Source organism: Mustela putorius, unplaced genomic scaffold (assembly GCF_011764305.1).
Source record: "Mustela putorius furo isolate JIRA1106 unplaced genomic scaffold, ASM1176430v1.1 tig00537227_pilon_pilon_pilon, whole genome shotgun sequence".
Lineage (NCBI taxonomy): Eukaryota > Metazoa > Chordata > Mammalia > Carnivora > Mustelidae > Mustela > Mustela putorius.
This window is the reverse complement of record NW_025422368.1, coordinates 17,190,244-17,311,262: the sequence shown is the minus strand read 5'-3', so window position 1 is coordinate 17,311,262 and position 121,019 is coordinate 17,190,244. Positions and strand designations below refer to the sequence as shown.

Genomic DNA, 121,019 nt, shown 5'->3' with positions numbered 1-121,019 from the left:
TTTGATAACTTAAGAAATTAATTTGCTGAGAAAGTGTACCCCTTGAAGGAAGAAGTCCTCTGTGGGCTTTTTTTTTTTCCTTAAATGACTAAATGATTAACATTCTGTTTGAATACATTTTATCACTATTCATTACATCTCATTACACTTCCTGTGAACTATTGGGTAAAACAGCCCATAGAAAGGACTTTAAACATTTTAAAGGACTTTCACAATGGCAAAAGGGCACAGGGGTTTTGACTTTGAAACTCCTCTTCAACACAGCTACCCAGTTTAAATATACTTATCTGGGGGCACCTGGCTGGCTCTGCTCAAAGAGCATGAAACTTGATCTCAAGGTTGTGAGTTCAAGCTCCATGTTGGGTGTGGAGTCTACTTAAAAATAAATTAGGGGAGCCTGGGTGGCTCAGTGGGTTAAAGCCTCTGCCTTCGGCTCAGGTCATGGTCCCAGGGTCCTGGGATCGAGACGCTGCATCGGGCTGTCTGGTTGGCAGGGAGCCTGCTTCCTCCTCTCTCTCTGCCTGCCTCTCTGCCTACTTGTGGTCTCTCTCAAATGAATGAAATCTTAAAAATAAAATAAAATAAAAATAAATTAAATAAATACACCTCATCTGTGCATGATGAGCTGGGAAGGACCTGATGAGTGCTCACATTCAAAGACCTGAACACAGGGGTGCCTGGGTGGCTCAGTGGTTTGAGGCCTCTGCCTTTGGCTCAGGTCATGGTCCCGGGGTCCTGGGATCGAGCCCCACATCAGGCTCTCTGCTCAGCGGGGAGTCTGCTTCCTCCTGTCTCTCTGCCTGCCTCTCTGCCTACTTGTGATCTCTCTCTGTCAAATAAATAAATAATATCTTTTAAAAAAAAAACCTGAACACAGTGCGAAGTGCCTGTATGTACCATGTTTTGGGAATGATGCTAAGCATCTCGTTTCATTCTCACAATCCTATAAGGTAGGTTGAGAAAAGTAAATTCAGAAACTTTAAGAGAACTCCTCAGGAACATGTATCTAAGGACTGCCAGAGGCGGATTTAAACTCAGGTTTATCTAGCTTCAGCAGTCACATTTGACAGTAATTGCTACTATGATTGAGCACATTTAATGACAAACACACTCTGGTAAGCCCTTTATATGCATTATTTTGTTTTGAATCAAACAGCTATTTTTTCATGTACTTCTTTAAAAAAAGATTTGGTGGGGTTCTAGGTGGCTTAGTCACTAAGCGTCTGATTTAAGCTCAAGTCATAATCCCATGGTCCTGGGATCGAGTCCACATTGGGGTCCTAGCTCAGTGGTGGGCCTGCTTCGCTCCCCCTACCCCCCACTCATGCTCTCCCTAGCTCGCTCTCTTTAAGTAAATAAAATATTTTCTTTTTAAAAAGATTTTATTTATTTAACAGAGAGCGAGAGAAAGCCAGAGAGCACAAGCCGGTGGAGGGGGCTGCAGCAGGGAATAGCAGAGGGCAGAGGAGCAGGCTTCTCGCTGAGCAGGGAGCCCATGTGAGCTCAATCCCAGGACTCTGAGATCATGACCAAACCCAAAGGCAGACACTTAACCCTCCAAGCCACCTAGGTGTCGCTATTTTCTCATGTATTTTGTAGATGAGCAAATAGGCTCAAAGAGTATACATCAGTCATTCCAGGTTAGAACTGGTAAACAGAACTTGAATTCAAGCATGTTGTGTCTGCCTATAAAACCCATGCTTTAAAGAATACAGTATACTGTCCCCCAAAATGCCATTTCCTCCTCACCAGGTAGCCCTATGTGCATTATCTCATCAATGCTAAAAAATGTTGGTCCCTTTTTGCAGATGGGAAAATTGAAGCTCAGAGGCATAGGTAACCTTCTAAGGCAACACGTCTTTCCCCATATATGGGTTATACTAGGCAAGGAACATTTGTTAGTGCCCATTCCACCAGTAACTTTCAAGTTCTCTCTGTGTGGGTGTCTTTGAGGCACCAGCGCAATTTAAAAGACAAATGAAATCATAAACAAATTGTGTTCTACATATATACATATATTTAAAGGTGTTAAAAAGAATGAGGTGATGCTATATACATTGATTTGGAAAGATGCCAACAAGACACTAAGTGAAAACTTAAAAAATTATTTTTTTAAACTTAATTATAAAACAATATGACTCCCCCATGTGTGGGAAATTTCTGAAAGCACACACCAGAAACCTTTAATAGTATTTACCTTCAGAGCAAGGGATTTGATAAGATGCCAACAGAGTTCAGGTGACTTTTACCTTCCTCTTTATATATTTCATTATTTTTAAAATTATTACCACTCTTTTTTTGAGGTGAAGAAAGAAAATCTAAATCAGCCTTTAGAGAATCTCCTAGCTTGAGAACATAGCCTAGATGGGGTGTGATACAAGTAACATAAATGTTGTCAGCATGTTGTTGTTGTATAATGGGATCCAGAGAGTGAGACGCGTGATCTCCAACACACAGTTGGCCAGATGGGGCGGGGAGGGCAGGAAAGTGGCTTTTAGAGAACCTATAGATTAGGTTCCAGGCCACAACTGGCTCTGAGTTGCTAATCCTGGGATTTGATTGTTTATGTATATTTAATGCCTGTGGGCAAAACTCAGAAATGATACTTCTGGGGCTTTGAGTTGGCTTCAGGGCTTTACCATCTATTGAATAGCGCACCTCAGCTGGGTATTAGAGACGCGAAATAGTTGTGAAACCCTGATAAATAAACTATCAAATTTTAATTCTGCAAAAAGTCACGTTTTAAAATGTGTGAGGTTTGTTCTTGTTTGCTTTTAATTCCAGAGATACTGTGGGATGCCTGGGTGGCTCAGTCGGTTAAGCTGCTGCCTTCAGCTCAGGTCATGATCCCAGCATCCTGGGATCAAGTCCCACATTGGACTCCTTGCTCGGCAGGGAGCCTGCTTCTCTCTCTGCCTGTGCCTGCCACTCTGCCTGCTTGTGTTCTCTCTCTCTGACAAATAAATAAATAAAATCTTTAAAAAAAAAAAAATCCAGAGATATTGGAACTCCTAAATTAAGGAGGTTTTGTCAAATTGAGAACTGAATTCTAAACCTGTCTTTGCTAGTAACTGGAGCCGGTTCCTCTGTGAGTTTTCTTTAATCATCATAAATTTTCTGCAGCATTGTCTATAAAAAGAAATTTGAATTGATTTATCATGTGTCCAGAGAAAAACTTAATTATCATAATCTTTACAAGCAAATACTATTCACCTGTTTGAAAGAGTATTTTGGGATTTTTAGGCACTGATATGGATGATATCTGTAATATAGCAATAAGTGAAGAAAAATCATAATGAGCTTTTTCCACAATAAGTGAAAAAATAACTATAGGTGTAGTATAATCTAATTTATATTATATTTGTGTCTGAATGGTAAAACGTGGGAAGAACAGAAAGAAGCTACTCACTCTCCCTTCTAGAGAGTGAGATCAGAGGTGAGGAGGGGCACCTGGATGACTCAGTCAGTTAAGTGTCCGCCTTTTGCTCAGGTCATGATCTCGGGTCCTGGGATCAAGTTCTGCATTGGGCTGCTTGCTCAGTGGGGAGCCTGCTTATTATGCCTCTACCCCTCTCCCCTTACTTGTGTTCTGCCAAATAAAAACAAATCTTAAAAAATAAGAGGTGAGGAGCTCCTCATATTTTATATTCATTCAAAGATATTATAGACTGAATTGTGTCCCCACCTGTCCCAAATTTATATGTTAAAGCCCTATCCCCCAATATGACTGTATTTGGAGATAGGGCCTATAAAAAAAGTAACAAGGTTAAATGGTCATGAGGGTGGATCCTAATCCTATGGGCCTGGCATCCTTATGAGAAGGGGAAGGGACACCAGAGAGCTGTCTCCTTCAACTTGTGCACAGAGGAAAGGCTATGAATGAAAATAAGGCAACCATCTCTAAGCTAAGAACAGAGATCTACCATAAACCAATCTTGCTGGCACCTTGATCTTGGACTCCTAGCTACCAGATCTGTGAGAAAATAAATTTCTGTTGCTTAAGCCACCCAATCTGTGATATCTTGTTTAAGCAGCTTGAGCAGACTAATACAGCTATAGAGATTTTCATACTCTTATCCCTGAATAGTCTTTGTTGGGAGAAGCTCATGCCCCCACCCACCCCCCCTTTTTTTTGCAGATAATTAAAAAACCCACTTCAAGACATAAGCTGCACCCCAAGATAGAAACTTTTCCAATAATGTGCCCATCAAGGTTAGGCTGCTATAGTAAGGATAATTAACACCAAATGCTGCTACAGACCTCTAAATCTTAGTGTCTCTAAACTACAAAGATTTTTTTTTCTTGCTTATGCTACATGTCTATTATATTTTGGCAGAGGACTCGATTCTACATAGACAGTCAGGGACCCAGTTTGACTAAGGGTTGACCATTTTGGTAAAATCACTCTTTCAACCCTTGTCCTCAGAGATTGCCAAGTCAGGAAAATGGAGCTAAAAGGTTGCACCAGGCTTTGCACTGAAAGCTCAAAAGACACACAGGCCACCTCTGCTCACAGTGATTTGGAGAAGCACTCACAAGCCTCCAAGCATATTGCAAAGGAAGCTGGAAAATATAAGAACTATTAAATATTAATGAATACCATATGTTCCATCATTCCTGTTATGGACTGAACTGAATTTCCCCCATAAGATATATTCAAGTCCTAAGTTGAGTACCTCAGAATATGACCGACCTTATTAGAAACTGGGTCTTTATGGAGGTAATCAAAAATTAAAATTCCTTTGAATTAAAATCTTTCTGCTGTCTTCTCTTTTTATCTTTTTGAAGATTTTATTTATTTATTTATTTATTTTTAGATTTTATTTATTTGACAGAGCAAGAGACAGGAGATCACAAATAGGCAGAGAGGCAGGGAGAGGGGAAGCAGGCTTCCTGCTGAGCAGAGAACCCAATTCGGGGCTAGATCCCAGGATCCTGAGATCATGACCTAAGCTGAAAGCAGAGGCTTAACCCACTGAGCCACCCAGGTGCCCCTATTTTTAATTTTTTAAGTTAACATATAATGTATTATTTGTTTCAAGGGTACAGGTCTGTGACTCACCAGTCTTAGATAATTCACAGCACTCACACAGCACATAGCCTCCCCAATGTCCATCAGCCAGCCACCACGATCCTCCCACCTCCCTCCCCTAAAAATTATTTTTCTGAGTAATCTCTACACCCAACGTGGGGATTGAAACTACAACCCAAGATCAAGAGTCTTACACTGCACCAACTGAGCCAGCCAGCAGGCACCCCCTTCAGTCTTCTCTTAATATGAGGTTATTAGAGTGAGTTCTAATCCAGCAATGACTGGTGTCTTCATAAAAGGACATTTGAGGGCGCCTGGGTGGCTCAGTGGGTTAAGCCGCTGCCTTCGGCTCAGGTCATGATCTCAGGGTCCTGGGATCGAGTCCCGCGTCGGGCTCTCTGCTCAGCAGGGAGCCTGCTTCCTCCTCTCTCTCTCTCTCTCTGCCTGCCTCTCTGCCTACTCGTGATCTGTCTGTCAAATAAATAAATAAAATCTTTAAAAAAAAAATAAAAAAAAAAAGGACATTTGAACACAGAGACAGACACACACAGAAAGAGGATGGTATGAATAGGCAGAAAGCAGATTGGCATGTGAAGGTGGAGCCAGAGATTGGAGTCATGTTGCCACAAACACTTGGGTTCCCCAGAAGCTAGAAAAGAGCATGGATTTTCCCTCACCACCTTTAAAAGGAACCACTCCTGCTGGCAACTGGATTTTGAGTTTCTAGTTTCTAGAATTGTGAGACAATAGATTCATATATTTCTTTCTTTCTTTCTTTCTTTTTAAAGTAACCTCTACACACAACCTGGAGCTCAAACATAAGACTCTGAGATCAAGAGTCACATGATCGGGGCGCCTGGGTGGCTCAGTGGTTTGGGCTGCTGCCTTCGGCTTGGGTCATGATCTCAGGGTCCTGGGATCGAGCCCCGCATTGGGCTCTCTGCTCCTCAGGAAGCCTGCTTCCCTCTCTCTCTCTCTCTCTCTCTGCCTGCCTCTCTGCCTACTTGTGATCTCTGTCTGTCAAATAAATAAATAAAAAAATCTTTAAAAAAAAAAAAAAGAGTCACATGATCTACAATGAGCCAGCCAGATGCTCCAAATTTCTATTTTCCTAAACCAATGAGTTGGTGGTACTTTGCTACAGGAGCCCTAGAAAATGAACACACTCTATCAAGTTTATGCAGAGAGAGATTTACTGCATGGAATTAGATGTTTGTGAATCTGCTAGAATGACTTGAAAAATGAGCTCTAGGCTAGACATCTAGGAATTACTCCCAGAAAAACTGGTCACCAAGAATTACTGATACATTTATTACAATTAGGAGCTGGCTCTCAGGATCTCCTCACCTTAGCCACTCTCTGAGAATCAGAAAGCATCATCAGAACCGTTAACTCTAGAACCACATCATGCCCTCCATACCTGCACAAGTAAAATGGATGCCTTGTGTAACTTGTCCATCTTCTCATAATTTAGATCAGAGTTTAAGCCTTGAGTGAATGTACCTGTCTTATGGAACTAAAATTATATATGGAACACTGAGTTGTAAAGATATTGAGAAATGTAGTTTATAGTTTCTGGAGCAAAGAAAAGCCCACAAGAAAGAGGTTAAAATACATTTTGCACAAGCCATTAAAAATTTTTTTTTCCTTTTTATGTTTTTAGGTCACTATTTTATAGTTTTTCTAACATCCTTCTTCTGTCTCCTCTTAGATGTTCCTATTGCCCATTCTGCCCTTGGCCTTTTTTTCTTTTTTTTTCTTTATACTATCTCGACAAATTCATCTATTCCAAATTTCTCCAGTTCCACCAACCCACCGCCATTATTCCCACCCTAGTATACATTACCATCCTCTCGGACTTGGATTACTGTACTCCTCCCTATCTGGTTTCCCATTCTCCCCTACCTTGCCCCAATCCAGTGGGATGTGTCTGATCTTTATAAAACTCATAATGTCTCTTTGCACTCTTCTGATTTTCTCCCTTACCCTCGGGATCCATCTCTATGTCCTCACTCTCATGAATTCATCTCTGACTGGCGAGCTATTAGTCTGGGCACTTAGCACTCTGGTACAGACCCTCATGCCCTATATTTAGCCACATGGAACTATTTAAAGCATTGAGAATGCATCATGTGCTTTCCTTCCTCTTCATTTTTGCACAAGCTGCTCCTTTTGCTTGGTTTAAAAGTCCTTTCTCTTCCTCTTTGGTCAACTCCTATTATTCATTCGTTCATCCAGGAAGCCCAGGCGAAGTCTTTTTCCTATTTGCTGACTTATTAATTATGTTAATTAATTATAGTTATTAATTAATTTATCTAATTCTGGCCACTTGCCTGTTTTCTTCTTGAGGAGAGGAAAAGAGAAGAAGGGAGTTTTGAGGAATGCCAATGGATGTGTTTTGTTCACTTTTATATCTTAACACCTAATTTAGTATTTAATAGTCCTTTTTAGTTTTCATTTTTATTTCGTTTGCTTTTGTGTTTGCTACTCTTGTGAATCATTTGAAACTGCTCCCTGGGTTTTGGGCACATCATTTTCTGTTTTTCCATTAACTCACTAGTACTGCTAATTCTGTTTAAAGACTTACTTCTGTCTAGGTAGTAGGTCACATTCTTAGCCGTTATATTATTACTCCTAGGTCATAGATCAGGGGTTGGGAGTAAAGAGGTTGATTAATTCAGAATTCTTTTCCTCAGTCTGTACTAGTTCTAAAATGACTTGTTAGTCTTTGGCTAGCCCAGAAGAGGATTTTTAATATGCAAAACATCTAGTCAATCATTCATTTATTCATCCATCCATCTTTATTCATCCATTTCATCAAAATTCAGTAACTGAAGAAGAATTACAATAAAATTCATTAGAAACATAAGTCAACTGCTGGATAAGCCTTTTTATATATTATACATAATGTACTTAGTACTTTATGCTATACTATCTTATTCACTAATTTTACAATCATGTCACTGATGTATAAGTTTTATCATCCATCACAATTGTGCAGCATGTTTATAAAGAAGGTTCTTATAAATTCAAATCTACTCATGCTACCCATTATTGGTTAGATGGGCTGGTTGTGCAATTAGGAAGGAAAGATGTTCAAAGTCTATACCAGGCCTGGCTCCTAATGGAAGAAATTCCGAGTAGAAGTCCCTTTTGTTTACCACCGGGTACTGGTAAGCCTTTGGATATGCGAAGGTAGCTAACCAAGGACTGAAAAGCTTGATTTCTCTTTACCAAAAAGTGTGAGCTAATTGAGTTGGTATAGGGAAGACATAAAGGAAGCCTGAAAAACAGAGGATAGAGGAGATTTGCAGAGCTTCTAAGAATGTCAAACAACATTTTGGGACCCTGGAATGCAGTTGGAAAGAGGCCAGTGAGAAATTTCCATAGACAAAGTGAGAAAGGTAGTTTAAGGGCAGGGATGTCTAATGTGTAATTTTCAGTTGTTGGAAAGTCACTTTGTATCTCTAGTAGTTAGTGAAATATACATGTTTTGAGAGTGGGAGGATTTAAAAAATGGCGGAGTTCCCCTGGTGTATGCGAAAGGAGGAGAAGACCATCAGCTAGGGAGAGGAGTCAGCTCCATTACTCTTAATTGTGTTGTCACGCTGCCCTCTACTGTGCTGTCAGTATCTCCCCAGATTTCATTGCTGGCAGCTGAACCACATGACCTGCCCCACCATCTGTGGACAATTTCCGGCACCTACTGACAAAGTCTGTGTTAAGCTCGAGGCTCAGGGAGTAGTGCAAGCTGTTTTCTTTATCATCTTTCCAAAATACAGGCAGTTTCTAAAATATAACAAAGAGGCTTCCCCATCAGAGTTGTGTATTTTATGTTCACTTTAGATCTGCATGTTCCACTACGATTTGAAGGCATGGATAGTGGCAGCTTGGCTATGATTGATGATCAAAATGTTGGCATAAAATGATACCGGGCAATTATGCTATTAAAAAAAAGTCTGCCTGAGCAGACTGGATGGTCTGCAAGAGCTATTAATAATTTCTAGTTATTAATTTAACTCAAAATGAACTTCCTCTCATCTGAGATATTGAGTTAGAACAAAGCCAGCCTACTCCCCAGCAAAGTAATTTGTCAGCTATTCTGATGAGTCTTCTGCCAGGCCAGCCTGCTATGTTTCAACAGGGTTTAACTGCAAATCCTAGCTGCAATTCTGACATCCTTAAATCCTTGCTATTCCAGAATTTTCAAGTAAAGCAGAAGAAACCCACCCCCTTCACTAGAGTGATACAGTGTATGAAGCATCATACTTGGTAGTGGAGATAACTAGCTGTATAAGACACCCCCTCTGCCCTCCTTGAGCTCACTGCTGACCAGGGGGGAAGGGCATGCTATTGTCATGTCCACAGTAACTCCTTTTCTTTAGCAAATATAATGCCTGGCGCATATGTCTACAAGGTACATGATAAATATGTGTTGAGTAAGTGAGGGAATGAATGAAGAAACTAGGCAGTATGTGTAAAGGTAAGGAGTTGGCCAAATAGCCTGTTTTGATCACAGCTCTGCCATGTACTAGCTATGTAAATGTATCATTTTATAAATAAATCCCTGAAGCCTCTGTTCAGCATCTGTACAGCCGTCCCACAAAGCAACTGTAAAATGCTTAGCACTCTGCTTCACCCCCAGCAAGCACTCAGTGAATGTTTAATAATATAATGTGAAAAGGGCAAGGAGGAAAAGGAGTGATTAAATATGGGGATTAGAATTCCTAGATTATGTCTATATATGTACATTTAGAAGTATGGGACAATGTTGGATTTGGGTAGTTGTTTTTTTTTTTTTATGGTGAAATAAGGGATCTATTTTCCAAAACCAATTTATTCCATGTGGTAGGAAGCATGATTTATGAAGACATTGACTCACATCCTGTAAATGCCATTACCAGACAGAGAAAATTCTTGGGTTAATTCAATTTAAAAAATTCTGAAGGGAGGGGCGTGCCTTGGTGGCTCGGTCGGTTAAGCGTCTGCTTTTAACTAAGGTCATGATCTCAGGGTCAGAGGATAGAACCCCATATTGGGCTCCCTGCTCAGTGGGGAATCTGCTTCTCCCTGCCCCTCTGCCTCTGCCCCTCCCCCCCTCATGCTGTCTCCCTTGCTCTGCTCCCTCTCAAATAAGTAAAATATTTGAGAAAGAAGAGAAAAAAAAAAAATCAGAGGGAAGGCTTCTAAATGTCCCTGCTGGGGTCAGGTCCATCTCCAGAGCAATCCCATAACCTCATGTGGTAGGCAGAATAGCACACCCCCAAACATGTCCATGCCCTACTCCCTGAAACCTGTGAAATTTAAATGGCAAAAGGAACTTTCTGGGTATGATTAAAGGAATGGACTCTGTGCTGGGAGACTGTCTCAGTTTAGCCAGGTGGGCCAATCTAATTATGGGTTCTTAAAAGCAGAGAAACTTTCTTGGCTATAGTTAGAGATGTGATGGCAGAAGAAGGGTCAAAGACATATGACACTGCTAGTTCTGAAGAGTTGGAAGGGGAACAAGAGAGGGAATGTGAGCATTCTCCAATCTGTAAAAGGCAAGGAGATGGACATTTCTGTAGAAGCTGCAGAAAGGAATGCAGCCTTGATGATCATTTTAGCCAGGTAAGACTCACATTGGACCTCTGACCTACGCAGCTGGCAGATAATAAATTTTTGTTGTTTGAAGCCACAATTTGTTGAATTTGTCTAATTTGTTAAGGCAGCAATAGAAAGCTCATACACCAGGGAAACATGGTAGAAACCTAGTTTCAGTTCTTCTCCTGATTCATTCAAAGTCATCAGCCCTAAGGCAGCTTGCTCATGGAGATCCCTATAGCTTCCACCATTGCCTGCTGTCCTGCCTGCAAGGATAAATTGATTTGAGAGAATGAAGTAGATTATGCAGAGAGAAGCAGAGCTAAGAGGTAGAGAGAATTCTGATGCTATCTGAGCCCCCAGTTCCATTCATTTTTGAGGCCAAGGTCATGCTAGCTCTTTGGTTATATAAGCGAATCAATCCTTCTTTGTGAGCTAGTCGGTTTGAGTTAAATGTCTGTGAGTTGCAACCAAATGATCCTGCCTAATGCATAAACCTATGGTAAGGGAGGGATGGCTGAAGGAGAAGAGTTGTTCAGTTTGTTTTTTAAAGCTTTGGGGACAGTAGCTGATAATGGCTTAATGTGATTTCATAGCAACCCACAGAGAAATACATTATCCTACTTTAGATGAGGAAAGTCATATTTATTGGCTAAATGGCTTTCCTACAAGCAAGAATATTCTGAATTTAAAATGATAAAACCAATATTCGTTTGCTTTGTTTGTCTCCAGTGAGACACACTGCACATAGAGTATCCTGCCTTATATATTTTTTTAAGTTATCAAAACAGAGCTACACTTTTTAAAGGCCTCACCACTTCCTGTTTCTACAGTCTCAAAGACTTTCCTTTTCCTCTGCACCTGATAAACTCAATGGTTTAGAGTCTAGGCAAGGCCTGAACAAAGCTGCTGAAACCTAACTGGTGGTCATGGTAATAGGAGGACTTTTGAACACTGACCATGTGGTCATTTCTCCTAGAAAAAAAAAAAAACAATTAAAAAGCAGTCACTATTATTCTTGAAGTATGTTATAAGACTCTGGATGTTCCCTCCCAAGAGATATTTTATAATGTCAATGGAAATATATAATGCCACACGAAATTCGTGACATTTGTTTTCCTGGAATATATGTATGTTTATTCTTTTAATTTTGAAAAAGGAAAAGACTACGTCTATTGATGTCACAAATAAGGTAAAAGCAGCTGTAGTTTGATCATTTTTGCCCTAGGCCACCTTGCCCCTATGAAGCAGTTACTGATTTTGCCCACGGAGCTTCACAAGGAGCCTACCCTCTCTGTCTGCTTTTTCCTGTTGGAAGGAATACAGACCACTCAGAGAAAAAGAAGAGTTGAAAATCTCTATCAGTAGAGGACTGAAAAGCAAAGTGGGTAAAATCTGACTACTATATTGTATTTGATAGAAAATAAGGGGATTTGGAATAAATGCCTTATTTGCTTTTTGTTTTCTGGGGTTCCGAAATTTTAATCTCACTTTTTTTCTGAAATTTTTGTTTCTTAAGACAATGAGAAGGAAATGTTCATAAAACTTAGTAAGAGGCAAAACACTGCTAGTGGTCCCTCAGGTCTTAGCTTATGCGGTATTTTATTCATTGGTCCCAAAACATTCTGTACTTACTGTGTGTCCTGCTGAACATCCAGCATGTTCCTCAGGGCTACAATGTGGGGTGTGCAGGAGAACAGTACCTGGGGTATTTGTGCAATGCTCAACTTCTCCTATTGCAGGTGGTCCTTCCCCTCCTGGAGATGAAGTCTGATGATGTCTAGAAAGTCTTGCTTGCATTTTCACTCTTTCCCCTCAGTAGAAAAAGTGTTCCCATTACATGTTCTATGATACCCAGTCATAACATGCCACCCATTTATAATGGTGTCATCCTGTTACACTGTAAACTTAGATGGGACTGAGATTGTACCTGTCTTGTTTGCCACTTTCTAGATGCTAGGGGTGCATCAGTAAATTAAATGGTCAAAAATCCCTGGCTTCTAGGAGCTAATAATCTAGCAAGAGGAAAAAGTAAACAAGTTCAATATGTAGCATGTGGAGAAAAATAAAATAAGGGAAAGGGGCTTTCTCCTCACTCACTTTAATTAAAAAAATTTTTAAAAAATATTTTATTTATTGGGGTGCCTGGTTGGCTCAGTGGGTTAAAGCCTCTGCCTTCGGCTCAGGTCATGATCCCAGGGTCCTGGGATTGAGCAGGGAGCCTGCTTCCCCCTCTCTCTGTCCCTGCCTGCCTCTCTGCCTACTTGTGATCTTTGTCAAAGAAATAAAATCTTAAAAAAAAAAGATTTTATTTATTTGACAGAGAATGAGAAAGAGAGAAAGAGAGAGCATGAGAGGGGGGAGGGTCAGAGGGAGAAGCCGACTTCCTGCTGAGCAGGGAGCCGGATGCGGAGTTTGATCCTGGGACTCCAGGAAATTGACCTGAGCTGAAGGCAGTCGCTTACCCAACTGAGCCCTTTAAAAAATTGTTTTTAGAAAAATTTTAAACTTATTTATTTGAGAGATCGTGAAAAAGCAAGAGTGCGCAGGATCCGGGGAGGAGACAGAGGGAGAGGGAGAAGCAGACTTCCCACTTAACAGGGAACCCCACTCGGGGCTGCATCCCAGGATCCTGGGATCCTGACCTTAGCCCAAGACAGATGCTTTCCCATATGAGCCAGTCAGGAACGCCTCTCCTCACCTACTTTAGATCTTTGCTCAAGTGTCACCTTCTTTTACTTCGAAATAAGAAACATTTGGAGGTTTGGAGTAGAGGAGAGGTAGGATCTGTCTAAAAAAGAAAAACATGAATAGTTTCAGTGGGCCCACTTAGAAAAAAAGCAAGTAGGGCAGTTACCAGATCTCCGCTTTGCCAGGAATTAGGCCACAGCAAGTGAAGTTTTATACAGAATATAGAGAACAAGGGCTCAGCCTCCTCTCCCCTCCAAAACTCTTGACATAAGATTTTCTTAAATTTTTTTTGTTTTGTTTTTAAACACGTTTTTACAAGAATCTAGGCGAACCCGCGTGTTCTAACAGGGGTTGGTGTGTTTTTGCAAAATAGCACCCCACGCCTTCTGTAGTATCACTCTACAGATCCTGTGTATTTGATTGGGGAGCCTGAAGCATCAGCTATCCTTTTAAGATTCTTCAGCCCTCCCTCTTTAAGCAAGCGACCCCATAAGGAAATGACATCTTGGATAATTAAGATATTCCGCTCTAGTTAACACACATTTATATCCGGCATTTTCACACCCGTTAGGGCCCTGATACATAAGAGATACATAAATGTATCTCTTCCCTTCTGCTCTCGGGGCCTCGCTCCCTAGTCTTTTGACAGGTGCGGGTGAACCATGTCAGAGCTCTCAGCTCTCCGCCCGCCTGGCGCCGCTCAGCCTTCTGGAAGTCGTAGGCCTCCGTGTCCCTCCGACGCAGGACTACAACTCCCGGCAGACTTTGTTCCTCTCCACCTTCCTCTTAGCGCGTGGCCTGCTGGGAGGGGGCAGGTAGCGGGCGGGCGGGGTCCAATGGGTGCCGGCTCCCGAGGAGAGGGCGGAGGAGAGGAGGAAGGAGGCGGACTCTGGGCCCCGGCCCCATTCATTGCCGCGGCCGGGCGGGCGAGGGTCCCGTGTTTTCGGAGTCATGGAGGCGCTAATTCCTGTTATCAACAAGCTCCAGGATGTCTTCAACACGGTGGGCGCCGACATCATCCAGTTGCCTCAGATCGTTGTGGTGGGAACGCAGGTAAGAGACGAGGGCGGCGTCCGCCCAGGCCAGAGTCCGGGGCGTGGGCCTGGTGGGGGTCTGCGGCAGCGCCGGCTCTCAGCTGGCCTTTGCGGCCTGTAGGGAGAGGGCGTTGCTGGGGATGCCGGGGCTCCCCGGGCTCTGCCGCGCCTTCCCGCCTCGGGCTGCGTTGCTTCGGGCCTGGGAATCCGGGCCCGGTCCGGAGACGAGGGGCGGAGCCGGCGCAGCGGGCCCGGCGGGTCCCGGGGGCGGGCTAGGGGAGGGACCGGCCGGCGGGCTGAACTGGAGTCCGCGGGGACCGGGCGCGGCTTGCCCAGCGGGCCGCTGCTTGCAAGGGCACCTGGGGGACGCGCGGGGCACGCGGGGCCACAGTGGGCTTGTGGTGGGCCAGCCAGCCCTTCCTCGGTTGGTTTTAGGGCGACAAGGTTTTTTTTATTCCCCTCCTTGCTCAGGGGCTGCGGAGTCAGTTTTGGAACCGCGGGGTCGGGACTGAGAAGGCCGCAGCTGTGTGGCACCAGAGTGTTTTCCTGCAGTGCAATCCGTTCTGGTTTCGGGAACGCCGAAGCAGTTACAAAAAAACAAAAAGCAACAAAACAAACACAAAACCCAAAAAATCCAACCCACCCCGAAACTACCTGTACCTGGGTTTGAGGAAGGAATAACCAGTTTTTCTGAGTAGGCTGTGTTTTTTTTTCTTTCATCGAAAGTGGGCATCAAGGTTCTCTGGTCTATCCATTTTGTGTCTCATAGATAACATAATTTTTAGTGATTTTTTAATTTTTATTTTTTATTATTGCTTACTTTTTATTTTTTTATGCAGAAATGTTGAAGAAATAAATTAATTCTAAAGTGACAGAAGTATAAGTTTCATTTTCTCTGCCTGCTGCTTTTCTTAGTTTAAAAAGACTCCTAGGACTTTTATTAGAGTTCAGAGGAACGCATTTTAGAGATTACTTGGTGTATTGATTTTAAGTGTTTTCATTTCTTAATGATCTTTTCTATTTTACTTTTTTTCTGTTGCTACATCTTGTTACAGTATTTTAGTGTAGAGTATAATTATGAGAGAGATTACTATAGTATATTCAAACACTGGAGAGCTTGGAAACTGTAGACATCTTGCACTCTTTCTTGCATTTAAATATAGTAATAGAAATTATTTCAGAAACATATTTGCTTGGTCTGCTGTAGGATTGGTACAGATTCTGGTCTTTCCTGCCTACATATATTGTAGTACTTGTAACTCCATATTTGTAGTGATCGGACACTAAATCATCAGTATAATATTGTGAGCAGTATTTTTGTTTAGCATGTTTTGTTTACTGCTGTATTCTTGTTCCTAGCTCTGGAACAGTCTGGGGTATGTATTGAGTGCTCTATAAATACTTTGAATGAATGACTGTTGCTCGCTGTAACAGATAATATTTTTAAAACACTGGGACTTCTATCATCAAAACGGATCTGCTTTTGAAAATAGAATTAAAGGAGGTGAAATAAATCTTCTTTGGTAGTAATTTGGAAATGTTTCCTGTCTGTGGACCAGAAACTTTCCATATACTTTTAAGAGATTCTCCATGCTTTTTAAGCTTGAAGCAGTAAAAGAATCAGGGCTATTGTGTATCAGCATAAATAGTTTAAAATCAAGAAGGATTTTTCTTACACAAAATTGAGTTTATTTCCGTGAGTAAACCTGTTGGCAGAATTAGGAAGGTCGGAGTGGAAAAGTTAAGATCTCACTGTTAGGAAAGTCGTTAATGTGTGCTAGCAAAAACCATCCTAGTAGTGATAGGTATATGCTGTGTTTGTATGTTGATGTTTGAAGTTACTCACAGGGGAAATTAGGTGTCATTGTTGTTTTAAGTATACTGTACATGAGTTTGAACTTAAAACCCTGAGATCAAGAGTCACATGCTCTACTGACAGAGCCAGCCAGGCACCCAGGGAAATTAGTGTTTCAAAACTTGATTTAATGAAGTTTATCGCTGTGTATGTCTTTATTAGCTGAAATTCAATCCTTTATTATTCATGTACAGAAGAAATAAGATTACAAACACTGTCTTTTTTCCCATATTTTCCTTAGTATGTTGAAAATCTCTTTTACTTGAATATGAGTATATCACTACTTTTTCATCCATGCCATTAATGTTTTGTACATTTATACAGCACATGCATTACATTCATATTATGTCTGGAATTCATTTATTGTACAATAATGAATTCCAGACATAATAGGTGTTCTGACAGGTAAACTTCTCAGTAGTAGTGAAGATGTCTTCATAACACAGGTACAGTCACTATCTTACACATTACCATTATCTTAAATGGCTGTTGGTCCCATTTTATTGAACTGTGATTTGCAAACTTAGTGTATGTAAGGATTAGTTTGAAAATAAGTTCCTGGATTCCATCCCCAGAGATTTTTGATTTTTTAAGTCTAAGTTGGGCTGGGCATCACAGGTGATTCTGATGCAGATGGTTCATAGATCTTAATTGAAAAGAATCTTAGTGTGTCTTTAACTTTAAAATGCACGAGACTAGAAAAGACAGGGAAGCTGAGCCTAAGGACCTGCTACCATCCAGTAGCATGTTCATCTTGGTGGCATTCTTGCTAATGTTTTAAATTTTGATTTTTAAAATGGCCCAAGTAATATTTCAAGCCTAGATTGTTGGAGGAGTTGAGAGGGAAACATGTTCATAGCTGTAGATTACTCACAGCTTTTACGGTTTAGCTAAGTAGTCTTCTTATTTCCCTAGTTGAGAGCATCTGTGTGGAAAGCACTGAAGAGGGGAGAGAAAAGGTTGACACTTTTAGACCATGGTGTATTTTGTAGGTGGAGGAGATAAGACTTAAACTTGGGAAATTTGATCACTATTTTTTAAGTTGAGAATTAGAAGGGTGAGCCCTCCCAAGTATGTAATCTAAACCACCACCCAGTATAAGAATCCCAGTACCCAAGACATTTACCTGAGATGCTGGCTCAGAGTTGCTAGTAGGGAAATTTTCACTTTACCTTTTATTTCAGTGATCTCAGCATTCCACCTTTAGTAATTCAAAAAGGAATCTTGGGTTTTAAATAACCAGTTTGCCAACCAGCCGTTTGTTTCTTTTTAATTTAACATTTAAAAAATGGAAAGATAATTCATATAACATAAAATTCACCCGTGTAAAATTCAGTTTTAGTATACTCCCAGGTTATGCCACCATCACCACTATCTAATTCCTGACTTTTTTTTTTTTAACAATTTTATTATGCAGGAGAGAATCTGTACCCATTAGCAGTCATTCCCCATTTCACCCTCCCGGCCTGTCCCCTGGTAACCACTAATCTATTTTCTGTCTCTATAGATTTGCCTGTTTTGGACTTTTTTTTTTAAATGATTTTATTTATTATTTGACAGAGAGAGACACAGTGAGAGGGGGAACACGAACAAGTGGGGGAGTAGGAGAGGGAGAAGCAGGCTTTCCACTGAGCAGGGAGCCGGATGCGGGTCTCTATCACAGGATCCTGGGATCATGACCTGAGCTGAAGGCAGACGCTTAATGACTAAGCCATCCAGGTGCCCCTGTTCTGGACATTTCAGTATAAACAATCATACAATATGCGGCCATTTTTGTCTGGCTTCTTTTGCTCAACAGGTTTTTTGGGTTCATCCATGTATTTAACTTCATTACTTTTTATGGCTAGAATTCCATTGTGTAGATATGCCACAGTGTGATTATTCATTCATTATTGATGCATATTGGTTTTTTCCCCACTTTTTGGCTATGATGAATAATGCTGTGAATATTGTTTACAAGTTGTCCTGAGGACACGTTTTCTTTTTTTTTTTTTTTAAAGATTTTATTTATTTACTTGAGAGAGAGACAGTGAGAGAGAGCATGAATGAGGAGAAGGTCAGAGAGAGAAGCAGACTCCCCATGGAGCTGGGAGCCCGATGCGGGACTCGATCCCGGGACTCCAGGATCATGACCTGAGCCGAAGGCAGTCGTCCAACCAACTGAGCCACCCAGGCGTCCCTGAGGACACGTTTTCAATTCTCTTGGGTATATACTTAGGAATAGAATTGCTGGGTTGTTTGTTAACTCTTGTTTAAATTTGAGGAACTGCCACATTGTTTTTTGTTGTGGCTATTCCATTTTACATTTCCTCCATCAGTGTACGAGGGTTTCAGTTTCTGCACATCCTCCCCAACTGTTACTGTCTTTTTAAATTGGGACACCTGGGTGGCTCTGTCAATTAAGTGTCTGCCTTTGGCCCAGGTCATGATCCCACGATCCTGGGTTGGAGCCCCTCAACTCAGTGGGGGCTGCTTCTCCCTCTGCCCCTTCCCCCACTCATGTTTCTGTCTCCCTCTCATAAATAAACAAGATCTTTTTAAAAAGTGCTAAACTATTCTAGAATTCTTTATTTTAAAAAAAGCACACACATCCCCCTCTCCCACACTGCTATCTACATTTTAGTTCCTGAAGTCTTGCCCTTTCCTCCTGGATATACCTTCATTTGTTTTGTGTTCATAGAGGTGATGATTTCATTACATTTAGTAATTTCATGCTAGATACTGATCATAGTTTTCATTCGTATATTGATTTCTTGTGAATATTCTTAGGTGAACTTATATTTTTATTTTTTTCCTAGTTTCTTTATAGAGCTCATGTGCTGCTTCTTTTTTTTTTTTTTTAACTTAAAAATGAAGTGAAATTTGTATAACCTAAAACTTGCCATTCAGAGACACAGTTCACTGGCATTCAGTACATCCATGGTCTTGTGCAATCACCACCTCCTTCTAGGTCCAAAACCTTTTTGTCACCCAAAAAGAAAACTTCATACCTGTTAAGCAGTGACTTCCTGTTTTTCATTGTCCTCTCCAGTCCTGGCAACCACCAGTCTTCTTTCCATCTTTGTGGACTTACCTATTCTGGATAGTTCATAGAAATGGAATTGTAAAATATGTGATTGGTTTATGTCTGGCTGCTTTCACTACAAATAAAAAGTTAAGAAAAATAAGAAAAATACATTTTAATCTATTATATTAATATCAAAGAATTAAGAGGCCTGTCTTATACAGTGAAAAATAAAAACTTAGTTAAAAACTGAATCAGTTTGGGGTAGTGTGTCATGAGTGAATATTTACTACATATTTCCAACTGATGTTGGATCTGATAGCTTTTTCAGATTTTTAAGTGTTTTTTTTTTTTTTAAAGATTTTATTTATTTGTCAGAGAGAGAGGGAGAGAGAGAGCGAGTGAGCACAGGCAGACAGAGTGACAGCCAGAGGCAGAGGGAGAAGCAGTCTCCCTGCCGAACAAGGAGCCGGATGTGGGACTCGATCCCAGGATGCTGGGATCATGACCTGAGCTGAAGGCAGCCACTTAACCAACTGAGCCACCCAGGCATCCTGGATCTGATAGCTTTTTATCGGAGAGAAAAAGCTAAAAATATAATAAAGCCTTTTCAATGAAAGGGTCAGTCTCAAAATATAAATCCAAAGCACTATAAATTTTAAAACAGTACAATTTGGAAGAAACTAAAAGATGGTACTAAGACCAGGGACACAAATCTCTAATCAGGAAATACAGAGATAGTGAATCAATTTGGGGAATATGTGGGGATGAAAAAGCAAAAGCATTGCAGTGCCAAGTGAGCCATATTTTCAGAGCAAGCTGCCTGTGACTTGCCATACTGGAATTTATGCAGCCACTCACCTTCCTGGAAAGAGTGTGAATATTGGATATTTAAATCACTGGGAAAAACAAACACTGTTCCAGCCAGTTATTGAGGAAAGCCAACATTATTCGTAATAGGTAAAAATGAAAACTTATGAAAACATGTTTTGTTTGGTCTGTATGTGACTCTGTTGACGTAATTTTTTATAATTGAGATATAATTGACATATAGCATTTTATTTCGTGAATGCAACATAATGATTTGATGTACATATATAGTGAAATGATCACCACAGTAAGTCTAGTTAATATTCATCACCACACATAGTTGCATTTTTTTCCTTATGAAAACTTAAAATTTACTGTCTTAGCAACTTTCATATAGAAATACAGTATTATTATCTAGAGTCATCATACTGTGCATTATATTCCCAGGACTTACTTTATTGGGAGTTTGTACCTTTGACCACCTTCACCCATTTCACCTACCCCCAGCTTCTGACAGCCAGTAATCTGTTCTCTGTATCTGTGACTTCTTTTTTGCTTTTGTGTAGATTCCACATGTAAGTGAGATCATGTGGTATTTGTCTTCCCCTGACTTATTTCAGCTAGTGTAATGCTGTCAAGGTCCATCTGTTTTGTTCCAAATAGAAGAATTTTTCTTTTTTATGGCTGAATAGTGTTCTGTTGCACATGCATATATGTATTAGTCTTTTAAGATCTTTTGTATTCTGTGGTAATAATTATAACATCTCCTCTTTTATTTCTGATTTTGAGTCCTCATTTTTGTTTTTGGTAAGCCTAGCTAAAGGTCTGTGTATTTTTTATCATTTCAAAACAACAGCTCTTGGTTTCATTGATTTTGTTTTGTTTTTAGTCTCTATTTAATTTATATCTGCTTTGATCTTTGATCTGTTTCATTCCTTTCCTACTGATTTTGGGCTTAATTTAGTCTTCCTTTTCTAGTTCCTTGAGTTGTAAAGTTAGGTTGTTTATTTGAGATCTTTCTTGTTTGTTAATACAGGCATTTATCACTATTAGATTCTCTTTTAGAACTGGTTGTGCTGCATCCTGTAAGTTTTGGTATGTTTTATCTTCATTTGTTTCAAGCTTTTTTTTTTCTTTTTTCATCCATTGGTTGTTCAATGGCATGTTGTCTAATCTCCACATATTTACAGATTTTTCAGTCTTGTGATTGATTCCTGGTTTCATACCATTGTGGTTGGAAAAGATTTTTGATATTTCAGTATTCTTTTTTTTTTTTTTTAAAGATTTTATTTATTTACTTGAAAGAGAGATAGAGAGCACAAGTAAGCAGAGCAGCAGGCAGAGGGAGAAAGAGAAGCTCTCTGCTTAGCAGGGAGCCCGATGCGGGGCTCCAGCCCAGAACCCTGGAAATGACCTGAGCCAAAGGCAGCTGCTTAACCAACTGAGTCACCCAGGCGCCCCGCATTTCAGTATTCTTAAACTTATTAAGATTTGCTTTGTGGCCTGATATATGATCTATGCTAGAGAGTATTGCATGTGTGCTTGAGAATAATGCGTATTCTGTTAAGTTTTGGATGGCATGTTCTCTGTATATCTCTTAAATCCATTTGGCCTAATGTGTTTTTTCTTTTTTCTTTTTTTTAAATTTTAAATCCAGTTCACTTAACATACAGTGTTAATATTAGTTTCAGGTGTACAATGTATTGATTCACAATTCTATACATTATTCAGCGCTCTTCATAAGTATACTCTTAAACCCCTTCACTTATTTCACACGCCCACCCCAATCAGGTAACCATCAGTTTTCTATAGTTAAGAGTTTACATATGAGTAACATCGTGTGGTAGTTGTCTTTCTGACTTATTTCACTTAGCATTATACTTTCTAGATCAATCCATGTTACTATAAATGGCATGATTTCATTTTTATGGCTGAGTAATATTCCATAGTGTGTGTGTATGTATGTATGTGTACCTATCTTTCAAACTTTCTGTCCATCTATCCTGTCTATACACACTACACCTTTATCCATTTATCAATCAGTGAAAATGGGCTGCTTCCATAATTTGGCTATTGTAAATAATGCTGCAAAAGCTGAAAGGGTGCATATGTCTTTTCAAATTAGAATTTTTGTATTTTTCAGGTAAATACCCAGTAGTGGAATTACTGGATCATATGGTAATTCCATTTTCAATTTTTTGAGGACCCTCCATACTATTTTCCAAAGTTGCTGCACCAATTTGCATTTCCATCAACAGTGCACGAGGGTTCCTTTTTCTCCACATTCTTGTCAACACTAGTTGTTCCTTGTGTTATTAATTTTAGCTATTCTGACAGGAGTGAGGTGATATGTCATTGTGTTTTTGATTGGTATTTCCCTAATGAGTAGTGATGTTGAGCATCTTTTCCTGTGTCTGTTGGTCCTTGCTATGTCTTTGGAGAAATGTCTGTTCATGTCTTTTGCCCATTTTTAATTGGATTATTTGGGGGTTTTTTTGGTGTTGAGTTGTGTAAGTTCTTTTATATTTTGGATACTAACCCTTTATTGGGTATGTCATTTGCAACGATCATCTCCTATTCAGTAGATCAGCTTTTAGTTTTGTCAGTTGTTTGATTTGCTGTGCAGACTTTTTAATTTTGATATACTCCCAGTAGTTTATTTTTGTTTCCCTTGCCTTTGGAGACATGTCTGGAAAAATGTTCTGACACATGTCAAAGAAATTACTGCTTGTGCTCTCTTCTAGGATTTTTGTGGTTTCAGGTCTCACATTTAGGTCTTTAATCCGTTTTGAGTTTACTTTTGTGTGTGGTGTAAGAAAGTGGTCCAGTTTCATTCTTTTGCATGTAGCGGTCCAGTTTTCCTGGCACTATTTGTTGAAGAGATTGTCTTTTTTCCCATTGCATATTCTTGCCTCCTTTGCCAAAGATTAATTGACCAAGGCTCTCTATTCTATTCCATTGATATATGTGTCTGTTTTTGTGCCAGTACTATACTGTTTGGGTTAATGTAGCTTTGCAGTGTATCTTCAGATCTGGGATTGTGATAATCTCCAGTTTTTTTCTTCTTCTTCCACATTACTTTGGCTATTTGGGGTCTTTTGTGGTTCCATACAACTTTTAGGATTATTTGTTTTAGTTCTGTGAAAAGTATTTTGATACGGATTTGCATTAAATCTGTAGATTGCTTTGGGTAGTATTTGTTTAGCAGTATTTGTTCTCCCAAGCCATGACCATGGAATATATTTGTCTTTTGTTTGTGTCATCTTTATTTTCTTTCATCAGTATTTTATAGTTTTCAGAATACAGATCTCTCACCTCCTTGGTTACATTTATTCTTTGGGGTCTTTTACTATTTTGGGTACAATTGTAAATGGGACTGCTTTCTTCATTTCTTTCTGCTGTTTCATTATTAGTGTATAGAAATGCAACAGATATCTGTATATATTTTTTTAAGATTTTATTTATTTATTTGACAGAGATCACAAGCAGGCAGAGAGGCAGGCAGAGAGAGAGAGGAGGAAGCAGGCTCCCTGCTGAGCAGAGAGCCCGATGCGGAACTCAATCCCAGGACCCTGAGATCATGACCTGAGCCGAAGGCAGTGGATTAACCCACTGAGCCACCCAGGCGCCCCCAGATATCTGTATATTGACTTTGTATTCTGCAGCTTTCCTGAATTCATTTATCAGGTCTAGTAGTTTTTGAGGGGGGAGTCTTTAGGGTTTTCTATATAGAGAGTATCATGTAATCTGCCAATAAAGTTTTACTTTTTCCTTACCAATTTGAATGCCTTTTATTTCTTTTCTTGTCTGATTACTGTGGCTAGGACTTTGAGTATTATGTTGAATAAAAGTGGGGAGAGTGGACATTCTTATCTTCTTCCTGATCTTAGGAGAAAAGTTCAGTTTTTCCCCACTGAGGATGATGTTAGCTTTGGGTTTTTCACATATGGCCTTTATTGTGTTGAGGTATGTGTCCTCTAAATCTGTTGAGTTGAATGGATTTTTTTTTTTTTTTGGTAAAGGTTTTATTTATTTTGGAGAGTATGAGACAGGGGAGCAGCAGAGCAAAAAGGAGAGGGAGAGAGAGAATCTCAGGCAGCCTCCCACTGAGCCTGGATCTCACAACCTTGAAATCATGACCTGAGCCAAAACCCAGAGTTGGTCGCTTAACCAACGGAGCCACCCAGGCGCCCTGGTGAATGGATTTTTTCTTTTTTTTTACTTTGTTTAAATGCTCTTTCTGCATCTGTTAAAATGATCATGTGGTTCTCACCCTTTGTTTTGTTGATATGATATAGCACATTAATTGTTATGTGGATATCGAACCATCCTTGCATCTCAGGAATAAAGCCCACTTGATTGTAGTGAATGATTTTTTTTCAGGATTTTACTTATTTGTCAGAGAGAGAGAGCACAAGCAGGGAGAGCGACAGAAGGAGAAGCAGGCTTCTCATTGAGCAAGGAGCCTGATGTGGGACTGGATCCCAGGACCCTGGAGTCATGACCTGAGCTGAAAGCAGTTGCTTAACCTACTGAACCAACCAGGTGTCCTGTGAATGACTTTTTTAATGTATTGTTGGATTCAATTGGGTAATATTGGGGATTTTTACATCTATGTTCATCAAAGATAATTGGCCTGTAGTTTTCTTTTATTGTAGTGTTTTATCTAGTTTTGATATCAGGGTAATGCTGGCTGGCCTCAGATAATGAAGTTAGAAGTTTTCCTTCCTTTTCTATTTTTGAATAGTTTGAGAAGAATAGGTATTAACTCTTCTTTACATGTTTAGTAGAATTCGCCTGTGAAGCCATCTAGTCCTGGGCTTTTATTTGTTGGGAATTTTTGGTTTTGTTTTTTTACCAGCTCAATTTTGTTATGAGTAATTGGTTCAGATTTTCTTTTCTTCTTGATTTTGTTTTAGAGGATTGTATGTCTCTAGGAATTTATCCATTTATTCTACGTTGTCAGTTTGCTGGCATATGAATTTTTTTCTTTTTTGGTATTTTTCTCACAATTCTTGTATTTCTGTGGTCCTTTCATTTCTGATTTTATTTATGTCCTCTTTTTTTCTTGATGATTCTGGCTAAAAGCTTATCAATTTTGTTTTATTTTCAGAGAACTAGCTCTGGGTTTCATTGATTTGGGGGGGTATTGTTTTTATCAATCTATTTCATTTATTTGTGTTCTGCTCTTTATTATTTCCTTCCTTCTATTCACTCTGGGCTTTGTTCTTGTTCTAGTTATTTTAGGTGTAAGATTATTTGAAATTTTTCTTATTTCTTGGTGAGGTATGTATCACTGTAAATTTTCCTTTAAGAATTGTATTTTGCTGCATTAAAGATTTGGATTATTATGTTTGGGTTCTCATTTGTCTCCATGTATGTTTGGATTTCCTATTTGATTTCTTCATTGACCAGTTGGGTGGTTATTACTATGTTGTTTAGCGTCCACTTGTTTTTGGTTTTTACCAGTTTTTTGTTTTTTGTTTTTTTTTTTTTTTTGTAATTCATTTTTAGTTTTATGCTTTTGTAGTCAGAAAAGATGCATATGATTTCAGTATTCTTAACTTTATTGAGACTTGTTTTTGTAGCCTAACATGTGGTATCAACAAAAAGTTTGTGTATTCTGTTTTTGGATGGAATGTTCTGTATATATTTAAGTCCATCTGGTCTAACATGTCATTCAAAGACACTGTTCTTTGGGGTGCCTGGGTGGCTCAGTTGGTTAAGTGTCCGAACCTTGATCTCAGCTCAGGTCTTGATGTCACCTGGCTCACGTTCTTGATCTCAGAGTTGTGAGTTCAAGCCCCTGAACAAAGACACTGTTCCCTTTATTGAATTTCTGCCTGGATGATCTGTCCATTGATATAAGTGGGGTCTTAAAGTCCTTTGTTGTTATTGTACTACTAATTTTGTAATGGTAATAATACAAAATAATAGTTTTGTATTATTGTATTACTATTAATGTTTTCTTTTGTGTCTTTGCTTTATGTATTTAGGTGCTCCAAGTTTGGGTTTTAGATACTTAAAATTGTTGTATATTCCTGTGGGATTGACCTGTTTATCATTATGTAATGCCCTTCTTTGTCTCTTGTTAGAGTCTTTGTTTTAAAGTCCATTTTTGTCTGATAAAAGTATTGCTACTCCAGCTTTTTTTTTTCATTTCTGTTTGCATGGTATGTTGTATTCCATACTTTTTTTTTCAAGGTTTTATTTATTCATCTGACCTCTGTCAGATGAATAAATAAAAAGTAGGAGAGAGGCAGAAAGGCAGGCAGAGAGAGAAGGGGAAGCAGGCTCCACGCTGAGCAGAGAGCCTGATGTGAGCCAGCATCCCGGGATCATGACCTGAGCCAAAGGCAGAGGCTTTAACCTACTGAGCCACCCAGGTGCCCCTGTTTTATTCCATACTTTAGCTCAGTTTTTAGTGTATCTTTAGGTGTGAAGTGAGTTTCTTGTAGGCGTTACATAAATGAGTCTTTTTCTTTTTTTAATCCATTTCACTGCCATCTGTCTTTTGGTTGGTGGAGCATTTAGTCGATTTACATTTAAGATTAATTATTGATAGGTGTGTACTTTTTGCCATTTTGTTCATAGTTTTTTGTTTTTGTAGTTCTTCTCTGTTCCTTTTCTTTTCTCTTTATCTCTTCCTATTTATTGATGACTTTCTGTAGTGTTATGCTTGATTATCTTTTTCTTTATTTTCAGGTTTGTAGTTACCATGAGATTCATATGTAGGGTCCTAAGTATATAGCAGTCTGTATTAAGTTGATGGTCATTTAAATTTGAACACATTCATAAAAAACTTTTTTAGTTCCTCCTCCATGTTTTATGTATATGTTGTTAAATTTTACATCTTTTTTTCTTCGTAATTTTCTTATTTCTAATTACGCCCCCCCCTTATAGAAGTCACTTTACAGTTTTTGTAAGGCCAGTTTAGTGGCAATGAACTTCTTTAATTTTTGTTTGAGAAACTGTTTTTTTATCTCTCCAGTTCTGAATGATAACCTTGCCGGATATAGTATTTTTGGTTGTAGATTTTTTTTTTCCTTTTAGCCCTTTGAATATATCATGCCACTCTCTTCTGGCTGCAAAGTTTTTCCTAAAAAATCAGCTGATAGCCTTGTGAGGTTTTCCTTCTATGAAACTTTTTTCCTCTCCTGCTTTTTAAATTCTCTCTTTATCTAACTTTTGCTATTTATATTATGTTGTCTTGGTGTGGGCCTCTTGGGTTCATCTTGTTTGCAGCTCTTTGTGCTTCCTGAACTTGAATGTCTGTTTCCTTCCCTTGGTCAGGAAAGTTTTTAGCTATTATTTCTTTATATTGTTCTGCCCCTTTCCCCCTTCTCTTCTGGGACCCCTGTAATGTGAATGTTAATTCACTTGATGTTGTCCAAGGATCCCTTAGCCTAATTCTCATCTTGAAAAATTCTTTTTTTCTTTTTGTTCTTCAGCTTAGAGGCTTTCCATTACCCTGTTTTCCAAACTGCTAATCCAGTCTTTCGTATCCTCTTATGTGCTGTTGATTCTCTCTAGTGTATTTTCCATTTTAGTTAATATGTTCTTCAAATTTGATTACATCTTTTTAGCATTTACTACCTCTTTTTTTTTTTTTAATTTTTTATAAACATATATTTTTATCCCCAGGGGTACAGGTCTGTGAATCACCAGGTTTACACACTTCACAGCACTCACCAAAACACATACCCTCCCCAATGTCCATAATCCCACCCCCTTCTCCCAACCCCCCTCCCCCCAGCAACCCTCAGTTTGTTTTGTGAGATTAAGAGTCACTTATGGTTTGTCTCCCTCCCAATTCCATCTTGTTTCATTGATTCTTCTTCTACCCACTTAAGCCCCCATGTTGCATCACCACTTCCTCATATCAGGGAGATCATATGATAGTTGTCTTTCTCTGCTTGACTTATTTTGCTAAGCATGATACGCTCTAGTTCCATCCATGTTGTTGCAAATGGCAAGATTTCATTTCTTTTGATGGCTGCATAGTATTCCATTGTGTATATATACCACATCTTCTTGATCCATTCATCTGTTGATGGATATCTAGGTTCTTTCCATAGTTTGGCTATTGTGGACATTGCTGCTATAAACATTCGGGTGCACGTGCCCCTTTGGATCACTATGTTTGTATCTTTAGGGTAAATACCCAGTAGTGCAATTGCTGGGTCATAGGGCAGTTCTATTTTCAACATTTTGAGGAACCTCCATGCTGTTTTCCAGAGTGGTTGCACCAGCTTGCATTCCCACCAACAGTGTAGGAGGGTTCCCCTTTCTCCGCATCCTCGCCAGCATCTGTCATTTCCTGACTTGTTGATTTTAGCCATTCTGACTGGTGTGAGGTGATATCTCATTGTGGTTTTGATTTGTATTTCCCTGATGCCGAGTGATATGGAGCACTTTTTCATGTGTCTGTTGGCCATCTGGATGTCTTCTTTGCAGAAATGTCTGTTCATGTCCTCTGCCCATTTCTTGATTGGATTATTTGTTCTTTGGGTGTTGAGTTTGCTAAGTTCTTTATAGATTCTGGACACTAGTCCTTTATCTGATATGTCATTTGCAAATATCTTCTCCCATTCTGTCAGTTGTCTTTTCATTTACTACCTCTTTATTGAAGGTTTCATTGAGTTCTCCCACTCTTCTCTGCAGTCTGGTGAACATCTTTATGATCATTATTTTATTTTACTTTTAAAGATTTTATTTTTTTATTAATTATTAATATTTATTATTTGACAGAGAGAGTTAGGGAGCACAAGTATGGGGAGTGGGAGAGAGAAAAGCAGGCTCCCCTCTGAGCAGGAAGCCTGATGTGGAGCTCAATCCCAAGACCCTTGGATGATGACCCAAGCTGAAGGCAGTTGCTTAACAACTGAGCAACCCAGGTGCCCCTGTGATTGTTATTTTAAACTCTTTATCAGGCATATTGCTTATCTCTGTTTCATTTAGTTTTTTTTTTTTTCTGAGGTTTTGTTCTGTTTTGTTTGGAGCATATTCTTTGGTCTCCCATTTTGCTTGACTTTAATTATTTGTTTCCATGAATTGGGTGGGACAGCTACTTCTTTTAAACTTGAAGTGTGGTCTTGGGTATAATCATTTCCTGTGTAGACTCTGTGTGCTTGGTGACTTTGGCTGACTGGAGCAGTTTCTGGAGTGGGGCCCTGGGGCACTCTGTGCTGGGGCCTCCCTGGTGAAATGGCCAGCAAGGAATTGGGCATCGGCCTGGTGATCCAGGGGCCTTCTACTCGGAGGGTACTCTGGCAGCACAGTTGAAGATGAAGGGCGTGCAATGTTGGGGGTCCCAGGTCTTTCCCTACAGAGGGCACCCTGGTAGGGCAGCTAAAGCTGAAGTGGATATGAGCTGGTCCTTGGGTTCTCCATACAGAGGGCGCCCTGGCAGGATTGCTGAAGCTAAAGTGGTTACAAGCTGGTATGTCTGGAGGTATTTAGTGCTGGGGTGCCCTGGCAGGGTGACTAAAGCCAAGGCTTGGTGGGCCAGGGTGTCCTGGAGCACCCTGTGCAGAGGGTGCCCTATTAGGGTGACTGCAGATAAGATGTGGTGCAAGCCAGGGGATCTGGAGTGCTATATTCAGGGGACTCCTTGGTGGGGTGGCTGGAACTGAGGCAGCATGGGCCAGGGGTTCTTGGGGTGCTCCATGCAGGGGGTCCCTTGGCAGAGTGGCTGGATCCAGGCAGGTGTGAGTCAGGTAGTCCTAGAGTACTCTGTGCCAGGGGTGTGCCCTTGCAAGTGATGTGGGCCTGTGGTGTTCTGGGGTCCTTGGTGCCTGTGTCACCTTGACATGACAGCTGGAGCTGTAGTGAGTGCTGACCAAGGGTGTTTTGGTTTGTGCCACACTGGTGCTGTCTCGATGGCATGGCTATAGCTGATGTGGACTAGAAACCCAGTACTCTCTGAGGTGGTAGATTGGCTCTGGCACCTGGAACTCTGTTCCCAAATGCACTATCAAGGTGAAAGGTTAATGTAAACTGTGGCATTTGCCAGCTCCTCCAATCTGGAGAGAGTCCCAGTAGTTCCTCCACTATTTGGTGGTTGTGTGGCTGGATCTTTTATATACTAATTGCTTTAATATTATTTCTTAAGTAATTAATTTTTAAATTTCTTACCACTAGATACAATGTTAGCTGTGACTTTATTGTAGATATTTTTTATTAAGCTAAGAAAATTTCTTTCTATTCCTAGTTTACTGAGAATTTTTTTTTTTTAACGATTTTACCCATTTTTATTTGAGAGAGAGAGATAGCAAGAGATAGAGAATGAGCAAGGAGGAAAGGGAGAATCCGGTACCCAACTGAGCAGGGAGCCCTCTGTGAGGCTCGACTCCAGGACCCCGGGATCATGACCCAAGCCAAAGGCAGTTGCCTAACTGACAAAGCCACCCAGGTGCCCCTACTAATTGCTTTATAGACCACAGTTTTTTGTTTGTTTGTTTGTTTTATGTTTTTCCTCTGTGCCCCTTCATACTATTCCTCCCTACTGCAGTTCACAATGTTGGGGGTAGAGGTTCCTTTCCTTATGGTGTCTGGTTTCTTCATCTCTCTTGCCATTTTCTGTGTGGCCTCTCTGTATTTTGTGGTGTAGAAGCCACTCAGACAGAAGTGCTGTATAATTAGGTTTAGATTTGGTGTGTGTGTGGAGGAGGTGAGTTCAGCATCTTAAATTGCTATCTTGGATGGGACTCTTGTTTATTGTCACTTTTTAAATTTATGGTACTTAATTGTGGTTTTATTATATCTCCTTGATGATTAACAAGTTGGAGCATCTTAACTTTTCTCTTGTCCTTTTGTGGTTCTGGTTTTGTGAATTTCTGTTCCTATCTCAGCTCATTCTTTTTTTTTTTTAAATTTTTTAATTTTTATCTATTGGACAGATGGAGATCACAAGTAGGTGAGAAGCAGGCAGAGAGAGAGGAGGAAGCAGGCTCCTTGCTGAGCAGAGAGCCTGATGCGGGACTCGATCCCAGGACCCTGGGATCATGATCTGAGCTGAAGGCAGAGGCTTTAACCCACTGAGCCACCCAGGCATTCCTCAGCTCATTATTTTCTGTTAGCTTATTCATCTTTTTTCTTACTGATTTGTAGAAGTTGTTTTTGCATTTTACTTACTAGTACTTTGTCAGTAATAAGAATCACAAATATTTTCCTCTTAATTTTTTTTGTATGAGTAAAAGAAATTACAATTTTACTCTAGATGAATTATCAGTTTTTTTCTCTAGTTTTTACATTTTATGTATTAGGGAGTCAGGAAGGTATACCTTAATATTCTCTAGTACTTTTTAAACTTTGTAATTCATTTGGAAATTTTTCTCCTTTTTTTTTTTCACAGCTTTATTGAGATGTTGTTTATATACCATAAAGTTCACCCACTTGAACTATATAATCAGTGTTTTTTAGCATGTCTATAGAGTTGTGCAACCATCACCGTAATCTAGTTTTCGGTATTTCATCATTCTAAAAAGAAACCTTGTATCCATTAGAGGTCCCTCCCCATTTCCCTCCATCCCCAGTGCTTGGTAGCCACTTAATCCACTTTCTTGCCTATTCTGGACATTTCATATAAACAGGATTAAATATTTTTCTGATGACTTCTTTCATTTAGCATAATGTTTTTGAGGTTCATCCATGTTGTAGCATGTGTCAGTACTTTATTTCTTTTCATGACTGAATAATGTAAAAAAATGTGTAATACTAAGCATTATACATGTGGGGCTTAATCGCAGGAGTCTGAGATCATGAACAGAGCTGAAAGTGAGAGTTGGACATTAAAAATAAGGGTAAGAAATAGTTGTTGGGGCGCCTGGGTGGCTCAGTGGTTAAGCTGCTGCCTTTGGCTCAGGTCATGATCTCAGGGTCCTGGGATCGAGTCCCGCATTGGGCTCTCTGCTCAGCAGGGAGCCTGCTTCCTTCTCTCTCTCTCTGCCTGCCTCTTAGTGTACTTGTAATTTCTCTCTGTCAAATAAATAAATAAAATCTAAAAAAAAAAATAAAAAAAAATAAGGGTAAGAAATAGTTGTAAAACAAATTTGACAGAAGCTAACATTGAAAAGAGGCAGAGAAGATCCAACATATGTATAATGGGAGTGCTGCGCACCCCCCCCCCACCCAATAAAGCTAGTAGGGGAACAGATACTAAAAATTTAGCTGAATTAAAAACAGATTTGAAATTCCGTTTTGAAAAAGCACAACACATACCTGAGAACACTGACACGGAAAGATCAACCTTGAGATATAATGTAGTCTAGTAAATTATTGGACTTTAAAGGAAAAATAAAAAGCCCTCAGACATGTAGGCAAGAATTCACGAAGTCTCTTAGAAGGAAAATCAGATTTTTGCCATATCTTTCAAAAGTAACTGTTCAGGAGAGAAAATAATATTTATGAGAAGACTTATGAGAGAAGACACAATTTATTGTGGAAATTTTATGTCTTAAGATATTCAAGAGTGTATGAACCCAAGATTTTATATATAATCAAGCTGATTTTCAGGTATAAAAGTCCCAAAGTGTTACATATATGTTAGAATTTGAAGAATATTGCTTCTATTAGCCCTCCTGAGGAACCTACTGAGAACATGCTTCAGAGAATCAAAATGACTATGTATTATTTGTTAATTTGCTGTCCTTTAATATTGTATCTATGTTAAGTTTCCTGACTGTCCTCATTGGATATGATTATATAGAAGAATGCCCTTGTGAATGTTCTTAGAGATAGATATGCTACAAATATTTAGGAATGAAGTGTCATGAGATATATATATCTAGATATATTTATGAGATCTATATCTATATCATAGATATAGATATATTGATATATCTATGTCTATATTTATATCATAGATATATCTATATCTATATATATATATAATTCTCAAAGAGAACAAGAAGTGGATGTGTGAAATAGACATAAACAGACATAAAGCAAATGTCAAAAATTAATTGGTGCATCTTTGTTAAGATATGAAACTCCACTGTTAATATTCTCAAAACTCTTGTGGCTTTGAAATTTTCAAAATAAAAAGGGGAAATATTCAAAACAGAAAATGAAACGCATGGATAAACAGTTTTATAAAACTAATAAGAAACATAAAATGCCAGCATTTGAACAATCACTGAAAAATACAGAAGGCCTTTAAACAAAATGATCCTTGACTTTAGTAATTAAGGAATGTAAATTTAAATGAGTTGTCACTGTTCATCTATCAAAGTAGCAAAGGTTAAGGAAAGTGATAATTCCAGTGCTGTTGGGGGTGCAGCAAATTGCATGGGAAGTATAGCTTGGTTCCTGCCATTCCGTGTGTAGTCTGACAGTATGTGAATACTTAAAATCTCTGTGCTCTTTAATCACAGCCATTTCATTTAATGTATAAAACTGATAATATGTGAGTAAGGTTATGTGTATAAAGCATGTGCACTGCAGTGTTCTTAATAGCAAAAACCACTTAAATGTCCAAGTCAATGTTTAGCTTTACAAACAGTAGAATACTACTTAACTTTTAAATGCAGAAATTAGTATATTGATAGGGAATATTATCCATGATTGCTACATTAAAAATAAAAGCAGGTTATAAAACTACCCCATTTAAATTAATATGGTCTCATAGGCATAATGTTACATACCAGTATTATACAGGTTTTGAAAACCTGGTTGGGAGAGTATCGAAAAAGGTGGGAAAATTTTAGGAGAGTGGGACTTTATTTTTTAAATTTTGCCCGGGGGGGGGATGTCGTGGGACTTTATTTATTTATTTTTAAAGATTTTATTTATTTGACAGAGAGAGAAATAGCAAGAGAGGGAATACAAGCAGGGGGAAGCGGGAGAGGGAGAAGCAGGCTTCCCGCTGAGCAGAGAGCCCGATGTGCAGCTTGATTCCAGAGCCCTGGGATCATGACCTGAGCGGAAGGCAATGCTTAATGACTGAGCCACCCAGGCGCCCTGAGAGTGGAATTTTAATATTCTCTTTTTTTAATTATAAAGAAATAAAGCTCATATAATAGAAAATGTAACTGAACTTTAATTTTATTTAAACATTTTTGCAATAATTTTTCCTTTAATTTCTTTGTATGGTGCTTTGTTAGTATAGTTTTATTGAGTTATAAAAAAAATCTGTAGGAGGACACCTGTTGGCTCAGTTGGTTAAGCATCTGCCTTGGCTTGGGTCATGATCCCAGCGTCCTGGAATTGAGCTTTGTGTGGGCTCTCTGCTTAGCGGGGAACCTGCTTTTCCTTCTCCCTTTGCCTGCCTGCTCCCCCACCCCCTAACACTCTCTGTGGAGAAACTAATTTTGCTCTTGTGTATTTTGTTTTCAGAGCAGTGGAAAGAGCTCAGTGCTAGAAAGCCTAGTGGGGAGGGACCTGCTTCCCAGAGGCACTGGTATTGTTACCCGGAGACCTCTCATTCTGCAACTAGTCCATGTTTCACCTGAAGATAAGCGAAAAACAACGGGAGAAGAAAATGGTAAATTTTAGAATTGAAATAAAAATTGTTTAAAAATTATTCATTTTTGCTTGAAAAATTTGCTTAAAAATACATGAATTGATTAGACAAATCAGTGGCTATAACAAAAGCAGGAGTCCTGTAAAGAGAAGTGGAATGCATCATTTCTCTTGTGAAAAAAGCGTTAAGTTTTGTTTTTTTGAGGACCGTGAGTAGATTTGTTTGGAATAGTACCTTTTTGGTAATTCCCCTTATTAGTAAGCTGTCATTAATGCTTAGGGAGGATTTAGTGAGGTACTGGGTAAATAGGAATCAATTATTTAAAAAAAAAAGTTTTTGTGTCTTTTGGAGTGTTTTAATAATAAGTAACTTTTTTTCCCTAGTGTTTAAAACAATGTTTTTATATTTTAACTTTGAATTAGAAACTTAATCTAGGTTTTAGCTCAGAGATTTTAAATACAATTAAAAGGACTTTGCTTTTTCAGTATAGCAGTGTTATCTCACCTTCCCTTTTCTGGTCTTACCATGTACTTGCTAATTTTGAATCTTTTCCCCCTTAAGCTAATAAAATATTATTTTTAGAAAGAGTTTGGTTATTTTATTTTATTTCTTTTTTGCAATCTTTCTCTTGCCAAGCCTTGCCTGCATAGCACATACTATTCTGATTTTTCAGATCCACCCATTCCTGCAATAGTAAATGTGGAATATTAAGATAAGAAAATATACACTGTCCTTTATTGCAGTCCTTCTTTGGTTAAACTGAAAGTATTTTGAGAAATGCTAGGTCTATAAATGGATATTAAATTGCTTATTAAGAATATGTCCTATTTATATCGGTGAGGTTGGAATGTTTGATGCAAATAATATATTTTATCTTCTTCAGTTTGTAGCTCAGACTTTCTGTCTTATTTATAAAACTGTAAAATGCTCTAATGAATACATTTGCAGTACTGTACCATGTTTGTTGCTTTTCTGCAGAGATCTGTTACAATGCACTTTCATTCTATTTCTTAGATTCTGATCTAAGAAGGGATGATAGTATTGATGAAATTGAAGTTACTTTAATTCGTATTTTATTTTTCCATTTTTATAGGAGTGTTGGTGATGATAGCCCGATTTTTTTTTTTAAGGAAGTAAAAAAAACCCTATTGTGATGTAGAAAGTTAATCACTGAAGCAGGTTAATGAAGTTGTAGGTGTTAACAAGTAATATTTTTGGATAAATTGCCAGAGGACATGTAAGAGCCTCTTAATTATATTAGTTAGTGTCTTGATATATTATTTATCACTTTGCATTTCTGTAATATTTCTGTATTATTGAAATTTAGAGCCTTGAACTTAGTCGTTTTGTAGTAACCTATGGTTCAGTTCAGCTTTATATATATAGAATAACACTTAAAATTTCATTCCCACTAAGTTATGTCTTCACATCAACCAAATACCTTAAGCTTTAAGGAACCATATGGCATTAATTAGGTCTCTTTCTTTTAACTTTTTATTTTTTTCAGTCACCATGAAAAGGGCAGATGATAGATATCATGCCTTTCAGAAACTGTTGGCAGAGCTGGGCAGTGTTTTGAGAAAAGGGTGTACATTTCAGCTACAGAAGTGTCAGTTCCTCAGTATCTCTGCTTGTATGTTCACTGTATTTTGTTGGATGTGTCTCTTCTTGGTGGTGGTCAGCAAATCTGCATATCTTAACTTCTCTCTATATATTTTCAAAGCTTAGTGCTTATATTTTACATAAAACGTAAAACCTCATTTAAAATGACAACTCAGCTACCCAGAACACAAAATAGATTAAATAAGTTTTGAGTATTAAATTTCAGATGTCCTATTAATAACTAGCATAGTTCCATAGTGTCTCACCAGAGTCTCTTTATCCTCAATATGAACAGTCTACCTTATCATAAATCATTGTAACCCAGAGAAAATCAGAAACAATGAAGCAGATAAACAGTTAGCCACAAGAGTATGAACTTCCTCCAGTCTGATAACCAGAGAGGAGAGAGGGAGGAAAACATAACCAGATGGAAAATTCAAAAAAGAAAAAATCAGTCTCTAACCATTTTGTATAGAGATTTATAGCCTCAGAGGGCTTTGCTATATGAGAGAGGCCTACATTATCAATAATAGGTTTGTTTAAGAGCAGTGTGTTTTAGGATGACATGGAGTAGTATAACCCATTTTAGATACAGCTCCATCAAAACTGACTAAAATAAAGTATTTTAATGTTTAATAAGCAGCATTTAGTTATCAGGAAATTTTATTCTATGTTGAGTCCTTCATTCTGCCAACCAGATAGGATAATTGAGGTGTCAGTGTATTGAATTTCTTAGCCTGCACCCCCTATTGCCAATGTAAAAGAATTTTCTGAAAAAAATCTTACAAAAACATATTCATGCTGTTTTAGAGTAAGATGGTGGTTTCGTTTGAACTTTGAACTTCATGATTATCTTTCATATATTTTAAGAAATAAATCAAGCTCTCCTCAGATTTCTTTTTAGGCAAAATCCAGAAGTAGCATGCTGATTAAAGACCAAAATTGTTTGTGTTCTTTTAAATCCAGTTTATATTTCAAAGAACATAATAATCCCTTACATAGCTCAATCTTTGTGAATAGGGTAAATACTTGTATATATTTACTTTTGAGGTGTTGAAAGATGCATTGGGTATGCTTTGTAGCTTTTTTTGTACCAGGCCATTTATCTTCTCTCATAGTCATAGATAGCAAGTATATCAAATATTTAAGGCAAAATTTTGAAGAGTGAATTAATCTTAATCCAGATGTGTTAGAACTAGAAACCAGAGGTAACACAATTAGTTTTAATGGAAAATAACAGTAAGTTATGACACATAGTATGCTTCATTTATATCACTTAAAATCTCTACATCCCTTTAATTATAATTAATTGTAGTGGGATTACAGTTGTAAAGTTTGAATAATTGAATGCTCTGTGCATTTGAAATGTGTTCAGGTTTCTGCACATTTGAGTTTTTAAAAAGGTTTAAAATATTAGGGATAAGCACTAAACTTCTCATTCTGTACTGTTTCTCTTTAACTACAGACCCTGCTACATGGAAAAACTCAAGACACCTTTCTAAAGGTTTCCTTTATCCATTTGTTTTTGACCCTTCTTTTTCTAGTATGCCTGCATGTGTGCTTATGTACTCTTACAGGCTGTGTGCATTATTTTTCTTCCATTTTTATTTGCTTATCTACATTGATTGCAGGTGGTTCTTGTTACCTCTTGGCATTGCATCAGAATACAGGCTTTTTTTGGTGGTGAATGTAATTTATTTTATTTTTATTTTTAAGAACATGCTTGTGAAGCCAGGCCTCTTGTATATGATAAGGTAAATTAAAAGCACCCCTTTGGTATGTAGTACTTGCCCCTGTGAGTTCTGTTCACCTAGATTACTCCTGTCCTCCAATGAGACTTCTTGGAAGAAGGTACTAAGCTTCAAGTAGGTGAGCATTTTACTTGCAAAAAGGATCCAGTTTTATTTGCCTTATTTCCACCAAAGAAATAAGTTTTTCTTCAATATTTATTTGAAAATCTTTTAGTCATTTTTATTTTGATTTCAGTGGCTGATAATGCATTATTCATAAACTCATTAAGACATTTAAAACTCTAAATTTGGTGAAAGCAAAATAACTGTGCTTAGGGAAGGCAGTTAGGTTAGCTTTGTACAATTAAACACGTCTAGTTTCTTTGAGAAAACTAGAATAAAACTTGCTCGCCAAGATTTAGACCACTTGAAACAGGGCCTACAGTGAATATATTTTCCTTTTTTTTCAGCAAGTGCAGGAAGAACAGACCTATTACTGGAAAACTTCATGGAGAGTAGCATCTCTACAATAGTTATGCTAGAGTCGTCTGTCCCACCGTCCTTCCCAACACACACTCATTTCATTTCTTTCTAATGTTCACTTCCAAGGGGGGAACATTTACCTTTGAAAATGCATATGAATCACAGAATGCACTACTGACGGAGCTCTTTAAAGGAATACCAAGTTGTAACTTACAGGTAGCCAGCAGGAAACCAAATTTTTAAAAAGTGGATTTAATAGCTATTTCATTCACATATTACAAACTTTGACCTTATGTGTGTAAACCTATTATGTGTGCTTTTCGCATTACTCAGTAGGATTTAGTTTTTCTTTTAGCCATTTGCTTGAGTTACTTTCATTATATTAACTGGTTATGTGTAAGATACTTAAAAACAAAGCATATACTTTTGCTATGATATAGTTACATACAAAATATGAAGTGAACAATTTTATTTGTAGGATCTAGATTTCAAAAGGAAGACCTGTGAGTAACTGAAAATAGTCACTGCTTGAAATACAGGATACAGTTTTTAAAATATGAAAGTACAATTTAGTAGATCTTAAAATACTGCTTGTCAGTGGCAAAATAGAAACAAGTGATAATTATGTTGCCTTTTTGAACTCCTGAGATAAAAAGGTAGTTCCCATAGTTTCCAATAAATGGAGTTTTTCTTTTTCAGGGGTTGAAGCAGAAGAATGGGGTAAATTTCTTCACACCAAAAATAAGGTAATTGATCACACAAGAATATTATGAGGAAAAAACATTTTTGAAAAATTTACAAGTACTTGGTAATTTAGTTCCTTATCATTGGTGGTGTGGTATATTACCTTGAAGCCACTGCTCCTTGTAAATTTTCCCTTAGTAACATTTCTAACCATAGCAGTTTATTTGGAAAACACATTAAGTTGAGCTTTATTGTAATTTGGAAATTAACTTTTGTGGGATCAGGCAGCTTTGAAAAACTCATATAAAACTCTTTGGCTCAGAAAATATGTGTTTATGTTAGAATTTACTAATTCTCTGAAGCAGACTCATAGACTTCTTTGAAATTTATTAACCCCTCACTTAAAAACTGTTGAGCTTGCTATGAGTGTTGTGCTTTTTGTTTCAATAATTTCTAGCTTTACACGGATTTTGATGAAATTCGACAAGAAATTGAAAATGAAACAGAAAGGATTTCAGGAAATAATAAGGTAGGCATCTTTTAGAGTTGGAACATATAAATGTCAGTAAATATATCATTGAGATTCTTCTTTTTTGTTTGTTTTTTTAAGATTTTATTTATTTATTTGACAGAGACACAGCGAGAGAGGGAATACAAGCAGGGGGAGTGGGAGAGGGAAAAACAGCCTTCCACCCGCTGAGCAGGGAGCCTGATGCGGGGCTCGATCCCAGGACCCTGGGATCCTGACCTGAGCTGAAGGCAGATGCTTAATGACTAAGCCACCCAGGTGCCCCTCATTGAGAGTATTCTGTATATAATGTATGATGAGCATTGTAAATTCCTAGTCCTCGTATTTGAAACTAATGGAGGTTTTCACAAATATGTAAAAACCTTACTTAAAATCCCACTTGTTTCTTAGAGCTTATATATACTATAAGATATTTCATTTAGATGTTTATTCTTAATCTTATGATATACATACCACTTGTATAATTTTTCTATTTAATACTGCTACAATAAGTTATCTTCTTCTGATAGACTGTATTCTAACTCAAGAGGGATTATATAACTTCTGAGATTTTGAAGAGCTCTCTTTCTTACCTGAGTAAGGCTAGATTCACTTAGGAAAGCAAAGAGAGAGGTTTTTTTCAGTGAAATTAAAAACTAACATTAACTACTGAATTGTTTTCCTGTTTTCTAATACTGTGAGAATTTAAACTAGATTAGGTATTCAATATGCCATTAATCTTGACACCAGGCACTGTCACTGCTTCCTGTAAATGCTTCTGTTTTCTCTCCTGGTTTATTCTTGCTAACTTTCTCTTTGTTCCCTTCCTTAAAAATTTTTTTTAAACCTCCATTCTTGTATTATCCAGAGGCCATTTAATCCCACAAGTGGGCCCTAGCCCAATATTAATATTCAACAAATATTCATTGAGCCCTTTTATCTCCCAGATGCTGTGCTGGAGAGGTTGTCCTGACAAAAAGGCATTTTGGGAGCCATATCAGTTCTTTATGCCTAGTCAGGATATTTATCTCTTTGACCAACTAAGCTTTATTCATTATTAAACTGGTAACCTTAAAGTTGCTGCTGCTGCTACCATACTTTCTTGAATTTCTAGTAATATGTTGTATAGAAGAAGCAGAAAAAGAGGTAAGGGACTAGATTATATTGTCCTTAGTCCTGTAATTGTATTGGGGATAATCTTGACTTTGGGGATGTTGTTAATCATAATACCAGTCTGAATTCTTTCCTGCATTCCCATGAATTTACTGAATTTAGGAATTTTACAGTGCTTGCTTTGGCAGCACATATACTAAAATAGAAATTTTACATAGGGCTAGAATTTAGAGTGGATGTGACTACATCCACTACTTTGCTTTCAGAAGGGAAAGTTTTAGTTACACTAAACTGAATGTCATGAAGGATTGAGTCTATATACCAATTAGATGTTTAATTTATGGTGGGGATGTGATATACTTACCTAGCAGGTTTTCTTACCCACAGTGTCCAAAGGATGAGAAGTCCCTTACCCCCAAATCTGTGAAAAGTCTCTCCTTCCCTAAGTCATGTTTGTAATGAAGTAAATGATACTTTGATCTTATGTAAGTAATTTCATATGTATAAATATCTAAATGAATTCCTATGCCTAACATAAAGCCCTGAAAGATTTAAAATATCTGTGAGATTGGAATTTTAAAGGTATTTGAGCAAAGCTTTGTATTGGACATGAAAGGGAATCCCTGAGAAGTACACATACCTGAGTAGGTATGCTGAGTATAAGCATATGACTTTGGAATATTGGTGTATTTGAAATAGATAAGTAGTTCGGAGTAATCTAATAGAACTCAAGAGTAAAAGATGTTCTAAAAAAGCCTTCTGGGAAATTAGAATTTTCACTGGGTTAATGAAAGAAGATTCAAGGTGTAGGTAAGATGAGATGGCGTTTTCAAGGATAAAGAAGGGCAGGGCACGTGCAAAGAGAAGTTATGTATATTTTCTGTGTGTCTTTTTACTTATAGCTGGCTCAGCTTTAAAACTTGTAGAGGGCCAGTGGTGAAGAGAAGGTGATCTGGATAATAATCTCAGTCTGGAGAGAAAATAGAGGTATCTCTCACTATCCAGATTCTCTCTACTTGAATTCAGAGAGCTAAGATATGGATACATTTTTCAGGGAATCTCTTAAAATACACACTTTTGCTACTTCATATTCAAGGATTAGGAGCCAGGTTGATTTGGATGACTTGTTATCCCATGCCTCACTGTCTACTCCAGAATGTCGGAAATTTGGATAATGATATAGTTTTCTTTTTGTTCAGCACTAAGTCTGTTAAACATATTTAAGAAGTTGTGTCTGTTTAGAATCCAGAAAAAAGCATGTGAAGTAATGCAGGGGAAATAAATTTTGTGTATTAATGATCGAATTGGATAAAATTATCACCTGCTATGCGGCTGTCTGTCTTACTTGTCATGTGTTTCATCAGGTTTTGATTACTGAAATGTTTATGGTTTAATTCATATGTAAAAACTTCTAGTGTCTGTCTACTTGAAATGTGGTGTACTTTAGCATTTATATTTCACCTAAATTTTAATGTGATTTTAACATGGTATTTTAAAACTTATTTTTAGGGAGTAAGCCCTGAGCCAATTCATCTTAAGATTTTTTCACCCAATGTTGTCAATCTGACACTTGTGGATTTGCCAGGAATGACCAAGGTAAAGATTAGTTGTTACTCATTGTGCATTTGGTCATGTTTGTTTTCAGTTGTGGTGGTTTTTGCTTGACCTCATATGAGAATAGTCAGCTTTCTTTTTTCCCCAGTCAACTTGGTCTATTAACTCCATTCCCTTCTCCTTGAAACACTTTCTTTACTTGGCTTCCAGGATACCAGGTTTCTCTCCAGTCTCACTGGCCATTCCTTCTCTCTCTTTTGCTGGTTTCTTTCCTCCCATTTTCTCCAGAGTGAGTGCCTCAGAGCTGTTTTTAGACCTCTTGTCAGTTGGGTACACTTAACCCCTCTTGATGATTTCATTCAAACTATGGCTTTAAATACATGAGTGTCTGTTTGCTGACAGCATATAGACATCTCCAGACTCATATATCCAACTGTCTATTTGACATGTACACTGAAGTGTCTAATAGGCATTTCAAACTGATGTGTCTTATGCTAAATTGCTGACCTGTCCCTCAACCTTACTCCATCACTCTGTAGTCTCCCCTACTTCAATAATTGACAAGTCTTTCCTATTAGTTGCTTAGCCAGAAAGTTTGTAGTCATCCTTGACACTTTTTATTCCACACCCTACTTTCTCAGAAGATCCTTCTTTCGGCTCTTCTTATATTTAAAATATATACAGAACTCCATTATATCTTAAAAATTTATAGCTACTATCCTGATCTAGCCACTACCCTGTCAGCTTGATTACTGCAATAACCTCCTAATAGGTCTTCCTCATAATCTGTTAAGTAAGCCGCCAGAATGATGCTATTAAGGTGAAAATTAGATTGTGTCATTCCTTTGCTCAAAATCTCGCCAATGGTTTTTCATTTCATTCACAGTAAAAGCTTAAGTTCTTTTTTTTTTTTTTTTTAAGATTTTTAAATTTATTTGACAGGCAGAGATCACAAGTAGGCAGAGAGGCAGGCAGAGAGAGAGGAGGAAGCAGGCTCTCTGCTGAGCAGAGAGCCTGACGTAGGGCTCCATCCCAGGACCCTGGGATCATGACTTGAGCCAAAGGCAGAGAGAGGCTTTAACTCACTGAGCCACCCAGACGCCCCAAAGCTTAAGTTCTTAAAAGTGAAAGTATCCCTGTTCTTCTAACTCCTTCTGCTCTAGTTTTCCGCCCTTACTGTTCATTCTGCTGGAATATTTTTCCTCCAGATATCTGTGTGTACCTCTCCCTTACTGGCTTCAGTTCCTGCCCATTCTCTTTTTTAAAATTATTTTATTTTTAAAAAATATTTTATTAATTTATTTGTCAGAGAGAAAACAAACACAAGCAGAGGGAGCAGCAGGCAGAGGGAGAAGCAGGTTTCCCCGTCTGCTCATTCTCTTGAATGTCATTATCTGAGTGACTTCTTCCCTCTTTACTCTGTTTAAAAGCATAATCCTATTTATTTAAAAGTATAATCTTTTCTAATCATTCCCTAGCTTCTTGTTCTGCTTAATTTTTTTCTACAGTTCAACCACCATCTGGATACTATATTTATTTGCCTATTGTCTACTTCTCATCACTAAAATATAAATTCTGTGAAGACAGGAATTTCAGTCTTTTTTTAATCACTACTGTGACATATCTGATGTAGAACAGTGCCTGAAATATAGTAGGCTGCCAATAAATACTTGTTAATTGAATGAACAAATGAATTTTGTCTCTATATAGTTATCATTGACCAGTCCTTTACATGGTAAACTTGATATTTGCAAGAGGTACATTTTGCGACTTTCACATACCCCTAAATTCATATATTCCACTAGTACTAGTGTACTCTTTTTTAATTTAATTTTTTCAGTGTATATTCTTTCTTCATTTTAACTATCTGTGAATGGGGTAATACCTCTATTCTATAGATTAAATGGGGGTGGGGGAAGCTCAGTTGGTTTTTATTATTAGTTCCTTGCTCATCTCTGTTTGGTTTAGGTGCCTGTAGGTGATCAACCTAAGGATATTGAGCTTCAAATCAGAGAGCTCATTCTTCGGTTCATCAGTAATCCAAATTCCATCATCCTTGCTGTCACTGCTGCTAATACAGATATGGCAACATCAGAGGCACTTAAGATTTCAAGAGAGGTAGATCCAGATGGTAAGGACAGATGTTAATATTGAATGATGAGATGGTTGGTTAACAGTGGTAAATCTACCCTCAAGAAAGAAATATTTATTTTTAAAAGTAATTTTTCTAGCTATTAATACAGATTTAAAAAATAATGTGTTCCTGTTTTGCTTATAATTACAAGTAGAAATTCTGATGGAAAATAAAGTTTTAATGGGTTAGTTCCTGTATAGTCAAGGCAAAAACACTTTATATAATGTCCATATTTGTAATAGTTGCCTAATGATTTTAACATTATAACAGGTTTTGCAAAGAGGGTTTGTTTTATATAAATAAAATGATTTAGATTTTGGATGGCTGACTTCTAAGAATAACTATCATAAAAGGTAATCATTGTAGATTATTATGGTATAGTAGAAAATTATGGTATCTATGTTCTGCAGAGATAGGAAAGAAACATTTAGACAAGGCAGAGGGAATTCTTAGAAATAAAGGTAAACTCCTTTTATGAAGCATTCATAACCCCAAGGATTATGTTCATAAATCCCAATTTAGTTCATACTGTGGATCAGTTTATGGGATTTGACTTATGCTGTGGTGTGCATCTCTTAGTATATATAAAATGGCAGCTTGTAGGTGAGTAGTTCTTATTGCTGCTGATAAATATGGCTTTGCCCCATACAGTAGCTTTTTTTTTTCCCCTGAGTATTTGATGGTTCTGTGAGCTGTGAGCTGTGTCATGTTTCTTTTTTCCTGCTTTGAAATAAAAATTTGGTAGGAAAAGTTAATGCTAAAACTGCTAATTAAAATAACCATAACAGGGACGCCTGGGTGGCTCAGTTGGTTGGGCAGCTGCCTTTGGCTCAGGTCATGATCCCAGCGTCCTGGGATCGAGTCCCACATCGGGCTCCTTGCTCCGCAGGGAGCCTGCTTCTCCCTCTGACTCTGCCTGCCATTCTGTCTGCCTGTGCTCCCTCTCGCTTGCTCTCTCTCTGACAAATAAAAAAATAAAAAAAAAAAAATAAATAAAACAAAATAAAATAACCATAACAGTAACTTTTTAAAGTTTTTTTTTTTTAATTTCAAGTTTTTAAGAAATTTTTATCTCACATCATTTTAGATTAAAAGATAAGCCCTAGGGGCACCTGGCTGGCTCAGTCAATAGAGCATGTAACCCTTTTTTTTTTCTTTCTTTTTAAAGATTTTTATTTATGTATTTGAGAGGTGGGTGGGAGGGAGGAAGGGAGCAGGAAGACGGAGGAGAGGGACAAGCAGACTCCCCACTGAGCCTGGAGTCTTGACAAGGGGCTTGATCTCATGACCCTGAGATCATGACTTGACTAAGCCACCCAGGTGTCCCTAAAATTAGTATTTATTTATTTATTTATCTTTTTATTTTTATTTATTTGACAGACACAGCAAGAGAGGGAACACAAGCAGGGGGAGTGGCAGGCAGAGGGAGAAGCAGTCTTCCCAACAAGCAGGGAGCCTGATGCGGGGCTTGATCCCAGAACCCTGGGATCATGACCTGAGCTAAAGGCAGACACTTAACAACTGAGCCACCCAGGTGCCCCTAAAATTAGCTTCTAAAAAGTATTTGTCAGCAAAGGTTAGAAAAGCATTACCAAAATGATGAGAGGTAATGTTAAGGAGAGATTATAGATGAGGATTTTTCTTTATTAATACCTAATAGCTTTATTTAATGGATCATTTTCTTTTTTTTTTCATTTACCAGGTCGCAGAACCTTAGCTGTAATCACTAAACTTGACCTTATGGATGCCGGTACTGATGCCATGGATGTATTGATGGGAAGAGTTATACCAGTCAAACTTGGAATAATTGGAGTAGTTAACAGGTTAGAAATCAAGAATAGAATAAGAATTGCAGCATTCCCATTTCAAAGCAAATCTGAATTTTTAAAAGCATTTTAAAATGTGATATCCTTCTTTTCCCCTTTTACTATAATCTTGATATTGCTAGGAATTCATTGCTGTAAAGGAAGAAAAGAGATTCACTAAAGCCTCCTGTGGGCATTTGTAATGGAAAGTGTTTTTAAAGTAAGCAGTCCATAAAATGGGATGAAAATTTAATAGCCAGGCTTGAAAAATTTCTGCTTATTATGTTATACACGAGGAGTGAACTGGATAAGGAAAGAAAAATGTATTTAATTTGCACATGATTAAGAAAAAGTTTGTTAATACGGTGGAAGGATTTTAATAAATTCATTTAACACCTCTGGCATTAGTGATCCATCATAATTGCCAGGATGTGACTTGGAGAAATTTTATTAAAGGTCCTAATTATAAATAGCTGGTGTCAATAATTATGGAAAGGAAACTACTATTGAGTGTCTATGCGTTAGACCCTCTCCTGTGAGCAGTTTGAACCTTTACAACATCTCTGTGAGGTAGGAATTGATATTTATTTTATAATCAGAAGACTCAAGTTATACATCTACCAAAGTCTCATGGTGAGAGCAGATTTCAAATAAGATCTCTCTTAGTCGAAAGCCTATAAAGTAGGAAGCACTGAAATTAATAGGAGATCTGGGTTCTACTCATACTTTGTCCATAAACTAGCTATATAACATTGATTTAAATGACACCTGGGTCTCAGGCCTTTTCTAAATGAAAATGTTTTTACTAAGTGATACCGAAGACCCTTTACAGTGTCTGCTTTATTCATATGTCCTACGTCACCCGTACTTCAGTTATTTTTAATTCTCTACTCTCTTTTCATGGTATAAAACTGTTGCATTTGTAAATGACTGCTCTTTAAGTAATTATTTTTGGTAGAAATTAGTTGTCTGTATATGGGTAAAATACACAGCTGGTTGTCATAGTCATACTTTTTTTTTACTTGTCTATCCCTGTTACTTCAGAGTACTGCTTTTGACCGTAGTTAATGGTACCAATGAGGCATAAACTATTCAGGTATTACAAGTCAAAGATTGACTCTTGGTGGAAGTGCTTAACATGTAACCCTGGGTCAGTTAATGTCCCTGAGCCTTGCATCCTTTGCTGTAAAATGGGCCAATACCTACTCCATACAATTATTACAAGAATTAGATAACATAGTCCATATCAGGCATTACTACAATGTCCAGTGCTACCATCATCATCTAAGGTATGCAGAGGACACAGTTGACTTTTAATTAAACAGTTTGTTATTTTTCAACCCTAGGAGCCAGCTGGACATTAACAATAAGAAGAGTGTAACTGATTCAATCCGAGATGAATATGCATTTCTTCAGAAGAAATACCCATCTCTGGCTAATAGAAATGGAACAAAGTATCTTGCTAGGACTCTAAACAGGTAACGTTTTTACTCTTGGAAAATGAGGTCCTTTTGGTTTGCCAGTAGGTGTCCGAAAACTCTGATTTTTTAGTTCCTTATATTTTCACAACATTCTTATGTGTACAGTTTCAGGTTTTGTTTCTTGTACAGTAGGTCCTTAAAATGTAGATGTCTTCTTTTAATTTGGGTGGTTGGCATTAAATTATGTATTCTAGGAATGCTCAAGGGAATTTTTTAAATGCCTTAATTATGAAGTTCTTGACAGTCAATTTACTTTTGGTAATAGAACTAGATAGCAGATGACTTAATTTCCACTTGGAATTTCAGGAACTAAACTAAAATGTATAATTTTCAGATAAACAATTCTTATTTTAAATGGATATCTTCTGTTCTTATTCATAAAAAGAATTTGAAGTATTTACCTTGAATCCTTAATACCCACTTATGGTAGAAGAACTGGAAAACCTTTCTAGGTAATTTATAAATGACTGAAATGAAAGCTGTTTTCTCTTACTTTTATCTTATTCCCTAAATAAATTAAAGGCTGATGGACTTAGATCTTAATAAGATTGATTTTTCACTGTGCTAAGTACTCATTGTAAAAGATAAGTCAGAAATCAAAATTTTTTCTATTTATGTTGGTTCTCTAGCATATGCTACATTTTGGTGGGTTGAAGGCAAGTTTAAAAAGTGTTAATCAAGTTGTCTTTGTTCATGTCATTTTTTTTTAGTAAGTATTTACTTCTAGCCTAAGATTGCATTATTTCCTGGCAGGACAAATTATTTGACAGCTTTTATCATTATTGGCATTTTAAAAATTTGACTTGTTTGGTTCTTCAAAATATAGTTTTACTTTAAAATCCTTTTTTTCTAACCTTTCATTAGGTTACTGATGCATCACATCAGAGATTGCTTACCAGAGTTGAAAACAAGAATAAATGTTCTAGCTGCTCAGTATCAGTCTCTCCTAAATAGCTATGGTGAACCTGTGGATGATAAAAGTGCTACTTTACTCCAACTTATTACCAAATTCGCCACAGAATATTGTAACACTATTGAAGGAACTGCAAAATATATTGAAACTTCAGAACTGTAAGTAAAAATTTCTCTGTGGATTTGGTTACCTGACCAAATCTGCTGGGTTACTTAAGCTTTTTTTTTTTCTTTTTTAAAAGATTTTATTTATTTATTTGACAGAGAGATCACAAGTAGGCAGAGAGGCAGGCCAGGCAGGGCGGTGTGGGTGGGGGATGGGAAGCAGGCTCCCCGCTGAACAGAGAGCCCAATGTGGGGCTCAATCCCAGGACCCTGCAATCATGACCTGAGCCAAAGGCAGAGGCTTAACCCACTGAGCCAACGAGGCACCCCTTACTTTAGCTTTTGTAACAGTGACTTTAACTCTGAGATTCTCTGATTGTGATTTATAATCTGCAGAAGAGTATTTTGCAGAAATTATAGGATCATGTCTGATGTATGTGTGAAAATGCTTTGTAAACAGGTAAAGCACAGTAAAAATTTCAGGTGTTTTTTTTTTTTTTTTTTTTTTTTTTTTCCAAAGATTTTACTTATTTATTTGACAGAGAGAGATCACAAGTAGACAGAGAGGCAGGCAGAGAGAGAGAGAGGGAAGCAGGCTCCCTGCCGAGCAGAGAGTCCGACGCGGGCCTCGATCCCAGGACCCTGAGATCATGACCCGAGCCGAAGGCAGCGGCTTAACCCACTGAGCCACCCAGGCGCCCACAGGTGTTTTTTTTTTAACAAGACTTTGATAAGCATTTAAAAATACTTGGTAATTTAACTTTTTAAATGTTTGTTTCTTTAACAAACACACTTTAATTTTTCATGAAAGAAAAAAAAATGCAGATAAGAAGAATATAAGGACAAAATTACTTAATTCCACTATCCAGAGTCCCTGTTAATTTTGGCATGAACCTAGACATTTTTCTGAGCATTTAAAACATTTTAAATGTCTGTATTTCAAAAATCAGATCAAAATACTGTCATGCTATTTTGGAATTATATCTTCAAATCAACTTGTCACAAACAGCTAATACTAATTTACATTTCTGTATTCAGTCTTAAAAATTTACATGGCATTGGGGCGCCTGGGTGGCTCGGATTAAGCCTCTGCCTTCATTTCAGTTCATGATCTCAGGTTTCTGGGATCAAGCCCTGCATCAGGCTCTCTGCTGAGTAGGGAGCCTGCTTCCGCCTCTTTCTGCCTGCCTCTCTGCCTACGTGTGACCTCTCTCCCTGTCAAAAAAATAAATAAAATCTTAAAAAAAAAAAAATTTACACGGCATTTTACTTTTTAGATATACTCTCTTAAACCAGTACTCTACTACTGATAGATCATTTTTATTCATACACATATGTAAACAGTGTTGTGATGGACTATTTTGGGGGCATGTATTGGAGTAAACCCTTAGGTGAAATTCCTAGAATGGAATTACTGTGTCAAAGGGAAAGAACATCCTCAATGTTTCTTACTGTTGTCATACTGTTAGTAGATTGTATTGTTGTACTACTAGCAGTATATAAAAATGTTCATTTCTCTGAACTCACTTAAAAAAGAAAACTTTTAATTTTGAAGTAATTATAGACTTCCAGGAAGTTGCAAATAAATGTACCTTCCTAGGTCCTGTTAATCCTTCACCCCCTCTTCCCCAGTGTTGACATTTTACATAACTGTAGTACAGTAACAAAATGAGAAAATAGAATTGGTACAACCCAGAGCTTATTCAGTTTCACCACTTGTGAAATTATATGTACACTTGTGTGAGTATTCTATGTACTTTTGTGTGACCCAGGTGGCCTTTTATGTGCGTTAACTCCATAAAGACAGTATTGAACTCATTGGTGAATGGTTGGTTATTTTATATTTTTTGCAACTGGAGTAATACTTATTTTTTTTTTAACTTGGCAAAAAGTCAAGTGCTACATTTTTAAAAACAAAACCTCAAACAAACATATTACCCATCACAAAGGGTCTCGCAATAGTACAAAACATCCTACTTAAGATCTTTTTTTATTTTTTTTAATTTTTTTTTTTAAAGATTTTATTTATTTATTTGACAGAGAGAGATCACAAGTAGGCAGAGAGGCAGGCAGAGAGAGAGAGAGGAGGAAGCAGGCTCCCTGCTGAGCAGAGAGCCCGATATCGGACTCGATCCCAGGATCCTGAGATCATGACCTGAGCCGAAGGCAGCGGCTTAACCCACTGAGCCACCCAGGCGCCCAAGATCTTTTTTTAAATATATATAAGTTGGCTTAAAATGATAGACGTTCTGTGAGAATATATATATATGGCATATTGAGGGAAATAAAGATTATTAAGATGAACCTTTAAAAAGCTTAGTGGGTAAGGTAAAACAAGGTAACACAAGGCACAATTATGTGGCAAACAGGCGTATAATCAAGTATTTTTATTTAAATACTATGTCTCCAGAAATGTGCTTATAACATAAATGGAGATTTTTTTTTTATAAGATTTTATTTATTTATTTGACAGACAGAGATCACAAGTAGACAAAGAGGCAGGCAGAGAGAGAGAGAGAGAGAGAGGAGGAAGCCGACTCTCCGCTGAGCAGAGAGTCCGATGCGGGGCTGGATCCCAGGACCCTGGGATCATGACCTGAGCTGAAAGCAGAGGCTTTAACCCACTGAGCCACCCAGGCGCCCTATGGGGAGTTTTATAAGTAGTTAATAAAGCAAATAATCTGTGTAATCATTTAAGCCTTTAAAACATTGAAGAGAGACCAATTTACATTTCTCTCAGGACTGGGAGCATGCCATAGCTAAAGATGTGTTTAGGTTGGGCTCTGAATAGAATTTAGAGAGGCAATAAGTAGAAGGGTATTTTAGGCTTTGGTACAGGAAAGAATAATATAGGGTGTATGTAGAGAATTGCATATATAGTGATGGGATGTAACAGGAGGTAATGCAGCAAAGGCATCTAAGAACAAGATTGTGGAAAATCCAGTATCTTCAGATTTTGGAGAACTTCCTGCTATAGAAGTAAAACACTTTCAGTCAGAGGAGTATCCATTTTAGAAGGATAATTCTAGTCATTATGGAAGATTATTTGGAGAAGGGAAAGGTTGGAGGCAGACTGGTAATTTATTCGTTTTAAGTATAATTTAATGGCATTCAATTAAAGTCACACTATTGTCCAATCATCAAAAGGTGTCTATTTCTAAAATTTTTTTATCACTCCAACAGAAACTGTGTATCCATTAAGCAGTATCTCTCTGTTTCTTCCTCCTTCTGTCCCTGGTAACCTCTAATTTACTTTCTGTCTCTCTGAATTGGCTAATTCTAGATATTTTATATGAGGGGAATCATACAATATTTGTCTGTGTCCAGCTTATTTCACTTAGCATAATGGTAGGCTTGTACCTTCTGCTTAGACAACTGTAAGAAAGTATAGTGCTTAATAGAGAGTTAATTTGTTTAAAGCAGGAGCAAAATGTAGCCCATTGGCTAAGAAGGATTTTTACATTTTCAAATGGTTGGAAAAAATTCAAAGAATATTTCATGATGTTAAAATTACGCAGAATCCATATTCTAGTGTGTGTAAGTTTTATTGGAACACAGCTGTGCTTATTTGTTTGTATTTTGTCTATAGCTGCATTTTTTGCTCAGTGGTAGAGTGGAGTCGTTTTGACAGAAACTGTATGCCCTGAAAAGCCTAAACTATTTACTGGCTGGCCCTTCCAAGGAAAAGTTTGTCCATTTCTCCTGTAAATTCTGAATAAACAAATAAATAAGATACTGTTTTTTGTCTTTTAAAAAGCTTGTACTCGTAGAAAACTAGGGCAGAGAAAAGATGTTTAGTAGTTCCTAGTAAACTGGTGTTTTTTGGCAGAATATTTACTCTGTGTGTGTGTGTGTCTTTGTACGCAAACACATACATATACATTTGACAAATGCCTTTTGTGGAATGACTCTTCTTTAAAAGAAAATAATTAGAAACTCGTTCATAATGGAGTTGAGAACACATGGGAATGATCTAAATGTAATTATTTAACTGAGACTGTCTCAGAAAACAAGACTTTAAAAGCTTAATAGGAAGACTTTTAACTTGTAGCTTCTTTCCCTTTTAGTAAATAATGGAAACCATGTACTTCATTGCCTTTCAGATGCGGTGGTGCTAGGATATGTTATATTTTCCATGAGACTTTTGGGCGAACTTTAGAATCTGTTGACCCGCTAGGTGGCCTTAACACTATTGACATTTTGACTGCCATTAGAAATGCTACTGTGAGTATACTTAATTTTTAGATTTTTTTAAAAAAGAGGTTAAAGGTTTATTATAATTTTTAACCATTAGCACTGTCTTTTTAAATGAATTTTATTTTTGTTCTCGTACCTGATATTAGGAAGCACTTTTCATGAAAAATACCAAAAAACATCATTTATTTTAACCTAGGGAAGAACTGAAATTTTGTATAGCTGTAATAAGAGCTCAGAAATTTTTCTAGGGTCCTCGTCCTGCTTTGTTTGTGCCTGAAGTTTCATTTGAGTTACTGGTCAAGCGGCAAATCAAACGTCTGGAAGAACCCAGCCTGCGTTGTGTGGAACTGGTTCATGAGGAAATGCAAAGGATCATTCAGCACTGTAGCAATTACAGTACACAGGTAACTGCGAGAGGTCTCACGTGTCGGCTGGAGTGGTACAAGACAGGAAGTGCTGGTTTCTTATGGTGGGAGGAAACATGGAAGGTGGGCTAAAAATAACTTAAAATATGCATTTTCCTCATTGGAAAGTGATTTGAAGTAGTATGCTTAAATGTAGCTTAAATTCTAATTCAGTATTTCAGTGATTATTTAATTTTCCTTTAAACAAAGCAGTCTATTCTATTTTGCTTCCGTCGTATATAGGAGTTGTTGCGATTCCCTAAACTTCATGATGCCATAGTTGAAGTAGTGACTTGCCTTCTTCGTAAACGGTTGCCTGTTACAAATGAAATGGTGAGCTGTTATTTTCACAAGTCATCATTATAACCACTGTTAAAGAAGTTTTTTTGTACAGCAATAGCAGTAATTTTGAGTTTAGGCTTGTTTCCCAGTGTATTAGGAAGATAAAGAACTGAACCTCATTCTTATTTTGAAGGACACTTAAGTAATTCTGACACAAGGTACATTTTTCTTCATATTTTAATCATTGTTAGCCTGCAGCCACAGGTTTTCATGAGAATGGAGTTATTGTTGGGGATTGTGAATAGCTTTGCTCTATTATATAGCACCACTGATCTAATGGAAAATTAGTTTTTATCACCAGCCCCAGTATACTGAGCCTTTATATAGCAAGCTATTTTAACTCTGGTATATCGGGGTCATTTGGCCATTTCTAGTTTGCTGGTTTGAGGACCTAGTACTGTAATATCATGGTTGCTTGCTACTATTTTGTGGGTTGCTGCTATCTGTAAAAATGCTGAAATTTGGAAAAACATGGGATAAGCATTAGAGATTGCCTTTATGTCTCTATTTGTTGGCTGAGTGTTTTGTTTTGTTTCTTTTCTGGTCACTAAAAGTGCATTTGGGTCCTTGGTTCAGGAAGGTGGTGAGCCCCAATGGAGGTTTAAGGTTTACTAAGACTACAAAACCACTCCTGGAAGTGTAGAATGTGAGCGCTGCTGCTTGGATGTTTCCCTATAGCAAATGTGACCCCCAGGCTGAGAGGAGCAGGGATATAGTAAGCCTGATATCAGAGTTAGTGATAGCATGGAATCACTGGAATTTCATTTGAATAGATGTTTTTCACCTTGGTTCTTGACGGTTTCGTACTCTCCTGATACCTGAGATTCGTTAGGGCAGCACATATGAAGGAGTTCGTTTAATCTCTGCAGTGCTAGAGAAATTACTTTCAACTTTCCATTTGATTATTGTCCCAGTAGGATTTCAAACCACTTTGGAGAAGTGTCTGTTCAAGTATTCTGCCCATTTTTTGACTTGACTGTTTTTGGGGTTGAGTTTGAGAAGTTCTTTGTAGATCTTGGATATCAGCCCTTCTTTGTAGATCTTGGATATCAGCCCTTTGTCTGTAGAGTCATTTGCAAGTATCTTCTCCCATTCAGTGGGTTGCCTCTTAGTTTTGTTGACAGTTTCCTTTGCTTTGCAAGAGCTTTTTATCTTGATGAAATCCCAAAAGGTCATTTTTGCTTTTGTTTCCCTTGCCTTGAAAGAATCGCTGTGGCCGATGTCAAAGAGGTCACTGCTTATGTTTTCTTATAGGATTTTGATGGATTCCTGCCTCACATTGAGGTCTTCCATACATTTTGAGTTTATCTTTGTGTATGGTGTAAGAGAGTGGTCGAGTTTCATTCTTTTGTATATAGCTGTCTCATTTTCCCAGCACCATTTATTGAAGAGACTGTCTTTTTTCCACTGGATATTTTTTCCTGCTTTGTTGAAGATTAGTTGACCATAGAGCTGAGGGCCCATTTCTGGGTTCTCTGTTCTGTTCCTTTGGTCTATGTGTCTGTTTTTGTGCCAGTACCATGCTGTCTTGGTGATCATAGGTTTGTAATATAGCTTGAAATCAGGCAACGTGATGCCCCCAGCTGTTTTTCTTTTTCAGCATTTCCTTGGCGATTCAGGGACTTTTCTGGTTTCATACAAATTTTAGGATTGTTTGTTCTAGCACTTTGAAAAATGCCATTGGTATTTTGAGCAGGATGGCACTGAAAGTATAGATTGCTCTGGGTAGTATAGAAATTTTAACAATGTTTATTCTTCATGAGCAAGGAATGTTTTTCCATTTTTATGTGTCTTCTTCGATTTCTTTCATAAGTGTTCTGTAGTTTCTAGAGTGTAGATCCTTTACTTCTTTGGTTAGGTTTACTTCAAGGTATCTTATAGTTTTTGGTGCTATTATAAATGCAATCGATTCCCCCATTTCTCTTTCTACAGTTATTTTGTTAGTGTATAGGAAAGCAACTGATTTCTGCACATTGATTTTGTATTCTAACACATTACTGAATTTCTGTACAAGTTCTAGTAATTTGGGGGTGGGGTCTTTTGGGTTTTCCACGTAAAGTATCATAAGAAGACATACAGATGGCTAATAGATACATGAAAAAATGTTCAACATCATTAGTCACCAGGGAAATTTAGATCAAAACCATATTGAGATACCACCTTACACCAGCTAAAAGGGCAAAAATTCACAAGGCAGAAAACAAGTGGAGGGAGAGGTTGTGGAGAAAGGGGAACCTTCTTATACTGTTAGTGGGAATGCAAGTTGGTACAGCCATTTTGGAAAACAGTGTGGAGATTCCTCAAAAAGTTAAAAATAGAGCTACCCTATGACTCAGAAATTGCACTACGAGGTATTTACCCCAAAGATACAGATGTAGTGGAAAGAAGGGCCATATGCACCCCAGTGTTCATAGCAGCAGTGTCCCCAATAGCCAAAGTGTGGAAGGAGCCTAGATACCCTTAAACAGACAAATGAGTAAAGAAGATGTCCATATACATGATGGAATATTACTCAGCCATCACAAAGGATGAACACCCACCATTTGCATCAACATGGATGGAACTGGAGGGGATTATGATAAGTGAAATAAGTCAAACAGAGACAGTTATCCTATGGTTTCACTTACATGTGGAACATAAGGAATAGCATGGAGGACATCAGAAGGGAAAAATGAAGGAGGGGAGATCAGAGCGGGTGATGAACCATGAGAGACTATGGACTCTGGGAAATAAACTGAAGGTTTCAGAGGGGAAAGGGGATGGAGGGTGGGTGAGCCTGGTGATGGGTATTAAGGAGGGTATGTATTGCACGGAGCACTAGGTGTTATACGCGAACAACATTAAAAAGAAAAATTTCAAACCACGTATAATATTTAAACCATGTGTGTCTAATTAAAGCTTATCAGTCATTATCTCAGGTCTTTACATGTGTCCTTTACTCAAATAAAGTTAACATCTTTTATATCTGATTATGAAATGTTTCTTGTTGAATCTGAACTGAAACTTTGACACGGAATAGCAGATGATCTGAGATTTTAATAGCAAAATTACATAAAGCCTTGGAACTTAAGATTTGCATCAAGGAATTTTTTTTCCCTCTAAAAAAGTACTTCTAACTATCTTACTTCCTAACCCCTTTTGAAGTGCAATCTTAGATGCTGAGATATAAATAATTCAAAAGAGAGCAAATTATTCTGTAGCATAATATGCATCAGTTGGAACATATTTTTTGAGTATTGACTCAGGCATCAGTGTCCCATACTGTCTTTTTTAGAACTGTTTACAAAGTTTTACATTACCTAAAGTAGAATTAAGTCAACATGTTTTTGTATATAGCCTAATTTTATTTTTTTCTAGGTCCATAACTTAGTGGCAATTGAATTGGCTTATATCAACACAAAACATCCAGACTTTGCTGATGCTTGTGGGCTAATGAACAATAATATAGAGGTAAATACCATTTGAATTATCACTTTTGAGAGAAAAATATCCGTTGTAAATCAGTTGTATCAAATTTACAGAGCATGGCATAACTGTAAAACACATGTGGGACCATGTTATTGTCTGGTTACATCCCAGGATGTATGCTGAAGGCATTATGTTATGTTAAATCTAATTCTCAAAACCACCTGGTGGCATTATTCTAATTTTCTGTTTACACAGCTAATTCAGAGGGGTCTAGGATTCACTGATTTAATGAATGCTCCCTTTCAGTAACTGTTGTAGTTTATTCAGGTTGAAGAGTGGAAAACTAAGTGAGTGTTTAAAATTGTTTCCATTTGGCTCTGAAAGCTGGGAAGGAAACATTCCAAGATTTACATAAATTAATACATTTTCACCTGTACCAGAGTGGCTACACTTCATGGCTCTTTTTTCACGCATTTGAAGTGAATTTTGGAAGTTGTATAAGATCTCACATGGAGCCAACGCTGGTGGATAAAACAGTTTATCCACATGCTGTTTTTATTCTCAGCTACTTTTATCCAAGAACAATAAATTTTTTTGCTGCTCCTTAATCCAGTAAGACCTTAGAGTTCCCTTCTTTATAAAATTTCTTTTTATGCATATGGGTGGAGACAATATTGTAAATGTGCAATTTGGGAATTGGAAGGGACTCTGGGTCATCAGCTTCAGTCCTTTGGTTAAACAGATGAGGACACTTTAACAGTGTTACATGAGTAGGGCACTTCAAGCACTTGGCAGGTGCACTAAAAAATAGTTATGTTAAAAATTAGTGTGTATACACTATCTTAGAATAAGGGTTTAGTTCTTGGAACATAGAAACCACCTTCAAGAGAAAACCGATGTACCAAATTTTCTGTAATACTGACAATGTTATTTATGATATGATTTCTGCTAAGTTTTGTTTTGTCTTAGACAAATGAGTATGTCTGTTTTTAACGATTCCATGACAAAGAACTTGATATTCTCATTAAATCTTTACAACAACTTTTTGAAGATAGGTAATGGTAACTATAGACTACAAAACTGAGGGCTTATAGAGTTGGTAACCTGTCCAGTTAACAAAGTTAAATAAGCCAGGACTATATTGTCCAGGATAGCCAAGGTTATAACTGGTTGGTAACAGACTATGATGAGAAATTCAGAAAATTTTTGCAGGAGCAAAAGTCTCCTGCCTTTTGCTTTGTGTCCCTCTTCAAAATGTACATTTTAATTATTCTGAAGATTGTTGAAATCCACATATTTTTATCATCTGATACATTTTTTTAATCACTGGATTCCCTCACGAAAAAGATGAAAATCAGCCAAGTGTCTGTCAAAAAGAAAGTCTTTACGCATAAAAGATCACCGTAGAAGCTTTGTTAACATCTTTTTTGCAGGTTTGAGAGTGCTTATGAAATGGTTTCTTCCTAGGAGTAATTTTGACTTTATTTAACCTAAATGCTTTCCTGTGTCTTTGTCGCTGCCTGCGAGAGAGCCAGGAACACCTCCATCTTTCTCTGTTGTCCCTCTTGCCCCTGTCACGGTGCTTGATAACAGGTGTTCACTGCCTGTTGATTTGAATTTAAGAATTTTTTTTTTAAAGATTTTATTTATTTATTTGACAGAGAGAGATCACAAGCAGGCAGAGAGGCAGGCAGAGAGAGAGAGGAGGAATCAGGCTCCCGGCTGAGCAGAGAGCCCGATGCAGGGCTCGATCCCAGGACCCTGAGATCACGACCCGAGCCGAAGGCAGCGGCTTAACCCACTGAGCCACCCAGGCGCCCCTATATTTAAGAATTTCTTAAGCTTTGTACCAGAGCTACTTGATAGTACTGGTAAATTAGAAGAGTGGGCGGTCAATCAGTCTGTTAAATTAGGTTACAGAAAGAACTGTTTTCACCACGTTTATTTCTGGGAGATGGTTTAGGATAAAGAAAATGAACATCCTTAAAGGATGACCTCCACCACAGGTATTTATAGGGTCTTGTGTGTGGGAGTTTTATGAATTTAACACACAGGTATGCAGGTTAGAGTGATTTTTTTCAAGGATTAGTTTTCTGTCATCTGTGCATTTAAGATTCCACATGGTGTGCTGGAGGGTTGTGCACATGTTTATGTGGGGACAGTTTAAATCAATGACTTCCAGTGGGAAAGGCAGAGATGTTGGCCCATCGCCCCTCAACTGAGAATCCCCCATACAGGAGCCACTGTTACTGACGTTGTATTGTATCCTTCAGGTGTGTTGGGCAGAAAAAAAGATTGAGAAGCATTGGGTTAAATGATTTCTTGTTTGTTTTAAAATAAAATTGTGGCATGAGTCCCAACAGTGAGAGGATATACTGTAAGTTATTCCACACTTTTCAATTCAGCTGAACATTTTTTAGTAGGCTTCCCTTTCAATGCTCTGATAAACACTTTGGTTTGGTTGTGTTTTATAGGAACAAAGGAGAAACAGGCTAGCAAGAGAATTACCTTCAGCAGTATCACGAGACAAGGTAAAAAAAAAAATAATATTTTAAAATCATATTCCCAATATGCAAAGGATTGGTAAGCCTTAATACAACTCAGTTCTAGGAGTAGTGGTCTTTTCTTTTTCTCCCTTTACTATTCCATTGGAACTATTTCATTGTTTGAGTAAAGGTCTGCAAGTTTAAAAAGAGGTTGAGTAATTTAAAGATGGTATTTTGAACATTAGATGGTATCTTGAATACATTAGAAAAAATGCTTAAAGGTGGGTTTTAAGCATTAAGCTTTTATTTTTTTAGAAGATTTATTTTACAGGGGGGTAGAGACAGAATCTCAAGCGGACTCCATGCGGAGTCTGCATGCACAGAGTCCCATGGGGCTCGATCTCAAGACCATGAGATCATGACCTGAGCTGAAACCGAGAGTCAGAGGCTTCACCGACTGAGCCACCCTAAGTATCAAGCTTTTAAACCAAAGTTTATGGTGACTTTATCAACTTTATAAAATTAGTTGAAATGACCAACAAGAAGGTATTTTGGGAGGGAAGGTAAATATGCACATAATAGATGTTTTCTATAAACAGTTGCATAGATTAAAATACATGTATACAAATCTGTTACCTTGAATTCTTTACCAGAAAAGATCTTAACAGATTCTAGAAATAAAAATGAAGCTTTTGAATTTGGATTTTCCTTAGTTATTCATCTGAAGAAGGCTTTTAACAAAGGTGATAACAGTATAGTACAAGGAGTAAGGAAGAACAAATAATTTTATATCTCATGGTTGCTTTTGTTTCTCATGGTTACTTTACTATTTTGATACAGAGAAGAACAATTTACACTCATAGAATGTTTCTGAATGCATTTTTGGCATCCTTGATTTTCTTTCCCTGCATTTTTTGCCTTTAGTCTTATAAAGTTCCAAGTGCTTTGGCACCTGCCTCCCAGGAGCCCTCCCCTGCTGCTTCTGCTGAGGCTGATGGCAAGGTCTGTTCTGATTCTTAATCTAAGCCTGCATGCCTAGTTGTTTGGTGCAACATAATCATCTGGAAACAACACACTGTACACTGAACATTAATGTGGGATGTGTGCTAAGGTTAGATCATTTTAGTCTAATAGGAATTTTAAATTATATAACAATGTATACTTCATAAATTGTTGACATGCCTTTCTTTTGCTTACAATATAGAAGATGCGCACGGAAAGATAATTTAAAGAGGAAATTATCCTGCACTTTTGAAATTCAAGCTATTGGTATTTAAATTTTGCTTGTTAAACTGCATGTTTTAACATATCTTTTAACAGTTAATTCAGGACAGCAGAAGAGAAACTAAAAATGTGAGTCTCTTGCTTCAGAATGGAAATGTACCTTTGGTTCTCACTGAAACACTGTCTTCAAAACCACTGAAGCTCTTTGTATAACAGCATCTATCTCTTGTCTGTGTTCCATCTTTTAATGTTTCTCTTACCTAACTAATCCTTCTAAGATGGCATTAGTTCTAGTTTTAACATTTTTTTAAATAACAAAAGGCTTTCCTCCTAGTTTTGACTTTAATATTGTGGTAGGGAGTTAAGATTCCAGAGGTGGCAGTTAATACTTCTGGACATTTCCTCTTTAAAGGTTCAGAGATCTGTCCGGTACTAATGGATCAGCCTCTCCTGCTGCTTGCCTGCGCGGCCACGTGGTTTGCCTTGTCACCCGAAACATGGGGCTTAGCATGTGCCTCAGCAGCTTAAGCGAATTCGGAGCAAACAGGGACTGGGAGAGTTTGAGACTGTCAATTCTTGATAACCTGTTTGGGGGGAAATGAGATAATCAGTAAATTATTCAGACCTTCCTCTGTTTTTTTTTCTGCCTTTAGTTCCTTTCCTCACTTACTGTCCAGGTTTAAGATTCTGAACCTCATAAGTTTATAAATGTCTTATCCTCTCTCAGCCCACTGTGCTCAGGTTTTATAGAGAACCATCTAAATCATTGCCTTAAGTTTTATTTCACTTGTGGCATCACCCTGAGTTTGCTTTCCTTTTCTTTTCATCATTCATGGTGTAGTTAACAGGTATTTAAAAAACTAATTACTCATGTTAAGATTAGTTTATAATATACTGCTATATTTGGACATAGCATATCTTAACTGATGTATTACAGGCAAATTTGGGCCAGTGTTTTGATTCAGAATGATACCCCAAACTGATGTTTTAAAAATATATCTTTCAGGTGTGCAGTATTATAATTTGATATCTGTATGCACTACAAAGCGATCACCCCAAGTCTAGTTAAGCATCCATCACCCTACAATTGAACCCCAGCTTATTCTTGATCTAGGATTTTGTTTTTGAAAACTGACATAGATTTAACACTTGCCATAATACACTTCGGTTAAAAGTCTGGATGCCACCTTAATTCCATTTTAGATTGTAAGATCTTTTTAAAGAGCATGTAAAAACATTCCCAAATGTTGATCAGTTACTGTTTTTCCCATTATTCTAAACATTTTTCTTTTATAAATCAACTGACATATCCTAGAGAAGAAGGTACAAAAGTACTGGTGATTACTAGATTTCTTTCAGTAGATTCTTAAGAACATTGAGGAAACTTACCTTGGGTTTATGTCACATTCCACATTTTAGGCAGCTTAAAGTCAGTATCAGCCTAAGAACTGTAAGTGTAAACAGTTTGTAGTTGTATCTTATAGTATTTTGTTGACTATTAAAAATGTAAACTAACTTGGAAAATAGATAAACTCTGAAGTTTGAGACAGGAGTTCATAGGACTTTTGGAAAGATCAAGTTCAATAGTGTATAAGGTTACTTTGAAAAAAATCAAACTGGCAGTTCTGTTTTCCTTTGTGCTTTTAATAAGCACTATTAAGGGCAGTTTATACTTTTCCCACAATTTACTGTTGGAGGGGTTGGCAAGGAGGAAGAATTTTAAAGTTAGCACATGATAAAAATTAAATCTATGGGTTGAGGCCTTCCAAAGAAAAGACAACAGAACCTCTTATTTACGATAGCTCAGGTTGCCAGTTACACATGCCATCTTTTTCTGACCCTGTTATCTGTCTGAATAAAATCCCAGATGGTACTGGATGTTGTGTTCTCCTTGTCAAAGAAGATGAACTTTAAGTTCATGTCAGATCCGATACAGTTGGAATAGGTTTTGGAACATGTTCTTTTCAGGTTGCATCTGGAGGTGGTGGGGTTGGAGACAGTGTTCAAGAACCAACAACAGGCAACTGGAGAGGAATGCTGAAAACTTCAAAAGCTGAAGAGTTATTAGCTGAGGAAAAATCAAAGCCAATTCCGATTATGCCAGCCAGCCCACAAAAAGGCCATGCTGTGAATCTGCTGGATGTGGTAAGCCACGCGAATGGGTTACGCACTAAGAAGATAACTGAATTACTAGGAAAGCACTTCAGAAAAACTCAAGGAACTGAAAGTCACAAAAACTTACTGAACTTTTAACCGTTTCAAAATGGCACAAAAGTGAAATTTTTTTCTTTCCCTCACTCCATTTAGCCTGTTCCTGTTGCACGAAAACTATCTGCCCGTGAACAGCGAGATTGTGAGGTCATTGAACGACTCATCAAATCATATTTTCTTATTGTCAGAAAGAATATTCAAGACAGGTTAGTACTATAGTACTAAATCAGACTCTAATACTGCTCAGTTATTCCAGAATTTGTTGTACAAATACACGTGTTTTAAAATTTTTAGGCTTTTATTCTAAATTAATGGATCATCTGATTTGGTTTTGCAGTGTGCCAAAGGCAGTAATGCATTTTTTGGTTAATCATGTGAAAGATACTCTTCAGAGTGAGTTAGTAGGACAGCTGTACAAATCGTCCTTATTGGATGATCTTCTAACTGAATCTGAGGACATGGCCCAGCGCAGGAAGGAAGCAGCCGACATGCTGAAGGTATTACTGTCAGCGGTTTTTAATTTTCACAGTTGGGTCGTAGATACAAACACTGCATTGTTAAAAATGCATTCTTATCCTTAGAAATAGATAGTCCTCCTATAAGGACTAATCTTTTTTTTCACTGGTACTTGATTGGACTTTTAGGTTCAAAACCAGAGGAGATACTGGTTAATATAAAGTTACTACATATAAAGTGGAGTGATTACGCCCACATAATTCAGATTTTTTTTAATATCAAGAACTTAATAAGAATCTACAGTTGTTTTTTTTTTTTTTTTTTAAATATAGGCATTGCAAGGAGCCAGTCAAATAATTGCTGAAATCCGAGAGACTCATCTTTGGTGAAGAGAACTATAGAATATGGAGACTTTGTTGACTCGAAATTTGCTAGTTACTGCCTACTTGAGTAGAATTTTATTTATGAACTCCTGTGTATTACAATGGTATGAATCTGCTCATGTGAAGAGACTGGCTATAAACTGAAAATTTTACTCTGTATTGCAGAACAAATCATACAGTTAATCCAAATAATAAATGGCTGTTTCTAAAGTTGCCCAGTACCTATAAAATACATCAAGTCTTTCTTGTGACCATTTCATTTGAACTTAAAAAGAGCTGTTAAATGTTCTAGTTGTGCAAGCAGTTTGCCTGTGGATAAGATGACCTGTGTAATCTGTTAGTAGTATTAAAGCTGCTGCCCTAGTCCTGCAAGAAGAATGCACAAGACACCATTTCCTACAACTATAATGCATGCACAATATAAACTGGTCTGGCTTTGAAAGATGTGAGTTGACAGGTTACTCACAGTCATTGTATTCCACCTGTCCTTCGATTTATAGTTTTACTGAGCTTTGCTGCAGCCTTTGATGTGTAAGAAAGCTGAAGGCACAAGAAGGTCTGGAACGTTGACAGTGACGCAGTGTGCGTGTGTAGCTATGCAGCCCTTCCACTTCTGGGCTCATGCTACCCTAGGGCGTTAAAAATCAAAGTATCTTTGATCCTTTCTTAAACCTGGAAGGATGAATTATATTGTTCTGCATTAAAAATCATCTAGACTTGATTTTCAAATATAATAATTCACATCCATCTTTAAATTAGATCACTTACACCATGTCCCAAGATTCACTTGGAACTGGGACTTAAAACCAAATCCTGTGGTGATCACTGAAGTGTATCTTCTCTAATAGTTGGTTAAAAAAAAAAAGTTACTTTTGCTTCACACCAACAAAATACATTAGAAAATACTCTATTTTAGAGTGGAACAATATATATATATAGTGGAACTCTATTATAGAGTAGAACTCTATAATCTAAAGAAAAATACCCGGACACAGCCACACATCCGAAGGCTTAGGCTACTAAAATGCATTCAAAGAGGTTGGGGGTAAGGTTTAGAACATATTCACATTTTATTAAAATTCCCCAGGTGATTCTTGATATGAATTACATTAAAAATTTTTTAAGATACGGGTCAAAATCCTTAAGGCATTTATTTAGCTCCATCTCTGACAGATACTATATTTCCATAATATAGAATTTACTGAACATGTTAACCTTTCTCCTAAGTTATGACATTTATGAAGAACTCCTGGCAGGGAAAGCATGTCTGGCAACTCGAGCTTACGGTACCCATTTACTAGCAAACAACAGGCTCAGCAACTGACCTCAACCATGAACAGATTCAGTCTTCTCTAATATGGTACTCCTTTGAATCTGTGAGCAGTACCTATCTGGAGAGAATGCACACTACCTAAACGTCTGTTAGAACACACTCTGAAGTCACTCTACCATTCTTCAACCTCAGTATAGCCATCCATGACTGACTTACTTCAGATACATCAGATGACTACCATTTCAGCCTTTTAAATTTGTAAGGGGGCGGGGAACTTAACAGGGCACCATTCTCCACATCAAACATATTTCAAATTGGAAATGTTACCTTTAAAGATAGGTTACGGTAATGTACTTGCTGGCACTACACACCTTGTACAAGAAAAGCAGAGGCAAGAAAGGTTTGGAAAGTTAGAAAACTTCCTTTGTTGGCTCTCAAACTGAGTGAAGCTCTGATATGTTTAGACGATCTGACATTTACAGTGGACACCTGTATGTTCTTGCTATGTAAATAAAATTGCTGGTATGAAATGACATTAAAGTTTTGTCAATAAATGAATTCTTCTTAACTTTGCTCCCAGAGAAGGTTCAGATAAACTATAGTTTAACTCATAACATAAATCTAATTGGAAAATACAGCTTACACTGTATAAAAGTTTTACAAAATTTCCTATTAAATTCTCACAATTCAGAGATTATTACATCTCCAGTTTCACACATAAATTCAGTGATTTGTTCCATGTAATCCAGGTAGTAAATGGCTAGAATTTCAACACTACATGCTTTGCTGCCTATACGGTTTTCTAGAAGGAATCAGATTGTGAACCATTTTGTATTTGTGTATTTCACTTAGTCCTCAGGGAAATACACTGATATTACCCTGATTTTTGAGATGTGGAAACAGTTCTAAGAATTAATTTGCCTAATGTATAGAGAGCTTAATTAGGTCTGGACTCTAAGTCTGGAAAAGTTCCCTTACCTGAATTCCTTATGATATTCTCCTGTGATTGGATATTGGTATAATATTTATCTCTGTTTTCACTCTAGTTACTTTTCAGTTTATCTCAAGTTGCAATCTGCTTGAAGACAGACGCTGAAACTTAAAGCTAAGTTTCCAAATTTATGAAATACTGCTTCCTCAGTAATTTGGCAAAACAAGGCTGTGAGTAAATTTAATTATACTGAAACACAGGCAAGGGACTAAAACACTCAATTAGAAAACTTCTGAAAAGTACGGATTTTTGTTCTTTGAAAGCTAACTTTCTACTGGAATTTCTACTGCCAACTATGGCTTAATGTATGTAATACCTGTCTTCTTAAGGAGAACTGGATTTAATCAACAAAATTCAGAAAATTCAGAAAAAATTCAGAAATTTACAAGTTTCCAATACTATTTTTCACATTTCTAATGTGAACACTAGAAGCCCTGCTGGTGTCTGTGAGTCAGATCAGGGAGATGAACCCCCGATATAAAAGTATCCATGAGTCCTTACGCCACCTTCTTTTTCACTGTTCCTCCTCATCTCTAAAAAGGGAACAAAAAGGATAGGATAGTTCTTCCATGAAATAGAATTTTTAAAAGATTATCCCTGGCAATCATAGTTCTATGGTAGTCTGTAACACCTGCAGCTCAGCAGATAAAATACTGCATTATTACACCAGCATTTGTCTTAACCACCCTGTGGAAATAAGAAAATTACTCACACTCTGAGACCTAGAGAGTACTCCATTCTCTACGGTTTGACTTACATGAGCAAAAGTGTAAGTTCTGGAGCCAGCCTTTGGTACATCTTAGGAGATGGGTAAGTTTGAACCACCTGAAGGATTTTTCATCATAGCTGAAGCCATTTTATAATGTAGAAATTCCTTTTTCCTATTTTTAATAATGAAAGTCCATTCTTAAGAATATGTTGTCCAACAACCAAAACACACTCAGGATTCGTTACTTGTCTGTGATTTATACTGACTCCACCTTCTGTGATCATCCGATGCCTAAAAATAGAAATGTTTAATTAGAATCATTTGACTTACATTGCAGAGGCTCTGCAAACCACTCTGAAACCACTTAGCAGTGAATTGTTACCTTCATGTTCACTCTACTAGATTCTGCCTCCCTCAAATGCTTTTTGAAAAGGAGTGGATTTAAGGCATAAGTTTCTTGTTTAGTGGAGAAAAATCTAGGATATTTCATAGCTCTACGCAGAACTCTTCAGTTGGCAGTGGTTTAAACATGAATAGCGGAATCACCTGGAGAGTGATTCCTTAATCACAGAAAAGAAGCCTCCAGAAATACAAAGAGGACAGTGCTGCTTTTTGTGAGTTCCCATGAGATACCAGTCGCAACTATGTAGTCCTGTTATAGAAATCTTTAGGAAACTTATGAAACTGGAAAATCATTAGAAATTATATTATGAGACTATGCAAATAATAGCATTGTTAAAATGTTGAGAATTTTTAAAGTGAAATGGGCTGATTTCAGAGATGGATTATCAGTAGCTTATCTAATTCCAGTTTAGTAACAATTTTTTTGATGGTGTATGTAAATAGGTTTTACTTCTGTTATTTACTTACTGCCCAATTCATTCAACAAACATTTATAGAGCCTTTACTATACGCTAAATATAAATAGTACTGCAAACTAGTGGAGAGAGCCAGACTATTCCAGAGAGATTAAATGCTGTCACCAGTAGGAAATATGACTCTGGGTGCACACTGGGTTGGTGGGGGAGCTGGAAATTGTCCTGCAAGAGGAGACATGGAAACTGGGAGGGTGAGTAGCAGTTACTTCCACAAATAGGGTGAGGAAACATAGGGAGTAGCTGGAAAGAAGCAAACAGAAGAAAAGGTCTAGAGCATGAAAGTCCTTGGGAGCCCTTGTGAAAAGCAAATGTTCATTTTCTCTTATCTGAATGTTACCAAATGACAAAGAAACCACTACTACACATGGTTTCATAAAACTCAACGTTTTCTATTTAAGGACAGATTTCTTTCTCTTAGGAAGTGTTACTTTGGTCTGTTTGCTATAGTTTCCAGATCATGTTCTCATTTTGCTTATATGGCAGTCTTATTTAGCTTATACAATCTAAAAAAACGTCAATATTAAGAACTCTGTCTAAATCAGATATGCTGTCATCCTAAGTCATGGTAAAATTTCCAGTATCAGTAAATAAACCACTAGAAAAGTTCAGAAGAAAATAAAAAATGCTTCCACAGTAAGGAAAATCCTTAGAACCAGTGACTCACTCTGGAGAGGTAGATGGCACCACCTGCAATCCAGTGTACATGAAATAATGAGCATATTAGGGAATCAGTAAGGTGGAATAGCAAGTGATAAGAAAGACAATGGATATTTTCTCTCTACAGAATAACTAAGGGCTTTTTAGAAGAAAGGTAAAAATCTAAAATAACTGAAAGAAAATAGCAATTTTAACAAATGTCATTTATAATCATGACTAGGGGCTGACAAGCATATGACTTAACTGTCAAACTCCAGGAAATGAGACACCCAGGGTTTTCTGGCTAACCAGTGCTTTTCCTTCTAAATCACTCTATTTCAGTTTTAAGTGCAGAAGCATCAAGTATATGCTGGATTACTTTTTTGTGGAACACTTTTATTCCCTCATAATCCCACATAACTGAGGAAAACGCATTCTACCTACGTCTTGATAAGAAAAATGGAATTCTCTGGGGTGCCTGGCTGGTTCGGTTAGTTAAGTGTCTGCCTTTGGCTCAAGTCATGATCCCAGTGTCCTGGGATCAAGTCCCAGGTCTGGCTCCCTCGTCAGTGGGGAACCTGCTTCTCCCTCTACCCCTTGCCCAGCTTGTGTGCACTCCCTCATGCATGCGCTCCCTCCCTCTCTCTCTCCCTCTGTGTCTCTAACAAATTAATAAAATCTTAAAAAAAAAAAAAAAAAAGAAAAGAAAAAAGGAATTCTCAAGAGGAGTAGTAGGTAATTTATAATACTAGTTTTAGGAAGTAACATCATATGCTTACTTCATTTTCAGAAATTCAACTAATATTCTTTAAAAATTTTATTTATTTGTCAGAGAGAGAGCAGGTATGCACACAAATGGGGAGCAGCAGAGGGAAAGGGAGAAGTAGGCTCCCCACTGAGTAAGGAGCCCAATGCAGGACTTGATCTCAGGACCCTGGGATCATGACCCGAGCCGAAGGCAGATGCTTAACCCACTGAGCCACCCATGCGCCCTCAACAAATACTGTAAACAGGTTGGGCAACCCCTCTATTCCCTCAAAGATGACACAGACTGAATATGAGAGGGACCATGTGAATCTCTTAACTTTGGTCTCAAATTGTGACCATCCATCCCCAAGCTGACTAAACCCAGTGCATCTGCTGATCACAGTGGTCCCTTCAATGTAGGCCTTTCCAGTGCTGGAGGAAAAATGGGCTTAGATTTAAGGAGAGAAGTATGGGGGTATGAGAGTTTATAGAAAATTTAGAGTATTTTCAACAATAGGTTCTCAAGTTTTCACTTTAGTCTTGGACTAACCTAATTTCTGCCAAGAATAAGACACCTTGTGGCACTACAGAAACATGCTGTGAACTGTAACATTTACTGCTGAATGAACAGTGACTGAAAGTTAAATCATCTTACCCTCGGGGACCATCTGGAATGGCATTTGCTTTGCGGCACGTATCTAGGACACTTGTTCCTGGGTCAAGAACTAATTCAGAAAATGAAGCTTCTTTAAACAACTCTCGTAACTCTTGATCAGACATGACCTCCAGGGCATCGATGCTGCTGTGATAAAGGGCCTGCGTACACCTGAAGAACACATCGAGAACCACATCACGGGAGTGCTTATCCACAGACACATTCTAATAGTTCTAAAACAGCAACGTTTATCTTGTAGAAGTCATACTTAGCTCAAGATGATCTTTCCCACAGAGGCTATTCTAAAGCACTTAAGTCAGACACTGACAGTCCTTACAGTGGCAAATGACATGATAGCCCTAATAAATTTTCTCAAGTCCATTAACTACATAGCTTTATCCAGTGTTAGTTATTCCTAAAGGCCACCTTTTAGCAGAATCCAGCCCTTCTTGTCCATGAACGAGCTTTGTAACTTCTGCAGCGAGTCGTTTCTGAGGACCCCGCTTTTCTGGCTCTTTAACATGCAGCTGCATGATGTGGTCAATCTCTGGAAGGGGCAGGAAAGTGAAGAGCTTCAGGTACCTGTGGGACAAAACATACATTGCTGGTGTATACAACACACCTACTTTTTGTCTCCAACTCCCTTTCCCTTCAAAAGACATCCTGCCTACTTTTAAATTTACATATATTTTTAAGATTCATTTATTTTAGAGAGAGTGAGTGCATGCATGAACAAGGTAGGGGGAGAGGGAGAAAGAATCACAAGCTGACTCCCCACTGAAAACAGCCTGATGCGGGGCTCCATCTCACAACCCTGAGATCATGACCCACACCCAAACCAGGATTCAGCTGCTTAACCAACTGAGCCACTCAGGCGCCCCTAAACTTATTTTTCATTATGAAAAATACACATACAGAAATGTACCCCAAATAAGATACCCATGCACAGACCAGCCAGACTGAAGATGTTACTGTTTTGCCATCTTCACTTCAGATCTTTCCTTTTGAAAAGGCATGAAATAATATAGCTCTAGATGCCAACATATTCCCCTCCATGCCCAGGAATAAGCTAACCTAAATTTGTACCTACCCTTCCTATGCATGTTTTAATACTTTTGTTTTCTGTATATGTATCCATCAATAAAAAATGTGTAACTTAAAAATTGACATTTTATCTGTAGCTTTTAAAAAACACATAGAAAGTATACAAATCACAAACATAGTTTAAGGAATCAAAAAGCAAACATCTATGTAATTACTCCCCATCCAGAAATACCTCGTTTCTTCTACTCAAGAAAACCCAGATGTTTTTACATTTTTACATACACTTCCGCCTTTCCAAATGAACCACTCTTCTCCCTTTTCAAGGTAATCTCTTTGTTTTTTTTTTTAAACTTCTACTACTCTGATATCCCTTGGGAAATGTCGTTGCTTTGTTTTGCCAGTTTTAGGCTTTATAAATGGGATCATACTGAATATATCTTCATCTTCAGCCTCTCTGGCACATCAGTATATTTGGCAAGAGACGCATTCACGTTGCTGTGTCACCGCTGTTACGTACAGCGTTCTGTGCCGTGACTACTTCGTATAAAGTATTTATGTAGACAGTCTACTGTGGATATCTGCGTTGCTTCCCCTCTTGGACAGCTGCTAATAACGCGGCTATGAATATTCCCATGTAGTTCTCTTGGTGCACATGTGTGCTCATTTCTTTTGGGGACGAACCCAGGAGAGGAAGTGTAGGGTCACAGGTTTATGTGCATATTCAGGTTTAGTAACACAGACACCTACTTTTCCAAAGTGGTTCTGTAAGTGCTGCATCTATGTCTGACCCTAAGTTTTGGATTGCCACGGCCTCCATGCCAAGCACTCCCCCACACAAATGAGCTGCTGCCTGCTTGCCACAGTTGAAGGCTCATGAGCCAGGCAAAGCAGCCAGCCACGGCTGCACAGCAAGTTCCCCTTTTAGAAAGCTGTGGATAGGGGCGCCTGGGTGGCTCAGTGGGTTAAAGCCTCTGCCTTCGACTCAGGTCATGATCCCAGGGTCCTGGGATCGAGTCCCAAATTGGGCTTCCTCTTTGGTGGGAAGCCTGCTTCTGCTGCTCCCACTCCCCCTGCCTGAATTCCCTCTCTCACTGTGTCTCTCTGTCAAATAAGTAAATAAATTAAAAAAAATTAGTGATCTAATCATCTCCTTAGTCCACATGGCCTTGATCACACAGCTCTGGAGACACTGAATTACTATGGCAGCAGTGACACTTTAGGAGAGAGACGACAGGCAATATACAGCAGAGGTGATATGCAAACCGGGACTGGTGGGATGGCATCCAGCGAGTGGTGCTGTGTTCCCAAGTGCTGTGACCTACCTGGTCAGCCAGTTATTGTAAGATGGGAAGGTGGGAAGGTAAGGCAGACCCCATAGTTAACTACAAGTACTACCATGCAGTCCTGCTGACAATACCATGTTCCCACTGTTCCAGATGCAGCCTATCGATAGTGATGTCGATAGGAATGACTGGGGGCACTCGCCTGGGCCCTGACCACTTGTGGTGAGCCCCTAGAGACATGACCATAGTGACCCAGATGACCTGGAGTCCAGAGAATTCTTTTCATGAGGTGCTCTCCCTAATTAGAGGGCAGCCCTACTACATTTTAATGGGACTGCTAAAACCATTTAAAAGGCACTGGGGGGCCCTGATGGGTTGCTAGATGTAGTGGAGATTACTATCCAGGCACCCAGATGCTTCAAACCTATGCCATTACACACCCACTGCCCTAGAGGGGTTTCCCCTTGAGCAAATTTCCCTCAACCAAAAGGAATCCCTACCCCCTCCTTAGTAAACTCCCAACTTAATTTTGTCCTTTTCTGAAAATACACAGATTAAACTCTCCTGGGAGTTATAAAATTTCAGTATTCCTGGTCACTTAATATCTGGACAGCCAGTCTCTAAACTCTAGGCCCTAATTAATACTAGCATTCTCCCAGCCTGCACTCCTGACTCCAACCCAGTCCCTGCAACTACCTCTGCCCTCTTCTCTAACCTCAGGGTTGGCAGCCACCTAAGCCTCTACCCTAGGAACTGGGTAGATCCCCAGGACTTAACCCACCTCCCAGAGGCAGCTGCCCCATACCACTCTGACAGTCCACTGAGACAATAAAAATGCATGGTCCTTTTTGTCCCTATTAGATATCAGGGCTCAAAGTCACTGTTATTCCAGACAAACCCTCTAAATTCTTCAAAGGGAAGCCCTTCTACCTACAGGGCATTCCTAGTAAAACAATCAAAGGTGTACAAATCCATCTGGATTTAACTAACTACAGGGACCATTTACTTCAAATAGCTTCTTCTGGTGGTGGCTTCCTTGGCCCTTTCTTTCCCTATTATGGGCATGGATGCACTGGCACAATGCCACACAGACCCAGCCCAAGTTCTTAGTCTTCTTGGGGGGATTTACAAAATGGATGCCAGTGACTCTCCCTCCTGTGGGCAAAATGGTAAACACCCCCCAATACCAATTTAAACAGGGCACTAAAGGCCTATACCTTGTTACTATAGATACTGAGATGGAGTCTTTAAGCCCACAGCCTCCCCTTTCAATGGCCCTGTTTGGTCAGTACATAAGTCAGCCACTCATGAATGGAACCTCACCATTTACCTTCAAATCCTTAATACTAAGGTTTCTCCAATTAAGCGATAATTCCTAGTATTACAGAATTAATTAAGGACACACCTCTCTGGGACAAGCAGCATGCTGGCATTCACATTACATGGGTCCCAGAAGGAAAACAGAGAATAGGGGCAGAAAACTTAATTGAAGAAATAATAGCTGAAAACTTCCCTAACCTGTGGAAGGAAAAGACATCTGGGCCCAGGAAGCACAGAGAGCCCCAAATAAGAACCCAAGACACATGATAATTAAAATGGCAAAAATTAGAGAGAGAATCTTAAAAGTGGGGAGAGAAAAGCAAAGAGCGATGTCTAAGATAACTCCCATGAGGCTATCAGCTGATTTTTCAGGAGGCCAGAGGTAGCAGTGCCGTGTATTCAGAATGGTGACAGGAAAAAACTACAACCAATACTCGCCATCATTCAGAATTAAATGAGAGATAAAGAGGTCCTTAGACAAACAAAATTTAAAGATGTCCATCACCACCAAACGGGCTTTACAAGAAATGTTCAAGGGATTTTTTTTAAGTGAGAAAGAAGAGGCTATAATCAGGACTTAGAAAATTATGAAAGAATTTCAATGGTGAAAGCAAATAAATAGTAAAGGTACCAGATCAATCACAAAGCCAGTATGAAGATTAAAAGACAACAACAGGAAAATCACTTGTATCTATCATAATTAGTTAAGCAATACAAAAGACAAAAGGATGTAAAACATGACATCAAATACATAAAACACAGAGCGGGGAATAAAAACGTAGCAAACATGCTTTTTCAATGTGTTGAAACTTAAGTGACCATTAACTTAAAATAGATGCTATATGCATAGGATGCTAAGTATGAACCTCATGGTAACCACAAACCAAAAATGTGTAATAGATACACAAAAAAATAAGAAGAATCCAAGCGTTATACTAAAGAAAGTTATCAAATCACAAGGGAAGAGAGCAAGAAAGGAAGAAAGGTACAGAGAAGAACTAGAAAAACAATCAAACAATTACCAAAACAACAAAAGTACCTATTAATCATTACTTTAAATGTAAATGGACTAGGGGAGTCTGGGTGGCTCAGTTAAGTGGCTGGCTCTTGATTTCAGCTCAGGTTATGATCTCAGGGTCCTGGGATCAAAACCCATGTCAGGCTCCATGTTCAGTGTGGAGTCAGCTTGAGGATTCTCTTTGGCCTTCTGCCCTTCCCTCTCCATATGCTTGCTATTTCTTTAAAACAAACAAATAAATCTTTAAATGTAAATGGACTAAACGCTCCAGTAAAAAAACACAGGCTGACTGAATGGATAAAAAAAAATCCAAGACCCATCTACATGCTGCCTACAAGAATCTCCTTCAACTTAAAGACACAAACTAAAAGTGAACAGATGGAAAAAGGTAGTCTATGAAAATGGAAACAAAAAAAGCTGAGGTAGAAATACTTACATCAGACAAAATAGACTTTAAAAGACTATAATAAGAAACAAAGAGCATTAATATAATAATAAAAGGATCAATCCAATGAAGATATAAAAATCACAAATACCAATGCACCAAACTTGGAAACACCTAATTACATAACACAAATATTAACAGATATCAAGGGAGAAATCAAGGGGTACCTGGGTGGCTCGGTCAGTTAAGCATCTGTCTTTAGCTCAGGTTATGATCCTGGAGTTCTAAGACCAAGTCCTGGGGTGGGGGGGTGGAGCAGGGGGGATGAGGGGGGGAAGCTCAGGTCCCTGCTTAGCATGGAGCCTATTTCTCCCTCTCCCTCTGGCCACCCCCCACTAGTGTGCACATGTGTGCCCTCTCAAATAAATCAAATCTTTAAAAAATATAGAGAAAAGTCAACAATAATACAATAGAAGGGGACTTTAACATCCCACTTACAGCAACAGATGGGTCATCTGGGCAGAAAACTCAAGGAAATTGTGGCTCTGAACAACCTATTGGACCAGATGGACTTAACAGATATATACTGAATATTCCATTCCCAAACATAGAATACACATTCAAATGCACACTGAACACTTTCCACAACAGACTGCATGTTAAGTCACAAAACAAGTCTCAATTTATGAAAACTGAAATTATACCAAGCTCCTTTCTGGAAGGTATGAAACTAGAAATCAATTTTAAGAAAAAAATCTGGAAAAAACACAGACTTGTGGAGATGTAACAACATGCTATAGAACAAATAGTGGGTCAACAAAGAAGTCAGATAATAAACTAAAAACTGCCTAGAAACAAATGAAAGTAGAAACATGATATTCCAAAATCTTTGGGACTTAGAAAAAGGAGTTCTAAGAGGGAAATTTATAGCAATGAAGGGCTGCCTCAAGAAACAAGAAAAATCTAAAACAAGCAATCTAAACTTACAACTAAAGGAATTAGAAAAAAGAACAAAGCCCAAACCTGGCAGAAGCAAAGGCGTAATAAAGATGAGAGCAAATAAAAACAGAAACTTTAAAATAAATGAAATTATGAGTTAGTTCTCTGAAAAGATAAAACTGATAAACCTTTTACCAGATTCATCAGGATAAAGAGGACTCAAACACATAAAATCAGAAATTAGGGAAGGTACGACTGACACCACAGAAATAAAAAGGACTGTAAAACACTACCATGCTTAGGGGCACCTGGCTGGTTCAGCTGACAAAGCATATGACTCTTGATCTCAGGTTTGTTGGCTTGAGCCCCACATCAGGTGTAGAGATTATATAAAAATAAATACATAAAATCTTAAAAAAAAAAAAAAAAAAAAAAGACTACCATGCTTAACCAAAGAGGCAGAAGATCTGTAATGTGCGAACTATAAAACACTGATGAAAGAAAATGAAGATGACACAAACTAGATTGGAAGAATTAATAATGTTAAAATGTCTGTACTGCTCAAAGCAAACTACAGATTAAATGCAATCCCTATCAAAATACCAAGAGCATTTTTTATAGAACTAGAACAAATAATCCTAAAATTTGTATGACCCACAAAAGACCCAGAATAGTCAAGATAGTCATGAGAAAGAATAACAAAGCTGGAAGTAACACTTTTCCAAATTTCAAGATATACTACAAAGCCACAGTAATCAAACAGAATGGTAATGGCACAAAAACAGACCCATAGATCAGTGGAACAGACTAGAGAAAGCAGATATAAACCTACACTGATATGGTCAATTAATCTGTGATAAAGGACAAATCTGTGACAAGAAAATACAATACAATCCCTTTAACAAATGGTGCTGGGAAAACTGGACGGGTACGTGCAAAAGCATTAACTGGACCACTTTCTTACACTATACATTAAAAAAAAATTCAAAATGGATTAAAGATCTAAATATTGAGAACTGAAACCATAAAATAAAAATAAACTATTAGGACTATACCAAAATAAAGCTTTCATGCAGCGAAGGAAACTATCAACAAAACAAAAAGGAAACCTACTGAGTGGGTTTTTTTGCAAATGATTTATTTGCAAATGATATATCCAACAAAGGATTAATATCCAAGATATATAAAGAACTCACAGAAGTCAATACCCCTAACACTATGCATCCAATTAAAAATGGGAAGAGGACTTGAATAGACATTTTTCCAAGGAAAACATATAGACAGTCAACACATACCAAGATGCTCAACATCACTATCATCAGAGAAATGGAAATCAAGATGATAATGAAGTATCGCTTAATATCTATAACAATGATTTGTATCAAAAAGATAAGAAATAACGTATTGGTGAGGATATACAGAAAAAGAAACCTTTGTGCGCTATTGATGGGAATGTAAATTGATGTAGCCACTGTAGAAAACAATATGGAGGTTCTTCAATAATTAAAAATATACCACAAGGATCTGCTGATGGGTATTTGCTAAAAGTAATGAACTAATTCAAAAAGATATGCATCCCTATGCTCACTGCAGTATTTTTTTTTTAAGATTTTATTTATTTGACAGACAGCAATCACAAGTAGGCAGAGAGTGGGGGGGGGGGGGAGAAGGTTCTTCACTGAGCAGAGACCCCGATGCGGGGCTCAATCCTAGGACCGTGGGATCACTACCTGAGCTGAAGGCAGAGGCTTTAACCCACTGAGCCACCCAGGTACCCCGCAGTATTTTTTACAATAGTTAAGATATGGAAGCAACCCAAGGGTCCATTAATAGATTAATGGATAAAGAAATAGTATATATACAGTGGAAAGTTACTCAGCAATAAAAAAAGAATATCTTGCCATTTGTGACAACTCCAGTGGATCTAGAGGGTACTACATTAAGTGAAATAATTCAGGCAGAGAAAGATAAATTCCACATGATTTCACTTATATGTGGAATCTAAAAAACAAATCAATTAAAAAAAACCCCAAAACAGAGGACAAACTAATGGTTGCCAGAGTGGGGGGCTAGGGGATGGGAAAAATAGATGAAGAGGAATAGAAGATACAGGATTCCAGTTAAGGAATGAATAGTCATGGGATGAAAGATACAACACAGAAAATATAGTCAATGGTTTAAAAAAAAAAAAGGACTACTACGGAAAATTATTATATGTCTAACATATAGAACAACTTAGAAGGAATGAAAAATTCTTAGAAACATCAAATCGTCCAAGACAATCAGGAAGAAATAGAAAATCTGAACAGATCAGTTACTTGAAATGAAACTGAATCAGTAATCAAAACCTCCCAAGAAACAAAAGTCCCGGACCAGATGGTTTCAAATGTGAATTCTATCAAACATTTAAAGAGCTAATATCTACTCTTCTCAAACTATTAAAAAACTGAAGAGATGAATGCTTCCAAATACATAGTATTCGGCCAGCATTACCCTGACACTAAAATCAGACAAAGACACTTCAAAAAAAAGAGTATTGCAGGCTATATATCCTTGATGAACACAGACATAAAAATCCTCACATATATTATCAAACTGAATTCAACAATACATTAAAAGGGTCATTCCCCACGGTCCAATGGGATTTATTACAAGGATATAAGGATGGTTCAATTTATGTAAATCAATCAACATGATATACAACATTAAACAAAAGATAAAAAACCATACGATTATCTTATTAGATGTAGAAAAAGCATTTGACAAAATCAACATCCATTTATGATAAAAACTCTCAACCGAGTGGGATTATTGGGAACATACCCCAAAATCCAAATATGAAAAACCCACAACTAACATCATACTCATTGGTGAAAATCTCAAAGCCTTTTCACTAAGATCAGGAACAAGGCAGTAATATCCACCTGTCACTTTATTTCAGCATAGTACTGGAAGTCCAACCACAGCCAACAGGCAGAAATAAAAGGCACCCAAACTGGTAACGAAGAAATAAAACTGTCACTATTTGCAAATGACTTGATACTATATAGAAAAAACCCTAAAGACTCCACCAAAAACTACTGGAAGTAATAAATTCAGTAAAGTTGCAGAATCCAAATTAACACACAGAAAACTGTTCCATTTTTATACAGTAACAACAAAGTAGCAGACCAGGAAATCAAGAAAACAATCCCATTTACAACTGCATCAAAGAGTAAAATACTGAGGAATAAATTTAATGAAGGAGTAAGAGACCTGCACTCTGAAAACTATAAAACACTGATAAGAATGTGAAGAGGACAAAAATAAATGGAAAAATGTATCATGCTCATAGGTTGGAATAATATTGTTGAAATGTCCATACTATCCAAAGCAAAATACAGATTTTATTTATTTACTTTTGCGTGAAGTACATATTTAAAGCAATCCCTATCAACATACTAACAGCATTTTTCACAGAATTAAGAACAAACAATCCTCAAACCTGTATAGAACCACGAAAGAGCTCAAATAACCAAAGCAATCTTGAGAAATAACAAAGCTGGAGGGATCACACTCAGATTTCGAGATATATTACATAGCAATAATAATCAAAACAGTAGGGAACTGGTCCAAAAATATACACACAGACCAACAGAATAGTGAGCCCAGAAATAAACCTACGCCTATATGTTCAATTATTCTATGACAAAGGAGCAAGAATATTCAATGGGGAAAAGACAGTCTCTTTAATAAATGGCGCTGGGAAAACTGGAGAGCTACATGCAAAAGAATAAAACTTGACCACTTGCTCACACCACATGCAAAAATAAACCCAAAATGGATTAAAGACCAAAATGTAAGACCTGAAACAATGAAAGTCCTAAAAGGAAATAGGCAGGAACTCTTGGGACATCCACCTTCGCAATATTTTTTGGATTTTTCTCCCCAGGCAAGAGCAACAATAGCAAAAGTAAACTATTGGGAATACACCAAAATAAAAAGCTGGCGCAATGAAGCAAACTATCAACAAAACGAAAAAGCGACTTGCTGACTGAGAGCAGATATTTGCAAATGATATATCTGATAAGGGGATAATACCCCAAATAGATAAACAACTTCTACAACTCAACACCAGAAAACAATCTGATTAAAAAACAATCTAATTAAAAACAAAACAAAAAACCAAACCAAACCAAACCAGACATTTTTCCAAAGGAGAGAGATAGCCAACAAACACATGAAAAGATGCTCAACATCACGAATCATCAGGGAAATGCAAATCAAAACCACAATAAGATACTGCCTCACACCTGTCAGAACGGCTAATATCAAAAAGACAGGAAGTAAGTTTTGGCAAGAATGTGGAGAAAGGGAACCTTCATGCACTGTTGTGGGGGAATATAAACTGGTATAGCCATTAAAAAAAGAGTAGAAAGGTCTTCAAAAAATTAAAAATAGAAATTTGATACCATCCAGCAGTTTCACTTCTGGGTATTTACCTGTAGAAAACAAGGACACTAATTCAAAAAGATACGTGCACACCTATTTTCACTGCAGTATTATTTACAACAGCCAAGAAATGGAAGCAACCTAAGTGTCCACTGATAGATAACTGGCTAAAGAAAAATGGAGTATTATTATTACTCAGCCGTAAAAAAGAAAGAAATCTTGTTATTTGCAACAACATGGGTGGACTTTGAGGGTATTATGCTAAGTGAAATAAGTCACTCAGAAAAATGCCATGATTTCACTTGCATGTGGAATCTAAGAAACAAATGAACAGATAAAACAGAAACAGACTTACAAATACAGAGAACTGGTGGTTGCCAGAGTGCAGGGGATGGGTGAACAGATGAAGGAGATTAAGATATACAAACGTCCATAAAATAAGAAAGTCACAGGGATGAAAAGTACAGCACAGGCAATACAAGCAATATTATAATAATTTTGTAAGGAGGCAGCCAGTGACTACAATTATTGTGATGAGCATTTCATAATGTATATAAAATGTCAAATCACTATGTTGCACATTGGAAACTAATCTAATATAGTATGTCAACTATACTTCAATTAGAAAAAAAAGGACAAAAAAAATCTGATGCCTCTAAGTGCCTGACATTTTAGTTGCCAAATTATCCATTTTAAAGACGTTCATTTTGAATAAACATACTGCCAGCTGTTATGATACAGTTAGTAGCAAACCAACTAGATCCATTACCAGGTCACCCTTACTCATGAAGTTTCTCTTCTAGAAAGCCCTAGATAAGGGACCACTTGAGTGACCCTGTTTCTCCCCTTCCTGTTCCCTAATTCCTGCTTTTATGTTTTAAATTTCCCAATAAAGGGTGAACCTACAAAGCCCTAGGCACCCCACCCTTTGTCTACAATAAGGCTGTGGCCTAGGTCCACACTCCCTCCCTCTCTCTACCCAGGGCCTTCTGTGTGGCCCTCCAGGACCTGTGAGTAAGAAATTTTGTTTTTCAGATTTCCCTGATGGTTGTTGCTGAGATGCATCTGGCAATCATAAGAACCACAAAGGCCAGTCCAGCCTCAACACTGGTTCTGGTCAGGGAAAGGTCTGTGGGGCTTGCCACAAATGGTATGTGCCCAGGTGAGTTCCTCAAGCATTTCTAGTCAATAGCATCACTAGCAATTGGCCGAGACTGATACCACTATTAAGTTCACTCTCCCAACACCTTGGAACATTTTCACCAACACCTGGTATTGCTAATTCTGTTTCTCCATTCTGGAGGGTACATAACAGTATTTAATTGTACCTCTATCTTGCATTTTCTCCTCATTATTAAGGCTGAGCAACCTTCTCAGATGTTTTGGGTCTTTTGGACAGAATCTCTCTGAAGTGCATGCTCAAGCCTTTATGTTTCTATTGGGTTGTCTTTTTCTTATTGGTTTATGGAATTTGAGTATAAGCTCTTTACACTTTTAGTACATGTAATGGATATTCTTCTACTCTTAATGGTGACTTCAATGAACAGTAGATCTTAATTGTAATTTAGTCAAATCTTTATTTGTATCTCATTTGAGGATCCTTCCCTATCCCAGTTATGAAGATATTTTCCTATTTATCTTCTGAACACATGATTTATCTTTTGTTAGAGTTAGGTTGATAATCTACCTGGAACTGATTTTTGCAAACCGTGTGAGACTAAGTTTCATTATTTTCCCCACATAAGACATCTAATTATCTAAGTGAAATTTACTGAAAAGATTGTTTTATCCTGATGTTCTGCAGTGCCAAAGAGATCACGTGACCACAGATGCTGGAGTCCACCTGGATTCTCTAATCTTTACCATTTAGTCTCTTTACTAAATCTTAAATTTAAGCTTGTGCTTTAAAACCAAAAATTACTAGAATTAAGATTTTAGAAGAGTTGCTGGATACACATTTAGTCATAGAAATTAATTGTATTTTTTATACATTAGAGCCAAATAGAAAAGGAAACTTTCCAGATGTCAGTCTTGATACATCAAAACCCTAAAGTGTATCATCAAATGTTTGAAATAAATCTAAAGGAAAAAAAACTTTAATTATTGTAGTTTGATAAGGCATATTTTCCACTCTGGAAATGTTATTTTTGGTTAAATTCATCTTTTTTTTTTGTTGCAAGTCTATTTTTCTCATTAATTTATATTCTTTAAAGAGTTTAAGATGCGAATTAATGAGAAAGTCATTTTTTAAAAAGGACTTTCAAAAGATGTTATAAAGAAAACAAACTTTAGAGACAAAGGTAAAATCAGGTTTAGTCAAGTTGATGATAAAAGGAGTGAAAAAACTAGAATACACAAGTGGGAGTGTCTTAAGTACTTGTTAGATGTAGATCACAAACTTGGCTCTAAGTTTTCATCAATCAGTGGTTTTCTGATCTAACCAACAAAAAACTGTTCAGAAGAACAGAATTGCAATGTTCTGGGTCTTAAACGAAAATCTAAATGAAAACAAAAACACAGAAACTATAAAGGGTACATACAGATTCAATGGCTAAAATTATGAGTTTATAAAGTTAATTTTTCTCAGGATACTATGAAGAACTCACCTTTCTACCAAATCATCCTGCTGCCTGACAAAGAACTGATACAATTCAAATGGGGAAGTCTTCTCTCGGTTTAGCCAAACAGCATTACCAGCCGACTTTCCCAATTTTGCTCCAGTTGTACTTGTAATTAGAGGAACCGTGATTCCAAATACATCTTCTCCCGTCAACCTAAGCATAAAGAAAAACTTCATTATGTGCTTCAAGCACAAGTGATGGTAAGTTCTGCAGATCCTTCTTCAGATTTCATTCTGGTCTCTTGCTCTAAGAAAACTTCCTTCACTTTGTAAATCTGAATTTTTGTTCCTCTTAATTGCACTCAATTCGTTTTGACATTTGTCATTTTAAACTGCAATGGACGGAACCAGTGACTCTGAGGTAGTTTCTGCATCACTAGGTCCTAGAAAACTGTAAAGTCTGAGGGAGAACAGGAAGGAAGACTGGGTAAGGGGAAATCAGGTAGAGACACTTAAGAATGTTTTAAGGAATTTAAAAAATGAGTTAACCCTGTAGTTGAACTCCCTCAAGAAAATGCGATTAAAATCTACCTTATTTGCCAAATATCTGGAGTTGGAAAAAAATCTGAGATGCCAACCAAAAACTAACACTAGCTTCATGGGACCTGCAAGGCTAAATCAGAAACTACTCTAGGAGACACGGTCGCATTCAAGCATAAACAACGAAAAGCAGAGTTACTAAAGGGAAGCAAAATACACAAGCTGTATTCTGAGTAGTGGTCTATTTCCTGCAAAGCTCTAAGAATACGTTGCATACCTAGTATCATTAATTCAGCCCTTCAACTTTCGTGAGCTAGTCACATTAACACCATTACAGACTTAGCGGAGTAAAACCCACAAGGATTCAAAAAGGGCGTCATTCCCCAATCGTTAATAGTTGATCACAGGATATTCACGTGTAAATTATTTGGTCACAAGATTTTTCCTGGGTCTAAAGGCGCTTACTTGTGGATAAACTCGTATCCGGACACGATATTGCCCAGCTGATCAGATCCGCCCAGCTGGACCCGGCATCCATAATGCTTGAACAAATAATAGAAGTCATAAGCCTGGAGCACCTGGTATAAAAACTCTGCCAAGCTCATGCCCTCGGGACTCTTGAGCCGGGTTTGGACGCTCTGACGGCTCAGGAGCGTGCCCATGCGGAAATGCCCACCCACAGCCGTTAGGAAGTCCACCAGGTGCTGCTTCTGGTACCAGGCCGCATTGTCCAGTACCGTGAAGCTTCCCCAGGCCCGCCCATTCGCGAAGAGCTGCTGGTGATTAGCCACCATGGCCTCGAGTCCTTGGCGTAGGGCGCGCGCATTGCTTCGCACGCGCTCTGGTTCCAGCGCTTCCCGCTCCTTGGTACGGCCGCTGGGGTCTCCCAGGCGCGCAGTGGCACCTCCTACCAGTGCGATCACGTTGTGGCCCGCTCGCTGGAAGTGAAACAGGCCCAGCAGCGCTAGCAGATGCCCCACGTGAAGCGAGTCGGCCGTGGGGTCGAAACCGCAGTAGATGGTCTGAGGAAAGTTGCCCGTGCCACGGTCAAAGAGCTCTGGGAGCTCTATCTTCGTACCCGTCTCGGGGAAGAACTCCTTGAAAAGACCCCGAGCCTTCTGCATCGCCAGCAACCCCTGAGCGCCCGAATGGGCCTCACGCGGTCCCAGGAGCAAGACTCCTGATGGGCCTGGGGTCCCAAACCACCGGCCGCGGGCAAAGCACCGCAACACGGGGGCCGCCATCTTGGCGTCGGCACGAGGGGAATGCTGGGATTTTCTGGCTCTCGCCACACCCCCCTCAGTGCCAGCCTCCTACAATTTCTACGGAAATCGCTTCCGTGTATTTCTGCGCATGCCTGAGTGGGGCGGGGCAGTCACTTAGCTACGGAGCTTGAGTTCTCCGCGGACGCTGGAGTTCTGACGACCCGAGTGGGGATTGTGTTTACCGTCAGTCACCTTAAATTCTCTAAAACTTTATTGACTCATTCGTAACGTAGGTGTGTCTGTGATAATAGTTCCTACCTCACAGGGCTCTTGTGAGAACTGAGAATGAAAGCTCTTGGCACCTGCTGTAGCTCTCTACAGATGTTAGATTTTGTTTTAATTTTCACCTGAAAAAATTGTGGTGCACAAGTTCCTTCGAATTCTTGGTTCTATGGAAAAAGTCCATAGAGGTTGTCCATAGAGGTTGTAACGGGTTAGAAATTGGTTTAACTTAATGGAGAGTTACGGAGTTGGCGTGGCGACCCGAACTCGGGATAGCGATTCCCCGCGGAGGAGAGCGGCAGAGGCATCGGCCTACATTAGTTTCTCCAGGAGGTGGCAGTCTTGCCCAAGCTATAGCGGGAACAAGCCCTACAATAAATTAAATGCAGGAAACCCCAAGTTTTATTTATCTATTTAACAATTACAGGTAACCAGGTGGGACACAGCTTTAGTATATGTGGATTCAAATTGGTAATCGCATTGCCGCAGCATGGCAGGTGCTGTCAAGACTCCACTCACCAGGGATGGGGTTCTCATTACCCGCGTGCTGGCACGGAAACCAGCTCCCAAACCCTATTTTGGAGTCTCAATTCTAGGACCACTTTCAGTACCAGCTGTGTAAGGTCGAGTTGGAGATTCGTGTGCAGAAGGGTCACTGGGGTGTACTCTTGGAAAAACCTCTGTAATGGAGTGATGGAGGCAGGCTTGAGCTGAGGGAGAAGTTAAATTGTGAACAGTTTGCAATAGGGGCCTCAAATACTCCCCGGGGGTGGGGGGAGCTCTGGAGTTGGGATTTCCTCTCAGATTCATTCTAAATTGAAACAAGGGACAGGCCTTGTCTATTGGCCAGCCATTAAATGTGGGATGTCCCTGGAAAGGAGGCAAAACCTTGGGCAAGGCTTTGGCAGAGAACTAAATGCAGAAATGGACTCAGCTGTGAGCTATCAGCAACCGATAAGCTCAGCAGCTGGGGGATAGAGCCCTGGGTCCTGTAGCAGACATCTGGGCCGTTGGCCAAATTACTCCTCAGGACCTTTCCATTTTATAACATTATAAAGTCATTTAACCAAATGAAATAATATTTAAAAATTAGTTTATTTGCACGTATAATTATCAGCAAAGTGAGATTATCAATGCCAAATGGTAATTGTGATAGGATTTGAGATACTTATTCAACAGGTTATGCAATAAAATCCCAAATACTTAACAAGCAGGATGTGTTCTTACATGTTGCTATTCAAAATATCTTAAAATCTGCAATTATAACCTGTTTACCTATAATTTTATTTCCCACCACTTTAATCAGAGACATATTTAAGTATGTGTAGCACACAGCAAATAGTTTTTTCTATTTAGTACTTAACACAGGAAGATCTGAATTTTTTTTTTTAAGATTTTATTTATTTATTTGACAGAGAGAAATCACAAGTAGATGGAGAGGCAGGCAGAGAGAGAGAGAGGGAAGCAGGCTCCCTGCCGAGCAGAGAGCCCGATGCGGGACTCTATCCCAGGACCCTGAGATCATGACCTGAGCCGAAGGCAGTGGCTTAACCCACTGAGCCACCCAGGCGCCCCAGATCTGAATATTTTTAAAGGCTATCGTTCATTTCTGAAGTTTCTGGTAATAAGACAGGTAACTATCTGTGGTTTTTACAGGTATGTTAGTAATCTTATACCTGAAAGTATGACTTCATGTTGTGGTTTAATTACTTAGTCACATCAGGAAGTCATGTCTAGGAGCAATAAAAGAAGGGGGGGACATTTAAACCTTGGGAATTATTACATGGCTAAAATTTTATAGGCCTAGACCTAGGACTTGGGCTTGGCATGAGAAAAGGTGCATACATTGATTCTTACTGTTTTTACTGGCTTAAAAAGGAAATAAATAATGTTTAAAAGTATTTTATTTTTTAAAGATTTCATTTATTTATTTGACGGAGATCACAAGTGGGCAGAGAGGCAGACAGAGAGAGAGGGGGAAGCGGGCTCCTCACTGAGCAGAGAGCCGGATGTGGGGCTCAATCCCAGGACCCTGAGATCATGACCTGAGCCAAAGGCAGAGGCTTACCCCACTGAGCCACCCAGACGCCCCTAAAAGGTATTTTAGAAAGCATGACTTATCTCAACTGTGATAACTCAAAGTTGGCTGACCTTGAATTAGTCACATCAATTTCTCAATTACCCTTTCCCGCAACAGAAAGCCACATAAATACTCACTTTGAAAGCACCCCTATATTATACAGTTTGGTTTCAAAACGTAAAAAAAAAATTACAAAGGTATTCAAAAGGCACAGAAAGAGTAATAATTAATACTGTTCTAGTTGATTTCTCACAGGTTATGCCCAACAGCTTAAAGTTAGGCAGTCCTATTGAATTCTGATCTCTACCTGTAGTATGGAACATACTCAAATTACAGCAAAGATGTGACTGGGGCTAAAATATAAGCTGTCTAAAGGCCATAGTAAAATCACAGCAGAAAGGAGTCTAAGATCATTACAATTTTTAGAAGAAATAGTTTCTTCAGAGCTGTTGGTTATAGGAGGATATTAGACCAAAAAACAAAACAAAGCCAAATTTAAAAAACCTGTTACTAAATGTCCCTTTCTAGGCATCTGGGTGGCTCAGTGGGTTAGGCCTCAGCCTTCAGCTAAGGTCATGATCTCAGGGTCCTGGGATCCAGCCCCACATTGGGCTCTCTGCTCAGCAGGGAGCCTGCTTTCCCCACACTCCGCCACCCTACCTCACCTGCCTCTCTACCTACTTGTGATCTCAGTCAAATAAACAAATAAAATCTTTTTTTAAAAAAGTCCCTTTCCTTTCTACATTGTAATATCAGAGAAGGATACACACAACTCTTCTTTCTTGTAGTCAGTGGTAATCACTTGTAGGGCTCACAGTTGCCATAATTCTATGCACCCGATTCAATACCCATATGGCTGGACAATGTTTTCAGATATTTATGGATTGTTGTTTTTTTCCCCCCATCCTTCATTTCCCCCTTTTCATTCTACCATTTAAGTTGGTAGTAAGCTCTGTGTCTCAGTTCCTGGGGGAAGTCAGGGAAGAATGCAGAGTAAGTCTGAAAATTTTCTTGGCTTTTGTTTCCCAAAGTTGAAAACCTAGAGACAGGATAAATTCTGAGAAAATAAGCTTGGAGAAGCAGAAGAGAAAGAGACACGATTCTCTTTATTATTAATGAGGGCACCAACCCTAGCAAGAGAGCCCAGGCTGTTGGCCTTACTTGCTAGAGGAGCTGGGCATTGCTTCCTGGCCTCAAAGAGCTGATGCACTTCAGGCCTGGGGTTCGAGGCCTCGCAGAAGGTTCCTCTGCTCCATTTGAGGCAGTGCAGTGCCTGAGTGCCACCTGGAAGCCTCAGAGGACCACTATGGGCTTGGCCAACAGGGATCGCGGAAAGAAGATGGGATTGTGTAAAACTGGCAATTCACAGACCTGTACCCCTGGGGATAAAAATACATTATATGTTTATTTAAAATATATATATATATTTTTAAAAAGAGCAATTGATAAGTCAGGTACTATTCTCTAATGGCTTAGACATATTCACGAACAAAAAGAGGATCCCTGCCCTCATGGAGATGACATTATCTCTGAGCAGTCCTGTTCTTCACTGACTTCCTCCTTCGGATGCAGAGCCCTTTGCCACCCCAGCCTTGGGGCAGAGAGAGGGAATGAGTCCTCAGTGACTGTTCAGGAACATGCAGGTTGGGATGGGGCAGAGGGAGAGAAACACTGTGGAAAATATGACAAGGGAAGGCCCCCGCCTTGAGGAAGAGTGCTGATAGAGACATACAGCCAACAGGATCCTGGGCCACAGAATTCACATAATTCTTCTTTGGACCTGCAGTTCTGTCTTCCTTCACCACTGCTGCACCAACTTTTTCCCTCAGGTGATGTTTTCCCCAACACACTCCCTTTCTGCTCCAGGTTTGGTGATAGCTGGTGCAGTCTGCACCAATATTTTGCCTCACAGGCTCTTTGCCAAGATTCCTTCAAGAGCTGCTTGTCTCTGTGCTGATGTGATGAGAACAAGCAGGCTTGTCTCCTAGAAACAGAATCTTGGAGACAGCAGTTGTGATTGTTTTTTTGAAGAGCTTAGTTCAAAAAGATAATGTCTTCAGACCAGATAATTTCAAAATTTGCCTATTTCTCAATCGCCTGAGTATTTCTCTGGTCTCTCTGACATAGTGCACAAGTGGACTAATCAACCCATCATTCTCCTTCCATCAAGGCCAACTGAACTTATGTCTCCACTGGAGAAGAAGTCAAATAATAAGCAACCAGTCTACATTTTGTAGAGTGTTTCCACTTTGATTCAATTTATTTTTGTCCTTTTCTTTTTAGTGTCTCCCATACAGGCTTTATGTGTTCCTGTGGTAAGCACTGTATGGTCAATCATCTAACGAGAAGCAAGTCCAGAAATATCGCCTAATTACTCTTCTATACCATTATCATAGGAATAAATCCCTTCCAAGTATTGGCCCTACACAGAAAATTCAGACATTACTTCTGGAATCATCATAATGGCAACAAAATGTGGTTCGGAGCTGTGATACGGGAGCACACTGGAGTATGAGTCATAGACCTGTATAGTCGTCTCAGCTCAGTCCCCACTAGCTGTACTCTTTAGATAACTCAACACTCTCAGCCCTGGTGTCCTTATTCTACACATAAAGGGGCGAAGGTACCTGGCTGATTTAGAAGAGCATGCGACTCTTGGTCTTGCAATTGTGAGTCCAAGCCCCTCAGTGGGGGTAGATCGCTTAAGTAAACAAACTTTTAAAAAAAAAATGGAGTGTGTGTGCGCTAGATTAGGTTACCTCTAGAATCCCAATGAGCTCTAAAATTCTGAGATACCTATCTTTACTATTTAAGCTGCCACACTAGAAAAGAGGTTTAAAAGCGTGTTTATCTATTTCCTCCTCTACTTGGTTCATTTAAGAAGTAGAAGCCATTTTAAGTAATGTCTACATGGCTGACAAGTTTAGAAAGTGAAGATTTGAGTACCTGGGTGGCTCAGTGGGTTGAGCCTCTGCCTTTGGCTCAGGTCATGATCTTGGCATCCTAGGATGAGGCTCTCTCCGCAGCAGGGAGCCTGCTTCCCTCTTTCTCTCTCTGCCTGTCTCTCTGCCTACTTGTGATCTCTCTCTGTCAAATAAATAAATAAAATAAAATATTTTTTAAAGTGAAGATTTACAGGGTCATCTGGCTGGCTCAGTGGATAGAGACTGTGACTCTTGATCTAAGTGTTGTGAGTTCGAGCCTTATGTTTGGGTGTAAGAGTTTACTTAATAATAATTAAAAAAAAAAGACTTGGAAAAGGACCACTAATCAATGAAACATAGATCCTGTTTGCAGAAATATTTGATCAGGACCCAAGTAGCTGTGTTCAAATTCAAGCAGTTTCGGTACCCACTAATTTTATTAACATTCATCCATGGGTGAAGACCAAACTGGAAGGGTCTCACTAAAAAAAAAAAAAAAAAAAAAACCACAGATGAGAAAAATTCCTCTGCTCATAGCTGTTTTCCTAGAAACCAGAAAAAAAATCTTACATACCTGTGCCCCTCTTTCTATTATGCATCACACATAACTCTTCTTCAAGCATAGAGTTTAAGGAAGGTCTGGGGAGTAGGAATCAGGGACACGTCAGTTCATGTCGGGTTGTGACCAAATACACAGCACATATAGTCAATTGGGACACTTTCCCTATGACTGCCGATATCACTTGACACTACACATTTGAGACTGTATCCTGTTAGTAGGTGACCATGAGCCCTGGTTTAGATGCCTCTTGTCTCAGCCGAATTCTTAATATGCCCATTTTTACTCTCAAAATTGTCCTACTTTGACAATAAATTATATGGTCATTCTATCTAAAGTTTCTACTCAAAATCCAGTTAATCAAAACTTTTTTCAGAGTTAAGAGTTTTTAATAGGGGGCACCTGGGTGGCTCAGCTGGTTAAGCAGCTGACTCTTGACTTCAGCTCAGGTCATGATCTCCGTGTTATGAGATGGAGTCCCACATGGGGGTTTACCCTCACACACTCTCTCTCTCCTTTACAATAAATAAGTAAGTAAGTAAGTAAATAAATAAATATAGTTCCTTAGAACTTACTCCTCTTTTAACTGAAAATCTGTGCCCTTTTACCAATCTCTCCTTATTTCCCCAACTTCTGGGCCCTGGCAACCACTTTTCTACTGTTTGTACAAGTTTGGCCTTTTTGGAGTGATTCCACATATGGGGCACTTGAGTAGCCAGTGGGATAAGCATCGCCTTCAGTTCAGCTCATGATCCCAGGGTCCTAGGGTTCAGCTCCCTGCTTCGGGGGGAGCCTGCTTCTTCCTCTCCCTCTGCCGCTCCTTCTGCTGGTGTTCTCACGTGCACTCTCTTTCTCTCAAATAAATAAATAAATACCATCTTTAAATAAAATCTTTTTCTGCCTTCAGTCAGGAATCCTGGGACACCAATAAACAAAGATTCTTCCCATCCAGTTTCTCTCATTCTTAGCCTGGAGCAGTGGTCCGGTGGTCTCCAAATCGTTGTGGTCATGCATTCCCTAACTAAGAAAGTTTGAGCAGCCAGTATCTCAGTGTGTGTGTGTGTGTGTGTGTGTGTGTACACGTTTGCAACATGTGTACACACATGTTGTACACACACTGCTAAAATATTATGTACCTCATAAAACACCCACAAATTGAGTTAAAAATACAAATAAAAATTCTGCTTTTTAAAAATCTTGTATCCCATTGTGTGAATATGCACCCTCCACTGGGGTACACACACGACATTCTAAGATAAATGCCTTGAAGTTCAGAACAAAGTTCAAAGGAGCCGACCTCCTGCAGTGATAAATCTGCTCTGGCTCCTCCCATAGGAATATTTTAAAACTAGTTTTTAATGGCTTTTTATTTTCTTAACACCCATGAGTAGTTTTTATATCAAGCCAGAACTAACTGAATCCTTGATTTTTCTTGTTCTTTTCTGACTTACTGTATTTCTTTTCCTTTGCTTACTCTCTGTATTTGCAGTCTTGTTTTCTCTCAAGCAATCTGTTTCCAACATATTTTAACACTTAAAGCATATAAATTTACACTGACTTTACAAAATGCTGTTTCCAGCAATGCTGATGGGATACACGCGAACAAGGAGGGAGGGAATTTCCTTTAGATTCTGTTTGGATTCGGCCCAAGATGGAAAAGACCTGGAAGCCTTTCAGAGATGGGATAAACTGACAATTGGAGGAAAAACTGTAAAGGACATTGGGATTTTCCACATATAAAAATATATAAAAGGAACATGAATAGAAATAAAACCTGTACTACTTTGCACTAGAAATAACTATCTAATAAATAATAAGAGCTATGATCTCAGCAATTTGGCCTTCATATCCTGGATCGATGTCAAAAGCCTACAGGCTAACAGGTAAAAGGCTTGTTTAAAAAAAAAAAAAAAACCTTATGAGTCAAATTTGATACATTTAAGGACACATAGTTTTTTTTATAAGACAACCTCTGTTACCAGTTCTTTTGCATCTTTTCAAATCCATCATATATAATGCCACTAAAACTGTACTACATAGACCATCCTGAATCATTCTTGTTTTGATTTAAAATTATATATTAACAAAGTTTCTAGTCAGTAAAGGAAGAAGACCCTCATTCTTTATTATAGTTTCATGAACAGCTGTAAGATAATTTATCTAGTCAATCATTTATTTAGCCAATATTGATGATCAACAGCACCAGTATTTAGCTACTACAAATATTGCTGCAGGAATAATTTTACACATGCCATTTTATGTACATACTAATATGTTTGTAATATGAATTCTTAGAATTCAATCACTGGTCAGAGTAGTTTTAGCTTTAATAGGTATTGGCAATTATTGCTCTGTGATTCTGTGATGCTGACCCAATCCCAACAGGTCTAAACTCAGTTTTACTCCTGTTTTTCCAAAAGGGGACTTAAGCCTTAAATCAGCCTCAACCGTGCCTTCCACGATGCTTAGCTCAGGCCACACTGCACACCGACGTCTTATCTGTGGTCTTAGTCCTATGGGCTTCATTCCTCATGTTGACCTGCTGGCCCACAATCTGAATTTTGCAGGGGTCCTCAGGTGAGGGGCAGCTCAACACCTGCATCTCGGTATCTGCTTTGCTGTTACAAGTGACGATAGCCACGCGTGTCTTCTCTCTGACAGCTGGTGAGTGTTGACCCCCAGAGCCTTAGTCTGGCTCTTGCAGCTTTACTGGCCTTCTGGGGTGCTGAGGAGGGTTCTTTCGGAGTCCGTGGAGCCACAGAGTGTAGGAAAAATACAGGCTTTGGAGCAAGACAAATATAGTCTTGAATCACAGCTTGGTTCTTTCCTGCGGTCACCTTGTTCCAGCATTCTCGTCTGTAACATGGTGACAGCAGTGTTAGCGTCATGGTTTTATTGCTAAGAGTGGAAGCAATAATGTGCGTAACATTTTTGGCAAAGGCTGACAGGTTCTATACACTTTATTTTTATTGCTCTATCCTGCAGCCACCTTTAACCGGAGCCTTTTCCCCTCCATTCTGTGAGGACTGTGGCAGTGTTGATGACTTGTATATTAAAGACATGAGAGGGAAATATTCCTTTTTCTTCTCCTCCTGTGTTACAGGTAGATAAATTATTCTTCTTTGTGATCCTGAGTAAAAGACAGATGTGTTCTTAAGCCTGCTGTTGGAATATGGCCCAAGTAACTTTCTCCTCAGTCAAAGGGGAAGGTCTCCTATGGGTGGTCTCAGCTTGAACTCTTTTCTTCAGTGCTAGAAATGGTCTTTCAGGGGCGCTTGGGTGGCTCAGTGGGTTAAGTCTCTGCCTTCGGCTTGGGTCATGATCTCAGGTTCCTGGGATTGAGCCCTTCTTCGTGCTCTCTGCTTGGTGGGGAGCCTGCTTCCCCCTCTCTCTCTGCCTGCCTCTCTGTCTGCTTGTGGTCTCTCTGTCAAATAAATAAGTAAAATCATAAAAAAAAAAAGAAATTAGTCTTTCATCATGAATATCCTTACCTTGAGAAGGCCAATAAATGGTAGTTAATGTACAGACAACAAAACTGCAAATAAGGAAATCAGACTATTTCGTGCACAAGGTCATGAGGAAAAGTAACAAGTGCAACTGTTGACACCAAGCACTCAAAAGGCGTGTTTTCTTGCTCTGTGCTGAAGAGAGATGCAGGATTGTTAGTTGCTACTCAGCAAAAGCCTTTCTAGTCTGATGATCATTACCGAGTTTGTCTTCTGGCACTTCTTACCAAGTTAAAAGATTCTAATTTTTAGAAAGGTTTTTGGATATTCTGTTTTTCAGTGGCTTGATGCTACTTTGAATTCTTCCTTTTTTGTTTTAGTTTTCTTTTCATTTTATTTTATTTCTTTTCAGTGTTCCAGCATTCATTGTTTATGCACCACACCCAGTGCTCCATGCCATACGTCCCCTCCATAGTACCCATCACCAGGCCCTCCCAGCCCCCCACTCCCCTCTCCTCCAAAACCCTCCATTTGTTTCTCAGAGTCCGCAGCCTTTCATGGTTTGTCTCCCCCTCCAATTTCCCCTAACTCACTTCTCTTCTCCATCTCCCAATGTCCTCCGTGCTATTCCTTATGCTTCACAATTAAGTGAAATCATATGATACTTGACTTTCTCTTCTTGACTTAATTCACTCAGCATAATCTCCTCCAATCCTGTCCATATCGATACAAAAGTTGGGTATTCATCCTTTCCGATGGAGGCATAATACTCCATTGTATATATGGATCATATCTTCCTTATCCATTCGTCTGTTGAAGGGCATCTTGAATTCTTCCTTTTTTAAAAAAAGATTCCCACTTTTATTTATTTTTTATTAACATATAATATATTATTTGTTTCAGGGCTACAGGTCTGTGATTCATCAGTCTTACACAATTCACAACACTCACCCTAGCACATAGCACATAGTACTTTGAATTCTTCTTAAATATCTCCTTATTTTTAAGTAAAATAACCTAGTGATCAGTTTTCCAGTGAGATTTAAACCACTGTTCTTTATAGCTGTAGTTATCTTGTCTGATGCTTTATCACCCATGTTTCTGATATACGAAAAACAATCTCCAATTTAAACTTGGATCTAGGAATCCCCCTGCCCAAGAGAAAGCTGTTTAGCTGCTTTGAGAGTTGTCGGAAGTCTGTAACTAGTTCTTGTGTATATGCCTGTGGGGATTTGGAGTTCGGGAAGACAGGGAAATGTCAATTGGTGACAAGCCTAAAAGGCTGGCAATAAAGTAGCTCCTTTTCTCTTATAAATCTGAGGAAGAAACCGAGAGAAGAAATACAGAAATGCATGATGCAACAAAATCACAGTGTTTTGGTCCCCAATGTTGGGTCCCCTAATAATGGGTCTGTGATTAAAGGAGTGAGACTGATACAAAGTGAAGGTCAAGCAAAGCTTTATTTCCGCTTGAAGCATCGAGAATCAAACCTACAGGCCGGGTCCACGCCTCTTACAGAGAGCGCAACCCCTCCCTGCCTCACAGACTTTTATAGAGCAAAGGACATGTGGTTGGGTCCAGCCACACACAGGTGGCGAAAGAGATTGTAACATACAGAGAAAGCTGCACAGTCCTGCTAGGTCACACATAAGTGACCAATTGAATTACAATTTACCCTATAGTAGACATTTGAATGAGCCTATCCCTTTGGTCAGAATTGGTGCCCAAAAAGGTGGGGCCCACACTCCTTGGTAGCTAGGGAGACAGAATGCGCACTTTACTGATTGGATGTCTCAACCTGACCCGACTCATCTGTGCATTCGGGCTGTTATCTCTACCTGACCTGACCCACCCTTGCATTTGGGCTTTGTTACCTGGGACTGGTTTCCCAGACTTGCTTTTAAATAAGTTCCCCTGGGGCGGGGACAGGGTTAATTTAAGTTTTACTGCATAAACAACAAAATGGCTGTTCAACCAATGTGGGGCCACTCTGGCTAAACAGGCCCTTACAAGGGTAGTTTCGACTTGGAAGAAACTTATTCTTCTGGTTTAAATGCTTTACTCAACAGGTGATGACCCGAGACCACTATGCTAGAAATTGACATAAGTTTAATTTTGATATCAATCTTATGGATGACGAAATTGAGGAAACTCAGTAAGTGTAGACTTGGAATTTGGACCTAGATTTGGTTGGCTTTGGAGCCAAAATTTCAGCCTCTGTGCTACCTCATACACATAGATCTATGAGGCATTTTCTTGCATTGATTCACTTGTGTTTGCTTATTTTTTTATTTTTTATTTTTTAGAGATTTTTATTTATTTATTTGACAGATAGAGATCACAAGCAGGCAAAGAGAGAGAGGAGGAAGCAGGCTCCCTGCTGAGCAGAGAGCCTGATGCGGGGCTCGATCCCAGGACCCTGAGATCATGACCTGAGCCGAAGACAGAGGCTTTAACCCTCTGAGCCACCCAGGCGCCCCCACTTGTGTTTGCTTATAATGAATGACTGCATTTGCCCCATTGCATTTTGCTTATATTCCTTAAAGGATTTAGATGGTTTTAGTGCAAGGAAAAGACATTCTCTTATGTGCAAAAGACTTGGATTATCGCTTGAGTTTTTCCCCTCTGGAGTGTTTATAACCTTCACGGTATCCCAGGAGATCAAACTGGCAGGGGGAAAAGGGCCAGGGAGTCAGGGAAGGGCACAGAAAGGCCAACCTGAGGATCCTACAAACAAACAAAATGATCAAACAAAAAACTGGGGATGAGATGTGTGGAGTAATGACCAAAGGACGCAGCAAATTACAATACTGAAAACAATACTGGTCATGCTTTAAAATTGGAAAATGATGTTGATAAAGGAGGTAAGTCAAATTGAGGGGCTGAGTCAAAAGGATGTCTCTGTGGGGAAAAAAAAAATCAACTCACTATTTTCCCACAGCCTGGCTTGAAGTTTTATCATTTCATATATCTTCTTCTTCTTCTTTTTTTTTTTTTTTTTTTTTTAAGATTTTACTTATTTATTTGACAGAGAGGAAGAGAGCGAGCACAAGCAGGGGGAGTGGCAGGCAGAAGGAGAGGGAGAAGCAGACACCCTGCAGAGCAGGGGAAGTCCAATATGGGACTCAATCCCAGGACTCTGGGATGACCTGAGTCATGAAGGCAGTGGCTTAATCAATTGAGCCACCAGGAGCCCCTCATGTATTTTTACGTGGTAAGTAGAGAGGAGGAGAAAGGAAAGTAGCAGGTCCCTACATAAGATACAGCAAAAGACATATTTATTTCAAAATATAAGTATTAAATCTGTAACTAAAAGTTCAATAATTAAATCAATAATTAAAAGTTATTGAACATCTGTTCTGTGCCAAGCCTTGCATGAGATGCTGCATATCCATAGATAAGACACCACTCCTGAGCTCAATCAATTAACTGCCTGGCAGGGGAGACAGTACACAGATGTCTACAATATAATGGACAGGTAATAGGACCATAAAACCTTAACACAATAGTTTGAACAAGCAACTCAGCTTGGGGTATCTGGGATATAGTCACAACAATTCCTTGAGTTGTAGGAACTTTTAGAAGGAGAGGAGTGGAGGTGTGCCTGATGAAAACAAAGAGCAGAAGATATTTCAGGTGAATGGCACTGCATGAGCAAAGACACAGAATTATGCAAGCACACGCATAGAGGGTCTGGAGAACTGTGCAAAGTTAGCGTGGCTCTAGCTAGAGAACTGAGGGTAGTGGCTATTATAGTTGGTCCTTGAACAATGCAGGGGTGAGGGGTGCTGTCCCCCTGTGCAGCTGAAAATCTGCATCTGAATTTTGGCTCCTTAAAAACTTAACTAGGGGCACCTGGGTGGCTCAGTGGGTTAAGCCATTGCCTTTAGCTCAGGTTATGATCTCAGGGTTCTGGGATCGAGTCCCACATCGGGCGCTCTGCTCGGCGGGGAGCCTGCTTCCCTCTCTCTCTCTCTCTCTGCCTGCCTCTCTGCCTACTTGTGATTTCTCTCTGTCAAATAAATAAATAAAATCTTTAAAAAAAAAAAAAACTTAACTACTAATAACCCACTATTGACCAGAAACCTTACCAGTAACATAAACAGTCAATTAACACATATTTTGTATGTTGTATATATTATATCTGTTCTTACCATAAAGCCAGGCAAAAGAAAATGTTAAGAAAGTCACAAGGAAGAGAAAATACATTTATAGTACTATACTGTACATATCGGAAAAAAACTACATGGAGAGCAGACAAGCAGTTCAAACCCTTATTGTTCAAGGGTCAGCTGTGTTATACTAGCTAGTTACAATGAAAGTGTTAATAGTTATTATAGCAAGTTCATTCCATGTACACTAATGCCAGACTGGAAAGCAAGTTGAGCAAGGCTGGGTCTGAGAGAGTGAAAGTTTCTGTATATGACAGAGATTATTAAAGATAAGATAAAAAACAACTTCATAGCTGAAAGATGGACAATATAACCAAGCTTATCATTTCCAGAGTTTAAGGAAGTCTTGACAACAAAGAGATAGTCAAGCGGACCACTTCACCCTGAGACAGCAGTGGTAAGAGCTTTCTTGAAGTCCAGATGAAACTGAGCAAAACACTGTAGAACAAACAGAATGAATCAACAGAAGAATCTATGCAATCCTCTTGGATTTCCTTTCAGAGAACACGTCTAGAGAAGAGAGTATGGCAATTGGAGTCTCAGAGTCTGAGGTTTGAATTCTGGCTCTGCCATTTTGCTCATTATGTGGCCAGGAACAACGTAACCTCCAGAGTCTTAACTACCTCCTGCGGAAAATGGAAGCACGGAGAGGTGCCTCGTGGAGACGCTGGAGTGAAAAGTCTAGCAGGATACCTGGCACCCAGTGTGAACCCCCATCGTGAGAGTTAACCTTGCTGTGATCTCAGAGGGCTTGCTTTGAACATGTAATCGAATTTACTGCCTTCTTCAGAACAACTCTAGAGAAACTCCTTTGAAATAAGCTATGTTGGATGAACCATCCGTGTGGGAGGGTTGTATGTGGTGGTGGTATGTCTATGGAGAGGTTAGCAGGTTTTGAAATAGTTTCAGAACAAAGAAAAAAAATGCCACTTTATGCAGTGGGTGACAGATAACTACATAAAGCTTTTTGCCAGTCAATGTTATACAGAAACTGCCAACTCTCAATGAAGCCGTCGACTTACAAAACCTAAGTTCTACAAGGGTAGATGGCTCTAGGGTCATCTTTATGTTATTCAACATATTCCTAGTGCTGAGCACTGTATCTAACACATAGCAGGTACCAAATAACTATCTGTTAAATGAAAGAAGAAAGAAAGGAATGGTATTGAAAAGGTTTGGGCATGCTCAAAGATGGTATAACCTTAACATAATCCAAGGGCAAGTTGATAAGCATTTGGGGGATACATCAGCTTCTTTATGTTGACAGTGAGATGATCAACTGTCATGCTTTCCCACTAAATATTCCTTAGTACAGGGGTGCCTGGGTGGCTCAGTCAGTTGAGTATCTGACTCTTGGTTTCGGCTTGGGCCAAGGTATCAGAGTCGTGATATCGAGCCCTGCATCAGGCTCCATGTTCAGTGGAGTCTGCTCGAGATTTTTTTCCCCCTCCCTCTCCTTCCTCCTTGGCCTGTGCTCTCTCTCTCTAAAAACAAACAAACAAATAAATAAATAAATAACATCTTAAAAAATATTCCTTAGCACCATTTTCAGAAAGAAACAGTCACTGGATAATTCCTTGAACAGGTGAAGTTCTTAGAAATTCCAGATGGGTAGGTTCATAGAGTTCACATCTGAATGGACATTGTTACCAGAAAGACTGAAGGAACCCAAATGATGGTGCAGTTTTACATTCCTCCTTTAACATGAAACCCAGCAGCCTTCAGATGATTTCTGTACTCTTTTCCATTTTCAGCCAAAATAGATCCTTTGTGCCTCTGTCAAACTTTCCCATTATTGCATAATCTAGGATGTCCCTGCAGAGCTTCCCTTGCTGTTAAGCAGAACTGACAGAAGAGTGATATTTTCTATTTAAGGCAGAGCTAATTCTCAAATAGCACTGAAAAACAAATGCTGGGATCATGCACCAGATATTGGTACCTTTGACTTTTACTTTCTCGCCTCTAAATATCAGCTCCTAAACACCAGCCTGTTTAAGAGGTCCCATCACTGACATGGGATCATTGGAATTGCTATTATTTCTTTAGAAGGCAAAATTTAGGCTTTTATATTTTGTTTTCATTATATTTGAGAAACAATGCCTCACATCTACATAAAAAAACCTGGAAATTCCAACTTGGAAATTCAAATTCAAAATGTTAGAGTATCTTTGTTCCTTTAAAAGGTTCCTGATAAGAGCGCCTGTGTGGGTCAGTTGGTTAAGCAACTGCCTTCAGCTCAGGTCATGATCCTGGAGTATCAGGATCGAGTCCTGCATCAGGCTCCCTGGTCAGCAGGGAGTCTGATTCTCCCTCTGACCTTCTCCCTTCTCATGCCCTCTCTCTCAAGTAAATAAAATCTTGAAAGAAAAAAATTAAAAATAAATAAACAAGTAAGTAAGTAAATGTCCCTGATAACAAACAAACAAACAAAAAAAATCTCTAAACAAATAAGCAAGCAAACAAACAAAAAACAACCCACACCTCACAAAGTGAAGAGGTTCAGGACAGTCTGTAATTTTGATAATATGCCACTTTATAGAGTGATATCTGTTTTCAATATCTAACTAGCTTTTAAAAAATTTTTTTAAATTTATTTATTTGGCAGAGATAGTGAGAGAGGGAATACAAGCAGGGGGAGTGGGAGAGGGAGAAGCAGGCTTCCCGCTGAGCAGGGAGCCTGATACGGGGTCCATCCCAGGACCCTGGGATCATGACCTGAGCCGAAGGCAGATGCTTAATGACTGAGCCACCCAGGCGCCCTTCTAACTGGCTTTTTTCCCTCTATTATCCTAAATGACTTCTAATATTTTTCACAGTTATTTAAAACATGCTCATGTGGTCACAGTTAAATCCTATAAAGGGCAAAGGGACTCGGCCTTTACATAAGCAAACCTCAGAGACATTATGGTTTAGTGCCAGACCAACACAGTAAAGTGAGTATTGCAATGAACTTTTTGGTTTCTCAATGCATACAAAAGTTAGGTTTAGTGTATTAAGTGTGCAACAGCATTATGTCTAAAAAACGCCCAGTGTACATACCTTAATTTACATCTACTTCATTGGTAAAGAAAGCACTAACCATCATCTGAGCATTGAGAGTGGTCATCTTCCTGATCGAGGGTCTTGCCTCAACATTCATGACTGCTGACCGATGAGTGATGGCCGCTGAAGGCTGGGGTAGCTGTGGCAATTTCTTAAAATAAGACAACAATGAAGTCAGCCCCATCAATTGACCAATTCCTTTCACATATGATTTCTTTGCAGCATGTGATGCTGTTTGATAATATTTCACCCCCAGAAGAACTTCTTTCAAAATTAGAATCACTCCTCTCAAACCCTGCTGCTGCTTCATCAGCTAGTTGATGTAATATTCTAAATCCTTCGTTGTCATTTCAACAATGCTCATAGTATCTTCACGAGCAGTAGATTCCTTCTCAAGAAACCACTTTCTTTGCTCATTCATAAGAAGCAACTGCTCTTGCATTAAAGTTTTATCAGGAGACTGCAGCAATTCAGTCTGAGCTTCAGGCTCCCCTTCTAATTCTAGTTCTCTGGCTGTTTCCACCGCAACAGCAGCTTCTTCCTCTACTGAAGTCCTGAACCCCTCCAAGTCATCCATGAGGGTTGGAATCAACTTCTTCCCAACACTTGTGCATGTCGATATTCTGATCTCTTCCCATGAGTCATGAATGTTCTTAATGACCTCTAGAATGGTGAATCCTTTTCTTTTCTTTTTTTTTTTTTTAAAGATTTTATTTATTTATCAGAGAGAGAGGGAGAGAGCGAGCACAGGCAGACAGAGGCAGAGGGAGAAGCAGGCTCCCCGCGGAGCAAGGAGCCCGATGTGGGGCTCAATCCCAGGACGCTGGGATCATGACCTGAGCCGAAGGCAGCTGCTTAACCAACTGAGCCACCCAGGCGTCCCTGGTGAATCCTTTTCTGAAGGCTTTCAGTTTACTTTGCCCCAATCCTTCAGAGGAATCACTATCAATGGCAGCTATACCCATACAGAATGTAATTTTTAAATAAGAAGACTGGGAAATCAAAATTACTCTTTGGCCCATGGGCTGCAGAATGAATGTTGCATCAGCAGGTATGAAAACAACGTTCATCTTGGAGGTCTCACTCCAAGTGAGGACTCACTGATGTAAGTCCCATCAGTTCTGTTGGGTGATCAGGCACACTGTCAATGAACAGTAATATTTTGAAAGTAATCTTTTTTTTTTTTCTCTGAGTACATCTCAACAGTTAGCTTAAAATATTCAGTAAACTATGTTGTAAACAAATGTGCTACTACCCAGGGTTTATGTTCTTTTGATAGAGTACAGGCAAAGTAGATTTAGCATAATTCTTAAGAGCCAGAGGGTTTTAGAAATGGCCAGTGAGCGTTGGCTTCAACTTAGAGTCCCAGCTGCAATAGCCCCTAACAAAAGAGTCAACCCATTTTTTGAAGCCCGGCATTGGCTTCTCCTCTCTGGCTGTGGAAGTCCTAGATGGCATCTTCTTCTAGTATAAAGCTTGGTCTACATTGAAATCTGTTGTTTAGTGTAGCTACTTTCATTAATTATCTTAGCAAGATTTTAAAAAAATTTTATTTATTTGAGAGAGAGAGAGAGCGTGCGAGAGCATGAGCAGGGGCAGGGGAGAGAGAGAAGCAGACTCCCCGCTGAGCAGGGAGCCTGACACAGGGTTCAGTCCCAGGGACCCCACATCATGAACCCAGCCAAAGTCAGTCACTTATTTAGCCGACTGAGTCACCCAGGTGACTGTTAGTTAGATCTTGATAACTTGCTGCTTCACCTTTCACTGTTATGTTATGGAGACAGCTTCTTTCCTTAAACCTCCTGAAGGAAACTCTGCTAACTTCCAACTTCCTTTCTGCAGGTTCCCCACCTTTCTCAGATTTCACAGAATGGAAGAAAGTTAGGGATTTCCTGTGGAGTAGGCTCTGGCTTAAGGGAATGTTGTGGCTGGTTTGATCTTCTATCCAGACCACTGAAACTTTCTCCCTATCAGCAATAAGGCTGTTCTGCTTTTCTTATCCATGCTTCACTGGAGTGAACTTTCAATTTCCTTCAAAACCTTCTCCTTTGCATTCACAACTTGGTTAACTGGTGCAAGTGGCCTGGCTTTCAGCCAGTCTTGGCTTTCAACGTGCCTTCCTCACTGAGCTCAATCATTTCTAGCTTTTCATTTAAAGTGAGAGATGTGCAACTCTTCCTTCCACTTGAACGTTTGAAGGCCATTGTTAGGGTTACTCACTGGCCTAATTTCTATCTGTGCCTTGGGAAATAGGGGGGCCCCGAGGTGAGACAGAGAGATGGGGAATAGCCAATTGGTGGAGCAGTCAGAACACACACATTTATCAATTAAATTTGCTGTCTTATTGGGTTTGGTTCACAGGACCCTCCAACAATGACAATAGTAACATCAAAGATGACTGATCAAAGATCAACCATAACAAGTATAATAAAAACTTTGAAATAGTGTGAGAATTATCAAAATATGGCACAGAGGTATGAAATGAAGAGAATGGTATTGACAAAAAGGTGCCAATTGACTTGCTTGTTGCAGGGTTGCCAAAACCTTCAACTTGTAAAAAGCACGGTATCTGGAAAGTGCAATAAAGCAAAGTGCAAAAGAGAAGAATTCCTGTAATCTCAACTTAACCGGTCTGCAGATATGGGCTTTTCCAGGGAAAGGGGCATGATCTCAGGGTTATGGCCATCTTTAGTCAAAGGCAAGTCCCAGAGAAGGTCTCAGCTCAGAGACAGTGATTGATAACACTCCCAGAAGCTGGAAGGGTGTGCTCCAAACCTGAGGTAGGGTATCCTGGTGGTATACTTTGGCCTCTAAGGAGAGATGGAAGTGGGATTCCGCTCAGAGTTCTGGCCCTATTCACTTTTAAATCATGGCAGATCATCTTTAAATTTTTTTTTTTTTTTTTAAGATTTTGTTTATTTGTCAGATAGAGAGACAGAGAGCACAAGCAGGAGGAGCGGCAGGCAGAGGGAGAAGCAGACTCCCTGCTGAGCAAGAAACCAGATGTGGGACTAGATCCCAGGACTCTGGGATCATGACCTGAGTGGAAGGCGGAGGCTTAACCGACTGAGCCATACAGGTGTCCTGAGATCATCTTTAATTTTTAAATTAGTTTTAAACTTTTAATCATGATATATATCACACTAGAGAACTTACAATATTGTCTACTATGTAGAGCATTTCCAATACCTTGGAAACCCCCACATAAATCTCCTTAATTGTATCCTCTACAGCGGTAACTGATAGGCCACATTTGATGTTAATCATTTACTGGTTAGTCTTAATAGCTGCCCTCCCCCCTTTTTAAAAAAAATTTATTTGACAGAGATCACAAGTAGGCGGAGAGGCAGGCAGAGAGAGGGGGGAAGCAGGCTCCCTGCTCATCAGAGAGCCCGATGCGGGGCTGGAACCCAGGACCCTGGGACCATGGCCTGAGCCAAAGGCAGAGGCTTAACCCACTGAGCCACCCAGGCGCCCCGCTGTCCCTTTTTAAAAAATTAAGACACCAGTGAGATTGGGCAAAAGGAAACCATTCAACCAACAACATGATTTTTTCCCTTACAACCATCTTATTTCACATGTGCTTAAATACTTCTCTACACACACTACAGAATGGATACGACATTACATTCACAGATATGACACTGTTCTCGACGTGGCAAGCAGGGAGCACCCCTACAAAGATCTTCTTTACATGTGTTCTTAAAAACACTTCTCTCATGCGTTCCTTTATGGCTTTTTAAAGACACATAAGTACTCCTAAAAATATTTTTTAGTTTAGTTTAAATGGACTCATCCTACTTCAGTCTCTTCCTGCTTAACATGCTCTAATTTAGTTTTCCTTTTTACTGGTGATTATAGCGGCAGCTTGTTCTTTTCTCTTACTGTATATTATTCCATTATATGATGAGCGATGCCATTGATTTCTTTGATACTGTCTGATGTTGTTGGTTGGAACTTTGGGTACTAACTTGTCTATGAGAGTTTGTTTTTTAAAAGAGGTTTTATATTTGACCAAAGCCTTAATCTCTAGTTGTTGACTTCCATGCAAAGGCACAAAACAGATAGAAATATCATTTTCACAGAGGAACTTTTTGTTTTGATAGAAGTGCCTTCCACTTAATCATTAGAGTCTGTTAACCTATAATGGTTGGTTTTAGTTAGAGCATACTTAACATAAAAATTTTTCAAAAATGAAATAAAATCAATGTTTTATAATTGATAAACTGTGATTCTACATTAGAAAGATATATGAAGAAATCCTGTCTTTAAAGACAATTATCACATGATCTCTCTGATATGAGGAATTTGAGAGGCAGGGCAGAGGATCATGGAGGGTAGGGAGGGAAAAAACAAAACAAGATGGGACCAGAGAGGGAGAGGAAAAGTAAGAGACTCTTAATCTCAGGAAACAAACTGAGGATTGCTGGGGGGTGGGAGGGTAGGGAGAGGGTGGCTGGGTGATGGACACTGGGAAGGGTATGTGCGCTGTGTATGGTATGTGAGTGCTGTGAAATGTGTAACACTGATGATTCACAGACCTGTACCTCTGGGGCAAATAATACATTATGTATTAATAAAAAATAATGATGTTAAAAGAATCAGCAAAATCAATAATAATTGTGGTATATAAAAAACAAATTTTGTGTATAAGTATCTCACGAATAACTCTGATCCTTTGAGTTTTATTGCTGCAATTATCAAACATGGGACCTCAGCCCCGAACATGCCTATTCAAGATGATGAATCATAGGTAGTGAATTACAAGATGCTGAACTTCAGCCGACAATTCTAACAATAAGGAATTTGACTAGTTGCTTGGGATTTTACAGTACACTAATGTGAATAGTTTTTCAAAAAAGATTAATTTGCTAAATATAGCATTGCTGGAAATAACCTTTCTCTAATGCTTTTCCTGATGAAGAAGCAATTCCTACAAGACAATTTGGCCCTCAGTATAATTTCAAGGAGCTAACAACTGAACAAATCAATGGCTTTAATTATCTGCTTGCCAAAATTAAGCTAAAACTTTTTAAAGCAAATGCCCCCACAGGGGTTTGTTCAAAAATGATTTTAAAACATCTAAAATGGCTTAGTATTCTTGATTCAGAAAAATTTCTTTGAAGGATATAAATTCAAGATCTGGAAGTGCCTTTCATTTCCCATGAGTTTAAATCCATTGAGCTGTCAGGAGCAATGGTTTTTTCCCCCCAGGAGGGAAAAAGGAAGAAGGTGTGTGTGTGTGTTTCCCTCAAAGGAGTGTTGTTTACTAATTTTTATTTATTGTAGACTTTTTGTATCAGGGCCCAAAGTTAGAGCTGTCCATAACGATGTTTACAGAATGATGGCTTTAAAGGTAATAAAGTAATGCATAAGAACATTAATTACTCTGTGTGTGCTTGCAGGACTCCATTAACTCTAATCCAGCAGGAGAAACTTGCCACCATCTTGCTTCGTGTGTGAGACTGTGTGTGTGTCTATGAGTAAGACGTTCACCTCACCCAAGAAGGAAATAAAATGTTGTTAGAGATTGGGGAAGGGGACCAGGTAGCAGACAAAGCATGTGCTTCCAAAGTCCTATTACTGTAAGAAGGATAATCTGTGAGAAAGGGCAGAGGGAGATCATCTGCGGTTTGAGTGGCTCAGGTAGAATCAAATGGGACCAGCCTCTAGACCCCTTGTTCACATCTGGAATCTCTGCCTATAATCACACCTGAGATAGCATTTTGGTCCTAGATTTCATACCAATGAACTTAGACTACCATCTGCTTTCTTTATTTTTATTTATTTATGTAATTTATTTTAAAGATTTTATTTAGAGAGAGAGAGCATGCACGCATATGCAATCACGAGCAGGGGGAGAAGCAGAGGGAGAAGCGGACTCCACACGGAGCAACGGCCTCTGAGGAGATGAGGCAGGGCTACATCCCAGGACTCTGGAATCATGACCTGAGCAGAAAGCAGATGCTTAGCCAACTAAGCCACCCAGGCATTCCTATATAACCAATTTTATTATCCAGTATAGTTTAATACAGTGTTATCTTAGTTTCAGGTGTACTGCTTTCTTTAGTTATACAGGTGAGTTTGTAACCTTACAAAGGCTCTAGCCATCATAGAAATGATGACATGAATCAAAATAATATTAATACTTCTATATACACCCAGAGATGAAGTTTTAATCTGCTTCTATTTGTTATTTAACATATTTAATACAATTAAGGAGATCTGGCATTTTGTACTTGTGATTTTATTTATTTATTTTTTAAGTTTTATTTATTTTTTAGTAATCTCTCAACCAATGTGGGGCTCAAACTCATGACCCCAAAATTGAGATCAAGAATCCCATGCTTGGGGGATGTGAGTCAAGATGGCGGAGAAGTAGCAGGCCGAGACTACTTCAGCTAGCCGGAGATCACCTAGATAGCTTATCTAAAGATTGCAAACACCTGAAAATCCATCGGCAGATCGAAGAGAAGAAGAACAGCAATTCTGGAAACAGAAAAACAACCACTTTCTGAAAGGTAGGACCGGCAGAGAAGTGAATCCAAAGTGACGGGAAGATAGACCCGGGGGGAGGGGCCGGCTCCTGGCAAGCGGCGAAGCAACTGCGCACAAAATCAGGACTTTTAAAAGTCTGTTCTGCTGAGGGACATCGCTCCAGAGGCTACCCGGGGCAAAACCCACACGGAGTCAGCGTGGCCTCAGGTCCCGCAGGGTCACAGAAGGATCGGGGGTGCCTGAGTGTCGCAGACCTTGTGGGTATTGGAATGGGAAAGCCGGCTACAGAGACAGAGCCGACAGTGAGCTCGCAGCTCGGGATGACCTTGAACCGGTCGCAGGCTCGGTGAGCTCGGAGCGCGGCCAAAGGTCAGGCAGACAGGAGTAACAGGGCGCTGTTCTCTGAGGGTGCACTGAGGAGTGGGGCCCTGGGGCCAGAGACCAGGAGGCCGCCATTTGTATTCCCGTCCTCCGGAACTCTACGGAAAGCGCTCAGGGAACAAAAGCTCCTGAAAGCAAACCTGAGCGGATTACTCACCCCGGCCCCTGGTAAAGGCGGTGTAATTCCGCCTGGGGCAAAGACACTTGAGAATCACTACAACAGGCCCCTCCCCCAGAAGATCAACAAGAAATCCAGCCGAGACCAAGTTCACCTACCAACGAGTGCGATTTCAATACCAAGGAGAGCAGCAGAATTCCAGAGGAGGAGAAAGCAAAGCACGGAACTCATGGCTTTTTCCATGTGATTTTTTTTAGTCTTGCAGTTAATTTAATTTTTTTCTTTTTCAATTTTGTTTTTTTTTCTCACCTTCTGGTAAAATTTTTTTTAACTTTTACCTTTTTCTTTTTTAACGTTTTTTAACTAGTTTATCTAATATATATATATTTTCTTTTTTATATTTTTATTTGTTTTCTTTTTTTAAAATTCTTTTCTTTTCTTTTCTTTTTCTTTTTTCTTTTTTTTTTCTTTCTTCCTTTTTGAACCTCTTTTTATCCCCTTTCTCCCCCCTCACGATTTGGGATCTCTTCTAATTTGGTTAAAGCATATTTTCCTGGGGTTGTTGCCACCCTTTTAGTATTTTGCTTGCTCCTTCATATACTCTTATCTGGACAAAATGACAAGACGGAAAAATTCAACACAAAATAAAGAACAAGAGGCAGTACCGAAGGCTAGGGACCTAATCAATACAGACATTGGTAATATGTCAGATCTAGAGTTCAGAATGACAATTCTCAAGGTTCTAGCCGGGTTCGAAAAAGGCATGGAAGATATTAGAGAAACCCTCTCGAGAGATATAAAAGCCCTTTCTGGAGAAATAAAAGAACTAAAATCTAACCAAGTTGAAATCAAAAAAGCTATTAATGAGGTGCAATCAAAAATGGAGGCTCTCTCTGCTAGGATAAATGAGGCAGAAGAAAGAATTAGTGATATAGAAGACCAAATGACAGAGAATAAAGAAGCTGAGCAAAAGAGGGACAAACAGCTACTGGACCACGAGGGGAGAATTCGAGAGATAAGTGACACCATAAGACGAAACAAACATTAGAATAATTGGGATTCCAGAAGAAGAAGAAAGAGAGAGAGGGGAGCAGAAGGTATACTGGAGAGAATTATTGGGGAGAATTTCCCCAATATGGCAAAGGGAACGAGCATCAAAATTCAGGAGGTTCAGAGAACGCCCCTCAAAATCAATAAGAATAGGCCCACACCCCATCACCTAATAGTAAAATTTACAAGTCTCAGTGACAAAGAGAAAATCCTGAAAGCAGCCCGGGAAAAGAAGTCTGTAACATACAATGGTAAAAATATTAGATTGGCAGCTGACTTATCCACAGAGACCTGGCAGGCCAGAAAGAGCTGGCATGATATTTTCAGAGCACTAAACGAGAAAAACATGCAGCCAATAATACTATATCCAGCTAGGCTATCATTGAAAATGGAGAGATTAAAAGCTTCCAGGACAAACAAAAACTGAAAGAATTCGCAAATACCAAACCAGCTCTACAGGAAATCTTGAAAGGGGTCCTCTAAGCAAAGAGAGAGCCTACAAGTGGTAGATCAGAAAGGAACAGAGACCATATACAGTAACAGTCACCTTACAGGCAATACAATGGCACTAAATTCACATCTCTCAATAGTTACCCTGAATGTTAATGGGCTAAATGCCCCTGTCAAAAGACACAGGGTATAAGAATGGATAAAAAAACAAAACCCATCTATATGTTGCCTCCAAGAAACTCATTTTAAGCCCGAAGACACCTCCAGATTTAAAGTGAGGGGGTGGAAGAGAATTTACCATGCTAATGGACATCAGAAGAAAGCAGGAGTGGCAATCCTTATATCAGATCAATTAGATTTTAAGCCAAAGACTATAATAAGAGATGAGGAAGGACACTATATCGTACTCAAAGGGTCTGTCCAACAAGAAGATTTAAAAATTTTAAATATCTATGCCCCCAACGTGGGAGCAGCCAACTATATAAACCAATTAATAACAAAATCAAAGAAACACATCAACAATAATACAATAATAGTAGGGGACTTTAACACTCCCCTCACTGAAATGGACAGATCATCCAAGCAAAAGATCAGCAAGGAAATAAAGGTCTTTTTTTTTTTTTTAAAGATTTTATTTATTTGACAGAGAGAGATTACAAGTAGGCAGAGAGGCAGGCAGAGAGGCAGGCAGAGGAGAGAGGAGGAAGCAGGCTCCCTGCTGAGCAGAGAGCCCGATGCGGGACTCGATCCCAGGACCCTGAGATCATGACCCGAGCTGAAGGCAGCGGCCTAACCCACTGAGCCACCCAGGCGCCCCAGGAAATAAAGGTCTTAAACGACACACTGGACCAGATGGACTTCACAGATATATTCAGAACATTTCATCCCAAAGCAACAGAATACACATTCTTCTCTAGTGCACATGGAACATTCTCCAGAATAGATCACATCCTCGGTCCTAAATCAGGACTCAACCGGTATCAAAAGATTGGGATCATTCCCTGCATATTTTCAGACCACAGTGCTCTAAAGCTAGAACTCAACCACAAAAGGAAGTTTGGAAAGAACCCAAATACATGGAGACTAAACAGCATCCTTCTAAAGAATGAATGGGTCAACCAGGAAATTAAAGAAGAATTGAAAAAAATCATGGAAACAAATGATAATGAAAATACAACAGTTCAAAATCTGTGGGACACAACAAAGGCAGTCCTGAGAGGAAAATATATAGCGGTATAAGCCTTTCTCAAGAAACAAGAAAGGTCTCAGGTATACAACCTAACCCTACACCTAAAGGAGCTGGAGAAAGAACAAGAAAGAAACCCTAAGCCCAGCAGGAGAAGAGAAATCATGAAGATCAGAGCAGAAATCAATGAAATAGAAACCAAAAAACAATAGAACAAATCAATGAAACTAGAAGCTGGTTCATTGAAAGAATTAATAAAATTGATAAACCCCTGGCCAGACTTATCAAAAAGAAAAGAGAAAGGACCCAAATAAATAAAATCATGAATGAAAGAGGAGAGATCACAACTAACACCAAAGAAATACAAACTATTATAAGAACATAGTATGAGAAACTCTATGCCAATAAATTTGAAAATCTGGAAGAAATGGATGCATTCCTAGAAACATGTAAACTACCACAACTGAACCAGGAAGAAATAGAAAGCCTGAACAGACCCATAACCAGTAAGGAGATTGAAACAGTCATTAAAAATCTCCAAACAAACAAAAGCCCGGGGTCAGACGGCTTCCTGGGGGAATTCTACCAAACATTTAAAGAAGAACTAATTCCTATTCTGAAACTGTTCCAAAAAATAGAAATGGAAGGAAAACTTCCAAACTCTTTTTATGAGGCCAGCATCACCTTGATCCCAAAACCAGACAAGGATCCCATCAAAAAAGAGAGCTACAGACCAATATCCTTGATGAACACAGATGCGAAAATACTCAACAAAATAGTAGCCAATAGGATTCAACAGTACATTAAAAGGATTATTCACCACGACCAAGTGGGATTTATTCCAGGGCTGCAAGTTTGGTTCAACATCCACAAATCAGTCAATGTGATACAACACATCAATAAAAGAAAGAACAAGAACCATATGATACTCTCAATAGATGCTGAAAAAGCATTTGACAAAGTACAGCATCCCTTCCTTATCAAAAATCTTCAAAGTGTAGGGATAGAGGGCACATACCTCAATATCATCAAAGCCATCTATGAAAAACCCACCACAAATATCATTCTCAATGGAGAAAAACTGAAAGCTTTTCCGCTAAGGTCAGGAACACGGCAGGGATGTCCATCATCACCACTGCTATTCAACATAGTACTAGAGGTCCTAGCCTCAGCAATCAGACAACAAAAGGAAATTAACGGCATCCAAATCGGCAAAGAAGAAGTCAAATTATCACTCTTCGCAGATGATATGATACTATATGTGGAAAACCCAAAAGACTCCACTCCAAAACTGCTAGAACTTATACAGGAATTCAGTAAAGTGTCAGGACATAAAATCAATGCACAGAAATCAGTTGCATTTCTCTACACCAACAGCAAGACAGAAGAAAGAGAAATTAAGGAGTCAATCCCATTTACAATTGCACCCCAAACCATAAGATAACTAGGAATAAACCTAACCAAAGAGGCAAAAAATCTATGCTCAGAAAACTATAAAGTACTCATGAAAGAAATTGAGGAAGACACAAAGAAATGGAAAAATGTTCCATGCTCCTGGATTGGAAGAATAAATATTGTGAAAATGTCTATGCTACCTAAAGCAATCTACACATTTAATGCAATTCCTATCAAAGTACCATCCATCTTTTTCAAAGAAATGGAACAAATAATTTTAAAATTTATATGGAACCAGAAAAGACCTCGAATAGCCAAAGGGATATTGAAAAAGAAAGCCAACATTGGTGGCATCACAATTCCAGGCTTCAAGCTCTATTACAAAGCTGTCATCATCAAGACAGCATGGTACTGGCACAAAAACAGACACATAGATCAATGGAACAGAATAGAGAGCCCAGAAATAGACCCTCAACTCTACAGTCAACTAATCTTTGACAAAGCAGGAAAGAATGTCCAATGGAAAAAAGACAGCCTCTTCAATAAATGGTGCTGGGAAAATTGGACAGCCACATGCAGAAAAATGAAATTGGACCATTTCTTTACACCACACACAAAAATAGACTCAAAATGGATGAAGGACCTCAATGTGCGAAAGGAATCCATCAAAATCCTTGAGGAGAACACGGGCAGCAACCTCTTCGACCTCAGCCGCAGCAACATCTTCCTAGGAACAACGCCAAAGGCAAGGGAAGCAAGGGCAAAAATGAACTATTGGCATTTCATCAAGATCAAAAGCTTTTGCACAGCAACGGAAACAGTTAACAAAATCAAAAGACAACTGACAGAATGGGAGAAGATATTTGCAAACGACATATCAGATAAAGGACTAGTGTCCAGAATCTATAAAGAACTTAGCAAACTCAACACCCAAAGAACAAATAATCCAATCAAGAAATGGGCAGAGGACATGAACAGACATTTCTGCAAAGAAGACATCCAGATGGCCAACAGACACATGAAAAAGTGCTCCATATCACTTGGCATCAGGGAAATACAAATCAAAACCACAATGAGGTATCACCTCACACCAGTCAGAATGTCTAAAATCAACACGTCAGGAAATGACAGATGCTGGCGAGGATGCGGAGAAAGGGGAACCCTCCTACACTGTTGGTGGGAATGCAAGCTGGTGCAACCACTCTGGAAAACAGCATGGAGGTTCTGCAAAATGTTGAAAATAGAACTGCCCTATGACCCAGCAATTGCACTACTGGGTATTTACCCTAAAGATACAAACGTAGTGATCCAAAGGGGCACGTGCACCCGAATGTTTATAGCAGCAATGTCCACAATAGCCAAACTATGGAAAGAACCTAGATGTCCATCAACAGATGAATGGATCAAGAAGATGTGGTATATATACACAATGGAATACTATGCAGCCATCAAAAGAAATGAAATCTTGCCATTTGCGACAACATGGATGGAACTAGAGCGTATCATGCTTAGTGAAATAAGTCAAGCAGAGAAAGACACCTATCATATGATCTCTCTGATATGAGGAAGTGGTGATGCAACATGGGGTCTTAAGTGGGTAGGAGAAGAATAAATGAAACAAGATGGGATTGGGAGGGAGACAAACCATAAGTGACTCTTAATCTCACAAAACAAACTGAGGGTTGCTGGGGGGAGGGGGGTTGGGAGAAGGGGGTGGGATTATGGACATTGGGGAGGGTATGTGCTTTGGTGAGTGCTGTGAAGTGTGTAAACCTGGTGATTCACAGACCTGTACCCCTGGGGATAAAAATATAGGTTTATAAAAAATAAAAAATTAAAAAAAAAAAAAGAATCCCATGCTTGGGGCACCTGGGTGGCTCAGTGGGTTAAAGCCTCTGCCTTCAGCTCAAGTCATGATCTCAGGGTCCTGGGATCGAGCCCCGCATCAGGCTCTCTGCTCAGCGGGGAGCCTGTTCCCCGCCCCCCTGCCCTCTCTGCCTGCCTCTCTGCCTCTCTGCCTACTTGTGATCTCTGTCAAATAAATAAAATCTTTAAAACAAAACAAAAAATGAATCCCATGCTCTTCCAACTGGGCCAGCCAGATCCCCCTGTACTTGTGATTTTAATTTGATATGTTTAATTAATATTAGTCTTATGATTTTTATGAGGAAGGTTTTTGATATAGTTTGAAAACAGTATTTGACTGTCTAAAGGAATTGGATATTTCAAGTCTGTATGTTTCAGGTTTCTTAGCACCATTTAACTTAGTCAAGTTTAATTAAATATTTGTATCTAACATGTTGAGTGTATGAAGGCCTTGAGATACACTGAATTTCTGTGATTATTGTTTATTATGCTTAACCAACATATAATTAATTAAAGGTTAATTATTTGGGATAAATTACTGTTAAACTTATTACTTATTGAAATAGTAATCAAAGATCAAGTAAAAATGTTATAGAAAAATTATATGTGTATTGAAAACCAAATATTTAAGTTGAGCTCAATGCTTAAGAAACACCAATCTTTATGATATACCAAAGATCCCTTTTTAACATCAAAGAACTCAGTTAACAAATGATTACGCTCTTCTGGGAAACTAATTTCCCCAATTCTTGGCAAATATATGAGTGACTAGAATACTCTCTCAGGGTTCGGCACAGAAAACAGAACTCACTCCAACAGAGTAGAATTTCTACCCCTACAACAGTGTATAAGTAGAAAGGACTTTGGTGTTCACATACTCCTGCAGGAGCTGGATGAGCGGAAGTCAGAAGGTCAGCTGCTGCTGGTTCTACCATCACAGCAGTCACTATCACGGCTACCAACGTGCATGGAGCTGGTGACCGGACATTGGTACACTTACATCCATTGCGACTTGCTTGCCAGACGCAGTAGCAGCCAGAACATGGCCTCCACTTCCTCCCCGCCTGCGTCGTACTGGCAGAACCCAACCTGTATTCTAAACTCTAACAGTGAGAGAGTGAGAAAGGTAGCTTCTTGCCTCCTAGTGCCTAGGACACAGGAGGGAATTTAGAAGAATTAGGACTGGGTGCTGAGTGTCCAAAGGCAAGATCTGTGAAGCAAAACGGCCACAAATCCATATAGGCCTAGTTATTATGACATAGCATTATTTTTCAATATTATAGAATGCAGGTCAGGAATTGGATGCCTTTTATCATATAGAGCATCTGGGGGATAAAGAGTATTAGTCAACCATAGGTGGTTTTCCAGCAGAAGTTTTAAAAATGTTTGTGACCTAATTTAGACTACTTAATGGTTCTTTTCATTTTGTAGAAATTATTTCCTCTTGACATTTGTCAGCAAATACATTGTATAAAACAGGTTTCTTTCTCACGTGGTTTTACAAGGTTTATATTTCAGCACTACGATTTTCTGGGGCAATATGCCCCAGAGTGTGCTTTCCAGAGGAAATATGACACCAGTAGGTCAAAACTGTGTCTTCCAGTTCCCTCTTGGAAATGTATGTATTTTTTTTTATTGAGTAGAAATAATTTCACAATGTGGCTGAAGACTGCTTTGTAAAAAGGCTTATCAACAGAATAAATAAATCTGAAGTCCAAAATTAACTCACCAAATTTACTTCTGTTTTTCTGTATTCTCACAAGCAGTTTAATCTTCTAGTTGGCATTTTGATCTAGGACAGAAACACTGTATCTTCTGGTTTGGAAATTTTCTTGATTTGGTTTTGCTCTATATAATAGTGTTAAGAAGTGATGGTTAGAATTTTGATTGTGAGATACAAAAACTAAAACATTTTGCTCTCTATAGTAGTGTTAAGAAGTGATGATTAGAATTAAGTTTGATTGTGAGATATAAACACTAAAATAATAATAGCTTACACCCAATAAAATTTTGTTTCTCTCTCATGTGTGCAGTGTCTGAAGGTAAGTGGCCCTGAACTGGTATGACCGGGTTCCACGGAGATCACTGTCCCACCACACCAGAGTGTGGCCTTCCTCCTTGTGGTCAGGCAGGTAATGTCAGCCTTCCAGGCAGAATGGAGAAAGGGGATAAAAGAGGGCAAAGGAGGGATGTGCCCACTGTGTTAAGGAAGGTTTTGAGAGGCTGTAGGATTATATTTTACTTCCGTGCTGCAAGCTAGCATTTACTCCCATGCCTTCAACTCAGCTGCCACGTGAGTCAGGGAAATATCGTCTTTACACTGGGCACTGCGTGTCCTGTCAAAAATTCTCTTGGGATGGGAAGAGAGAAAGGACGTTGTGAGGGTAATGAACAGTCTATGTCACACCCATACTTTCATGCACACATAAAACATTAACTTCAGAAAAGTATCAGATTTTTTTTTTTTTTCAGAAAAGGAAGCTAAGTGTTACTGCTTGACCAGATGCATTATTTACCCTAAGTAGCACAAATGCATTTCTTTAATAGAAAAGCTTATTCAATATTTCCTCTTGGGTTAGCAAGAACATACTATCTCCCACTGCAACCCTAGTAGTAAAGGGAGTCCTTTCATTTTGTGCCCCTGCGAGTTTTCCCTGATTTGAGTTCTTCAGGATAGAGTTTGGTGTGGATTATCGGATTAGCAGAAGTGAAGTGAGCAGAACCAGGAGGCAGGAGGAGGGGCTGGAGGGATTCAGCAGGGAAGTTTCCCCTCTCTCTTCCCATTTCCTGTTTCATCACTATGGAATTTGCTTTCTGCTCTAAGATGATTCCTGGGCCACTGTGAAAAGCAGGGGAATTAGACTGGAGAACATGAAGTCTGGGGAACCCCTGGGTGACAGACCAGTCTATAGGAGGTCATCAAGGCTACCTTGTATCGAGTGCCCAGGAGCCAAGCATGATGAAAACATCACCTCATCTTATTCCCTGAACCATCCAGTGAAGCGGTAATTGTCAACTCCATTCTCCCAGTGACTCAGAAAGTTAAAGTAGCTCCCCAGAGTCACACAGCCAGGGAGGGGTAAAGTCAGAATTCCAGTCCACGCTGTGTCTACTGGCTCAACTGATGTCTCACTGAGGAAATGAGATTATCAGACAGCTCGGGTTCAGACCAGATGTTCTAAGATGATGTGGTCCATGAAGGTAATGGAGTCCATAATTTGGGGTCCATAATTACCAGTTACAGGTGAGGAATGGTAGATGTCAAGAAAATTAAAAAGAGGCACAGAATTTCCGAAATGATTTTATTCCACCTCACTGTTAGCCGAGCATCATTTTCATCTTTCTCCTTGAAATCATGATTATTGGTTTAATTGCAGTTCCCAACTCTTCCGTCATTCTTCATTCACAAGCCCTCATGGACTTTGTCCTAAATGCAATGCAACAGCCACACTTGTCCTTTCTCCTGTGGCATTTGAGACAACACTTCTCCTATGGGCCAGATGAGGTCAGATTGCTAAAAAATGTTGAATTCTTAAAAAAAAGAAAAAAAAAAGGTAAATTCTTTCTTCTTCAGATGTCCTCACCAAGGGCAGGCAGTGTTGGTTGACTACTCTGCCGCCCCTTTTGTTCTTGTTCAATAAAACCCCGGCTTTGTTCAAGTGTTCCCTACCCTTGCCTCTCAGTGGAGGTAGGCCCAGCCTTGGGTGAAATGTGATCGGTATGAGAAAGGAACAGTAGTTTCATTTTTCTCACCAGGAATTGATTTAAGAAGGGACAGGTGAAAGAATTCTGGGCAATATAAAATGAGGATATCTGATGGAGGCTTCTGGGAAATTTTTCTTTACTTATTAAAAAAAAGCATGCATGTGGGGCACGTGGGTGGCTCAGTTAATTACATGTCTGCCTGTGACTCAGGTTATGATCCTGGAGTCTGGGGATCGAGTCCCACCCACTCAGTGGGGAGTCTGCTTCTCCCTCTCATGCACACTCTCTCACTTTCTCTCTCTCAAATAAATAAATAAATAAAATCTTCAAAAAATAAAAAAAAAAAAACAAAAAGAAACCAAAAACCAAAACAATACTTTAAAAAAAAAAAAAGGATGCAAGAAGGATTGCTTAATCTTCTGGCCTTTATTTATTTTTTTTAAGATTTTATTTATTTATTTGACAGAGAGAGATCACAAGTAGGCAGAGAGGCAGGCAGAGAGAGAGAGAGGAGGAAGCAGGCTCCCTGCTGAGCAGAGAGCCCGATGTGGGGCTCCATCCCAGGACCCTGGGATCATGACCTGAGCCGAAGGCAGCGGCTTAACCCACTGAGCCACCCAGGCGCCCCTCTTCTGGCCTTTAGACATGGCCTGTAAAGGTGACACGTTTGGAGCTGCTGCAACCATTTTGTCAAAATGGAGAAATCAACCAGGGGACAAAAGCAAAAATGCCGAGGATGGCAGAGCAGAAAGACCGAAGGAACCTTGAAATGTTTTGAAATGTTTTTTCAAAAAAGATTTTATTTAGGGGCACCTGGTTGGCTCAGTCATTAAGCGTCTGCTTTTGGTTCAGGTCATGATCTCAGGTCCTGGGATTGAGCCCCACACTGGGCTCCCTGCTCAGCAAGAAGCCTGCTTCTCCCTCCCCCTCTGCTGCTGCCCCTACTTGTGTTCCCTCTCTTACTGTCTCTGTAAAATAAATTAATAAAATATTTTAAAAAATTTATTTGTTTGAGAGAAAGATTTTATTTATTTGAAATTTATTTGAGAGAAAGTGAGCAAGAGAGCAAGAGAGCAAGAGAGCTGAGCAGGGAGCCTGATGCAGGGCTTTATCCCTGATCTCAGGGTCATGACCTTAACCGAAGGCAAAGGCAGATGCTTAACCAACTGAACCACCCAGGGATCCCCAGTAATCTAGATTCTTGATGACTTCAATGAGTTGCTGGAATAACCAAGCCTGAGCCTAAACCTGGTCTTCCTGTTACACAAAATAAATACATTTATTGTTTAAGCCACTTGAGCTGAACTTTTTTGTTACCTGAATGCAAATGAAGCATCTTAAGTGATAAACTAAAGCAGGAGAAATAGAACCATGAGATGAGGAAGTGGGTCACTTTAGGTATGAGCAACCAGAAGAAGTGGCAATGTGCTACTTAGTATGTTCACACATAATTCTTATAAAGAGCTGTTCAGCAATACCACAAAAATAGATTACTTCTATTTTTTCAATTAGGAACTGCAAAAACCTCCAATTAGAGCAAGAGGTAAAACAAATTGGAGAAAAAAATTTTTGTTAGTTTTCTAAATATTAAATTTTTCACACATTCTTAGTAAAGGATATCAATTCTGACAATTCCTCCTGGCTAAAAATGCAGGTATGTTCTTCTTAGTCCTTTGTCTCTCGGGCTAATCATTATTCTAGGAGACCTATTCCAGAAGGTCTGTGTGGCTCTAGAGCTCCCCAACTCTCACCCTGTAGAATGATGACGTTTATTTCCCAGGAAACGAGATGATGACTTTTCATTTCTCAGATACCGCAAAGGATACTGTAAACTGTACAAGTTTCCATCACAGAGACATCTGTTTTGCTCAGACGTGTGGGCACTTTCTCGTAAATCTGCATCTCACTGGTTGTCAGCTCCAGGAATAAACGTTCAATACATGTACGCTGAAAGAGAATTAAAAGTGGAACTCCTCCTTTTTTTCTAAAACAAAACTCCAAAAAATTGCTTATTCCTGGGAAGAACATCTTATATTATAGCTGTAGGAAAATCTGCAAGTTTTAACTTGTTTTTTGTTCCTTACCAGATGGATTGTATGTTAGTAGCTTACGGTGAAAGTCAGGCCTCTGAGAGATTTAACTGCTTCTTGATGTGAGATTTAGGACAGCATGTTGCTGCCTCAACATGCTCCTCTGGGCTAATAACTGCCTTCTGAGTTGCTTTCTTGCCTGTAGACGAGCACACTCCAGGTGGTAAAGAAACAAAATACTTAGGAACTAGTCCTTAATCTATTGAAATCATTGACTTTCTGATTTCACTAAATCATGACTAAGCCCAGGTATGGTTTCTGAGTAGTCCAGGCCTCAGGAGATGAACTGGACAAGGCTGCCAAGCAGAGGAATGCCTCTCGTCCTCCTGCCTCTGGCCCAGATCACAGCGCCCACAGTAGAAGCACAGCTTCAAGAGTCATCTAAGGAAAAAGGTTGTACTGATTCAAACAAAAGTCTCCCGTTCTTGGGAGATTTCACAATGCACAGTGCACGTTAGAGACTCTGAGAAGCCTTGTAATCAATCTTTGTATAATCCAGCCCTTCTTAAACTTATTTGATTTGGGGATATTTCTTTTCATTTAACACTTAAAAATACCTCCCAAAAGACTCGTTTCCTGAGGAAGAGACATTCAGGATCACTTGACTGGGCCATATTTGTTTTCCTCTTTCTTTGCCTGGCCTTCTAAGGGATGGTGTGTGTGTAAAATGGGTAGCTGGGGGAAGGGGCTGGGGCTTTTAACTAAATCAACCATATCTGAAAAGAGAAACTCAAGAGATGGAGTACAAAAAAAGAGCAAAGAACCCTCAAACCAGGGAACTCCAAGTAATGTAGTTAGCATTTGTTCGGTACATACTGTCAGGGACTATTTTTAGTGCTTTACAATTAAGAAGACATTTAATCCTCAAACAACCCAACAGTAGAAGTAACTACTACTATTGTTCCCACCTAACAGTTAAAGAAGGCTGAGACTCAGAGTTAAGTAAGAAACTCACTCCAGCTATTAAACAGGAGAAGTCCCACTTTGAGCTCAGACTGGTTGGTTCTAGAATCAGTCCTCTTCACCATTATGCCAGACTGCCCTTATAACTCTCCAAAGAGAGATAAGCCAAACAGATCCCCCACATTGCTCCAGCATGGAGACACACCTTCCATTCTTTGGTCTCGGAGTAGAGCCTGTGAGGAGCTATTCCACCTGACTTTCTATGGCCTCCCTGAACTTTCTGGCTGTACTCCTTCGGAAGGTGACCTCTTTCTACTTCACATTATTTTCATGTGTAAAATGTAAAAAAAGGAAGGAAAAAGGAAAAACTGTATCCTTCATGAGGAGGCTGTGAGGAGTACTCAAATATACGTCCACTATTGTTCAGTCAGAGCTAGTCTCACAAGCCTCTACCTATTGGCCTGGTCTCTCCTCTACTCAGAATAAGACTGTCATCTTTTATACAAAGGTCCTTCAGATATTTGAAGACAGGTAACATGGCACCTTTCTTCCAGGCTAACTAT

At 38.9% G+C, this 121,019-nt stretch overlaps 2 protein-coding genes across 10 annotated transcripts; one reads left to right on the top strand and one right to left on the bottom strand.

The window, feature by feature from the left end:
- The first annotated feature begins 14,117 nt into the window (after window positions 1–14,117).
- DNM1L (dynamin 1 like) lies at window positions 14,118–65,508 on the top strand. 8 transcript variants are annotated; one of them, XM_004771811.3, is made up of 21 exons: window positions 14,118–14,359; window positions 34,347–34,494; window positions 37,541–37,579; window positions 38,988–39,034; window positions 39,430–39,501; window positions 42,103–42,189; window positions 44,116–44,278; window positions 45,984–46,104; window positions 47,433–47,564; window positions 48,432–48,638; window positions 52,688–52,808; window positions 53,030–53,185; window positions 53,429–53,518; window positions 56,885–56,977; window positions 59,410–59,466; window positions 60,346–60,423; window positions 60,742–60,774; window positions 62,614–62,790; window positions 62,953–63,062; window positions 63,194–63,353; window positions 63,645–65,508. In XM_004771811.3, exons 1-21 carry the CDS (start codon window positions 14,258–14,260, stop codon window positions 63,699–63,701), a joined length of 2,250 nt encoding a protein of 749 aa, XP_004771868.1. In that variant the 5' UTR covers window positions 14,118–14,257; the 3' UTR covers window positions 63,702–65,508. The 8 variants fall into 8 exon arrangements, with proteins under 8 accessions (XP_004771868.1, XP_012900944.1, XP_004771878.1 ...); XM_013045490.2 differs by lacking the exon at window positions 60,346–60,423; XM_004771821.3 differs by lacking the exon at window positions 60,742–60,774.
- On the bottom strand, window positions 59,704–84,383 carry YARS2 (tyrosyl-tRNA synthetase 2). Of its 2 annotated transcripts, XR_200806.3 has the most exons (6): window positions 83,570–84,383; window positions 82,611–82,778; window positions 70,011–70,166; window positions 69,585–69,755; window positions 66,717–66,959; window positions 59,704–61,229 (listed from the first exon to the last, which is right to left on the bottom strand). XR_200806.3 is itself a non-coding variant. In XM_004771809.3 (5 exons), exons 1-5 carry the CDS (start codon window positions 84,346–84,348, stop codon window positions 66,800–66,802), a joined length of 1,434 nt encoding a protein of 477 aa, XP_004771866.1. In that variant the 5' UTR covers window positions 84,349–84,383; the 3' UTR covers window positions 66,693–66,799. The 2 variants fall into 2 exon arrangements, 1 of the variants encoding a protein (XP_004771866.1); XM_004771809.3 differs by lacking the exon at window positions 59,704–61,229 and having other exon boundaries at window positions 66,693–66,959.
- Window positions 84,384–121,019: the final 36,636 nt, after the last annotated feature.

Excerpts from the sequence above, each read along its gene's own strand:
- DNM1L (XM_004771811.3), top strand. The coding sequence starts at position 14,258 with ATGGAGGCGCTAATTCCTGTTATCAACAAGCTCCAGGATGTCTTCAAC. Across the intron at positions 37,580-38,987 it reads CTCAAGACACCTTTCTAAAG|GGGTTGAAGCAGAAGAATGG; the intron begins GTTTCCTTTATC and ends TTTCTTTTTCAG. Across the intron at positions 42,190-44,115 it reads ATTTGCCAGGAATGACCAAG|GTGCCTGTAGGTGATCAACC; the intron begins GTAAAGATTAGT and ends TGTTTGGTTTAG.
- YARS2 (XM_004771809.3), bottom strand. The coding sequence starts at position 84,348 with ATGGCGGCCCCCGTGTTGCGGTGCTTTGCCCGCGGCCGGTGGTTTGGG. Across the intron at positions 69,756-70,010 it reads GGGCTGGATTCTGCTAAAAG|GTGTACGCAGGCCCTTTATC; the intron begins GTGGCCTTTAGG and ends TGTGTTCTTCAG. Across the intron at positions 66,960-69,584 it reads ATTCCAGATGGTCCCCGAGG|GCATCGGATGATCACAGAAG; the intron begins GTAAGATGATTT and ends TTCTATTTTTAG.